Genomic DNA, 144179 nt, shown 5'->3' on the forward strand with positions numbered 1-144179 from the left:
TTTTTTATTATAAAAATCTAGCTTTTTTTTTTTAAATAAAAAAATAACTGCACTAGGCAGTTTTTGGGGTCTAAAGCTGGTGGGAGTAGGCTGTTAGAAAAAAAAACAGCACTGAAAAGTGCCTTTACATTGTGGTCTATGGTAAGTGTGTGTTCTCAGTAAATATATATGTATATGACTATGTACATATATATTTATGTGTTAATATGTGTATATACAAATAATAACATAAATAAATATGTAAATAATCTCTGACCACATCAGAACGAGACTCCCATAGGAGCCTATGGCGCAATGCTTCCTAGCAATGCGAACGTGAGCTCGCTTGCGCTTTGCTCTTTACTTGTGATACCAGCGCACATTAGCATGCGCTGGCATTAGTCAGTGGAGCGTTAATATATTTAGAGCTCCACTTGTAATCTGGCCCTTAAAGTTTTAAAGGCGCATTACTGAATCATTGTTTTTTTATGTCATAGTTTTGTTTTGTTTGTGCAGAATATATTTTTACCTTTGTTTTTAACCTGAGATTTGGTTATCATAATTGACAGTGAAGAAACAAGGAAACACACAGCTTGCTAGATTATGATATATTTACTTTTTTATTTTTGTGCACGTCTGCTATAAACTGTTGACAAATGTGATGTTTCTGCAAGATTGTAGCTCCTAGGTATATTGCAATACACTAGAAAATGTGTGATTTTCTCTGAGTTTTGAAATGTGAGGCCTTCCTAATCTATTGGAAAAGAGGATTTCCAAATTGGCCTTCGCACTACATAAACTTCTTGAGAGAATTTAACAGCAGTGTGTAATTAATCAGAACACACTTTTCAATAATAATATTGCATGTGTTATTGTGTTAATTTAACAAACTTGACCTCATGAAACCAAATTGGGACCGTTTTTAAGGGGTATGAAACCCAAAATTTTTCTTTAATGATTCAGACAGAGCATGCAATTTTAAAACAACTTTCGAGTTTACTTCTATTATCATTTTTTTTCATTCTCTTGGTATATTTCGCCAAAAAAAGCTCAGTAGCGTGCACGTGCATTGTATGCTCTGTCCAAACCACATAAGAAAATTGCTGGATTTCACAAACAAACATTTTTGGGTTTCATATCCCTTTAAATAACAGCTTAGTTTTTATTTATGTTTCGCTAACCTATTAAAAAAATGATAGTTTTGTGGTTTAATAAAAATACAGCTCAAATTCCATTTTTAAACTATGAAAATTTTACACAACTAAAATATGACAATCAGAATGTGAATTTATGATTGGAATTAAGAATTTGGAGGATAAAAGCCATAATCAATATTTAGTTAAGTGGTAGCCATGTTTTACTACTGCATTGACCATGCATATTTTGCTTCTATGTAGCTGTGTGGAAACCCCCAAAAACCCTGCTAATGAACACAAAAAGACCTATAGTTTCTCACATTTACCCTATCAGAATAGAACAAAAAACAATATTTCTGTTATATTATTTTCATAATTCTGGCAGATTAGCTCATTTCAATGGAGCCAATTCTAATGGACTGGAATGCCAAAGAAAAAGAAGAGAACCAGCTAAGCTGAATATGGCAAACTCTAAGTTTTTGTCTGGCAAATGCTAATAGAATGGAATGGGGGGTCTGCATTTTTAATCTATGAATAGCAAGATCTCTCTGGAAAGATACTAGCATGATGCTACTCTGTCTGTACTCCAGTGACAGGACAACTTTAGCAGTCATGTAAAATAATATTAGCTTCACATTGGGCCCCTCAAAAAATACTAAATTTGGGAAATTTGCAAAGGAAAAGGGCAGTTGAACATGTTATGTAGGACCAACGAGGTATTATAAGCCATGTCTTCCTGCACCAGAATAAAATATGTGGCTACAAAAACCTCTGAAAGTCTATAAAGCAGGAGTTGCAAGTGGCCCTTTACTACTTTAATACTTGATTGAAGTGGCACTGAGAGGTTTTTCATCAAGTTTTCATTGCAAACACCAAGAGAAGAAGAGATATAAAACAACTGTTATATTATTGCAAAGGTCAAGAGGAGAAGAAAGAGGTAACAATTGCTACATTATTGCTAAGGTCAGGCCAAGTAGAGAGCTATAACATTACATTTGATCCCAATGGAAGTTTGCTGCATATAAATCCATATAAAATGTGTGTGTAATTAGTTACAGGTGCAAATGGAAGCTCTGTAGAAATTAGCATAAGTCAGTGCTACTATATTTTTGCAGTTATTATCAGTTGCTGTTTTTATTCAGTTAACAAAAACTATAAGCAATTATATTTATTTGGTTTACAGAAGTTGAACTTGAAAACAAACTGGAACAACTGGAAAAGGTAAGATATTATTATTTATATTTATAGCCAAGGTGCCATACATTTGTCAATACATACAGTATGTAATGAATATGTTGCCCATCTGATAAAAGTATTCTCAATTGTTTAATCATTTGACCAATAGAATATCCTTAACTCACACTGGCTGAGATATACCATTAAGCTTTAGTAATAAATTACATAATAATCAGATGATTGAAAGATATGTATTTAATTATACAACAGGCAGGCAATTAAAGTAACATAATCTATACTATAATCGCGTTTGTAACTCATCCGTCACCGTCGCCAGTTGCGCACGCATTCTCAAAGGAATGTTGGCTGCGCGAGGCAGCTAAAAGAATGTTGGCTGCATGCACAGCCAAAAGAATCCATCTGGATGCAGCTTACGCATCCGTCGCCAGTTGTGCACGCATCCTCAAAGGAATGTTGGCTGCGCGCACAGCCAAAAGAATCCACCTGGATGCAGCGTAAGCTGCATCCAGGTGGATTTCAAAAGAGGGTGGTGAAAGAATCCACCTTTGGTGGATTCTTTTACCACCCTGCCATTTTCAGAATTCCCTGGATGCAGCTTAGGCAAACCCGAAGCCTTAAAAAAACACACACTTGCACGAAATAACTAAAAAACACTTAACCGACCGCAAGAAATAAAAATAAAAACACGTAACCGCCCACACGAAGTTTAACAACAAAAAACTAACCTCACATCGTAAAATAATAAAGCAATTAACCCCTAATCAGCAAATAACATAATTAAAACATTAACCCCTTAACAGTCAACCACCCACATCGCAATAAACCTAATTTACCTATTAACCCCTAAACCGCAAACCCCCCACATTGCAATAAACCTATTTAACCTATTAACTCTTAAACCGCAAACCCCCACATTGCAATAAACCTAATTAACTTATTAACCCCTAAATCACCAAACACCCACATCGCAATAAACCTAATTAACCTATTAACCCCTTAAACCACCAAAACCCCATATCACAATAACCCTAACTAATATATTAACCCCTAAACCACCAAAAAAACATGACGCAAATAAATAATTTAATTACTAAGTCCCCTAACCTAACACCCCCTAAATTAACCCCAATTAATACTAAATTACAATTAAAATTTAAAAAAGTTACATTAAATTACAAAAAATAAAAAAGTCTAACATTACAGAAAAAAATAAACAAAATTATTAAAAATAAAAAAATTATACCTAATCCCTATGAAAATAAAAAAGCCCCCAAATAAAAACACCCCCTAATCTAAACTACCAATAGCGCTTAAAAAGGCCTTTTGTAGGGCATTGCCCTAAGTTAAACAGTTCTTTTACCTCTAAAAAATACTAAGTCCCACCCAAAAGTAAAACACCCCAACCCACCAAACCCCCCAAAATAAAAATAAAATAACCCAAAAAAACCCTAAACTACCCATTGCCCCTAAAGGGGCATTTGTAAGGGCATTCAGCTCTTTTACTGCCCTTAAAAGGGCAATCAGCTCTTTTTCAAGCCCAAAAAGCCCTAATCTAAAAAAACACCCAAAAATTAAAATAAAAAAGCCTAAACCTAAGCCCCAAATAGATACTCACTGTTCCTAAAGTGCAGCAGAAAAGGTCTTCTTCCAAGCGACTCCATCATCTTCTATCTTCTTCTGGAGTGAAGGCGGCGCGGAGGTGTGGAGCTGTCTTCCAGATACCTGGATCTTCAGCGGAGGAAAACAACGGTGACGGTCTTCTGAGTCGGTCCTCGGTGGCGGCGACTTTCCTCGGTGGAGTGGAGGCTTCTCTTCATGCTATCGTCAGCTACACACTGATTGAAAGCAAGGTACCCCATATTTATTCGGGTACTTTGCATTCCTATTTGCTGAAATTTTAAAATCAGCCAATAGGATGAGAGCTACTGAAATCTTATTGGCTATTCAAATCAGCCAATAAGAGTTCAGTAGCTCTCATCCTATTGGCTGATTTCAAAATTTCAGCCAATAGGAATGCAAGGTACGCCAATAAATATGGGGTACCTTGCCTTCAATCTTCAGTGTGCGGCTGATGATCGCATGATGAGGAGTGTCCACGCCGCTGAGGACAGCCGCCGCCGAGGACCACCTCCAAGGACCGTCGCCCTTGAGGACCGACGCTGAGGATCCAGGCATCGGGAACACAGCTCCGCACCTCCACTCCATGCCACCTTCGCTCCGGATGAAGATAAAAGATGATGGAGCCGACTGGAAGAAGACCGTCACCGCCGGACTTCAGGAATGGTGAGCATCTATTTGGGGCATTAGTCTTAGGATTTTTTTTTACTTTTAATTTTTTTTTAAGATTAGGGATTTAATGGGCTGTAAAAGAGCTGATTGCCCTTTTAAGGGCAGTAAAAGGGCTAAATGCCCTTTTAAGGGCAATGCCCATACAAATGCCTCTTTAGGGCCAATGGATAGTTTAGGCTTTTTTAGTGTTAGGTTTTTTTATTTTGGGGGGTGTGGTGGGTGTTTTTTTTTACTGTAACATAAAATGTGTGTGTGTGTGTATATGTATGTATGTATGTATGTATGTGTATATATATATATATATATATATATATATATATATATAATATGCCTATGAGTGATTAGAATATAAACAAGTAATATGAAGAAATAACTGTCAAGCTAAAATTGGCTATCTTATAACTTAATCAGGCTAAACACACATGGGCACAATTGGAGGCTGAGAGGCCAGAATGCCCATTATTTTATATGAATATGAATATATGAATTAAATTGCACACAAACCACTGAGAAAAAAAGTTACTTTTTGAATAGGGTAAAAAGTCTCCATTCTGGCTGCAATACCAAGGGCTGAAACAGAGGGAGCAGAATTAGGTACTGACATACTGCCATAGGTTTTTGTTTTTGTTTTAACCTGGAAACAATGTGCAGCATTAAAAGTACAAAACTAGCATTAAAACAAACTATAAATGTTCCCTGGAAAACGTTTTTCCTTATAAATAATGAAATGAGAATGAACTGGAGGACACATACCAATGGAGTTTACATACAATTAATGGTCCTATGCATATATAGGTAAACATGAAATCTAGAAATGAGACCACAATAGCATTGCCTCCTGGTGTGTGGTTTCTCCTTTGTTTTAGCAGTAGTCATAATAGGACAGACTCAGCGCAGCATTTTCAGATGCACAAGGGTGTGTGGTTTTGCATTTGTAGGTAGAGTAAATATACTTAGTGTAACAAGAAATCACTAGTGATGCACTCAACGAAACAGCACCCTTTAAACAGCTCTGTGCTTGTTGAGGGCCCAAAAACCGGAACTTCTCCTTAAAGGGACATGAAACCCACATTTTTTTCTTTAATGATTCAAATAGAGCATGTGCTTTTAAACAACTTTCCATTTCACTACTATTATCTAACTTGTTTTGTTCTCTTGTTATCATTTTTTTAAAAGGATATCTAAGTAGGCTGAGGAGCTTTAAAGGGACATAAAACCTATACAATATTTAGTTCATGAGTTAGATAGAGCATACACTTTAAAACAACATTCCAATTTACTTCTATTATCAAATGTTCTCCATTCTCATTGTTGAGAGAGCAGCAATGCCCTTCTGAGAGCTAGCTGAGCACATCTGGTAAGCCACTGACAAGAGGCATATATGTGCAGCCACAAGTCACAGCTACCTCCCAGTAGTGCATTGTAGTAGTCCATTACTGCTGTTGAGTCCACCTTATTTGTTTCTCATCAAAAGATAACAAGAGTACAAAACAAATAGGGCAATAGACGAACATTTTTGCATGGTCTGTCTGAATCATGAAAGAGACTTTATTAACATTTTACTCATCTTATCTGCTCTAGTCAATAACAAACCACTTTTAAAATTCAGTAACATTTTGCCTGTTGGAAAGCATACCTAGGTATGCTTAGGGGGCAGCAATGCACTACAGGGAGATGTTCAGCTAGCTCCCAGATTGCATTGCTGCTCTGGGGTTTATTTTAACTATGTATTTAACATCTGTTTAGGGGTTAAACACAATTAAAATGCAAGAAACAGTTAAATAATAAAATGATCCAACACATTAAGCATTTTTTGCACTTTTATATCCCTTTAATGTGAAATAATACTCATATGCTAAATCACTTGTAAAAACAAAATATCACCTGAGCATATCTATACGATATTTTACCTCAAAATTTCTCATCAGCTCACCAGAGTAAGTGTTGTGTAAACAGTTATAGTTCGGCTGCTGTTCAGCTGCAAGTTGGAAAAAAAAAATAGCAGTCAATCAGCATCAGTAGTGCTGAGGTAATGCTTTGCCTTTGCTGTGATCTCATGAAATTTCATAGAATTTACTTAAAGGGACAGTCTACACCTATAACAACCTTAGTCCATAGCTACAAACTCTGGCTGACCATTGTATTGAACCCCTGCATCCGTATTTTCAATTGTTCACTCACCCACATTTTCTTAAAAGAGGTTTATATTTTATTAATCAAATATGGCCGCCAAACTCCTCCCAATAGCTTCTCCTCCTACCTTATCGAGTGGTTCTCCTTCCTTAAAACACTTGTGCGCGAAGCACCGAGTGACGTAATAGGACTCTAATACGCATGCGAGATGAGATACAGCTCGAAACCGGAAGTCTGTCAGTGTTATCGAAGCAAACCCAAAAATGCTCCCTATGTTTGCGGTTCCGCAGTTGCAGCAATTCTGACACTCTGAATTTTCTTTTAGGTAATTCTCAACTGCTAATCTTACCACCTTTGTAGCGATTATCAAACACTCTTAATAAACAAACGCATAATAACGGGTACTTATGATATTTCAATGCGGCAGAAACATTGAGAGAAAGTTTGGTTCAGATAGTTGGTTCCTAGAGCCGTTGCGCATGTGCGAAGCACTAAAAGCGCAATACAGTATTTTAATAAGTGATCAATTTTTGATTGGACAGTGGAAAATAAGAGAGTTTGTGATGTATTGGGTAGGCGGAGAAGAGCGGCCATTTCAAACCGTCGGAATATAGCTTTTCATTGCGAATAACTCTGGATAGGTAGATGACTCGATATGGTTGCAGGGGTGAGTAATGAAAATCGGAAAAGAATCTAATGGATGGACTAAGGTTGTTATAAGTGTAGACTGTCCCTTTAAACTGAATAGAAAATTAACATGATTGTGCCTGCATATGACATATGCACACTCCCTTGCAAGTCCTGGGAAAAGCATCCTGACTGGCTGCTTAAAGTTTCTTTACAGTGGGGTGCAAACACTTAGGACATTTGAGCTAAATTATCTTTCTTTTTTACATAGAGATGTTCAGGTGAAAATTTTCTAGTCAGCTTTTTATAGCTATGCTGCATCAGTTTTAAATGTTTCAACATTTGAGTATCATGTCCCTTTACATATTAAACAGTAAATATTGTTCAAAATCTCTTTACAGTGAGATAAATGGAAGAGAACAGTAGGTGAAACAATAATTGTAGGCTATTCTAATTTAAGATGAGTGAACACATATATTGCACAATTTCATAATTGGATCCAAAATAAAAATAAAATAAAAAAAATGAAATAATGCTTATAAAAAAAAATCAGAAATAAAATTAGGTTGCATAACTAATATTAATATTCATTTAATTCAGTCTGACAACTAAAATAACATTTTCTTATATTTTTGATAGCTGGAAAAACTAAAGGAGCAGTTTTTGGAAGGGAAGTCTGCAGATGTATCCTATGCTGTGGACGGACTGTCATCCTCACATCCTAACAAACGAGGTGTGCATCAGATTCACAGACATATTTCATCTAACTCATGACTTTAACTGCCACAAAATGTTATATTCACTTCATCCTAAACTCTGCTTTATCCATTAATGGTTAAGGAGTCATAGCCAAACTAGTAATATGAAAACTATCATATCCTTCAAGGAAGTTTATATAAACAATATAAAATATTTTATAAATCTAATTAGTTCAATGTATTATTTGCACATCCAAAAAAAAAATCACAAGATATAATAATGACTACATTTTAAAAGAAAATGGAGAAGGATTGTATTATAAAAACCTTTGACTATATTAACAGATTAAATCATTTTTAGGATGAAAGTATTATTAAAAATAAATAGAACAAGGAATTCTTTAAGTTTGAGGGTAGCTGGTACACTAAAAATCTGCATAAATATTTATTTACAGAAAGGCTATTTGTTACATTGAAGAGCCTCTCAGCAGAAATAGTGGGGTCAGATACAGAAAAGGAATGTAAGACCTGTTCATAAGGCTGAGGATTAGTGGCATTAAAGTTTCTACAGTACAAAGGCACATCCTGCATGCTTGCCTTATACAGAAGTCCCCTGTTGCTCTTATGGCAAGCACCAAAGGCACCACTGCGTCTTGACTGATTACAATTCTGCCCACAACTAGCCATGGATGCAACCATAATACAATGTTTCCTGAACAGCAATGCAGGACTTTTATGCACACCAAATACGGATTTGTAATGCAAAAATCTAACAAACTTTATCAATATCAGGGCTTTTACATTGTTTTAAATTCATGTTTTAGAAAGAAAAAGGGTCAGACTAATTGGGCTATATCATATTTATCCTTTGTTTAAATATATTTATATATTTATTTTAATGATGACTTTTTGTCTTTCCACAGCTTGCTTTTGGAAATACTGTGTGTGAAAAGCATCAAGGAGATTCAGTCTATGAAATAATATTATTATTATTATAAAAAACAAGACAAACTATAGTTATTTTTTTAGCAATGTTTGTTATTAATTTGTGTATTGCTGATGTTCATTATAGTAGAAAAAGTAAATGGAGAAATTTGGCTATTAAACTTCTGGTTCAAGATCTGCAAAAAGTATTCTGGAGTGGAGCATCGCTTGTCCGTTTAATTGGAACAGATTTTATTTATTGATGTGCTAAAATTGAAATTGAAGTGTTTAAAACTCAGCTGCAATAACACGTGTATAGTTTTTTTTCTAGACTGTATATATTATGCTATGTATTATATTTATTTGTCAGAGAGAAGTAATGAATGATTATTTTTTTGCCTTAGTTGAATAAAATTTATATATAGCTATATGTATATAAATAAGCTGACACCATTTATTCTTTGTTCTGAGGTGTACTCAGTTGGAAGAAATCCTTCTCTGCAGTCACAAAGTATATTTGTTGTTGATTATAATAATGATTACAATTTAATAAATAATTCACACATTATTTAACATATGTACATCGTGTTAAAAAAAACCCAGACCAATAACATTGGTCATACAGCATAGTGGGTTCCCCATCACCTGTCCTATTTTGGCCTGCCTGTCCTCCTTTCACATGGACTATTTTGGAAAACAGCTGGGAGTAAGGTAGAAAAAAGCAGCACATCTTTTCATTTTTTTGGAAGTGCCAGCTCTGAATGAGGGAGAGGTGATAAGGAGAGTTAGTGACATGTCATGGTACAGTAAGCAAGAAGAAGAGAGAGGTCATAGTGGTACATGGTACAGTAAGCAAGAAGAAGAGAGAGGTCATAGTGGTACATGGTACAGTAAGCAAGAAGAAGAGAGAGGTCATAGTGGTACATGGTACAGTAAGCAAGAAGAAGAGAGAGGTTATAGTGGTACATGGTACAGTAAGCAAGAAGAAGAGAGAGGTCATAGTGGTACACGGTACAGTAAGCAAGAAGAAGAGAGAGGTCATAGTGGTACATGGTACAGTAAGCAAGAAGAAGAGAGAGGTCATAGTGGAAACAAGAGAGTGGGTAAGAGGAAAAAATATAGGGGCTTATAACAGAGGTGTTAAAGGGAAGGGTAAATCAGAAGGGAGAAGATAAGAGGGATAAAGAGGTCTGAGGGAGAAAGAATGCTCAAAGGGAAAGATACAGGGCTCAGTAGAAGATAAGTCAGAGGAAAGGAGGCAAGATCCAAAGGGAAGGAAAAAATGGAGAATTTAGAATGGTAGAAAGCTCAGAGAAAGTGAGAAACGGAGGGCAGAGTGGAGGACAGAAGTAAAGAAAAAGAAAGATGTATCAAAGAATAAATAGAGGTATTCACAAAACCACACTGTTAAAGAAACATTAAACCCCAAAATATTTCTTGATTCAGATAGAGAATACCATTTTAAATTACTTTCCAATTTAATTCTGCTATCTAATTAACTTCATTATCTTGGTATTCTTTGTTAAAGAAGCAGCAATGTACTACTGGGAGCTAGCTGAACACATCAGGTGAGCCAATAACATGAGGCATATATGTGCAGCCACCAATCAACAGCACCAGAGCATACCTAGGTATCCTTTAAAGCAAAGGATACCAAGAGAAGAAAACAAATTAGATAATAGAAGTAAATTGGAAAGTTGTTTAAAATCACATGCTCAATGAAAAAAAAATGGTTTCATATCCCTTTAAAAACACATATTATAATATAAGAGAGTTATGGAGTCAAAAGGAAAAGAGGCACGGGTTTGAGAGATCAAAAGAGAGAACGAGGCAAAAGCAATAGACAGAGATAAAGACGGAAATTTAAAAAAAGAGGAGCCAAACTGTGCCAAACTGGTAGAGAAGTCAGTGGAAAGAATCAGAGGGACAGAGAATGTGTTTAGAGTCAGAGAAGTCAGAGCTATAAAAATATGGATCAAATGAAGGATAAATTTGGGGCCAACAGGAAAGGGATGGTCAAGTGAGAGAATGGCCAGAGGGATAAAGGTAACAGTGATATCTAAGGGTGGAGACAAAATTTAGAGGAACAGAGGGTGTCACATGGTCAGAAGCAAGCGGGAGTGAAACACATCCAAGGGAGAATGAGAATGAGAGGGGGGGGGGGACAATAAAAGGGCTAGAGGGAGAGTTAAATGAGGAAGAGGGATAAAACAATGAGAAATATTCCCCATTTAGGGAAACATGGGGGAGTGAGAGTCTGGCCAGAGGAAATGAAAGGTAAGCCAAAGGGGAGCAGACAGAGGAAAACATTAAAAAAAAGAGACAGGCAAGGATCAGAGGTAAGAGTCAGAATGAGAAATGTAACAGGGAAAGGTGGCTTAAACAGATAGGTGTCAAAGGGAGAGGGGGCAGGGTAGAGGGGCTGAAAGGTCAAATGTAGAGAGGACATAGGACCGAAAGGTTAAGAGAGGGTTAATAGGGGAAGAGATTTGGTTCAGAGAGAGAAACGTGTAGGCTAAAACAGGCATAAGATGAAAGGGTGAGTGGAAAGGTACAGAGGTATAAAATGATAAGCAAAGGGAGAGATGCAGGATAAAAGTCAAAGGAAAGGAGGCAATATAGGGAAACACAGAGGTCAGAGGGATGGAAAGTTCAGAGAAATTGAAAACTAAGAGATAAAAAAAGACACTGGGCTAAGATTGGTTGAGAGAAGTTAGAGGAACAAATTCAGGGGTTGGTTTGTCGGATAGAGGTGATGATAAAGAAATACTAAGAAAAATCTACCTATACAAACAACATATTTAGGGGGGTAGTTATCAAGCCGTCAACCTCAAATACGCTGGAATGCCACAGCCTATTTGTGGCGAGGCTGATTCGCCTTAGTTATCAAAGGCTAGAGACCGGCAAAAGTAGAATTTAGTGACGTAAGCTTCGATCCGCCGGACTCAGTCTGACACAGATCGATTCTTACGTCACTCCAGATGTTCCGCACACAAGTTCGGCACAATCTGACTACTTTTGCTAGTTATCAAAAAACTAGCAGGTACGCTCGGCACTTTTCCGGCCCAGCGTACCTGGTTTTCAATCCTGGAGGCGGCGGATCCCATAGGAATCAATGGGAGTCTGACCATAGCGAAAGTACAAGTTCGCTGCTGCCCGACATCCCATTGATTTCTATGGGAGCTGTCTACACCTAACACCCTAACATGTACCGCGAGTCTAAACACCCCTAATCTGTCCCCCCTACACCACCGCAACAAAATAAAGATATTACCTCCTAAACCGCCGCTCCCAGAGCCCACCGCAAGCTACTCTATACATATTAACCCCTAAACCGCAGCTCCCTGACCCCGCCACAACTATAATAAATGTATTAACCCCTAAACCGCCGCTCCTGGACACCGCCGCAACCTACATGATACCTATTAACCCCTATCCTGCCCCCCCTATACCGCCGCCCTCTATAATAAAGTTATTAACCCCTATCCTGCTGATCCCGCACCTCGCTGCAACTAAATAAATAGCTTAACCCCTAAACCGCTGCTCCCGGACCCCGCCGCAACCTATATTAAACTTATTAACCCCTAATCTGCCCCCCTACACCGTCGCCACCTATAATACATTTATTAACCCCTATCCTGCCCCCCACTACACCGCCGCCACTGTAATAAATTTATTAACCCCTAAACCTAAGTATAACACTAACCCTAACACCCCCCCTAACATAAATATTAAATAAATAAATCTAAATAATATTTCTATTATTAACTAAATTAATCCTATTTAAAACTAAATACTTACCTGTAAAATAAACCCTAAGATAGCTACAATGTAATTAATAATTACATTGTAGCTATTTTAGGATTTATATTTATTTTACAGGTAACTTTGTATTTATTTTAGCTAGTTAGAATAGTTATTAAATAGTTATTAACTATTTAATAACTACCTAGCTAAAAGAAATACAAAATTACCTGTAAAATAAAATCCTAAGATAGCTACAATGTAATTAATAATTACATTGTAGCTATTTTAGGATTTATATTTATTTTACAGGTAACTTTGTATTTATTTTTGCTAATTAGAATAGTTATTAAATAGTTATTAACTATTTAATAACTACCTAGCTAAAAGAAATACAAAATTACCTGTAAAATAAATCCTAACCTAAGTTACAATTAAACCTAACACTACACTATCATTACATTAATTAATTAAATTAACTACAAATAACTACAATTAAATACAATTACATAAACTAACTAAAGTACAAAAAATAAAAAAAGCTGTTACAAAAAAAAAAGTTACAAACATTTTAAAAAAAATTACAACAATTTTAAGCTAATTACACCTAATCTAAGCCCCCTAATAAAATAACAAAGCCCCCAAAATAAAAAAAATTCCCTACCCTATTCTACATTAAAAAAGTTCAAAGCTCTTTTACCTTACCAGCCCTTAAAATGGCCTTTTGTGGGGCATGCCCCAAAGAAAACTGCTCTTTTGCCTGTAAAAGAAAAATACAACCCCCCCAACATTAAAATCCACCACCCACATACCCCTAATCTAACCCAAACCCCCCTTAAAATAACCTAACACTAATCCCCTGAAGATCATCCTACCTTGAGTCGTCTACACTCAGCCGAGCCACCGATGGAACTGAAGAGGAGATCCGTAGCGGCAGAAGTGATCCTCCAAGGGGCGCTGAAGAAGTCTTCCATTCGATGAAGTGATCCTCCAGGCGGCGCTGAAGAAGTCTTCCATCCGGGCGATGTCATCTTCCAAGCGGCTCTGAAGAAGTCTTCTATCCGGGCGATGTCATCTTCCAAGCGGGGTCTTCAATCTTCTTTCTTCAGGATCCATCTTCATTCCGCCAACGCGGAACATCCTTCTTTCCCGATGGACTACCAACGAATGAAGGCTCCTTTAAGGGACGTCATCCAAGATGGCGTCCCTTCAATTCCGATTGGCTGATAGGATTCTATCAGCCAATTGGAATTAAGGTAGGAAAAATCTGATTGGCTGATTGAATCAGCCAATCAGATTGAAGTTCAATCCGATTGGCTGATCCAATCAGCCAATCAGATTGAGCTCGCATTCTATTGGCTGTTCCGATCAGGTGGGTGGTGGGTTTTAATGTTGGGGGGGTTGTATTTTTCTTTTACAGGCAAAAGAGCAGTTTTCTTTGGGGCATGCCCCACAAAAGGCCCTTTTAAGGGCTGGTAAGGTAAAAGAGCTTTGAACTTTTTTAATGTAGAATAGGGTAGGGAATTTTTTTATTTTGGGGCAACCTATATTCAATTTATTAACCCCTAATCTGCCCCCCCTACACCCCCCTACAAGCTACTCTATACATATTAACCCCTAAACCGCAGCTCCCTGACCCCGCCGCAACTATAATAAATGTATTAACCCATAAACCGCCGCTCCTGGACACCACCGCAACCTACATTATACCTAGTAACCCCTATCCTGCCCCCCCTATACCGCCGCCCTCTATAATAAAGTTATTAACCCCTATCCTGCTGATCACGCACCTCGCCGCAACTAAATAAATAGTTTAACCCCTAAACCGCCGCTCCCGGACCCCGCCGCAACCTATATTAAACTTATTAACCCCAAATCTGCCCCCTTACACCGTCGCCACCTATAATACATTTATTAACCCCTATCCTGCCCCCCACTACACCGCCGCCACTGTAATAAATTTATTAACCCCTAAACCTAAGTATAACACTAACCCTAACACTCCCCCTAACTTAAATATTAATTAAATAAATCTAAATAATATTTCTATTATTAACTAAATTAATCCTATTTAAAACTAAATACTTACCTGTAAAATAAACCCTAAGATAGCTACAATGTAATTAATAATTACATTGTAGCTATTTTTGGATTTATATTTATTTTACAGGTAACTTTGCATTTATTTTAGCTAGTTAGAATAGTTATTAAATAGTTATTAACTATTTAATAACTACCTAGCTAAAAGAAATACCTGTAAAATAAATATAAATCCTAAAATAGCTACAATGTAATTATTATTCATTTTACAGGTAACTTTGTATTTATTTTAGCTAGTTAGAATAGTTATTAAATAGTTATTAACTATTTAATAACTACCTAGCTAAAAGAAATACAAAATTACCTGTAAAATAAACCCTAACCTAAGTTACAATTAAACCTAACACTACACTATCATTACATTGATTAATTAAATTAACTACAAATAACTACAATTAAATACAATTACATAAACTAACTAAAGTACAAAAAATAAAAAAAGTTACAAACATTTTAAAAATATTACAACAATTTTAAGATAATTACACCTAATCTAAGCCCCCTAATAAAATAACAAAGCCCCCCAAAATAAAAAAATTCCCTACCGTATTCTACATTAAAAAAGTTCAAAGCTCTTGTACCTTACCAGCCCTTAAAAGGGCCTTTTGTGGGGCATGCCCCAAAGAAAACTGCTCTTTTGCCTGTAAAAGAAAAATACAACCCCCCAACATTAAAATCCACCACCCACATACCCCTAATCTAACCCAAACCCCCCTTAAAATAACCTAACACTAATCCCCTGAAGATCATCCTACCTTAAGTCGTCTTCACTCAGCCGAGCCACCGATGGAACTGAAGAGGAGATCCGGAGCTGCAGAAGTGATCCTCCAAGGGGTGCTGAAGAAGTCTTTCATCCGATGAAGTGATCCTCCAGGCGGCGCTGAAGAAGTCTTCCATCCGGGCGATGTCATCTTCCAAGCGGCGCTGAAGAAGTCTTCTATCCGGGCGATGTCATCTTCCAAGCTGGGTCTTCAATCTTCTTTCTTCAGGATACATCTTCATTCCGCCGATGCGGAACATCCTTCTTTCCCGACGGACTACCGACGAATGAAGGCTTCTTTAAGGGACGTCATCCAAGATGGCGTCCCTTCAATTCCGATTGGCTGATAGGATTCTATCAGCCAATCGGAATTAAGGTAGGAAAAATCTGATCCAATCAGCCAATCAGATTGAGCTCGCATTCTATTGGCTGTTCCGATCAGGTGGGTGGTGGGTTTTAATGTTGGAGGGGGGTTGTATTTTTCTTTTACAGGCAAAAGAGCAGTTTTCTTTGGGGCATGCCCCACAAAAGGCCCTTTTAAGGGCTGGTAAGGTAAAAGAGCTTTGAACTTTTTTAATGTAGAATAGGGTAGGGAATTTTTTTTATTTTGGGGGGCTTTGTTATTTTATTAGGGGGCTTAGATTAGGTGTAATTATGTTAAAATTGTTGTAATATTTTTAAAATGTTTGTAACTTTTTTTATTTTTTGTGCTTTAGTCAGTTTATGTAATTGTATTTAATTGTAGTTATTTGTAGTTAATTTAATTAATTAATGTAATGATAGTGTAGTGTTAGGTTTAATTGTAACTTAGGTTAGGATTTATTTTACAGGTAATTTTGTATTTCTTTTAGCTAGGTAGTTATTAAATAGTTAATAACTATTTAATAACTATTCTAACTAGCTAAAATAAATACAAAGTTACCTGTAAAATAAATATAAATCCTAAAATAGCTACAATGTAATTATTAATTACATTGTAGCTATCTTAGGGTTTATTTTACAGGTAAGTATTTAGTTTTAAATAGGAATAATTTATTTAATGATAGTGTAGTGTTAGGTGTAATTGTAACTTAGGTTCGTTTTTATTTTACAGATACATTTCTCTTTATTTTAGCTAGGTAGCTATTAAATAGTTAATAACTATTTAATAGCTATTGTACTTAGTTAAAATAAATTGAAAGTTACCTATAAAATAAAAATAAATCCTAAGATAGCTACAATATAATTATTATTTATATTGTAGCTATATTAGGGTTTATTTTAAAGGTAAGTATTTAGTTTTAAATAGGATAATTTAGTTAATAATAGAAATATTATTTAGATCTATTTAATTAATATTTAAGTTAGGGGGGGTGTTAGGGTTAGTGTTAGACTTAGGTTTAGGGGTTAATAAATTTATTACAGTGGCGGCGGTGTAGTGGGGGGCAGGATAGGGGTTAATAAATGTATTATAGGTGGCGACGATGTAGGGGGGGCAGATTAGGGGTTAATAAATTTAATATAGGTTGCGGCGGGGTCCGGGAGCGGCGGTTTAGGGGTTAAACTATTTATTTAGTTGCGGCGAGGTGCGTGATCAGCAGGATAGGGGTTAATAACTTTATTATAGAGGGCGGCGGTATAGGGGGGGCAGGATAGGGGTTACTAGGTATAATGTAGGTTGCGGCGGTGTCCGGGAGCGGCGGTTTAGGGGTTAATACATTTATAAGAGTTGCTGCGGGGTCTAGGAGCGGCGGTTTAGGGGTTAGTAACTTTATTTAGTTGAAGGGGGGCTCCGGGGGCGCCGGCATAGGGGGTAGAACAGTGTAGTTTAGTGTGGGTGCTTAGTGACAGGCTAGCAATAAAGCTGTCAAAAAGCCGAAGAGCAGCGAGATCGGATGAGTGATAACTATCACAGTCCGCTGCTCATCGCCCCGTACTTGGTGCGCGGCTTTTTGACCGATTTATTGATAACTTAGGCAAATTTTTTCAGGTCCGCGGCGGCGATGGTAGGCGAGCTTAGGTGGGCGTATTGGGCCGGCAAAAGCAGGAAAGTTGACACGTTGATAACTACCCCCCTTATACTTTATAAGTGTACATTATATAAATATGATTTGTGGGACACTCACCTAATTTTCTCCTTAGTATAAACTGTAACAAGCGATATTTTAGTTGGAGTTTAATTCATCAGTTGTAATAAAGATACACTACAACTTACTCTTTAAAGTAGCACTGAAATTCAAATACCCAGTGCTCCAGGCGTCCACTTTAAAAGTGATTTATTTTTTGTGAGCTAAGGGTTGGAATAATTGTTCTACAATCGGAGTTCTAGCCATACGGCACTCAAACAATTCAATTGAAGAACAGTTTAAACTGTTAGTTCACAAAAAATATTGCTTTCGAAGTGGGCAGCCAGAGCACAGGGTATTTGAATTTCAGTGCTACATTAAAAAGTAAGTTTAAGAGTATCTTCATTACAACTGATGAGTTAAACTCCATCTAAAATATAGCAAACATTACAGATCTGTTTTTACAAAAGGGAAAGTTTGCCATCACTTTTAGATAAAAAAAAAAAAAAATTGGTCATAGAGAGAGACAATGATCAAGGGCTGGAGAGAAAAACGTTCATGCGAGGAATGGTAGAGGAAAAAAGACAGATGTCAGAGTGAGGGAGGCAAAGTCATAAAGGAAGAAATCATAGGTAGGTAGACAGAAAACACAAGGATGGAAAGTGAGGGAGGGAGCCTAAGGATCAAAGGGAGGCAAGAATCAGAGAGAGGTTAGTAAGAGGAAGGCAGGGATCAGTGGGAGGCTAGTGGGAGGAAAGCAGGAGTAAGAGGGGATTGATTGGAGAGAAGCAGGAGTCAGAGTGGGTTAGTTGGAGTGAGGGCGTGGTCAGAGTGAGGTTATTAGGAGAGAAGCAATGATCAGATGAAGTAGGAGTCAGAGGGGATTGATTGAAAGGGAGCAGGAGACAGAGGGGATGAGTTTAATGAGAACAGAAGTAAGAGTTTAGTGAGAGAGAACACTGTAGGAGGGAGTAAGAGGGAGAGAGATCAGAGAAAGGAAATCTGAATCAGAATCATGCAGAACAAATACATTTAAAAATGGGGGGGGGGAAATACCTCCAGATATAAAGCATTCCACCCTAACTTATGCACATAAAAAGTTGAAAACATTGAAAGAGAAATAAAAAAGAATAATAATAAAAAAAAATTAATAAAGACAAACTTGTCAGCTTTGACCTAGCAAGATAGGACCTCAAGATAAGATACTCAGGGGCAATAGAATTTTATGAATTCCCCATACTGGGCAAAAAAGTACTGAATGCCCACAGCCAGCCTCTGGAGCTACATTTCATTCTATCCATTGAGGCCACTTCATTATAATAAATTGGACATGTGAATATTTTACATTTACATACATATTTTTTTCCATGTTGCTAGTGGAAATATTATGTATTGGGCACCTTGGCTCACACAACTAGAATGTTAAAGGCAGGAATTTCAACTAGCAAAAAACTCGAGAAGATAGGTGAAGCGGTGCTCAATTTTCCAACTTGATCATAGGAAAGACGAAGTCAGAAGGGGTGAGATGACAAACAAATGAAGGGGTCAGAGGAGAAAGAGCTCATACAGAAAGGAAAGAGCTGGAGACATAAACAAGAGTTAAAAGGGAAGAAAAAACATGGGAAGCTAAAATCAGAAGGAGAGAGTGGGCAAATAAACATGGGGCTTGGAGAGAGAGAGAGAGGTGGGGTTATAGGCAGGATTAGAGATAGAGAGTCCAGGAGCTGTAGGTTAGAATGAAAGGCAGGGGTCAAACAAAGGGATATTGAAACAAGTCAAAATTAGACCCAAAGGTGACTCAAATTAATGGCCTAGATTAATAAAAGTGTTTCTTACACAAATATATGGCTGGAAAACACTTGAAAATAAAAATGGTGAGATTCAATGAGATTTGTACCAGCCTTTCATTAGAATGGCCAGTTGTGAGATCATCTCTACTGCAAAGAATTGAGCTCACTGCTGTTAAGTTTTCCCTGCACTGAATGCTTTACTGTGCAAGATACCAATATTACAAAAATATATCAAAAGCATCTTGAAACAAACAAATTAAGATATTTTTCTGCATTTGTCTCTGTACTCACTTTCTGTGCAAGATATCATAGCAGGAACACCCACTGGCAAAGAGATAGGTGAAGTGAACATAAATGAATTGTGAACATGAGTGAGACTCCCTGGCAGCATAAGGAGCTTTCATGAATCTAGTCCCTAGGGAACTGCATTATTCAGACTTGCTGCCCCATAGTGCCTCCTTAAACACACATCTTGCTGAAAGAACCCATGGATCTCATTCATTGTGCTTACAGTAATTTGGTAGAAAGTTTTAAAGTGCACACTATCAGAAAACAGCCTACATAAAACCTGTACTAATTCATTACATTATTGTCTGCCTAATGCTGTAAGTGTGCATCCAAAAATAATCACTTAACTGCAAAAGATCTGCATACAGAATAACTGTTTTGAAAGCATTTAAAACTGTCCTACTGTTAGCAAATTGTATGCTTTTTTGCAGCCCAGGGACGCACCCCTTGAGAATTCTCCTTAGTGCTGTATTCTTGTGACCTTTACTGTGGCCAACTAGGAACAGATATAAATGAGCTCCTGTGATATACTAGCTATCCATCATAGATGACATTGCACTTTGCATTTTTGTATCTATAGTGGGCAAGGCCATTAGCTATCCCATGATCCAAGTACCCCAGGCTGAGAAACTAGGCCCTTACCTATATCTAAGTCACTTACTCTAAGAAAACAAAAATGTGTTGTTAATAAAAGAACATGGTATCAGAGGTTTAACTAGAACTCACCGGTCCCTAGGGTAAAGTCTGAGGCAGGGCCCCCCTTATTGGAAAAGCACCCCTTCAAAAGCATAGCTAATGAGCAATATATATATACATACACACACAAACACGTGCACATACACATATATAAACAAACACACGCATATACACAAACACATACACACGCACACACGTATACACACAAACACAAAGACTTGCACATACTCAAACACATGCACACACACAAGGTAGTTGATACACAGCCTAGAAAACACCCCTAACAAACACTACAACACTAATACAAACACTCACCACAGCAAATTGCCTGCTTTCTGCTCAGAGCTTTCTTTCTTTTTCCTGGTTGTTTTTCAATCACTACAAGGTTAGCAGCCACTAATGGTGATTAGAAAAACTGCAGCCTGTTAAACAAGCTGTTCTGAAAACTAATTCTGCTTGAGCAGCAGTGGACAGACCCCCTAAAAGGATGGGCCCAGTGGCAGTGGAGACCCTGAGACCCCTATAGTTACGCCCCTGCATGATATGGTGTTAACAGCCTAGATCAGGTTTAAATTTGTTAGTATGTGATACTTAAAAAAGGACATACAACAATTTTCTATAACACATTTTATTTTAACAGATAATTCAGATGCAAAATATACATTTTTTTCAAGCCCACTGCTTTAAATACTAAATATTGAAGATTATTCATATTTTTGGTAATTAAAATACTTAAACATACAGTAATCATAGTTTCTTTAGGATTTACAAAATACAACTAGGCAAACACAAGGATTCATACATGTGTCTTCTTATAGGAAACATGATAGATACATAACTAATACTAATTTCTATCTCCTAAGCGAATGGTTTATCATAATAAACATAGCAAGGTCATTTGCAAACAGGTATCGTTTTATCTTAGCTTTGCATATTATTTAAATTTCTTTAGACAAAGGATTCTCAATCTTTCAAATATAATGAAATACATCAACATTAATACACTCGGGACCATATGCAATAAAGCTCATTTGACAAATGAACTACTACTGTGAGGTCCCATGAGAAATTCATAAAAAAAAGTCCCAATGAAAAAAAACCTGATTAATTGGGTGCAACCATTGTTTTTCAGAAGTAGAAAGTGAGAACAATTACATTAAATTTATTGAAATATGTATGTGATTTCTTTAAATCTCATATTTTACATTTTTTGCATTTAATTGTGCCAAGGCTAAGTGTGTAATATTGTGACTATTTAAATGTATTTTTCTTCCTTATGTATTTACAAATAAAATAGGAATCCAAAATCTTGCGAGGTAGACTCAAATAAATTTTTTATTAAAATTTTATGTAATTTTTTTTTATTAATTTGATGACTATTTTAAATTTTAGGCAATGTCATTGTCTTTTAAAAAATATATTTTGTCTTGGTGCCCTTAAAGATTGCAGAATATTTGGATAATTTGTTTCTATGGGACTATGTTCATATTTCACAGCTACTCTGAGGTTACAAGTTTTATTTTTAAGAAAATCAGATTTCCCTGGGAAGTGAGGTATGTTGGATGTAATCTTACCAGAGCTAAGGCTTTTAGTGCATCTAGCCCATAGATTCTTTTTTTTATACAAATATTTAGGAAATAATGTTGAATTTACCATTTGGCCAAAACCACAGTTCTTGACAATGTGGTAGATTATATTCCAGTTGAAAATTCTACCATATAAATTATTTACAAAACTCATTTTAATGGTGACTTTTGGAGGCAAAACATTTTAAGAATGGTATTGTTTACCTTACAAATTTAAACCTGCAGTTGATTTCCTTTTTATGTAACAAAGTATAGGAGAAGGCACATTTTCATTTCAGATTTCACCATCAGTGTAATTGGCAAGCTGCCAAAACAATTTTTTTTTCTGTTGGTGTATTTTTTTTAAAACAAATCTTTTGGTGACATCACAATTACATGTATAAGGCAAGTGGGTTGTAGGTTGTAATTCACTGAAAACTTACATTGCATTGCAATGTAACTGCTAATTTAAAAGGAGCCAACAGAAAATTTGATTAACTATAAAAAAAGTATCTTTCTAAACTAAAATATGGATTTTCTTGTACTGTATTTTAGTAGTGGTTAAGACTAACAAGATATCTACAATCTGACATTCTGAAAGAACGGGTGTCAAAAAATATTGGTAACTGATAAAAATAAATGGTTTCATTCCTGAAGGGGAACAAGTATTTAAATATCATTGAAAAGTAAAAATAATACAAGAATACCAAAGATAAAACATCAGCGTGCAGAAAAGCCATAGCAGATCAGTAATTCATCTAGGAACTATGGGGTCCACTCCCATCTGTTAAATATATATATATATATATATATATATATATATATATATATATATAAAGTAAGTAGTGTTGATGTTGAAGGGCACTCACAGGACTTGTTGTAAAGCCAATGAATATACAACTTTATTTCCAAATTAGTTTCACATTAATAAAATGTTGACGTTTCGACCCATCTGTGGGTCTTCTTCAAGACAATTATCATTTTTTTTTAGTGCAAACAGAACTCCATGCAACAGCGTTCAATGCCGGACTCCCAGTGAAGATCTCCAATATCTTCACTGGGAGTCCGGCATTGAACGCCGTTGCATGGAGTGCTGTTTGCACTAAACAAAATGATAATTGTCTTGAAGAAGGCCCACAGATGGGTCGAAAACGTCAACATTTTATTAATATGAAACTAATTTGGAAATAAAGTTGTATATTCATTAGCTTTACAACAAGTCCTGTGAGTGCCCTCCAACATCAACACTACTTTACATATTAATTTGAGGATAGCACCCAGGAAGTAGCTACACCTGTGTGGATGGAGTGCTGGGCTACCGGCTATATATTTTATATATATATATATATATATATATATATATATATATATATATATATATAACACCATTAAACCCTGGATTTATACCACAAGAAAAAAAAAATCACATTTCAAGGAAACCAAACACCTCTTTTCCCCTTAAACACTACAATAAAGTTTGTGGTATAAATCCAGAGAGTGGCAGTTTTTTGAGTTTTGCGTTGCTTTTTTTTTTATTGTGTACCCTGGTTTTTATAATGAAGGATATGTGAATAATCTTCTAACTTTATAATGTGGACTAGACATAACAGTCAAATTACTTCTCAGAATATTTTTTTCATTTAAAAACTTCTAAATAGGGCATGTGTGCTAAGAAGAAAATACACACTACACATTACAGTAAAGTTTCCTTAGATTAAAGTGACCTTTGTTGTGATTATATGGGTCATGTTTTTCAGCATTTTTGAAACATAAAAACCTCTAGTAAATACAGTTTTAAGGAATGTAACACAGTAAATTGACTGCATATCCATGCTAAGAAACACACTATTATAAGTCCTGCTTCAGTATTTCTTAATCCACAGTATGACATGCAGCCTTATGTATTGTGTAAAACTTTGTAAACTAGTGACCTGTTGTTCGCAAACTAATAACATTGTGCTAATGTAAAATTTTTATTAGTACCTGTATGATTTTCTCTAAAAGAGAGATACTGTGTTGTATATCCCTGATATACAGTGTATTATGAACCTGGTACCTTATAAACAATTCTATCTTAGAGATGTGATAGATTTTTTTGTTTTGCTGTGCCAAAGCAAGCACAAAAGCACAACATTTATAACATTGTGGTCCAGCCACACCATATCAACATGGCACATGCATATCCATTTCTTTTGGTTTAGAGTAAAATAAAAATAATATATATATATATATATATATATATATATATATATATATATATATATATATATATATATAATGTATGTTTCTATATTAGTACTTGCATGAGAGTACCACAGATCATGATCATATCATTTTGGCTCACTAGAATGGTTCCTAAAAAAACTTCCACATTATCAAGTTACTCGAATGAAGTTTAAATTGACTAAAGTCTACCTTTTTAGAGAGATAAGGTGGAATAATATTTTGTATACGGTTTACTTATGCTCCAAATTAAATTGATTTGCATTCTGTTTTAAGACATTGTTCCTAGAGATTAAGCGACACTGTTTATTACTCTGGGGATATTCAGGGTTAGTTATTACTTTATTTTTGCACTGTGTTTAGCCCAATTTGGAAAAAAAAATCAATATTTATTTATTTGTCTTCCCCTGTGGTTTAATAAGAACACACCCTGACCTAAAAGATAACTAAACTAAAAAGAGACATCGCTGCTATTGCAATGCTATTTAAAGGGTAATGATACCCAAATGTTGAAACACTTCAAAGTGATGCAGCATAGCTGTAAAAAGCTGATTATCTCTATGTAAAAAAGGAAGATATTTTACTTTAAAATGCCCTAAGTATTCCCACCCCATTGTGAAGGACTTTAAGCAACAAATCAGTATACCTGTCCCGGGACAGACAAGGGAGCGTGCTTCATGCACACTCATCTTATTTCCCTATTCAGTTTAAGGAAGTTTACTATGAAATCTCATGAGATCATAGTAAAAGAGTTCATGACCACAGCACTGCTGATGCATAATGGCTGCTGTTCATTTCTTCCTTCCTTTTTTTTTTTACCCGCAGATGGGCAGTAGCTGAAAGATAACTTTTTACAGAACACTTACTCTGGTGAGCTGAGAAAATTGTGAGGTAAAATATCTTTCTTTTTTACAAAGAGATTCTCAGGTGATACTTTCCTGTCAGCTTTTTACAGTTATGCTGCATCACTTTCAAGTGATTTAGCATATGAGTATTATGTTCCTTTAATGGAACATATTTGTTAATACAGCGCAGAAAACTCTAAATAGAGATTCAAAGGAGCTGTCTCAATAGATAGTTATCTAAATATTTAATGAATTAATGCCAATGCTCTGTTTTGTTTCTATCCTGCAAAGGGGTTACAAACATAGTTAAAGTTAGCTCTGAAGCAGCAAAGCACTACTGGGACCTAGCAAAACACATCTGGTGACTGGCAGCAAGTATACATACAGTATGTGTATTGTTAGTGTATCACTAGTCTGGAGATGGCATTGGTTATGTATTTAACCCTTTTTAAACACATGGATACAAGCAAACAATATTGCTCTAAGAAAATGCTCTAAGGTAATAGAACATTTTCTTATTGCTATATTAATAACCATTTAATAGTGTATAAACAGAACACAAGGTTGTATTATACTGATAAATCTACAGTGTCACTCAACATTTTTCAGTAAATCCATCAAATTCATGACAATAATAAATATTTTAGGAACATTTTAAACAGGTCAAATACAATTTTCACTGTTAGTGTTCACATATACCCCAGATCAAATGGCTCTCAGTAGAATTAATTTTAACGGATGGAACTCATGTATACCCAGGTCAATTGGCTCTCAGTAGAATTCATATTAACGGATGAAACTCAAGTATTCCAAAGTCAATTTGCTCTCAGTAAAATTCATATTAACGGATAAAGCTCATGTATATACCAGGTTTAATGACTCTCAGTAAAATTCATATTAACTGATGGAACTCGTGTATATCCCAGGTTTAATGACTCTCTGTAGAATTCATATTAACTGATGGAGCTAATATATGCCCCATCTCAAATGACTCTCAGTAGAATTTATATTAACTGATAAAGCTAATATATACCCCACATCTAATGAGTCTCGGTAGAATTCATATTAACTGATGGAACTCATGTATATCCCAAGTCTAATCACTTTCGTCAGAATTCCTATTAACTGACAAAGCTAATATATACCCTAGGTCTAATGACTTTCTTTGAAATTCATATTAAATGATGAATCTAATATACTGTATACCCCATGTCTAATAAATCTTGGTAAAATTCATATTAACTGTTGGAGCTCATGTATATCCAAAGTCTAATGGTTATCTGTATAATTCATATTAACTGATGGAGTTCATGTATATAACAGGTCTAATTGCTCTTCATAGAATTCATATTAACTGATGGATGAACCCCAGTTCTAATGACTCTTAGAAGAATTCATATTAACTAATGGAGCTCATGTATACCCCTGGTCTAATGACATTTAGTAGAATTCATATTAACTAATGGAGCTCATGTATACCCCTGGTCTAATGACTTTTAGTAGAATTCATATTAACTGATGAAGCTCATGTATACCCCTGGTCTAATGACTTTTAGTAGAATTCATATTAACTGATGAAGCTCATGTATACCTATTTTTGTGTTTTATAATATTTTTACCTTGAATTTTTGTGTTGAAATTGTTATGGGACAGAATAAGAGGACAAAAAAAGTCCACAAAGATTTGTCTTTGTGGTGGGTATATTAAACTAATATAATAGATATCACTAGTGAGAATTTTTATTGAGAGCAACATTTGCTTTCTAGCAGCCATGTTAATTTCAGCTCATAATACAATGTCATTATTTAAAGTCATAATTGAACTAATTGCTCAATAATATAGGTCTTAAATACATTTTACAAACCCAGCATAGATGAGCCAGGTAGTTTGGTGTGGTGCCTGGAGGTATATTAAAAATACCCAATTATACTAAATTATCAGTGAGTTAATTATCAGTGTGAAATTCCTGCATTAACTCCTAATAAAGTAATGATAGCAAAGCATGTTTGCGTAGTTTCTCATCTAAAAAGTATGATTTTATGCAGTGCAGTATACACACTTTTACCCTGTGATCTGACCAGATACACCCTGGCTGTAAAAGTTGTGATCTGATGGATTGAATCTCTTATTGTTTCGGCAGGGAAAGTGAAATAGATTTATAGATGGACAATTCATTAAACATTGAAACATAAATCAACAGCAGAAGGTCTCTGAAGCATCAGAAGTGTTTTGGTCGCAACTGAGATGTATCATATATCATCCAGGGTGTACATACCTGTAAAAGAAAAAACAGCCAAGGTTAAAATACTCAGTAAAAATGTTAAAATATTTTTGCTGCCTTCTTACTGGTGATAAAAAAGCAAGGTTGTCTTCAGTTACTGGCCAATTTTATAAATATACACATATATATACACACAAACACATATATACTGTATATATACAGTATATATATATATGCAGTTTATATATATACTGTATCCATTGTATATATATACAGTGGATATAAAAAGTCTACACACCCCTGTTACAATGTCAGGTTTCTGTGATGTAAAAAAAATGAGACAAAGATAAATAATTTCAGAACTTTTTCCACCTTTAATGTGACCTATAAACTGTACAACTTGATTGAAAAACAAACTGAAACTTCTAGGTGGAGGGAAGTTAAAATAAAAAACTAAAATAATATGGTTGCATAAGTGTGCACACCCTAAACTAATACTTATAACTGGGGATGTGGCTGTGTTTAGAATTGAGCAATCACATTCAAAATCATGTTAAATAGGAGTCAGTACTCACCTGCCATCATTTAAAATGAATCTGATTTACCCCAAATAAAGTTCAGCTGTTCTAGTAGGTCTTTCCTGACATTTTCTTAGTCACAACCTACAGCAAAAGTCATGGTTCACAGAGAGCTTCCAAAGCATCAGAGGGATCTCATTGTTAAAAGGTATCAGTCAGGAGAACGGTACAAAAGAATTTCCAAGGCATTAGATATACCATGGAACACAGTGAAGACAGTCATCATCAAGTGGAGAAAATATGGTGCAACAGTGACATTACCAAGAACTGGACGTCCCTCCAAAATTGATGAAAAGATGAGACGAAAACTGGTCTGGAAAGCTACAAAGAGGCCTACAGCACCATTAAAGGAGCTGCAGGAATATCTGGCAAGCACTGGCTGTGTGGTGCATCTGACAACAATCGCCCGTATTCTTCATATGTCTGGGCTATGGGGTAGAGTGGTAAGATGGAAGTCTTCTCTTACAAAAAAAAAAACATCCAAGCCCAGCTACATTTTGCAAAAACACATCTGAAATCTCCCAAAAGCATTTTGCAAAAGGTGTTCTGGTTTGATGAAACCAAGATTAAACTTTTTGGCCATAATTCCAAAAGATATGTTCGGCAAACAAAACAACACTGCATATAACCAAAAGAACACCATACCCACAGTGAAGCATTTTGGTGGCAGCATCATGCTTTGAGTCTGTTTTTCTTCAGCTGGAACTGGGGCCTTAGTCAAGGTAGAGGGAATTATGAACAGTTCCAAATACCAGACAATATTGGCACAAAACCTTCAGGCTTCTGCTAGAAAGCTGAACATGAAGAGGAACTTCATCTTTATGCATGACAACGCCCCAAAGCATACATCCAAATCAACAAAGGAATGGCTTCACCAGAAGAAGATTAAAGTTTTGGAATGGCCCGGTCAGTGCCCAGACCTGAATCCAATCGAAAATCTGTGGGGTGATCTTAAGCGGGCTGAGCACAAGAGATGCCCTCACAATCTGACAGATTTGGAGTGTTTTGCAAAGAAGAGTGGGCAAATCTTGCCAAGTCAAGATGTGCCATGCTGAAAATCTCATACCCAAAAAGACTGAGTGCTGTAATAAAATCAAAGGGTGCTTCAACAAAGTATTAGTTTAAGGGTGTGCACACTTATGCAACCATATTATTTTAGTTTTTTATTTCTACTTCCCTCCACCTAAAAGATTTTAGTTTGTTTTGCAATTGAGTTGTACAGTTTATAGGTCACATTAAAGGTGGAAAAATTTCTGAAATGATTTATCTTTGTCTCATTTTTTTACATCACAGAAACATGACATTTTAACAGGGGTGTGTAGACTTTTTATATCATATATATATATATATATATATATATATATATATATATATATATAGAGAGAGAGAGAGAGAGAGAGAGAGAAGCACACTCCAGTGGAATTTTTCAAATATCACTTTACTGTGAACGTTTTCAGACCAATAGGTCCATCCTCAGGCATACAAGTGTTAAAAGCAACTTACTCTCCACCATACTTGTAAAGTGCACCAAGGCGCCGGGCTCCACGCTCTCCCGGGTAGACACGCCCATCCTCTGATGTCATCATCCCGGGCAACGTGAATCCGGACTTCTGTTAACAAAACAGAAATTTTTCAAAACATAAAAATCTATTGTACAAACATGAATACAGGGTACAATCTAGTATCGACAAGCAGAAAGGAGCCTCAACTTAAAGCCATAGTATTAATACTTCCTCTGCCCTCAATACGATATACCACGTCCAAGCGTGCGTTACCATAACAACTGACATAAACAAAAACAGTGGCAGGGGAAGTAGAAATAAACGTTGCAAAGTACAAATACAAGTAGAACAGTTAACTCATAAGATTACCTATAGTACAAGCTAGTATACTACACCACCGCTGGCCAAATAAACTGGAAAATGCATAATTTATAATTTATAATTGATAAGAAAGATGATGTCATCTCATCTCACTATGGCATACTAAGTCAGGGGTGATATGGTAGAGGACCACGCAAAATGTGAGACTATAATAAAAAGTGACACAAATATAGGGCTAAGATACATAGAACTCTAGCAGAGGCATATAGGAAATCTGACTGGCTATATCCAGCAGACCTGGCTGAATTAGAGTCAATGAAGAGACTTAAAAAAAAAACAGATAAAACAAAAGTTGTGAAAGCAAAACAAAACACAATATCACTGCCCTAAAAAAGGGGAAAGAAAAAGAATAGAAAAAAAATGAGAAAAACAAGGAAAAACAAAGAGAAAGAAAAAAAAGAAAAAAGGATGAAAGATAGAGAGTCTAGGCAGGTCCAAATATATAATGACTCTCATTTTACAAAAATGGTTCTCATTTAACAAAGAAGCATGCCAGTCCAGATGTTTATTTAATCCTTTAGGGATTACTTTCTCAAAATTATAAATCCATCAGGCTTCTTTTTGTAATAATATCTTATTGCGATCACCCCCTTTATTCAGGGGGGGAGACGTGATCAATAATCGTGTACTTCAGGTCAGTAACGCTATGTTGAAGTTGTTGGAAGTGACATGCCACTGGTTGTTCCCGAGAAGCTTTTGTTGATAGCTGTCCGTATAGCTGATTGATGATTATACGCGAAGCAGACAAGGGCGGCGCGGTAGTACTAATGAATTATAAGGACTACAAGGCACAAATTCTATCACAGCTATCGGATCAGACCACCTACAAGAAATTGCATTGTTATCCCACTTCTGGGTTTAAGAAGAAGATATCAGTATCTTTTTGGCAACATTTAAACAAAGCTTTATGGATAAAGATACCCTTGCCTACTTGACTGTCACATATCCCAGGACACCAGTGTTTTATTCACTGCCTAAGATACATAAACAGCTAGACCTATCGTTTCTGCTATTGGGTCCATCCAACATTCCATAGCAACTTTTGTGGACTTCTATCTGCAACCCATGGTTATGAACATGCCCTCTTATCTTAGGGATTCTTCCATGCTTTTAAACTCCTTAAGAATACTTGATGGGATAAGTGATGATGACATATTAATCACTCTTGATGTAACAAGTTTATATACAGTCATTCCCCACGCTGAGGGTCTTCATGCTATTGCAATACAACTTGCAAGATATCCCTATGTGGGGCCACCTCCCGAAATCCTTCTATACCTTCTTGAATTTTGCTTGAGAACTAATTATTTTTGTTTCGAAAACCAATTCTACCTACAACTAACTGGTACAGCGATGAGGTCCAATCTGGCCCCATTCTATGCAAATTTATTTATGTCCATCTTTGAAGAATTTGGTACTGATCTATTCAAAACGCAGGTGATTAGTTTGTTCAGAAGGTATATAGATTACTTGTTTATCAGCTGCACAGGGACTAAACAGGATCTAGAGAGATGGTTTACAGAACTGAACTCCACTAATGAAGCATTAAAATTTAAAATGCAATATGATCAATCACAAATTGACTTCTTGGATGTACGATTATACAAAAGAGATACAATAGTGTTAATTGGAAAGATACAATCAACACTATATAGAAAAGACAATGACCGCAATGCCTTGCTACACTTCACTAGTTGTCATCCTCCGGCACTCAAAAAGGCATTACCTAAGTCCCAGTTGCAGTGAGTTCTTAGAAATAATACAGAGAAGAACAACAGAGATACCCAACTGGCTGAGATGAAATGCCGCTTTAAACAGAGAAATTATCCAACAAAGCTTTTAAAAGAACAACAGGAAACACTCTTGGAGTCCCAAGACACTGGAAATAAAAAGGATGTATTAAACAGAATGACCTTTGTGACTACTTACACTGGTGACAAGAGGGGGATAAACTCATCACTAAGCAAGCATTGGGATATCATCAGCTCAGATCCATCACTACCCCTGGTGAACATGCCACCACCACGTATAGGCTACAAGAGAGTGAGGTCCTTACGGGACATTCTGATTCAAACAGATCCTCAACATTGCTACACGAGATCGTCCTGGCTAGATACTAAGAAAACAGGAGTCTACCGCTGTTTGGGTTGAACCACTTGTGGGGGCCTTATTACTGGATCCTCCTTTTCTCATCCATATAGAAGGAAAAGTTATAAACATAAATTCCAGCTAACATGTACAATAACACACATTGTGTATTTATTACACTGCACTTGTGGCCTTTTTTACGTGGGCAAGACCTGCGACGACCTCTGGACTTGCATGGCCAATCATCGACAGCGGACAGCGATCAACAGAAGCTCCTCAGAACAACCAGTGGCATGTCACTTCCAACAACTTCAACATAGCGTGACTGACCTAATGTACACGATTATTGATCATGTCCCCCCCCCTGAATAGAGGGGGTAATCGCAATAAGATATTATTAAAAAAAGAAGCCTTATAGACTTATAATTTGGAAACACTAATCCCTAAAGGATTAAACACTCATCTGGACTGGCATGCTTTTTTGTAAAATGAGAGCCATTTTTGTAAAATGAAAGCCATTGTCTATTTGGACTCTCTATCTTTCATCCTTTTTTCTTAAGCTTTGTTTTTCCTTGTTTTTCTCTGTTTTTTTCTATTCTTTTTCATTCCCCTTTTTTAGGGCAGTGATATTATGTTTTGTTTTAAATCTATTCATTGACTCTAATATGGCCAGATCTGCTGGATATAGCCAGTCAGATTTCCTATATGCCTCCACTAGAGTTCTATGTACCTTAGCCCTATATTTGTGTCACTATTTGTTATAGTCTCACTTTTTATTATAGTCTCCTTTTTTGCGTGTCCCCTACCATATCCCCCCTGACTTAGTATGCCATATGTGAGATGAGATGACATCATCTTTCTTATCAACTATAAATGATAAATTATGCGTTTTCCAGTTTATATGGCCAGTGGTGGTGTAGTATACTAGATTGTACTATAGGTACTCTTATGAGGTAACTATTCTACTTGTACTGTACTTTGCCATATTTATTTCTACATCCCCTGCCACTTTTAAGTTTTATCGAGATTTTCTCGGTCCTATCAGCTGTTTTTGTTTTTTTCAGTTGTTATGGTAACGCACGTTTGGACGTGGTATATCGTAGTGGGGGCAGAGGAAGTATTAATACTATGGCTTTAAGTTGAGGCTCCTTTCTGCTTGTCGATACTAGATTGTACCCTGTATTCATGTTTGTACAATAGATTTTTATGTTTTGAAAAATTTCTGTTTTGTTAACAGACGTCTGGATTCATGTTGCCCAGGATGATGATGTCAGAGGATGGGCGTGTCTACCCAGGAGAGCGTGGAGCACGACGCCTTGGTGCACTTTACAAGTAAGGTGGAGGGTAAGCTGCTTTGTAACACTTGTATGTCTGAGGACGGACCTATTGGTCCAAAAACTTTCACAGTAAAGTGATATTTGAAAAATTCCATTGGAGTACGCTTGTCTTATTTTCTGGACTCACCTTTTGCTGCACCCTGGTTCAATGTTGAAAGAAAGTCAGGAGTGTGGTCTGTACCATATTATATATATATACACTAGTCCTAAAGCCTGTGTACACGGGCCATTTTTTGCAGTACAGCAGTCCAACCCCTTGCTCTCTCCCCCCTTTCTATTTTGCTCTCTCTCTTCCCCCTCTGTTTTGCTCTCTCTCTCCCTTCTGTTTTGCTCTCTCTCTCCCCCCTCTTGCGCTCTCTCCCTTTCTCTTTTCATCTCTCTCTCACCCCCTCTTTTGCTCTCTCTCCCCTCTCTTTTGCTCTCTCTTCCCCCTCTATTTTACACTCTCTCCCCCTCTCTTTTGCACTCTCTCCCCCCTCTCTTTTGCACCCTCTCTCTCACCTCACTTTTGCTCTCTCCCACCTCTCTTTTGCTCTCTCTCTCCAACCTCTCTTTTGCTCTCTCTCCCACCTCTCTTTAGCTCTCTCTCTTCCCCCCTTCTCTTTTGCTCTCTCTCCCTCTCTTTTGCTCTCTCTCTCTCATTTTTTTGCTCTTTCCCCCCTCTCTTTTGCGCTCTCTCCCCCTCTTTTGCACTCTCTTTCCTTCTCTTTTGCTCTCTCTCATCCCTCTATTTTGCTCTCTCACCCCTCTATTTTGCACTCTCTCACCCCTCTCTTTTGCTCTCTCTCACCCCTCTCTTTTGCTCTCTCTCACCCCTCTCTTTTGCTCTATATCTCCCCTCTTGTGCTGCTCTCTCTCATGCAGACACTCAGACAGCAACAGCAGCTCCCACCCGGACCCGCCCCATCACGCTCAGACTCCGCCCCTTCACGTCTAGCTCGGCCCCCTTCATGACACAGCTCTGCCCCTTCACAGCTGGTCAGCTCCACCCCTTCACGGATTAGGTGTTTTATCTGATTTGCCAACTTAGAGTTTTAAACTATGAAATAAAGGAGATGTTTTATACTTTTTGTCTAATCCTGTGAGTGCTGTGCTTTCTTCCTGGTTTAGATTATATATATATATATATATATATATATATATATATATATATATATATATATACGAAGAGAGAAGCGCTCTACCAGGAACGAACAACAGCTCATCAGCTAGTTCTATGGCAATTTACCACCCGGAAGCAGCCTCTTTTAGACCACTGATATACTTCAGGAAAGTTTTCCTCTGTGAAAAGCACACTGGTCTAAAAGAGGCTGCTTCCGGGTGGTAAATCACCATAGAACTAGCTGATGAGCTGTTGTTCATTCCTGGTAGAGCGCTTCTCTCTTCGTATGCAAATTAATATGACCCTGGGGAAGTCTCCCTATGGGTGATGGGTAGGGTGACCATATTGCCGCTTTAAGAAGGAACACATATGAAAAATGCATATGTCAGGGTTCTTAAGCAAAACATATATTTAAACAGCCCTGAAAACAGCCCTGACATATGTATTTTTCATATGAGTCCCTTTTTAAAGCGGCAATATGGTCACCCTACCCATGTCAGGGCTGTTTTCAGGGCTGTTTAAATATATGTTTTGCTTAAGAACCCTGACATATGCATTTTTCATATGTGTTCCTTCTTAAAGCGGCAATATGGTCAGCCTAGTGATGGGGGAAACCAGACGTGTGCCCAGTGTGCCTAGAGGAATGTGGCTGCACCTCACTGACAAGGGCCATAGGAGGCCGAAACGATCGTCTGGGATTGTCATGTTCCTTGTTCAGAGGAGAATTGCCTGGTATTTCGGGTCTGGACTGACCTTACTTGGCGGCATCAGACTGATATACTTCAGGAAAGTTTTCCTCTGTGAAAAGCACACTGGTCTAAAAGAGGCTGCTTCCGGGTGGTAAATCGCCATAGAACTAGCTAATGAGCTGTTGTTCATTCCTGGTAGAGCGCTTCTCTCTTTGTATGCAAATTAATATGACCCAGGGGAAGTCTCCCTATGGGTGATGGGGGAAACTAGACATGGACTTCTTGCCCAGTGTGCTTAGAGGAATGTGGCTGCACCTCACTGACGAGGGCCATAGGAGGCCGAAACGATCGTCTGGGATTGTCATGTTCCTTGTTCAGTGGAGAATTGCCGGTATTTCGGGTCTGGACTGACCTTACTTGGCGGGATCAGACTGATATACTTCAAGAAAGTTTTCCTCTGTGAAAAGCACACTGGTCTAAAAGAGGCTGCTTCCAGGTGGTAAATCGCCATAGAACTAGCTGATGAGCTGTTGTTCGTTCCTGGTAAGAGCACTTCTCTCTTCGTAGGCAAATATATATATGAGTAAGAAATTAAGATATGTATTTCTATAGCTGTAATAAAATTTGTGATATTTAAAGAAACAATAGAAGTATAGAAATTTGGCAAAAAATTGAAACAGTTTTAAGGCCATATTTTCAATTCCAGACAACTTTAATGCTAACACTGATCATTATCTACTGACTTGCAAGTCTCTGATGTAAAAATGGTTAAAATATACAGTTGTCAGTCAATATCAAAGCAGTATGGACAGGGAGAGCCAATTAAAGGACCACTAAACACAGAAGAATAGCATAATCAACAAATGCATAATAAACAGACAATGCAAAAGCACTTAGTTTACATTTCACATGAGTACCTGATGTTTTCCTGACAAATTTCAGTTGGTTTTATTTTCCTTCCCACTGCATCATGTGACAAGCATCAGCTAATCACAAAATGCATATACGTATATGCTGTGAATCTTGCACATGCTCAGTAGGAGCTGGTGTCTCAGAAAGTGTGCATATAAAAAGATGGTGCATATTTAGATCAAGGATGTGAACTGGAAAGTTGTTTAAAATTGTGTGCAAGAAAATAAAAATGTTTCTGCACACAAAGGGTTAAACTTTAATTTATACTTTTGTTTACCCCCAAAAAAGTCAGCATGTCTACCTATCAGTCACAGGAGATTCCCCCACAGCAATTAATAATCTAAATTTGCAGTTTAAAACTAAATGTTTGTGCACATAAAGGGCTGAATAAAAGTCAGCAGTCCTACCTATCAGTCATAGGCTCCACAGCAATATCATTATTAATAATCTAAACATGCAGTTAACTTCAAGGAAATAGAAATGTTTCTGCACACAAATGATTAAACAAATTGAAAAAAAAATACCCCCCTAAAAAAGCCAGTTTGTGTAGTTTCAAACTATCTTCAGGAAAATAGATTGTTTCTGCACACAAAGGTTTAAACTTAATCCCCCCCAAATAAAGACAGCAGGCCTGAATAACTATCAGTCACAGCAATACCCCAACTGCAATATTAATATTAAGCTACAAATCTAACACTAAAATTAAGAAAAAATATTATTCCCAGCTCCACAGAATAATACAAATATGCAGTTTGTGTTCAGTTTACACTGCACAAACAAACAACTATTCTGCACAATTTTACATCACAAAAAAACAGCACTGCAAGCTGACACAGGCACACACTACTGCACTGCTCAGAAGCTGAAGTAAAATGATTTCACTAAGACTAACAACTCGCTATGCTAGGTTAACAGTGGATTGGAGAAGTTTGTTTGATATTTAAAGGGACAGTCAAGTAAAAAAATATAGATAATCCCGTTATTACCCATTTCCCAGTTTTGCACAGAAAACATGGTTATATTAATACACTTTTTATCTATGTGATTACCTTGTATCTAAGCATCTTCTGACAGCCCCCTGATCACATGACTTTTTATTTATTATCTATTAACTTGCATTTAAGCCAATTAGTGCTGTGTTGTGCACAACCCAAGGGCGTGAGAACAATGTTATCTTTATGGCTCACATGAACTAGCACTCCCCTGTTGTGAAAAGCAAATACAAAAGCATTTGATAAGAGGCTGTCCTTAGTGGCTTAGAAACAGGCAGAAATTTAGAGGTTTAAAGGTTATAAAGTATATTAATATAGCAATGCTGGTTGTGCAAAGCTGGGGAATGGGTAGTAAAGGCGTTATCTACTTTTGTGTTGACTCTCCCTTTAATGCCTGACTTGCTGACCTTCACATCAATCATTTAGTGGTGCTCTGTCAGGATTTTGGACAGGAGACGTTGTACAAATGAATGCTCAGACCCGTGTACATAAGTGCAAATGAAGTAGCTAATTTTTCAAACAATCTCAGATCCTTCCTCTCCTGTGTTTTCTGCCCCTTTTTTATGGGCCGAATGTTCTAAACAGTAACAAATGTCACTATGTGCCGAATGTTCTAAACAGTAACAAATGTCACTATGTGCCGAATGTTCTAAACAAAAACAAATGTCACTATGTGCCGAATGTTCTAAACAAAAACAAATGTCACTATGTGCCGAATGTTCTAAACAATAACAAATGTCACTATGTTCCGAATGTTCTAAACAATAACAAATGTCACTATGTGCCGAATGTTCTAAACAATAACAAATGTCACTATGTTCCGAATGTTCTAAACAATAACAAATGTCACTATGTGCCGAATGTTCTAAACAAAAACAAATGTCACTATGTGCCGAATGTTCTAAACAAAAACAAATGTCCCTATGTGCCGAATGTTCTAAACAAAAACAAATGTCACTATGTGCCGAATGTTCTAAACAATAAGAAATGTCACTATGTGCCGAATGTTCTAAACAGTAACAAATGTCACTATGTGCCGAATGTTCTAAACAATAACAAATGTCACTATGTGCCGAATGTTCTAAACAAAAACAAATGTCACTATGTGCCGAATGTTCTAAACAATAACAAATGTCACTATGTGCCGAATGTTCTAAACAATAACAAATGTCACTATGTGCCGAATGTTCTAAACAATAACAAATGTCACTATGTGCCGAATGTTCTAAACAAAAATGAATGTCACTATGTGCCGAATGTTCTAAACAATAACAAATGTCACTATGTGCCGAATGTTCTAAACAATAACAAATGTCACTATGTGCCGAATGTTCTAAACAATAACAAATGTCACTATGTGCCGAATGTTCTAAACAGTAACAAATGTCACTATGTGCCGAATGTTCTAAACAAAAATGAATGTCACTATGTGCCGAATGTTCTAAACAATAACAAATGTCACTATGTGCCGAATGTTCTAAACAATAACAAATGTCACTATGTGCCGAATGTTCTAAACAGTAACAAATGTCACTATGTGCCGAATGTTCTAAACAATAACAAATGTCACTATGTGCCGAATGTTCTAAACAAAAATGAATGTCACTATGTGCCGAATGTTCTAAACAAAAACGAATGTCACTATGTGCCGAATGTTCTAAACAATAACAAATGTCACTATGTGCCGAATGTTCTAAACAATAACAAATGTCACTATGTGCCGAATGTTCTAAATAGTAACAAATGTCACTATGTGCCGAATGTTCTAAACAATAACAAATGTCACTATGTGCCGAATATTCTAAACAATAACAAATGTCACTATGTGCCGAATGTTCTAAACAATAACAAATGTCACTATGTGCCGAATGTTCTAAACAAAAATGAATGTCACTATGTGCCGAATGTTCTAAACAATAACAAATGTCACTATGTGCCGAATGTTCTAAACAATAACAAATGTCACTATGTGCCGAATGTTCTAAACAAAAATGAATGTCACTATGTGCCGAATGTTCTAAACAATAACAAATGTCACTATGTGCCGAATGTTCTAAACAATAACAAATGTCACTATGTGCCGAATGTTCTAAACAATAACAAATGTCACTATGTGCCGAATGTTCTAAACAAAAATGAATGTCACTATGTGCCGAATGTTCTAAACAAAAACGAATGTCACTATGTGCCGAATGTTCTAAACAATAACAAATGTCACTATGTGCCGAATGTTCTAAACAATAACAAATGTCACTATGTGCCGAATGTTCTAAATAGTAACAAATGTCACTATGTGCCGAATGTTCTAAACAATAACAAATGTCACTATGTGCCGAATATTCTAAACAATAACAAATGTCACTATGTGCCGAATGTTCTAAACAATAACAAATGTCACTATGTGCCGAATGTTCTAAACAAAAATGAATGTCACTATGTGCCGAATGTTCTAAACAATAACAAATGTCACTATGTGCCGAATGTTCTAAACAATAACAAATGTCACTATGTGCCGAATGTTCTAAACAAAAATGAATGTCACTATGTGCCGAATGTTCTAAACAATAACAAATGTCACTATGTGCCGAATGTTCTAAACAATAACAAATGTCACTATGTGCCGAATGTTCTAAACAATAACAAATGTCACTATGTGCCGAATGTTCTAAACAATAACAAATGTCACTATGTGCCGAATGTTCTAAACAATAACAAATGTCACTATGTGCCAAATGTTTTAAACAATAACAAATGTCACTATGTGCCGAATGTTCTAAACAAAAACAAATGTCACTATGTGCCGAATGTTCTAAACAGTAACAAATGTCACTATGTGCCGAATGTTCTAAACAATAACAAATGTCACTATGTTCCGAATGTTCTAAACAAAAATGAATGTCACTATGTGCCGAATGTTCTAAACAAAAATGAATGTCACTATGTGCCGAATGTTCTAAACAATAACAAATGTCACTATGTTCCGAATGTTCTAAACAATAACAAATGTCACTATGTGCCGAATGTTCTAAACAATAACAAATGTCACTATGTGCCGAATGTTCTAAACAATAACAAATGTCACTATGTGCCGAATGTTCTAAACAATAACAAATGTCACTATGTGCCGAATGTTCTAAACAATAACAAATGTCACTATGTGCCGAATGTTCTAAACAATAACAAATGTCACTATGTGCCGAATGTTCTAAACAAAAATGAATGTCACTATGTGCCGAATGTTCTAAACAATAACAAATGTCACTATGTGCCGAATGTTCTAAACAATAACAAATGTCACTATGTGCCGAATGTTCTAAACAAAAACAAATGTCACTATGTGCCGAATGTTCTAAACAATAACAAATGTCACTATGTGCCGAATGTTCTAAACAATAACAAATGTCACTATGTGCCGAATGTTCTAAACAATAACAAATGTCACTATGTGCCGAATGTTCTAAACAAAAATGAATGTCACTATGTGACGAATGTTCTAAACAATAACAAATGTCCCTATGTGCCGAATGTTCTAAACAATAACAAATGTCACTATGTGCCGAATGTTCTAAACAATAACAAATGTCACTATGTGCCGAATGTTCTAAACAGTAACAAATGTCACTATGTGCCGAATGTTCTAAACAGTAACAAATGTCACTATGTGCCGAATGTTCTAAACAATAACAAATGTCACTATGTGCCGAATGTTCTAAACAATAACAAATGTCACTATGTGCCGAATGTTCTAAACAGTAACAAATGTCACTATGTGCCGAATGTTCTAAACAATAACAAATGTCACTATGTGCCGAATGTTCTAAACAAAAATGAATGTCACTATGTGCCGAATGTTCTAAACAAAAACGAATGTCACTATGTGCCGAATGTTCTAAACAATAACAAATGTCACTATGTGCCGAATGTTCTAAACAATAACAAATGTCACTATGTGCCGAATGTTCTAAACAGTAACAAATGTCACTATGTGCCGAATGTTTTAAACAATAACAAATGTCACTATGTGCCGAATGTTCTAAACAAAAATGAATGTCACTATGTGCCGAATGTTCTAAACAATAACAAATGTCACTATGTGCCGAATGTTCTAAACAATAACAAATGTCACTATGTGCCGAATGTTCTAAACAATAACAAATGTCACTATGTGCCGAATGTTCTAAACAATAACAAATGTCACTATGTGCCGAATGTTCTAAACAATAACAAATGTCACTATGTGCCGAATGTTCTAAACAATAACAAATGTCACTATGTGCTGAATGTTCTAAATAGTAACAAATGTCACTATGTGCCGAATGTTCTAAACAATAACAAATGTCACTATGTGCCGAATGTTCTAAACAATAACAAATGTCACTATGTGCCGAATGTTCTAAACAATAACAAATGTCACTATGTGCCGAATGTTCTAAACAATAACAAATGTCACTATGTGCCGAATGTTCTAAATAGTAACAAATGTCACTATGTGCCGAATGTTCTAAACAATAACAAATGTCACTATGTGCCGAATGTTCTAAACAATAACAAATGTCACTATGTGCCGAATGTTCTAAACAATAACAAATGTCACTATGTGCCGAATGTTCTAAACAAAAATGAATGTCACTATGTGCCGAATGTTCTAAACAATAACAAATGTCACTATGTGCCGAATGTTCTAAACAATAACAAATGTCACTATGTGCCGAATGTTCTAAACAAAAATGAATGTCACTATGTGCTGAATGTTCTAAACAATAACAAATGTCACTATGTGCCGAATGTTCTAAACAATAACAAATGTCACTATGTGCCGAATGTTCTAAACAATAACAAATGTCACTATGTGCCGAATGTTCTAAACAATAACAAATGTCACTATGTGCCGAATGTTCTAAACAATAACAAATGTCACTATGTGCCAAATGTTTTAAACAATAACAAATGTCACTATGTGCCGAATGTTCTAAACAAAAACAAATGTCACTATGTGCCGAATGTTCTAAACAGTAACAAATGTCACTATGTGCCGAATGTTCTAAACAATAACAAATGTCACTATGTGCCAAATGTTTTAAACAATAACAAATGTCACTATGTGCCGAATGTTCTAAACAATAACAAATGTCACTATGTGCCGAATGTTCTAAACAAAAATGAATGTCACTATGTGCCGAATGTTCTAAACAATAACAAATGTCACTATGTGCCGAATGTTCTAAACAATAACAAATGTCACTATGTGCCGAATGTTCTAAACAAAAATGAATGTCACTATGTGCCGAATGTTCTAAACAATAACAAATGTCACTATGTGCCGAATGTTCTAAACAATAACAAATGTCACTATGTGCCGAATGTTCTAAACAATAACAAATGTCACTATGTGCCGAATGTTCTAAACAAAAATGAATGTCACTATGTGCCGAATGTTCTAAACAAAAACGAATGTCACTATGTGCCGAATGTTCTAAACAATAACAAATGTCACTATGTGCCGAATGTTCTAAACAATAACAAATGTCACTATGTGCCGAATGTTCTAAACAATAACAAATGTCACTATGTGCCGAATGTTCTAAACAATAACAAATGTCACTATGTGCCGAATATTCTAAACAATAACAAATGTCACTATGTGCCGAATGTTCTAAACAATAACAAATGTCACTATGTGCCGAATGTTCTAAACAAAAATGAATGTCACTATGTGCCGAATGTTCTAAACAATAACAAATGTCACTATGTGCCGAATGTTCTAAACAATAACAAATGTCACTATGTGCCGAATGTTCTAAACAAAAATGAATGTCACTATGTGCCGAATGTTCTAAACAATAACAAATGTCACTATGTGCCGAATGTTCTAAACAATAACAAATGTCACTATGTGCCGAATGTTCTAAACAATAACAAATGTCACTATGTGCCGAATGTTCTAAACAATAACAAATGTCACTATGTGCCGAATGTTCTAAACAATAACAAATGTCACTATGTGCCAAATGTTTTAAACAATAACAAATGTCACTATGTGCCGAATGTTCTAAACAAAAACAAATGTCACTATGTGCCGAATGTTCTAAACAGTAACAAATGTCACTATGTGCCGAATGTTCTAAACAATAACAAATGTCACTATGTTCCGAATGTTCTAAACAAAAATGAATGTCACTATGTGCCGAATGTTCTAAACAAAAATGAATGTCACTATGTGCCGAATGTTCTAAACAATAACAAATGTCACTATGTTCCGAATGTTCTAAACAATAACAAATGTCACTATGTGCCGAATGTTCTAAACAATAACAAATGTCACTATGTGCCGAATGTTCTAAACAATAACAAATGTCACTATGTGCCGAATGTTCTAAACAATAACAAATGTCACTATGTGCCGAATGTTCTAAACAATAACAAATGTCACTATGTGCCGAATGTTCTAAACAATAACAAATGTCACTATGTGCCGAATGTTCTAAACAAAAATGAATGTCACTATGTGCCGAATGTTCTAAACAATAACAAATGTCACTATGTGCCGAATGTTCTAAACAATAACAAATGTCACTATGTGCCGAATGTTCTAAACAAAAACAAATGTCACTATGTGCCGAATGTTCTAAACAATAACAAATGTCACTATGTGCCGAATGTTCTAAACAATAACAAATGTCACTATGTGCCGAATGTTCTAAACAATAACAAATGTCACTATGTGCCGAATGTTCTAAACAAAAATGAATGTCACTATGTGACGAATGTTCTAAACAATAACAAATGTCCCTATGTGCCGAATGTTCTAAACAATAACAAATGTCACTATGTGCCGAATGTTCTAAACAATAACAAATGTCACTATGTGCCGAATGTTCTAAACAGTAACAAATGTCACTATGTGCCGAATGTTCTAAACAGTAACAAATGTCACTATGTGCCGAATGTTCTAAACAATAACAAATGTCACTATGTGCCGAATGTTCTAAACAATAACAAATGTCACTATGTGCCGAATGTTCTAAACAGTAACAAATGTCACTATGTGCCGAATGTTCTAAACAATAACAAATGTCACTATGGGCCGAATGTTCTAAACAAAAATGAATGTCACTATGTGCCGAATGTTCTAAACAAAAACGAATGTCACTATGTGCCGAATGTTCTAAACAATAACAAATGTCACTATGTGCCGAATGTTCTAAACAGTAACAAATGTCACTATGTGCCGAATGTTTTAAACAATAACAAATGTCACTATGTGCCGAATGTTCTAAACAAAAATGAATGTCACTATGTGCCGAATGTTCTAAACAATAACAAATGTCACTATGTGCCGAATGTTCTAAACAATAACAAATGTCACTATGTGCCGAATGTTCTAAACAATAACAAATGTCACTATGTGCCGAATGTTCTAAACAATAACAAATGTCACTATGTGCCGAATGTTCTAAACAATAACAAATGTCACTATGTGCCGAATGTTCTAAACAATAACAAATGTCACTATGTGCTGAATGTTCTAAATAGTAACAAATGTCACTATGTGCCGAATGTTCTAAACAATAACAAATGTCACTATGTGCCGAATGTTCTAAACAATAACAAATGTCACTATGTGCCGAATGTTCTAAACAATAACAAATGTCACTATGTGCCGAATGTTCTAAACAATAACAAATGTCACTATGTGCCGAATGTTCTAAATAGTAACAAATGTCACTATGTGCCGAATGTTCTAAACAATAACAAATGTCACTATGTGCCGAATGTTCTAAACAATAACAAATGTCACTATGTGCCGAATGTTCTAAACAATAACAAATGTCACTATGTGCCGAATGTTCTAAACAAAAATGAATGTCACTATGTGCCGAATGTTCTAAACAATAACAAATGTCACTATGTGCCGAATGTTCTAAACAATAACAAATGTCACTATGTGCCGAATGTTCTAAACAAAAATGAATGTCACTATGTGCTGAATGTTCTAAACAATAACAAATGTCACTATGTGCCGAATGTTCTAAACAATAACAAATGTCACTATGTGCCGAATGTTCTAAACAATAACAAATGTCACTATGTGCCGAATGTTCTAAACAATAACAAATGTCACTATGTGCCGAATGTTCTAAACAATAACAAATGTCACTATGTGCCAAATGTTTTAAACAATAACAAATGTCACTATGTGCCGAATGTTCTAAACAAAAACAAATGTCACTATGTGCCGAATGTTCTAAACAGTAACAAATGTCACTATGTGCCGAATGTTCTAAACAATAACAAATGTCACTATGTGCCAAATGTTTTAAACAATAACAAATGTCACTATGTGCCGAATGTTCTAAACAATAACAAATGTCACTATGTGCCGAATGTTCTAAACAAAAATGAATGTCACTATGTGCCGAATGTTCTAAACAATAACAAATGTCACTATGTGCCAAATGTTTTAAACAATAACAAATGTCACTATGTGCCGAATGTTCTAAACAATAACAAATGTCACTATGTGCCGAATGTTCTAAACAAAAATGAATGTCACTATGTGCCGAATGTTCTAAACAATAACAAATGTCACTATGTGCCGAATGTTCTAAACAATAACAAATGTCACTATGTGCCGAATGTTCTAAACAATAACAAATGTCACTATGTGCCGAATGTTCTAAACAAAAACAAATGTCACTATGTGCCGAATGTTCTAAACAGTAACAAATGTCACTATGTGCCGAATGTTCTAAACAATAACAAATGTCACTATGTGCCGAATGTTCTAAACAAAAACGAATGTCACTATGTGCCGAATGTTCTAAACAAAAATGAATGTCACTATGTGCCGAATGTTCTAAACAAAAACGAATGTCACTATGTGCTGAATGTTCTAAACAAAAACAAATGTCACTATGTGCCGAATGTTCTAAACAAAAATGAATGTCACTATGTGCCGAATGTTCTAAACAAAAATGAATGTCACTATGTGCCGAATGTTCTAAACAAAAACGAATGTCACTATGTGCCGAATGTTCTAAACAAAAATGAATGTCACTATGTGCCGAATGTTCTAAACAAAAATGAATGTCACTATGTGCCGAATGTTCTAAACAAAAACGAATGTCACTATGTGCCGAATGTTCTAAACAAAAATGAATGTCACTATGTACCGAATGTTCTAAACAAAAACGAATGTCACTATGTGCCGAATGTTCTAAACAAAAATGAATGTCACTATGTGCCGAATGTTCCAAACAAAAACGAATGTCACTATGTGCCGAATGTTCTAAACAAAAACAAATGTCACTATGTGCCGAATGTTCTAAACAAAAATGAATGTCACTATGTGCCGAATGTTCTAAACAAAAACGAATGTCACTATGTGCCGAATGTTCTAAACAAAAATGAATGTCACTATGTGCCGAATGTTCTAAACAAAAACGAATGTCACTATGTGCCGAATGTTCTAAACAAAAACGAATGTCACTATGTGCCGAATGTTCTAAACAAAAACGAATGTCACTATGTGCCGAATGTTCTAAACAAAAACGAATGTCACTAATAAACATGGAAAATGTTGTTACGCTCCTCATTCGGTCACATTTTCATTTAGTGTGCATCGAATGGACCAATATTTGGACAAAAACGTATTTGTTCAAAAACTAATGCACATGTCTACTGTTCACTGCTTAATAGGAAAAACTCCCACAGAAAAGTAGGTTTATTCAGAACAGGAACATCACTTTTAAAAAAAAAAAGAATTGTAATAGATTTTGAAATAACTTCTTTTAGACAAACCTCCAGAGATAATTTGTGAGTAAGTTGTCCATTTAATATAAACATGATTGTTTGCACCCAGACCTCTGCATGAGTTTAAATATTTGTTCTATATGCATAAACTAATTAATAAAACCTGAATAAAATGAAAGCCAACATCTTATTTCAGTAATTTTCTTAATCTAGAAAAAGCAGGTAAGCCCTGCCGCAGAATATCAAGATACAAATAAAAATGTGTAAATTGGCAAACTGACTCAGGGTAAAGTATACACTGTAAACTTTAAAAGGATTTTAAACAGTCTTTTTCATTGTTGGAATAAAAAAAAAAGCACTAAGCTATGTTTTATACTTAATAGAAATAATTGTAATATGTATTATTCATCTATTATATGGATTTCACCTTTTATTTATTTTTTCCCTACATTTGTGCAGTGTCCTTTACTTCCTGTCACAGCCTTACAAGGAAGAGGGACCCTCTGCAGGAAGTTTTATCTTAGCCTGATGTCATAAAACTTCTAGGCTGGTTACTATTAAAGGGATACTAAGGGTGAGATTACATATACGGCGCAGGCTTCAGCGTAACTACTGAAACCCGCGTCACCCGTAATTTCACCTTGCACATCGGGGAATCCAATAAACCCGCCGACAGTTCATAAACTGACGTAAATTGGATAAACTTGCAATGTCCAAAATGTGCCAGTGATTTATGGCATTTTAGAAACTGCCGGCTCCTAAGACAATTAAAGAAAATGTCAAATCTCCCTTAAAAGTCTAACCCACCTCCCAAAAACGAATCTGACATGTAAAACTCCTATATCGCCATCACCCCCATATCAGAACTAATAATAAATGTATTAACCCCTAATCCGCCAACCCCCACATCGTAATATAACTAATTAAACTGCTAATCCCTAATCCGCCACCCCCCCACATCGCAATCTAACTAATAAATGTATTAACGCCTAATCCGCAAACCCCCACATCGCAATCTAACTAATTAAACTATTAAACCCTAATCCGCCATCCCCCCACATCGCAATCAACTAATAAATGTATTAACGCCTAATCCGCCAAACCCCCACATCGCAATCTAACTAATTAAACTATTAAACCTTAATCCAGCATCCACCCCCATCGCAATCTAACTAATAAATGTATTAACCCCTAATCCCCCCATCCTCCCACACATCGCAATCTAATAAATGTATTAACCCCTAATCTGCCATTCACCCACAACACCAACTACCTAATTACACTATTAACCCCTAATAAGCCAACCCCACATTGCAAACTGCCTAATAAAACTATTGACCCCTAATCTACCATTCACCCACTTCGCAATCTACTTAATAAAATTATTAACCCCTAATCCGCCAACCCCCCAGAACGCAAAGTACCTATCAACACTATTAACCTCTAAACCGCCAACCCCCCACAACGCATTAAACCTAATTTACCTATTAACCCCTAAACCACCAACCCCCCACAACACAAATAACTAATTCAATTACTAAGACCCCTAACCTAACACCCCATAAATTAACCCCAATTACCTAAAATTAAAAAATACTAAATTACAATTAAAATTAAAAAACATAACATCACTTTAAAAATAAAAAAGCTAAGTTTAAATTAATTTAAAATAAAAAATTCTAACATTACAGAAAAAAATAAACTAAATTAGCAAAAATAAAAAAATTAAACCTAATACCTATGAAAAGAAAGAAGCCCTTACAAAATAAAAACAACCCCAATCTAATCTAAACTACCAATAGCCCTTAAAAGGGCCTTTTGTATGGCATTGCCCTAAGTTATACAGTTTTTTTACCTTTAATTTAAAATACTAAGTAGCCCCCTAATAGTAACCGCCCCCCCACAAAACCCCCAAAAATAAAAAAAAACTATTAATAATTTGATTCAGGTTAGGGTGCATACAGAAGCTGTACATTTTTACAGTGGCTGCATTGCTCTATAAAATTGTTAAGTGCTTTTTTTAAAGGGACAGTCTACTCTAGAATTTGTATTGTTTAAAAAAAGATAGATAATCCCTGTATTACCCATTTTCCCAGTTTTGCATAACCAACATGGTTATATTAATATACTTTTTACCTCTGATTACCTTGTATCTAACACTGCCTCCTTATTTCAATGGGATTTAGCACAATGTTATCTATATGGCACAGAAGAACTGTAAAAATTCACTGAGATAAGAGGCAGTCTTCAAGGGCTTAGAAATAAGTATATGAGCCTACCTAATTTTAGCTTTCAACAAAGTATACCAGGAGAACAAAGCATATCTGATGATAAAAGTAAACTGTTCAACTATTAAACTGTTTAAAAATTGGAAAAATGGAAAGCCCCCAATGATATATCATGCACGCTAAACAAAGGATACAGCTGTCAAAAAGAGGGTAATATTATTGATCTGTGAGTGTGCATTGCATCTTTAAAGTGATATGAAGCACAATTTTTTATTTCATGATATATATAGAGCATGCAATTTTTAAACAACTTTCGAATTTACTCTTATTAGCAATTTTCCTTCATTCTCTTAGTATCTTTATTTGAAAAGCAGGAATGTAAACTTAGGTTTGGTTAAGCACCTGGGTAGCACTTGCTTGGTGGCTAAATGTAGAAAAATTGATAATAGGAGTAAATTAGAAAGTTGCTTAACCCCTTAGTAACCACAGCACTTTTCAATATTCTGACCGTTTGGGAAGAGGGCTATTTTTACATTTCTGCTGTGTTTGTGTTTAGCTGTAATTTTCCTCTTACTCATTTACTGTACCCACACATTATATACCATTTTTCTCGCCATTAAATGGACTTTAAATGATAAAATATGATGAAAAAATTTAAAAAACACACTTTTTCTAACTTTGACCCCCAACATCTGTTACACATCTACAACCACCAAAAAAACAACCATGCTAAATAGTTTCTAAATTTTGTCCTGAGTTTAGAAATACCCAATGTTTACATGTTCTTTGCTTTTTTTGCAAGTTATAGGGCAATAAATACAAATAGCACTTTGCTTTTCCAGACCACTTTTTTTTTTTCAAAATGAGCAATAGTTACATTGGAACACTGATATCTGCCAGGAATCCCTTAAAATGTATATATTGTATGTATATAGTATTGATCTAGGTCCATTTTGGTATTTTTCATACCACCATTTCACCGCCAAATGTAATCAAATAAAAAAAAGCGTTCCCTTCTTCACAAACTTTAGATTTCTCACTGAAATTATTTACAAACAGTTTGTGCAATTATGACACACATGGTTGTAAATACTTCTCTGGGATCCCCTATCCCCTTTGTTCAGAAATATCAGACATATATGGCTTTGGCGTTGCTTTTTGGTAATTAGAAGGCCACTAAATGATGCTGCGCACCACACGTGTATTATGCCCAGCAGTGAAGGGGTTAATTAGGGAGCTTGTAGGGTTAATTTTAGCTTTAGCGTAGTGTAGTAGACAACCCAAAGTATTGATCACCGCCAAATGCGGCCAAATGCGATCAAATAAAAATAATTGTTCACTTTCATAAACTTTAGGTTTCACACTTAAATTATTTACACAGCTTGTGCAATTATGGCACAAATGGTTGTAAATGATTCTCTGGGATCCCCTTTATTCAGAAATAGCAGACATATATGGCTTTGGCATTGCTTTTTGGTAATTAGAAGGCCGCGAAATGCCGCTGCGCACCACACTTGTATTATGCCCAGCAGTGAAGGGGTTAATTAGGTAGCTTGTAGGGAGCTTGTACAGTTAATTTTAGCTTTAGTGTAGAGATCAGCATCCCACCTGACACATCCCACCCCCTGATCCCTCCCAAACAGCTCTCTTCCCTCCCTCACCCCACAATTGTCCCCTCCATCTTAAGTACTGGCAGTACTAAAATTAAAGGCTATTTTTTAAAAATATATATATATATTCTGCTGTGTAGGATCCCCCCTTAGCCCCCAACCTCCCTGATCCCCCCCAAACAGCTCTCTAACCCTCCCCCCTCTACCTTATTGTCTGCCATCTTGGGTACTGGCAGCTGTCTGCCGTACCCAGTTTGCCATACAATTTGGTATTTTTTGTTTTATCTTTAAATATAAAAGCATTTTTTTCTGTAGTGTAGCCCCCCTCAATAACCTACCCCCCACCCCCTTCCAGATCCCTTAGATGCAATTTCCCCCCTCCCCTCCCTTCTCCCTCCTTTGCTTAACACTTAGTCTCATAGTGTAGCATTCCCACCCATTCCCGAGCGCCCCCGCCCCGTGCCCGCTCCCAGTGCTCCCGCACAGGATCCCGCCTCCCTCTGACGAACATCCACCATCGATGGCTGCCCACCCGCCTACCTGCAATGGCTCACACCCACCAACGATCTGCACCATCGATGGCTGATGCAGAGAGGGCCACAGAGTGTCTCTCTCTAAATCGGATGCCTAAAAAATGTTTTTACAGGATGCCTCAACATTGAGGCATCACTGCAATAACATGAAAGTGGCAGGAAGCGATCAGGATCGCTTCCACCGCTTGAAACCCTTGACCACGTACAGGGTACGTCCTTGGTCATTAACGACCATTTTTTTGTAGGACGTACCCTGTACATCGTCAGTCGTTAAGGGGTTAAAATTGCATACTCTATCTGAAACATGAAAGAAAAAAATGTGGGTTTTATATCCCTTTAAGCTAGTAAAGCAAGATAAATTATTTGTAAATAGCTTCAGGAACAGGAGGAAATGGTAACTAGTTACTATTCTTTTGTAGTTGTGCTCAGCATTTTAATGTCCCATTAAAGGAACTTATGTACCGTAACTTAATGATGTGGAACAGACTGAAAAAGCAGAAAAAGAAATATCACAAACTAAGTGCAATGATTTGGGAAGAAAAATAGAGTTGGATAATGGAAGGGATCATTAGAAGTGAGTTGTATTAAAGGGACAAGAAACCGCAATTTTTTTCTTCACGATACAATTTTAAACAACTTTCCAATTTATTTCTACTATCACATTTGCTTCATTCTCTTGTTATCTTTTGCTGAAGGAGCAGCATTACACTACTGGCAGCAAGCTGAAAACATCTAGTTAGCCAATCACAAGAAACAAATGTATAAAGGCACAATTCAGCAGTTAGATCCCACTAGTGTAGGATATGTGTGTATTCTTTTTCAACAAGGGATACCAAGAGAATGAATCACATTTGAAAACAGAAGTTCATTTAAAAGTGGCTTAAAATGAAATGCTCTTATCTGAATCATGCAGGTTTACTTGTAACTTTCCTACCCCATTAATTCATCCATCATGACAATTGGCAAGAGTGAAATAATTAATAAAAAATATGAAAACTGCAGGTGATCTGTAAAATAAATTTTGTACAATCAACATTTAAGAGGGTCAGTATCTATAAAAGAATTAGAGTATGTTAATTTAACGTTAAACATATTTGTTAAAAATTCTGTTGTGAATTGTTCTCTTGTGTTTCAATAGAATAACATTTTAGCAGTCTAAAAGTTTTAAAACAAAATTGAACTATTGTTTGCTGCAAGTGTTTTTCAATAGTCAAATCTAACCCCCCATTTGCCTCATTTGGGGCAGCCAATCAGGGCTTTAGTCTGTAGACAACAAGGTTAGCAATGGTCATAATGTTAGTATAAAATTCACTGTTTTCCAATTTTTATCAGTATAAGGGACAGTCTAATCAAAATAAAACAGTCATGATTCAGATAGGGCATGCAATTTTAATCAACTTGCCAATTTACTTTTATCATCAAATTTCCTTTGTTCTTTTGGCATTCTGTAAAAAATTCAGCATTTTGTAAAAGCTTAAATCTAGGTAGGCTCATATGCCAATTTCTAAGCCTTTGAATGCTGTCTCTTTTCTCAGTGCATTTTGACAGTTTTTCTCAGCTAGATAACACTAGTTCATGTGTGCCATATAGATGGCATTGTGTTCACCCCAGTGGAGTCAGCACTGATTGTCTAAAATTGAAGTCTGTCAAAACAACTGACATAAACAGAAAGTCTCCAGAGGCTTAGATACAAGGTAATCACAGAGATAAAAAGTATAATATAATGAGTTGGTTATGCAAAGGCTGTCCCTTTAAAGGCAATTTTTACTTTCAAAACTCCTTCCCATATCTCATTTATATAATTTAAAAACGAAGTATACTTACAAGTTACAACTCTTAGCCTCTGGTATTAGTCATGCGATTCATGCCAATCCGGTCAAGGGGAATACCAAATCTTCTTTTAGGAAGGTTGACAACTTTCCTGTAGCAAACAGCCAAAAACATATAGTGCTTTTAAATGTGCAATGTAAAAATAACCTAACTTTTTGCTATATCTTGAAAAGGCCAAGTTGTTTCTTTTGCAAAAAAAGAATAAAATTAAATGCCCATGTTCAAATCCATAGACACATATCTCTAGGGTATTGGCACACAAGAGGTTAATTGCACGTTACATTTTGGCATCACTTCACACTATTAAAAGGGATCAATCTTTCAACCTGAGATGTCATCACTAAAGCATAAAAAGTCCCCATTTGTTTTTTGTCTTTAATCCTGCATATTGGTGTTTTGGATTGCCAATATGGAGATTAATAACAAGCATAACATTTATGTGCTGTTTTTAGAAGTTAAACATTTCAGATTTTAGGGATATTAATGGCAGAAGCATTTTAGGATTTTGATCACTGGAAAAACACACTGATTATATGAGATGAAATTCAAAAATTCGTATCTACTGGAAACAAGAACAAGATTGTGATTAAAACCTTTCGGCTAGATTACGAGTTGTGCGTTAGGGTTAAAAAGCAGCGTTGAGAGGTCCTCACTTTTTTGGACAGACTCTGAAATACCGCAAATCCACTTACGTCAATTGCGTATCCTATATTTTCAATGGGACTTGCATAACGCCGGTATTACGAGTCTGACCAAAAGTGAGCGGTACAGCCTCTCCTGTCAAGACTGATACAGCATTTTAAAGTCAGTAGTTAAGAGTTTTACACTACAACGCCATAGCATAAAACTCTTAACTAAAGTGCTAAAAAGTACACTAACACCCATAAACTACCTATTAACCCCTAAACCGAGGCCCCCCCCCACATCGCACACACTAAAATAAATATCTGCCGAACTGGTCATCTCCGCCACTATAATAAATATATTAACCCAAACTGCCGTACTCCCGCATCTCAAACACTAGTTAAATATTATTAACCCCTAATCTGCTGGCCTTAACATCGCCGCCACCTGCCTACATTAATTAACCCCTAATCTGCCGACCCCAACGTCGCTGCCACTATATTAAATGTATTAACCCCTAAATCTAAGTCTAACCCTAACCCCCTAACTTAAATATAATTGAAATAAATCTAAATAAAATTACTATAATTAGCTAAATTATTCCTATTTAAAACTAAATACTTACCGATAAAATAAACCCTAAGCTAGCTACAATATAACTAATAGTTACATTGTAGCTAGCTTAGGGTTTATTTTTATTTTACAGGCAACTTTGTATTTATTTTAACTAGGTACAATAGTTACTAAATAGTTATTAACTATTTAATAACTACCTAGTTAAAATAAAGACAAATTTACCTGTAAAATAAAATCTAAACTAAGTTACAATTACACCTAACACTACACTATAATTAAAATAATTCCATAAACTAAATTACAGAAAATAATAAAATAATTACAAGATTTTTAAACTAATTACACCTACTCTAATCCCCCTAACAAAATAAAAAAGCCCCCCAAAATAAAAAAAAGCCCTACCCTACACTAAATTACAAATAGCCCTTAAAAGAGCTGATTAATTTGGGGCAATGCCCCGCAAAAGGCCCTTTTAAGGGCTATTTGTAATTTAGTATAGGGTAGGGCTTTTTTATTTTGTTAGGGGGATTAGAGTAGGTGTAATTAGTTTAAAAATCTTGTAATTATTTTATTATTTTCTGTAATTTAGTGTTTGTTTTTTTGTACTGATAATTTTATTTAATTGTAATTAATTGTATTTAGTTTAGGTAATTTATTTAATTATAGTGTAGTGTTAGCTGTAATTGTAACTTAGGTTAGGTTTTATTTTACAGGTATATTTGTCTTTATTTTAACTAGGAAGTTATTAAATAGTTAATAACTATTTAATAACTATTGTACCTAGTTAAAATAAATACAAAGTTCCCTGTAAAATAAAAATAAACTCTAAGATAGCTACAATGTAACTATTAGTTATATTGTAGCTATCTTAGTGTTTATTTTATAGGTAAGTATTTAGTTTTAAATAGGAATAATTTAGTGAATTGTATTAATTTTATTTAGATTTATTTAAATTATATTTAAGTTAGGGGGGTTAGGGTTAGACTTAGATTTAGGGGTTAATAACTTTATTATAGTGGTGGCGACGTTGGGGATGGCAGATAAGGGGTTAATAAGTGTAAGATTAAGGGTGTTTAGACTCGGGGTTCATGTTAGGGTGTTAGGTGTAGACATAAAAAGTATTTCCCCATAGGAATCAATGGGGCTGCGTTAGAAGCTGAACGCTGCTATTTTGCAGGGTTTTTTTCAGCCGGCTCTCCCCCATTGATTCCTATGGGGAAATCGTGCACAAGCACATTTTAGCAGCTCACCGCTACCGTAAGCAGCGCTGGTATTGAGGTGAGATGTGGAGCTAAATTTTGCTCTTCGCTCCCTTTTTTGCGGTTAACGCCGGGTTTCTAAAAACCCGTAATACCAACGCTGCAAGTGAGCGGTGAGCATAAACTACTCGTTAGCACCGCACCCCTGTTAACGCAAAACTCGTAATCTAGGTGTTTGTTTCTTACAAACCTTGTCATATTAAATTCACAATTGAATTCTCATAAAATATGCACTCTTATTTATTGTTTATACATTTAATTGTATATAATTTAAATACGAAGTTGTAATTTTCACTTCCCCAAGAGAGGCTGGTATGCTTTAAGAACCCTGACATCTTCTACATGCCACTACATGCCACACAGCTGTTTGACAATCTCATTTATATCCATCCCTAATTGACCACAGCAAAGGGGATTAGATAAACAAATAAAAATAAGGGTTTTAAATACTTTTAAAACATTTAGGTCCAGCTTACAAGTGCAGCGGTATTTAGCACTAATAGCACTGAAAGTAAACTTGTAACGCGCTTGGGATAGCTCATGTATTACTAGTTGAAAGTAAAAAGTTAGCATGCAAACGAAACCCGTACCGTGCTAACTTCTCCCCATAGACTTCAATAAAGAGTGCAACCCAACACCGTGTTCAACCTACAGTGCTAACCCGAAGTGAGCATTAAATATATTACTTTCCTATGTTCTTCACATAGGATAAAATGTTATTTTTATCCTATAGCTATACCTATATCTATATGAATATATACAGGTATAGATATACAGATACATATAGAAATACAAACAACATTTTCCCCTATGTGAATGTACATTGGAATGTAAAATATTTACAGTACATACACAGTAAAACACATGATTAAATATTAAATATAATTCAAAACTTTTTTTTTCATATGTCCAGGTATTTAATTGGAAAGGGCTCAAAAATGTATATATATATATATATATATATATATATATATATATATATATATGTCTGTGTGTGTGTGTGTATATAAACACATGTGTATATATGTGTACATGTATACATTTATACACACACACGTATACATATATATTTTATGTATCTCCATACTACTCACCGTTCCTGAAGTCCGGCGGAGAATTTCTTCTTCCAGATGGCTCCGTCATCTTCTATCTTCATCCTGTGCGGAGTGGTCTTCCCCGATGCACAGAGCTGGAGCGACGGTCCTTAACTGCGGTTCTCAGCGGCGATCCTTAGTGACAGCGATTATTGGCGGCGTGGAGGCTCCTCTTCATTCAATGTCCATTGCACACTTAAAATTGAATGCAAGGTACCGCATTCAATTTTGGGTACCTTGCATTCCTATTGGCTGAAATTTTGAAATCTGCCAATAGGATTAGAGCTACTGAAATCCTATTGGCTGTTCAAATCAGCCAATAAGATTTCAGTAGCTCTCATCATATTGGCTGATTTAAAAATTTAGTAATGCAAGGTACCCCAATAAATGTGGGGTACCTTTCATTCAATCTTCAGTGTGCGACGGACGATCGCATGAAGAGGAGCATCCATGCTGCTGAGGACCGCCGCCGCAGAAGACTGTCGATGAGGACCGCCGCTGAGGATCCGTGCATCAGGGAAGCCAGCTCCACAGCTCCGCTCTGTGCTGCCTTCGCTCTGGTTCAAGATGGAAGATGATGTAGCCGCCTGGAAGAAGACCTTCTCCGCCGGACATCAGGAACGGTGAGTACCTATTTGGGGTTTAGTTTTAGGATTTAAAAAAAAAAAAAAAAATTATTTTAAGATTAGGGATTTAATGGGCTGCAAAAGAGCCGATTGGCCTTTTAAGGGCAGTAAAAGAGCTAAATGCCCCTTTAAGGGCAATGCCCATACAAATGCCCAATTAGGGGCAATGGGAAGTTTAGTTTTTTTTAGTGTTAGTTTTTTTTAATTTTGCGGGGGTTTGGTGGGTGGGAGGTTTTTACTGTTAGGGGGGACTTAGTATTTTTAAATGTAAAAGAGCTTTTAACTTAGGGCAATGCCCAGCAAAAGGCCTTTTTAATGGCTATTGGTAGTTTAGATTAGGGGGTGTTTTTATTTTGGGGGTAATAATTATTTTATTTTTGATCATTTTGTTTATTTTTTCTGTAATTTTAGAGTTTATTTTTTGTATGTTAGATTATTATTTTTTGCAATTTAATGTTAGGTTTTATTTAAGTGTAAGTTAGTATTGGGGTTAATTTAGGGTGTGTTAGGTTATGGGGCTTAGTAATTAAATTAGTTATTTGCGTTATGGGGGGTTTGGTGATTTAGGTGTTAATAGGTTAATTAGTTTTTGCAATGTGGGGGTTTGTCGGTTTAGAGGTTAATAGGTTAATTAGGTTTATTGCCATGTTGGGGTTTGGCGGCTCAGGGGTTATAGGTTAATTAGGTTTATTGCAATGTGGGGGGTTGGTGGTTTAGGGGTTAATATTTTTATTATGTTATTTGCGGATTAGGGGTTAATTACTTTATTATTTTGTGATGTGGGGGTTTGCAGTTTAGGTGTTTGTTAATACTTCGTGCAGGAGGTTATTTTTTTTGTTATACTCCGTGCGGGTGGTTACGTGTGATTTTTTTATTTATTTCTTGAGGGCGGTCGCGTGTTTTTTCGTTATTTCATGCGGGTGGTTGTATATTTTTTTTTTAAGGCTTCGGATTTGCCTACGCTGCATCCCGATGGATTCTGTTGGCTGCGCGTGCAACATTCCTTTGAGGATGCATGCGCAACTGGCGACGGCCGCTTTACAAACACGATTATAGTATAGATTATATTATAGATAATAACTAGATAGCTAGATGTTAGATAGATAGAAGTGTAATGGGAATTTGCACTAACCCATATATCAAATTAAATTGTGAAAAATGAATGTAATATATTCTGTACATATTTATACATATGCATATTTATAAACAATACCTTTACATATACATTGTTGGTTCTTAATTTTTAACTGTAACTGAGGGGTGATTTATTTACAGTTTTGTTCATTCACCATGGTTATATGTGGGAAAAACTACACAGATTCTAAAAGATAGGATTGGTGCAGAAAGGAATGACATTGCAATAAGTCCCACTACTCTAATAACCCCTAAACCTCCACAACTCCCACTGCAATAAACTCCCTACACATGTAACCCTAAACCGCCACATAGCCCACTGCTATAAACTCCCTATACTAGTAACCCCAAAACCACCAATACCCCTATAGCAAGCTACCCCTTAACCTATTTACCCCCTACCGCTGAAACCCCCATTGCATAATGCTCCCAGCCCTAACCTATTAAACCCCGAACCACCACAACCCGCATCGCAAAATACCCCCAACTTCCTAACAGCTAACCCCTCAAGATCAATAACCTAAGTTAAAAAAGTTAAAAAACACTACCATTAACAAAAATAAGAAACCATAGCATTATAAACATTTTTTTTTTAAAAAACACAACAAGACTAAGACCTATTCTAAAACTAAAGTCCCCTTAAAAAAAGCCCATCCCTAAAAACCCCCTAAGCTAACACTAAAACCTACTCTAAAAATTGCCCTAAAAAGGGCATTTGTCAGGCAGTGCACTAGTTGAAGCTATTAGTTGTAAAACCAAAGTAAACCTCTTTAAAAAAAAACTATTCTAAAAAAAGATGCCTTGGAAAGGGAATGAGAGATTATGCTCTTTTGCAAAACAATTAGGAACCCTATCCTAAATAAAGATGCCCTGAAAAGGGCATCAGTGATTATGCTTTTTTGCAAACCCTAAAATAACTCCCCACCCAAAAATCTGTAACATTGAACTACAAAGGTTAAGACTCACCATCTTGAATCCGGCTCCTTAGGTGGGCAGCTCTCCTCTTCTGTATTCTTCCATGGTGGCGCTCTTCTGGGGGTGTCCTTTTCTTCTATCTCATATCCGTCTTCTTCCGATTTTCCATCCGACGTCCTCTTCATGCTGTCACCTCAGCACACTGAAGCTTGAATGCGAGGTTCCCCCATTATACAAGGGTGCTTTTGCATTTCTATTGGCTGATTTTTTTCATTCTTAGTCCTTGAATTATTTTTTGCAAAAGTGCGTAATCACTGATGCTCTTTTAAAAAAAAAAAAATCTTTTTTTAGGATAGTTTTTTTTAAAGATAGGTTTTTTTTTGGGGGGGGGTATTACTTTGGTGTTAGTATAGGATTTTTGTTTTATGCAAAATAGCTAATCACTTCAACTAGGGTACTGTTTAACAAATTGTAGAGTAGCTTTTAGTGTTAGTTTATATTTTTTTAGGGGCAGGCTTTTTTTTAAGGGGACTTTAGTTTTAGGATAGGTCTTACTGCGTGTGGATTTTTATTTTTGGCAAAAAATTTTTTTGCAATGCTAGTGATTTTTATTTTTGTATGTGTAGCTTTTTTTGTAACTTAGGGGGTCTCAGGTTAGGGATTTTGGGGGGATAGCTGTTAGGAGGTTAGGGAGGTTTCAGGGTTAATAGTGTAGCATTGTAATTTGTGGTGGGCAATGTGGGGGTTTAGGGTTTAATAGTGTAGCAGGGTAATTTACGGTGGGCTATGTGGCCTTTTAGGGGTTAATAGTATAGTGGCGCAATTTGGTGTGGGCTATGTGGCAGTTTAGGGGTTAATAGTGTAAGGGGTGGTTGGGATCTTGTTGCATTAGTTCGGCTAAGGGTTCAATAGCAAAGACAAATAGGAGGGGGGACAGTGGACATCCCTGTCTTGTACCATTAGAGAGGGAGAAGAGGGGTGAACAGAAGCCCAATCCTCTGACTCTTCCAGTAGGGGCAGAGTACAAAGCCTTATTCCAGTTTGGATCTCTTTTGGAAACTTAAAGACCTCTAGGACTTCCCATAGATAGTCCCATCGGATCTGATCAAAAGCCTTCTTGGCATCGAGTGAGATGACCGAGAAGGCCTTGTTTAGTCAAGTGGCCTCCATAACAATATTGAGGAGACGCCTGGTATTATCAGGGCCCTCCCTATTGGGAATAAAGCCTACCTGATTTTCATTTATTAGAAAAGGGAGTAGATGTGAGATATGGTTGGCTAAAAGTTTGTAATATATCTTTATATCAGTATTAATTAAGGATATGGGTCTGTAGCTAGGGCATAGGGAGAGATCTCTGTCCCATTTGGGGATAGTAATGATGCAAGCCACAAGAAATTCCTTAAAAAAGGAGCCTTGTGTGCCGGCCATGTAATAGACCCTTTGGAGGATCGGAGAAGGTTCAGATATATAGATTTTGTAAAAAAAGTGATGGGTAGCCATCAGGGCCTGGTGCCTTTAACGGCTTTAGGTTTTTAATAATGCGCTTAATCTCAGTAAGGGATATAAGATCACTCAGAGCTTCCTGCTGGTCAGCTGAAAGAGTCGGTATCTTAAGCCTTTGCAGGAGTTGCTGAATGGCTGTTTTAGAAGTGCGGTCAGGGTTTTCCAAGGCACTAATGTTATACAGTGAGTCGTAATATGAGGCAAAAAAAGATGCAATTTGGCTTGGTAGGGAAGAGGACTGACCTTTATATTTCAGAAGTTGGATACGTGAAAGCCTAGTTTTATTTCTAATTTTATTGGCTAATAGCATTTCCACCTTATTACTTTTATAGTAAAATAGTTGTTTAACTTTGAGTAAATGCTGTTGGAATGCGTCTAAGTTCTAATTGACATATATGAGCTTTCAAATCATTAATTTTAGAAGTTAAATCTGCAGAAGGGGATGTTCTATTTTGGATCTCCAATTTTTTTAGTTCACATAAGGCTTGGGACAAGAGAAGGCCTATAGCTTTCCGTATCATAGCTTGTTTTTTATTATAAGACTGTGAATAGAGACTTTCAGAGCTCCCCAAAATGTGTCATCAGGTACAGAGTTATTGTCATTGAGGTTTATTAATTCTCTTATGTCTGTGCGTAGTTCTTCGCGGAATAGGGTGTCAGAGAGTATGTTATGTGGCATGTTCCATGCTGGGGAGTGTTGTTTATAGCGATTATCACATAGTGTTAGGGATACCTGGTCATGGTCCAACCAAGGGCAGACATGTATTTCCACCAATTTGGTGTAGTCTAGCATATGGGCCCGAGTAAATATGTAGTCCAGTCTCGAGTACACAGGGTAGAAGTGTGAGAAGTGCATGTAATCTCTGTCTAAAGTATGGAAGGTCCTCCAAGCGTTGTAGAACCCAAATTTGAGCATTAAAGGGCCATAATACGCAAATGTTTAAACACTTGAAAGTGATGCAGCATAGCTGTAAAAAGCTGACTAGAAAATATCATATGAACATCTCTATGTAAAAAAAAAAAGATATTTTACCTCAAAAGTTCATCAGTAGCCACATACCATTGTAAAGGATTTCTAAGCAGCATATTAGTATGTCTGTCCCGGGACAGCTGAAGGGATGAGCCTCGTGCACTCTCATGTTATGTCCCTATTCAGTTTAGGGAAGTTTACAATGAAATCTCATGAGAGTTAAATGAAATCTCATGAGATCACAGTAAAAGAGTTCATGACCTCAGCACTGCTGATTGGCTGCTGTTCATTTCTTCATTTCTTTTTCTTCTTATCTGCAGCTGGGAGCAGCTTAGTATCACTTTTTACACAGAACTTACTCTGCTGAGCTGAGGAGATTGTGAGGTAAAATATCTTCCTTTTTTACATAGAGATGCTCAAGTGATATTTTCCTGTCAGCTTTTTACAGTTATACTGCATCAGTTTCAAGTGATTTAGCATATGAGTATTATGTCCCTTTAAGCTTCTAAATTTTGATGAGGAATTATCTTGTCTGTTAGTTCTAGGGTTGGGTCTGTTCGATTTCCTGTCTTTGTGAGGATCCCAGATCATATTAAAGTCCCTGCATAGTATCACTTTGCCCTGTTTGTTTTTGTCTACCAATTCTAGTATTTTGTGGAGGCATTTGTTCTGTCCTGTATTTGGAAGGTATATTGAGACTAGGGTATACATTTTTTGGTTAAGTTTACATATCACTAACAAATATCTAGCTTGAGGGTCTTTTTCTATGTGCAGAATTTCACAGGGGAGTCTTTTATGTATAAGAATAGCTACACCTCTAGCTTTAGTAGTAAATGGGGCATAAATGACATTAGTGTATGACTTAGATATGAGTCTAGGGGTTTCGTTAATTTTCCAATAAGTTTCCTGTATAAAAGTTACATCCGGTTTAAGGTGAGCTAAGGATCGAAGGAATATACTTCTCTTGCCCGGGGAGTTCAGGCCTCTATCATCATGCATCAAGAATCTAATCTTTGGTTGGTCAGGCATTTAGCTTAGTTAAGAGAGATAAGGGTATTCAGAGCTTAGAGGAGGGGGGAGCAAGGAAGTGGGAGGAAAGAGAAAGAGCAAAACAGACAAATGCATTGTTGAAACTTTTTTTTTTAAAGAAAGATGTGGTGGAAGTAGTACACCAAACAGGGGCCTTATAAAGGGCTATAAGGGGGGTCTAGCTTATCTACTTAGCTAGAGTGGTATGCACCACCAGGGCATAGAAAAAGAATAATAAACATCAACTTATAAGTTAACAGTAAACATAAGTGATATATAACCATAACAACTTTCCAGCATCAAAGTGCATAGTTTAGATGCAGAAATCAAAAGCGTCCAAATCTGTATAGGTTTAAAGTCCCAAGGAGCCTTAAAGCAGTTGCCAAGGAAAGTCAACCCAAAGGGAGACTCAAGGGTTAGTGTCCTGTTGGAGTCCTTAATGCTTTTGGCGCTTAGGTCTCTGGTCCTTTACCTGCCACTCCAAAGCAGATGCCCTCAATTTTTAATGAGGAGGCTGCTGAGGGTAATCTTCCTTTGGGCATAGGCCCCAAGATTCCAAAAGAGTGAGGCCTTGGTTAAGAGTATTGATGTTATGTGTTTGGTTATCCTTTGTGATTGTGATTCCAGTGGGGAATCCCCATCTGTATTTAATGTCATTACGTCTTAGGACCTCAGTAACTGGGGAGAGCAGTCGCCTCTGTTATAGAGTATATGGAGATAAATCTTGTAGGAGTTGTATACTGCTGTACTTCTCAGAAAGGGTTGGTTTGCGAAAAGCCACCTGCATAATCCGGTCTTTGAGACTATAACTGTGGAAACATATGATAACGTCTCTGGGTAACTCTGAGGCAATCGATCTAGGCCGTAGAGCACGATGGCATAGTTCCAAGGTGTTGGAAGTGCATTCAAAGGACCCCAGGAGCTTCCCAAAGAGATCCATCAAGAAGTCCTGCAGGTCTGGGGTAGCCACAGATTCAGGAATTCCTCTGAATCTGATATTGCTTCTTCTTGATCTGTCCTCCTGGTCTGCCAGTTTGAGTTGTGTAACTTGCTCAGAAACGGATTTAGAGTACGCCAATAGGTTGGTATGGTCGACCACCAAATCATCTTGTTTACGTTCTAAGGCGTCCACACTCTCTCACCCACCTCTGAAATATCTTTTCACAACTCAGCCGAGCTGCGTTGGATTTCCTGAATGATGGATAACGTTTGAGTGCAAGCATCTTTTGCATAGTAGATTTTGTGAGGTAATGCACAGAGGCATTGCAAGAGTGGGAGCTGGATTGGGAATCTTCATCCTGAGAGTCTTGATCTGTAAGATGACATGTAGAGAGAAGTGGCCTAAGACCGTTTTTTTGGTCTTGAGAGGAGTTTTAGATTGTTGTCGTGATGAATGCGGCATTTTCTGGAGATGGTTGTAATTTATACTAAGCACAGTAAAGTCTCAGAGAGTGGTCTCAGGAGGGCAGGTATGTAAGTATAGTCAATAAAGTAAGGACATTAGTTAGACATTAAATGGTTGCATAAAAATATTCAGACATTGTTATGGTGGGGCACCCACTCCAGACAGAGCACCTCACCGCTCACTGCATCAGAGGGTGAAATCACCTTGTATACAGTATGGGGACACACACGATGTTAGATCCTCACAGATTACTAGGACCCAAGGTACTCCTCTCCTGGCAATGGGTACTACACTCCAATCGGAAGGGAGAAATGGAGAGGGGAGATGGCCCACCTGGATGAGCCTGTCAGGGGACAGAGGGGAGGAATACCCCAGGGTACCTGGAGCAGGAGCAGGGGGGTGTGGTGTACAGGTTTTTATAGACTACTGTCTAGTACTAAGTAAAACAGCATAGAGGAGGGTGAACCGCAGTATTTCAGAGTCAAAACAGAGTTATCCTAGAAACTTGACCCCCACTTTGGGGATAGAGGGATACGACCCGAAGGAAGGGGATGGGGATGTTACCAACCCAGACAAGCGGGGCAGGAGCAGGGCGGGAGACAAGTTGTACAGCGAATATATAGACTAAAGGCAATCTAATATACAAACAACAACAGTACACCTAAACACAATTTACTAGCAGACAAAAGTAAATGCTGTTTAACAATGATGTAATACAGTTTACACGTAAGTGTTCTCTAAGATTCAGCAGTAAATGACTTCTGGGATGTTATTTGGAGTCCAGATCTGTAGTAGTTTCAGACTCACAAAGGTAGTTTAAGCTCTACAGTTAAACTGGATATAGTCCTTGCTGTCTTCACTATCCTTGAACGTTAGGATGTGCAAAGGGAGTGTAGCAGCTGAACACTGGTTAGAATCATCATATTTAAGGTGGTAATTTGCCCAGATCAATTATATTAAGGTAACAGGGCTAGCTTGAGTAGGGTGCATGTCCACCAAAGGATTACAGGGCTATAGCACAAAGGGGAGAAAGGTTGAATTGAGGGACTCCTATCTCCCCGTGTACCCGCAGTTTGCGATAGATCTCACCCAATTTGCAGCTTCCCAGTGGTGGTCCCGGGTATTTGCTTTTAATCTGCAGACAAGTTATGGGAGGTGATAAAGCTGTCGGGCCAAATTTGTGACTTGCAGTCACACAGGGAGGAAAAGGATCTCAGCAGACGTTTGCAGTAGAAGGCCAGATTTTCTGTGACCAGAGGCACTAAGGTGCTGTCTATTTCATGGCTCCGGCACCAGGCTGGTCTATGATGCAGGGAGTAGAGATGCTTAAGAGCTCCTTGAACAGCATGCGGGTCTCTAGGCCTCTTCCCTCAGGAATACAAAGAGCAGGCTCAGGTCCGCTGCAACCATCAACTGAGGCCTGTCAGGTATATTTAGTTCTCTGCTCGGTTGCGGTCATGTGGGGGATACGCCGACTTGAGTTTTGTGTCCTCAGTCACTGCACTTGCCTCCTTCTCTGCAGAACTTGTTCCGGAGCGGGGCCCTGACCCTCCGGCCCTTCTGGTACAGTTGAACTTTGTAGTGAGGCATCAGGTAGAGGATAGGCCTCAGTTTAAGTCGGTGTAGGTGGACTCAAGTTTGTTGGACAGGATCTGATGTAAAGAATGGCCAAAGTGTCAGAATCTGCTCCCAAAAGAAATTTATTTTTGTGTGTGTTAAGCACATAGGTAAAGTACCCAGACTATATAATATCTATGAACTAGGATACCAGGGATAGTGAATGGGCTAGTCACCTTGACTGCAGAGCATCTCTCCTGATCTTACCAGCTTGCTGAGGCCTTTCTCCCTCACAGAAACGCTGTTCCAGTAGAGAGCCCATCCAGTGCAAGTATAAATACTGCAGACAATATGATAAGATATGCCTGTAACCACTTTGGTGGAGGCTGAGGGATGGGGCCAAAGGGCAGATTTACCCATGAGGGTACTGACTTTGCCATAAAAGAGTTAATCCTCAACCTCTGTTTCAGAAACTACTTCTAATCTTCTAGTGAAAACTTAAAGAGGGGGATAGGGTCTCACGTCAGGTCTGAGCTCCCAATTTATTATAAAAAAAATCTTAATAGAGCACTTCACTCAACCTCTCACCTCAGAGGCAAAGAACAAACTGTAGAGTTGCAAGGGATTGAAAGCTCTTGTGAGGATTCTTGACCTCCACCTGCTGGCAGGAATTATATCCCACATGCTATGGACACCCATGAACTCTACTCATTATACGAAAGAAATGGGCCCATCATACATAAACCTCCTTTGTGGGATGCTCAGCTTCTAGTTGCATTATTACAGTGATAATCCAAGGCCTCACTGTAGCCTTTGGAGCTGATTTTTTATTCTCTGAATTGACAAATTGATGCATTTACACTTTAATAAATTCCCCATTGACTTTATGATTATTCAATATTCTCACACTTAAAACGACTGTTATAATTTTACCAAATCCATGTAAAGAGTAGAAGAATTAGAAAACTGAAAATAATGTATTGTCTAAAAAATGAATTTATAAAATATATAGGGCTAGATTACAAGTGAGGCTCAAACGGTTTTGCGCTAGTGCAATCATGTTTTTCTAAGCCATTTTGATTGCACTGATATTACAAGTGGATCCTTACTGCGATCTCAGAGCTTTGGTTAACTATTTTCCCGAAACAAAAAAAGTTGCACAAAACACTTCAAAAAGACACTACAAAGTACACTTGCACTCATATTAACATATTTATTAAAAATATTGCACAAAAAAGTTATAACAGCTCAAAGATTGGAGATCTCAGGTGTTAGAAAAAAACATTTAACATTGAGAAAGATACATGCAGTATACCTGTACATTGCTAAATATGTATTTGTATGTGTATAGATAAGTGTATATATGTGTACATTTATATATTAATGTATTTATATGTGTATATATGTATTTAAAGTCATAAATACACATACAAAAGCATTAATATATATATGTACACATATCTACACATAAAAACATTAATATATAAATATACACATATATACACTTATCTATACACATATATAATCACATGTATCAATGCATTAGAGCCCTTTGCCATTAAGCAGATAAAACCATGAAAACATATATATGCAATATTGATATTTGATAAAGATTTTAACTATGTATTTACTGTAAATATTTCACATTTGCTAATGTGAATATGCTATGTTGTTTGCGTGATAGGTGTTTTTTTAAAAAAAAAAAAATCTCTCTCCATTGACTTCTATGGGGAATGGGAAAATGGGATGGAATTTGCACGATTTTGGTGTTAGGTTTTTTTCTCTCCCTTGATTTCTATGGGGGAAAAGATGCACGCGCACGTTTATTTTTTATCGCGCTATTCAGGTTAACGCTAGCGCAAAATACGTTTTTTTGGAACCTGTAATACGAATGCAACCCGACAAGCGCAAAAATGTAAATCCTAGCAGAGTTTTCGCAATTGCGAAAAAATAAAATACCACGCCACTTGTAATCAAGCCCATATTGTATTATCTTTTTTGCCAATGTGACAGGTAAATATTAAAGATAAATAAATAATGTATTACAGTTTGCTGATTGTGAGCTCCCTCTTGTGGCTCCCTCTCATTATTGTAGATTTTGAAAACCACATAATAGTAAAGTTTATTGGAGAACCGGCATCAATGGCGCCAGAAATATATTGACATTGGAACAATACACTTTCATAAGTTCAAGAGGGTATAAGGAAATCCACCCGCACACAATGTGCCAAGTCCATAAACAGTGTTCAACTATTTCATATCATTATTATTTTTCACACTTACGGGGCCAGTTAAATTGTAGACTTGTTATTACAAAAAATATATATATTTATATACATACTTAAGCAATTCCATATATCATTTTTTATTTAAAGTGTATTTATTATGTTTGCAAAAATGAGAAAAAATGTATTCACAGAGATCTTAAAAGGGACATTAAACCCCTTGAGACTGTAATATAGCATTTTAAATATACATAATAAACCAATTTTGCAATATACTTTCATTCAGGGGTAGATCTACCATTGGTCCAGAGGCACCAGGGCCCAAATGCTAGGGGGTCCATAGCAGCCAGTCTATACATAGCTGTTTGCAGAATCTGTATATACTCAAAATCATCATGTATACTATTACTTTTGCTTAGTGCTGAGTTACCTTTGGGGGTGGGGTAACAGCTGACCTCCGCAAAAATACTGGACAATCTGTCAGTGACTCAATACAATGGTAAGTAAGATCACACAACCCCCCCTCCCCCTAAAAAATGTTTTACTTTAGCCCTTGATCCCTCCATGTATATTTTCCCAACAGAACAGTCATTTTATGCCTTAGAGGCCAGTAAATAAAAAACAGTAACACACATAAACAGAAGTAATTAGACCCCCTAAACTGCCCCTTCATATTTTTGTTTTCCATATTTGTAATGCATTGAGATATAGGACCTTTTATATTTAGCTACCACTCAGGGACATTTAGGTGTCCAGAATATTTGTACAGATTATACTTGACAGTCTACTAAAATATTGGACTGTGCAGTTGAATACTGGATAACCCTATTTGAGAGACCCCCGAGAAAAGCATTTGCACCAGGGCCCTCTGTTGAGTAGGTGTCCTCTACAGCTTTCATTATTTATTTTGTCCCCTTTTCCTGTAATTTAATTTAAAAAATTGTGGACTTTCCAATTCCTGTTAAAAGTGGAAATGTAGACTCCAGGTATAACACTGCTATACCCCATACAGTCATTCGCTGCACACTCTAGTGATCCGCTTATAACTGTCCCTAATTGGCCTCAGTAGGGAAGAAAACCTGGGCTAGAACATAGCAGTGCATTTTGCCTTATGGACACTAAACTTTACACTTGTTTTTTTTCCAATATTTAAAAAAGACTTAAGACCGCTGCTCCATAACTGGTCTGCCAGCTCTGAGGCTGCGGGCATCAATCCACCCGATCCTATAGGCTGATTGAACTGCTTGTGCAATGATAAATCCTGACAGCATATGCTATCGACATTCATCAATATCTGTTGGACATGATCCGCTGAGTGGATCATGTTGGACAGACCAATGATAAATCGGCCCCATGGTGTAGAACCATCGGTGGTTCATCAGCAAGATTTGGGATGCTAACAAAAGTAACCAAAAAGGTGCTGTGTTGAGCTGACTCTTAAATAACTCCACAGGTGTGAGCCCAATGCTATCTATATGGCCCACATGAACTAGCAGTCTCCTGTTGTGAAAAACAAGTAAAAAAACATGTGATAAGAGGCTGTATCTAGTGGCTTACAAACAGGCAGAACTTTAGAAGTTTAAATGTTATAAAGTTTATTAATATAACAATGTTGGTTGTGCACAGCTGGGAAATGGGTAGTTAAGGCGTTATCTTTTTAAACAATAACAATTTTGATGTTGACTGTCCATTTAAAGGACCACTAAACACACAGTAGAATAGCATAATCAATAAATGCATAATAGACTATGCAAAACCACTTAGTTTGAATTTCCCATAAGTAGTGGATTTTTTTCTGACAAATTTTAAAGTTAGTTTTATTTTCCTTCCCACTGCAACACGTGACAGCCATCAGCCAATCACAAAATGCAAATACATATATTCTGGAAATCTTACACATGCTCTGTAGGTTCATGATTCATTTAGGGCAGGGTTCTTTAAACCACTGATTGGGAACCCATTACTTTGTTGCAACACCATGTTTAATGGGTTACGATTTGTGTGTGTTGTAGGAGAGTGTATGTGTGGGGTGTATGTTGTATGAGGATGTGTTGTGTGTTGTATGAGAGTGTGTGTGGCGTGCATTATATGAGTGTGTGTGGCGTGCATTATATGAGTGTGTGTGGTGTGATTTGTATGAGAGTGTGGTGTATGTGTTGTATGAGAGAGTGGTGTGTGTGTGTGTGTTGTATGAGAGTGTGTGTTGTATGAGAGTGTGGTATGTGTGTGTGTATTGTATGAGAATGGGGTGTGTGTGCTCTATGAGAGTGTAGTATGGTGTGTGTGTGTTGTATGAGAGTGGTGTGTGTGTGTGCTGTATGAGAGTGTGGTATGTGTGTGTGTATTGTATGAGAGTGGGGTGTGTGTGTGCTGTATGAGAGTGTAGTATGGTGTGTGTGTTGTATGAGAGTGGGGTGTGTGTGTGCTGTATGAGAGTGTAGTATGGTGTGTGTGTGTTGTATGAGAGTGGGGTGTGTGTGCTGTATGAGAGTGTGTGTGTTGTATAAAAGTGTGGTATGTGTGTTTGTGTTGTATGAGAGTGTGGTGTGTGTGCGTTGTATGAGAGTGTGGTATGCGTGTGCATTATTACCTTAAAGAGTGCTTTCAAGTTTGACTTCTGCCAGGAATAAAGCATACACACACTTTAGTTGCTTTGCTAAAAATTGCAGCTATCTTGTTGTATGTTACTTCAGAAATATTCAGCTAAAGCATAAAAACTGGATCACAAAGGTATGTGGCTCTTGTGAAAATTTGAAGAACTCAGATTTAGGGGGATTGAACACCAGATAGAGAGCTATAGAACAATGCATTGTTTGGCACATCTATGGCTTATGCTTTACTTTTAATAGTTTCATTTACTTTTTCATATATATCAGATTTTCTTTTCTTTGACTCATGATTTGCAGATAACTTTTATCCTTATTTTTATAAGGCATTTTAAGAATTGCCCTATTTGGGTGATACTTTATTAAGAAGTTTATATTTTTATAATATGAAAAATAAGCAGGTTTAAATTAAAAAACAATCAAAAGTAAAAGCAAATAAAAGAGGAGGTGACTGTATTTTCTTTCTGAAATATATATATAAATATATATATATATATATATATATATATATATATATATATATATATACACATACATACACACACACACACACACATATACCCCATGGCTACCAGTAACATAAATCTATAATTCTGCCTCATTGACTGCCAGTAACACACACACAGCAGTAATTTGACCCTATCTTAATTGCCTGTAGCACATGTAGGAATCTCTTCCTCACATACAGAACCATGGATAGCGAAATAAAGATCATTCAAGCTAGGGACCATGCAATACTGGTGAGACTTTTTAGATCATGTAGAGAACTTTAGATCATCAAGCTCTTTGAGTATAATTGATAGCAGCATCATAAAAATAATACTCACCTCTGTTTAGCCTTTAATTCTGTGGAACCTACTGAAATCCTGTCAAGAGGAGTACCAAAACCTGGAAAGCTCCTTTTTTTCTTGGGCTCAATCACATCATTTTCCAAAGAGACCAACTCATCCAGAAGTAAAAGCTTCGCTGCCAAATCTGTCGCTGACTTCTCTTCGCTGGATACTGAACGTGAACTTGCGTCCAAAACAATGGTGGAGTCAAATGACTGCTAAATGAAATATAAAGCTTAAAGTAAAAACAGGGTTTCAACAATAATGCTATTTGTGGCTTTGCTGTTAAAATAATTGTATTATAGAGATCCAAAAAGGAGGTTTGTTTTGTGATTACATGTAAAATATAGTTGTATTAAAGAAAACCATGTCAGCATTTCATTTTCAGCAAATATATTTATAATTCTCTTTGCTAACTCTTTGTAAATAATATATGCTGTAAAGGCAGGAATACAAGCTATTTGGGGGAAATTGCATTGCTTTTAAATACCTATCGACTGTAAAAAAAGTATAGGTATCTCAAATGAAATGTAATACAGGACATACATAGCTGGTTGGTTAATTAATCAAAGCAATTAAATCTTTAATTCATTAAAGGGAAGAAATAAAAGCTATAAAAGACATCATATAAAATCATATAAAATATGTAGGATTGTAAGACAAAATACATATCCTTTATGTATTTAAATATGTGATATTTTATTTGTAAATGAACTAAGGCTTTCACGATGTTCAAAGCATGTTAATACATTTATAACTTTTAAAATGTTAATATATATATATATATATATATATATATATATATACTGTATATATATATATATATATATATACACACACACACAATCATACATAAGTATTTTCCTTTGTTCTTTTGGGAGTCTTTATTAAAGAGTAATCCTAGGTGAGCTCAGGAGCGTGCACATGTCCTTAGCCATTAGGCAGCAGAGTTTGCAACGTTTATAGCAATATTATACACAATTGCAAACTTTGCTGTTATATTGGGGCCCATTTATCAAAGGTCTTTCAGACCTGATCCGACAGTGCCGATCAGGTCCGCAAGACCTTGCTGAATGCTCACAAGAGCTGCTGGTGCAACGCCGCCCCCTGCAGACTCGCAGCCAATGGGCCGCCAGCAGGGGGTGTCAATCAACCCGATCGTACTCGATCGGGTTGATTTCCGGCGATTTGTGTCCGCCTCATCAGAGCAGGCAGACAGGGTTATGGAGCACCGGTCTTTAGACCGCTGCTTCATAACTGGTGTTTCTGGCGAGCCTGAAGACTCGCCAGAAACACGGGCCCACAAGCTCCGTTCGGAGCTTGATAAATGGGCCCCATAGTGTCTGTAGAATTCTGTGGCAGCAGTGTAAATATAACTGTAAGTATAACGTTGCTGCAAACACTGCTGTCAGATGATTAGAGGCATGTGTATGCTCCTGAGCTTACCTAGGATTACTTTTTAACAAAGGATGCAAAAGAACTAAGCAAAATTGATAATAGAAGTAAATTGGAAAGTTGTGTTTTTTACAGTCAATTTAAATTTAATTTTGACTTTACTGTCTCATTAACTATCCTGATTATAGAAGTAAATTGGAAAGTTGTGTAAAATGTCATGTTCTACACAAATAATCTAGGTTTAATTTGACTTTACTGCCCCTTTAACTATCCTGAAAACCAAAACAGAAAGCCAGGGAAGGTGATATGCAATAAAATTAGTAAGTAAATCATATGGAGAGCATAGGGAACAGAGTGCACATGAATTTTAATTGTGTGCACAGCCCAGGCATGTACTTTTTTTTTTTTATTTTTTTTTATTTATCTTGGCAGTCAGGGGAGAGAGTGCAGTAGGTGTAAATAGCAGATGCTAGGGGAGAGAGTGTGAACTAGTTATTACTGTTATCAAAGACGGCCACAGACAGAATTATTGCCAATGCACATGCACACAATAACAGCGCATCCACAATGACATCTAACAATAACAATTCAAACATGGTCGTTGTCAGACAGAAACAGAAACTTGCATTCTTTTGGCTGTATTTATATTGTCGGAGGTAAATCTGAATTTTTTATATTGTCGGAGGTAAATCTGAATTTTGCAGACACAACTCCCAATGCTAGTAAACCATGCTATTTATAACTGTCCCTAATTGGCCACAGCAGAGAAGGTAACCTAAGTTACAACATGGCAGCTCCCATTGTTTTATAGACACTAAAACTTTACACTTATTTTGTCAATATTTAAACAACTTATGAAACTTTGAGATTAACATGTAGATGTATTTTTAAACTAATGTTTTCTTTGAATGCTTCATTCTATATAGCATTTATTGTGTGTTTATTAAGTGTTTAATGTGCTTTTGTGGATGCCAGTGCCATAAAAACGCCTTCAAACAAATGCAAACAAAAAAGGAAATGTTATCTATAAAACAGTCCATGCAAAAAAGAAAACTTGAAAACAGTAAGTAAAAAATTAGAGAACTTTTCCAGTTTAAAAATCGCATGAAATAAGGTAATTCACAAGACCATTAGAGTCTTTAGAAATCCTCCTTGCTAGACCTAAGTGTAGGTAAAAAGTCTAAAACATCCAGAATGAAAGAGAATGTCCCCAGCAAGTCCCTTATTTGTGAGATCACAAGACACCTTTTTTATTGGCCGCAGGAAGTGGCATACAAGTATTTTAGGCGCTGAATTTATTTATCTGAAAGTGCAATACACAAAGGTCTGGACTTGCACAGATCTTTGTGGGTTGCACTTGCACACAAATATATTAGGCATTGAAAATACCCGAAAGCCACTACCCCCAGCCATATTTGGCATTTTTTTATATAATGAATCTCCAAAAGCGCATGTCTTATATATACTTATTGCTTTTCAGCGTTGCTAGAGCATCAGTGAATTTTGAACATGATCTTATCTGTACATTGTGACCAGTCTGTGACCTTTGCTTTAATTGCTGATACAATACAAGCCACTGCTAACTATCTGAGCATGTATACTGACAACATTTTTCTTTTAAATGCATCCATATGATATGCATGCTTAAGTCATCTATAATTGGAAGTAAAATCATTCCATTTCAAATTGTTAAAAATAAATACATGCTTAAAACCTTTACAATTTTTTTATTTCACTGCTATATGCTTTTGTACTCCAATTGCATGTGGTTATTTTAATTATGTGTATGCATCTTTATCATTATATTATTTTTAAAGAGAAATAACACCTAAAAAGTATCTTTCATAAATCTGTCACATCATTTTAAACAACATACTAATTTAATTATATTATCTATTTTGCTTATTATCTGTGTACCCTTTATTGAAAAGCATACCTAGGATCAGGAGCAGCAGTGCACTACTGGGAGCTAGCTGCTGGATGGTGGCTGCACATACATGCCTCTTGTCATTGGCTCACTAGATATGTTTAGCTATCTCCCAGTAGTGCTTTGCTACTCCTTCAACAAAGGGTTCTATGAGAGTGAAGACAAATTGATAACATAAGTAACATAAGTAAATTAGAAAGTTGTTTAAGATTGTATGCTATTTCTGAATCATAAAAGAAAAAATGTGGGTTTCATGTCCCTTTAAATTTATTGTAATTATTTCTAAGTAAAAGGCTACCACATTGTGGGCTAGATTACAAGTGGTGTGCTAACATTAGCATGCATGCGATATAAGAATATCACAAGTGTATTAATTTGTGCACGTATTAAAAGTTGAAAGTAAATCTGTTTACTTGAGCACAATCAAATTTAACATGCATTGGATTAGCACGACTAAAGACCTCCTGTAAAGGATTAGGAATAAAAAATAAATAAAAGTTGCAGCCAACACAACATAAATACATTAAAATATGCAGGTATATATATATATATATATATATATGTCTAAATAATAATTATTTAAAAATGTGTTTCATTGCGTATTTACTATAAATATTTAACATTTCAATGTTCACATAAAGGAAGTTATTTTTATTGTAAATACATATTTTATATATATGTATATACCTATAGATTTATGTTTTACATTAACATTATCACACACACACACATACAGTATATATTTAATAATAAAGATAAAAAAAACATTTTATGTGAAGCACATAGAGATTTAAAATATGTGTAACGGGCTTTAGGTTTTGCAATGTAGGTTTAACGCAGTGTCAGGTTAGCACACATGAAATTTACTTTTATAAAATTTGCTTTGTACTCTTGGTATTCTTTGTTGAAAGCTAAATCTAAGTAGGATCATATCATATGCTAATTTTTAAGACCTTGAAGGTTGCCTCTTATCTGCATTTAAACAGTTTTTTACAGCTAGACAGCAGTGGCGTCACTAGGGTTGGTGTCACCCGGTGCGGTAAGTTATGGTGTCACCCCCCCCCCCAGAAAGCAGACACACACAAAAACACAGGCACACACACATACAAAAACTCAGACACACTTAAAAACATACTCAGATGCACACACAAACACTCGGAAACACACTCAGACACACACACAAAAACACTGAGACACACACACACAAAAACTCAGACACACACATACAAAATATGTAAACTGCACTGCATTAATTATAAAGCGCATGCCTAGAGCTGCTCCCTGGCTCAGCAGAGCATCAAATGAAAGATAAACAGAGCACTCTAAAAATAAATCACTAAAGCAAAGGTTTAGGCGCAAACTATGAAAATTCTGCTCTCTGACTCTGTTCCAAGCCTGTCAGTGCACAGCCCCGGGCCGCGTGCCTACCGCTTCTTATGGCCAATCACCTCTGCACTCTGCCCACCCCCAGACTTGTGCCCGCCCGCCTTCCTACCTGTTCAGTGTGCACTTAGTGTACCGTAACCGTAATGGTCTGGTGGGCATCATACGTGGCTCCTTCACTTTAGAGACAGTGTCAAACAGTCATGCGGTCAGGTGCCAGGCATCCCCTCATAATTTGCCAGTTCCCGTTTAGAGAGACAGCACAGCAGTGAGTGACTCCACTGCTCCACATGTCACTGAGCAGTGAGCACAGATAGGCAGGCAGGTTTAGGCTAGCAGCGCAACTTTGCAAGCCCCACGGCACGCCCACAACATTCATAGAGAAATTGGGCAGGGGAGAAGCAAAGTACAAACAAGCAAAAGCAGCCGGGAAAACTATTTGTTGAAATTGCAGCACTGGCTCAAGGGGCAAAAAAATTGTGTGTCTACAACTTCCCCAGTCCCACCAATGTTCACAAATGCCAGCCCCTCTAATAAAAAAATCTATGCATCTCAACATTGTATTTCTTTGAATTTCAATAAAATTAAAAAAAAAAAAAAAAACATTTTTTTTTTTGGTGTCACCCTCTGGAGGGTGTCACCCGGGTGTGGCCCCCCCCCGCCACTCCCTAGTGACACCACTGCTAGACAGCACTAAAATGTTACTCTGCCAAAAAACTGAAATAAGGGGGCAGTCTGCCGCTGCTTAGATACAAGGTAATCAAAGAGATAAAAAGTATATTAATATAACCGTGTTGGTTATGCAAAACTGGGGAATGGGTAATAAAGGGATTATCTATCTTTTTAAACAATAACAATTCCTTTTATTTTATAAATTAGGCGCATTATTGAAATATTAAATATAATTTATTTTAAAATAATCATTAAAAATTATTATAGATACTGTAATAAATTCTAATTAGTCCATAGAATATATATATATATATATATATATATATATATATATATATTCTTTATAGTATCAATAATACTTTTTTATAATAAATAATTATTAATATTTTTTAATATTTCAATAATGTGCCTTAAGATAATTAATTCTGCATGTGGGCTAACCCAACACTGTGTTGGACCTACATTGCGAAACCTGAAGAGCGTTACGCAGATTTTACATTCCTATGTTCTTCACATAGAATTTTTTATTTATTTATTATTATTATTTTATTTATAGAGAAATATATATTTACAATAAAAATAGCATTTTCCTGTAACATAGAAACATAGAATTTGATAGTAGATAAGAACCAAAAAAGGCCCATCAAGTCTATTTTATTTTTACCCATATTGCATGTTACTTTTTTTCTTAGGATAGTCTTATGCGTGCCCCAGGTTTTTTTTTATTCTTTTACAGTCTTGGCATTTGCCACCTCTATTGGAAGTTTATTACATGAATCCACCACCCTTTCTGTAAAAAAAATATTCCTCATATTTAAAAAACAATCTTACTTTCCAGTTATGGAAAGCAAATAAGATACTACTGCCTCCAGCATTTCCCACTGCCATCCTAAATAGCTTTCCTTTGCATTACTTAAATATAGAATCTGTAATGACAATAGCTGGGCGCTCAACCAATTGAATACTGAGCTAATGCACAGGAGCATAATGCACTCAGTGTAAATGCAGTGTAGGCAGTGTAGGCAGTGTAAATGCAGGAGACAAATTTGACTTTTGATACTTTCCAGAAAAGGAGCACAAGGTGACCTTGAAAGATTTATAATTTAAAACCCTGTTGCTTTCCCATTTTGCCTTGTTATGTTGGAACCTGTGTTCCGTGAACATATCTTAGACAAAGCAGTTTGTGTTCCTTAATAATATATGACCCTGTTTTGCCTATTGACTAGCTGTGGTATGTTTTGCTGTTACAAAATTTGAATTTTTCTGTATATTCTGTGTAAAAAAAAGTGTAATTGTAGCTTGTATAAAGTTATTGCAGCAGGTAATGTTCCAAATTATGAAGTGGTAATGGCACATATCGTATATAGGCATCCATTACCTTGCTTTCCGATAGCTAATATTCACTATACTATTTTATACAGCATAGTATTGTTTAGTATATTACTTACTCCTACCCCTGTCGAAGCCTCTGAAAGAATAGCCTTTGTAGAAGTCCACTGTAGCAGAGAAACAGCAAGGAAAATACAGGCACTCAAATTGGTCCACTCCAGCATCTGAAAAACACAACACTCAGATTATAGATTTTAGTACACAGAGTGCATATACAGAACTCCATACTTTATTAGACTTCAGTACTGAAATATATGAAATTCGCCAATTTATTGGTTTGTAGATAATTAACTGTGTTTGAAATATTTAGTTATTTAATGAAAAAAAGAAAAACTAAATTTGTTAGTAATTAACTCTCAAGATGAATAATGTTTTTTTGCTATTATAGAGATTTACAACCTGGGTGTGCAACCTATTAAAAATTGAAAAGAATATACATACTTCTATATAGACACTTATTAAAGGTGTAATTCTGCCGGATAGATGCCACAAACCAACATATACAAACAAAGAAGAAACAAGAAATATAAACATTGGACCCACACAGAGACAGCAGCAGTAGACACGTTGTAGATATGAGGAGCACATTGTACGTTGATAGGGAGAGATGGAGAAGGAGTATGTAATGGGTAAGTGCAACCACAATTTAAAAAAAAAGAAAAAAAATGTTTATTAGTATAACAATGATCAGCATTATCCAGTGTGGAGAAGCAAATATTTTCATTTTTAATCTTATTTTATTATATTATTAACATAGAATATAGATCCCAACTTACATACTATTAAAAAAAATACAATTTAAGAAGTGGTAAATTATATGAAAATATTGAAAGATATTTCTATGCAGAGATGCAAGTGTAACTTATGTTTCCTATATAAAGATTTCATTCTAAACCTATTTTTTCTGTAGAGATTTAAATGTATGGTGTTGAAAGAGGTCTCATATTAAACAAGATATTTACATCCTACGTTAACCTCTGAATTTTGCACAAAATAATACTTTGTTTATTTTTGCACTCCAGAAAATCAAGGCCACTACTTAAAGCTACTTTCTACAATAGAGTACCCATGAAAAAAAGAGTTATATTATGCTTGTGGAAGTATAAAGAGGCCCTATCACCCATCCGATAACCACATCCTGATTATTTGGATGTGAGAACGTAAAAATAAACGTCCAGCCTAAATACACACATTTAATATGGCTTAATGTGCTTGCTTGGGTTTATTCATCCAAAAGACCAAATTTCTAAAAATAGGATATGGTATACTAACAAAAATAAACCTTAACACCTGCCTTACAAAAGACACTTGATTAAGCGGTTGAAACAAGACGCGTGCAGAAATTTGTAGGTGTATCTTTTGCTGTCTCTGACTTCCTCATCTTGGCGCCCAAAACAAAATGTTGAGGTTAAAGGCAATTTAGAAAAGAAAAAAAAAATTATATTTAGCTCCCTTTGCTATTTTTGGAACTTTTGGGGGAAATCCTTATTTGCTGTGACCTCTTTTGACTTCTCTTTTACACTGTAAAAAAAGAATATATACCATCTTCCATGCAACTCCCACACCAATGAGCATTAATATTACAGTACATTTTTTAGATATACATTTCACACCCCTTTTATCTGTAAATTCAAATCAAGGAAAACACATTAGACGTGTTAAAATATGCTCTCAAACCCATCAACATTTACAGTAGGCTGTATAACCTATAACTGGCCATTTGGTATTAGTCATGTTTCAGACCTGTGTAGTTAAATGAAAACACATATTGGACAACAGATCAAAAGCAAACTTAAGTATTAAAAATAATTAGCAAGAGAATTTCAACACTGGTAAAGCAATTTAGCTATAAATTGCCTTCTGATAATCTCACTAGGATAACATAATACTTTGAATGATTTCACTGTCTGCTATTCTTTCTGGTTTAAACTTTTTTGTGACCTGAACTAGGCAAAATTAGTTTAAATGTTCAGCTCAGAGAAAAATGTCTTATTTGGCTATTCTCTAAATGCAAGTCCATTACAAGAAACTATCCACTTGCAACCAACTTGAGGTTAAATTCAGTCAAATTTATAAATAAGGTTGGGGATTTCAAGTTGTGTACTCTTCATCTGCCAACTTGCTATAGTTAAAACATAATAATATAACAAGAAGCCTCAAGTATAAACTTTAACAAATTCATATCCTTTTTTACTGACTGTAGTTTTACAGATAAATATACTATTCTGATATTATTTTTTGTTCAATTGTTTTAAAAAAAAAAAGTGAAACGGTTTAAAGCAGTTTTATACAAACTTTATACTGTTTGTCATTTTTTGCTGACATTGCTCATTTTAAAGTAAAAGTGTAAAGTCAGTTAAAAGATGAAAAAAGGCAAATCACATTTCAGTTTAGTCAAACTGAATTACAAGTTAGTCATACTCTGCTGACAATCAAAGTCAGTAAAACAAGTTGGCTCTCTTAAAGGGACAATCTAGACCGAATACATCATTTTTATTACCTATTGTTGCATAACAGGGACGCATCCTGTAACTGGTCCCACATCTATAAGCTTGTAAGGAGCAAAAAACATCTGTTAAGCTCTGCCCACCTATTGCGTGTATATTTTAGTATAAGTTTCTCTAACCACGATCGACTCTTAAATATGTTTTCCTGGGGGGCGGAGTCTACTCTCAAAGCGGCAAGATGTGTCTCAATGAAGCTCTCTGAGTTTAAGCTATTATTTTGCAGTTTGTTCATACCAAAACCTACAAAATCTTGTCTTAATTTATCAGACTGCATTTCTATATGTTTGGAGTCTAGATTTACCTCAAGAGTGGATTCTCTGACTATATTATTGCCTATGCTCTTTGGGATCAGCTGCGTGACAGACATTCTCACAGGCCTGGAAGCCATATTGTAAGCAGCTGCATGTTACGAACATTAAGCGCTGTGGGAACCACGGAACGCAGGCCTGGGACTGCCGCATTATTACCCCCCCCATTACCGGGGTTACGGGATCCTATAAAAGGATATTGAAAGCTGTTCTTTTCCCTCTCTATCTAACAGCACATAGACTCTAGGGGATATACTCTCATATCTTCTATTACCCGCCTAGACAACAGCACTATGACACCTAAGTGGCAGCACCTTGAGAACTCAGTGGCGGATCTACTAGACAAGCATTTTCGGAACTTGTCGGATCTCATTGCAGACAGCTTTGGGACACTTTCACAGATATGCATAGCCATCAGAGAGAATCGGATGCATACAACAACTCCATTGGAGCGAAAACCCACTGTGCGGCCTACAAATCACTTTACTCTAACATCCAGGCAGGATGATACTTCTCCCGCAGACCCAATGGGTGGAGATTACTTGATATCCCTGGTGCCGTGCTCCATAGCGGCAGATGACAACGGAACTGTCGCAGAGACCGACCGGAGTGATGCCTCTGGGGACTGGCGACAACCTTTGGCAGAGCGTCCCACATTGGAAGAAGCATACAGACCTGTAGTCTGCTCGGGGTCTCCTGAGTGGACATGCAGTGTTCTGGGGTTGAAACAGAGGGGCCTGGGAATCCCTGGAAGTGCCGTGAGTAGACAAGAAAAAAAAACGCTGCACTGTTCTGCCCCACCTTGCGACTCACCGGACCGACGGCATCCCACTGTTCAGCTACACAAGCTACTCACACTAGATAAGGCAGGGAGCTTGGAAAGTTGCGCTCCTCAAAGGCGATGGCCCTGTCGTTGGTTGAACCAAGACCGTCCAGATAGCCGAATACCGGTAACAGGGGTAGGGTAGAGCCTTTTCTTACCGGACTGATTTTCTAGCCTGGGACACTACTCTGTTTGCCGACAGAATTACTAAATACTTAGTACTGCCCTGCTGGTTGATCATACTAGAGACACAACCTTCTAAAGCATATAGACCTGGACTTTATTGATACGATCTGTAATTCAGGACACTTGGGAGGTATGGAGGCAACTTTACTGCTCCGGTTGTAATTGTTAAGAGTTTACTATATGGCTGTCTCCCCATGCTGGGAGACTGCTTACTGAGAAGCCTTTATTGATGACTTGTGCTAAATGTTGGGACATATAAGTGTTTCTGTTCAGTTTCACATAGGGAAGATAGATATATGAGAACATTTGGGTGTGAAATTAATTTTTATGTCTCACAGCGGCCTCATGAAACACTGTCTTGTGGCTTACGACTCCATGGACTCTCTATAGCAGCCAGCTCTATGAGACGCATGGCTGAACGGAGTGCTAGTGTGTTGTTTGTTCCTTAATGTGGAGTAACTTTTCGCTACCAACATAAATACTGTTTATAGTTCAAGGGCTCATAGCCTATCCTAACAAATGTTTTCCACTACAACCCCTTTACAGACTAGTATTATCTAGCATGAGAGGCCCTGCAGGGATGCAACACACGTAATTTATCAGCAGACATATTTATTTTGATATGCCCAAAAGGTCTTTGGCCTGTTGAACTACATTCCTCCTAGCAACGCCAACTATTATATATATGTACATAACTAGACTGGATTGGTGTGCATTCCATTTCTCTCTATCACTTATTCGTGCCCTACAATAATATTTTCCTATGAGTACCTGTTACTTAGGCTATATAGACATATAGGGACTGGTACGACTGGCGACTCACAACCTTACTTGATTGGGCGTACCACTGCCAATATTAATTATTCTGCTCACAAAGTTGACAACTACCATATAGGCAAACAGTATTAGACAGGATATCTACATATCCTCTTTGTAATTACTACTCACAAGTGCGCCACATTTATATTTATATATCTCTACGTGTAAATTTCACTCAGGTTATATAGTCCTTTAAGGTCAGTGTGTGTGTCTCTCGCAAGCTTCATGCGAATTTGTTCCCATATCTGTTTACTTATTAACTAACAGTTACTCCCTTATTTCATATAATGACATCCTTAGAGTCTAAAGAATGTGCTATTTTGCTTACTGCTACTATGGTTATATTTGACTATGCTTATGTTATAATATAGATAAAACATGAGGTTGTTCAGTGGAGATCCAAAAGTGGTCTCCTTAGTTGGTGCATACCCCCAATAACATTGTCACATAAACTGGAGGTCCAAAAGTGACTTCATTTATCATTGTGGAGGTATATAGCATATTTGGTATACTACAGTATGTACATATTAAGTCCTTTTCTTCTTTACCTTTTTATGTAATGCATAACACCAATTTACAATGCTCTGCTCAATATTGTTTACATTACGATATGCTTACTATGTTACTCTATTATATATTCTATGTATACCTTCTCTTGAACCTCAAATAAAAATTTACATAAAAAAAAAAAAAAAGCAGCCTATCACATGTAAGTTATGATGGAAAAAAAAAAAAAAAAAAAAAAAAAAATATGTTTTCCTACTTGCAAACTCTGATTTGTTCATGTGCAATTTGAAATTGCTTACTGAAAAATAATACGAGCTAGATTACAAGAGGGGCGCGTGCTAAATAACCAGCTATTTCAAGTGGTGCTCTAGTTAATTTTCTAAAAGTGCCCCAAATGCATTATATTTTTTTATTTAAAAAAATAAATAAAAAAAAATACCTTTTTATTTTAAATAACAAAGAACTACGCTAGACAGTTTTATGGCTTTAAAGCTGGTGGGAGTGGGGTGTTAGAAAAAAACGGCACTAAAAAGTGCCTTTACATTGCGGTCTATGGGAAGTGTATGTTCCCAGTAAATATATATCTATATGCTTTTATACATGCAGTATATTTATATGTTACTATGTGTATATATATATATATATATATATATATATATATATATATATACATAAATATATATGTATATAAGAATATACACATAGATTTACAAATTGTTGCCATTGCTGCACTACTTACCCCCTTTGCTGCACTAGTTCTAATGGGTCACGGCATGAGAATGAGGCCCCCATTTGAGCATATGGAAGCGTGGTCTTGTGAGCGCAATGCTTTTCAGCAATGTGAACACAAGCTTGCGTTTGCATTGCTGTGAATTTGTAATACCAGCGCACATTAGCGTGCACTGGTATTACTACGTGGAGTGCTAATATCGCATTCAAGAGAGCGATATTTAGCGTTCCACTTGCTAAACTGTTATAAAAGAAAATAGCTAAGTGAATAAGAAGAAAGCTGTGGGCTGCAAACAAATGATGATTATTCATTAATTCATGTACTTCTTACAAGCTAATAGATGTGGAACCCGTTGCAAGATGCTTGTCTGGTATGTAACAATAAGTAATAAAGAACAAGTATTGGGTCTAGACTGCCCCTTTAAGTTGACTTTTAACAGACTGAAAGCAACACAAAAGTATTTTTTTTCTTTGCTACAACTAAAAGAGTAAAATAGGGTATTTCAATATGTATTACATTTTTATATATTTTACTGTATATTATAAGTTAGCTTGCCAATATCTTCTTCCTTACAAGCTCTAATAATACCAGTCTTGTTTTTGAACAACTCATATTTATTTCAATATTAACTATTGAAAGATAGATTTTTACGGCAGATAAGAGCTATAAGCCTAGCTAGTCTGCTCGATATTTCCTAAGAGTATAAACTTAACTAGTTTGTAGGATAGCCTGATGCTTATTCCAGGAATTCTTCAAGTGATGGTTATCTCTCCCCTTTATAAAAACCAATCGGGAATGTTAGTGTTATTTAGATTATAGAAAAAAATATTACATTTGAAGTGCAGAGTATTTGAATTTCATATCTATATTAAAAAGTAAGTTATAGTGCAACTTTTTTACAACTGAATAATTAAACTCTGTCTAAAATATCACTAACATTTTGTTTTTATAAATGGAAGAGATTACCATCACTTTAAAGTCCCCCACAGTGTTTGTCATTACCACCTCTTGTGGAAGTTTATTCCATTAATTAATCACCCTGGGCTATAAAGCTCCAAATATTATTTCATAGAACAGAGTCTGTTTTTCATCTGTACAAAATTTTTGTTTAAATCCAAAAATGCTAAACCTAGAATTGCACAACAATAATATATAGATACCTTTTAATAATATTCATCATTGCATTGTGACCTTTTCCCAAATACTCATATAAAAATGTTGTCTTCAGTCTTTTGTCTTTAAAATTCCCAATTTGTAATTTACTGTAAAGGCTTGACTCAGAGTGAGGTGAGTAGACCACAAGTACTCTGTTCTCTATGCTTGGAATTTATCATAGTCTGAGGAATAAAATAAATGCATTTTAATGATTTAATTTACCATTTGAAGTCACCATTTTAACTGAAAATGAGACTTGGCAAGAAAAAGCAACATAAAGCAGTTCATTACCTAGGCTCACGAAAGGTTACATGGTACTAATATAAGATATAAGTACAAGCATACTTAAACTATTTGCTAAAGCATTCTGTACAAGTAAATGCTCTATTTATGCTGGACATTATCTACTTTTCTCAGTTAGGTGAGACAAATATAGTACTCAAATTGTATTCAGTTAAGACTGCATTTTGTACTGTTCTTATAGCAATAGTTAAAAAAATAAATGAGAAAATGAAATGGTATTTTGTATTCCAGCATTGATTGGGGAGACTTTGCTTATACTTGGGTTAAGCCTTTTGGAAGTTCTATTTCTAAATTAATTGGCTAAGAAGATACTGTGGGGCCGATTTACTAATTGTCAGACAGACATGATCTGCTGTAGCGGATCATGACCGCCCGACATTGCTGAATGCCGACAGAAAACACTGTCGGCATTTATTATTGCACATGCAGTTCTGGTGAACTGCTTGTGCAATGCCACCCCCTGCAGATTCGTGGTCAATCGGCCGCTAGCAGGGGGTGCCAATCAACCCAATTGTATGTGATCGAGTGGATTGATGTCCACCGCCTCAAAGGAGGCGTACGAGTTAAGGAGTAGCGGTCTTAAGACCACTGCTTCTTAACTCCTGTTTCCGGCGAGCCTGAAGGTTCACGCGGAAACAAGGGTATACGGCCCCATTCGGGCCGTGACAAATCAGCCCTGTGGGTTTACAATAGCTGATCTTGAAAAAAAAGTTACTCCGGCCTTGGCAGATTTCATAATAGACCTATATTGTACCATGGTCCACACAAAAGCAACAACGTTTAAGACCTGTGCTAGGTCCTTAGTCATGTCTGCAAGTGTATATACAGAGGCTACCTTTATACCTGTACACAGGTGTAGGTCAACACCCATTAATTAAGTAACAGCGCCACCTATTGGGTATTATTCATATTTCTTTACAAAAAGATGTTTCTTCTCTTAAAGTGACAGTGCTAAATGGGTTATACAGACAATTCTTGATACACATCAATAAAAATACATATGGCCACAATAAATACAATTAAAAAATTTAAAGTTGCATATCTGATCATATATCAACAAATATATACAAAATATTGAATACAGAAGATCAGCAACAACAATTATGGTAAGATAAGTAAACTGTGTGATGCATTACAAGATATTCTCTTAGTTGAACTATGTATGGAATCTGGACGTCTATATTTAAGGGTGCTATCCACATATACACTATGCAGCTTCCCATTTTTTAATTGTATACATTGTGGCTATATGTATTTTTATTGATGTGTTTCAACAATTGTCTGTATCATCCATTTAGGACTGTCACTTTAAGATAAGAAACATCTTTTTGTAAAGAAATATGAATAATACCCAATAGGTGGCGCTGTTACTTAGGGCTCTATTTATCATTCCAATTCTCCTATATTTTCTCCTAAAAGTTCTCATGAGAAATAATTCTCCTATTTATTATTCAATAATACTCCTAAAATTGGGCAAGTTCGACTGTAAAATTCTCCTACTCTGTTCTAACTCTCCTTGGAGAACATGTTCTCCAAAAAAGGGTTAAATTAGATCTTTTTAGTCGTATTTCATATAGTTCTCCTAATAATTCTCCTACTTACAAATTTATCATTTATATTCTCCTGTGGAGGACTGAAAGTTCTCCTGCAAGTTCCTACCTTAAAGTTCTCCATAGCTACAGTGGAGAACAGCATTAGAAATCTATTCTATACCAGTTGTAGAAGCAGTTACACACACAAAAAGGGCTCTACAAGGTTCAAAAATTATCTATAACAAAGCACAATAATAATGGTTATTGGAGCGCAATAATAATTTATGATGGAGTAAAAAAAAAATATATAATGGAGCACCAAAATAATATATAACAGAGCACAAAAATGATATCTATTGGGGCATAAAAATAAGATATAAAAAAGCGCTAAAATTGAAGCACAAAAACAATGAAAATGTAGATCTATTTTCTTATACGAAAGTTTGCTGAAGAGGGGCGTTAACAAAGCTACTAGGAAGGCTGTATAAAGATTTCTATTGGTTTATATATGATTGACATGGAGAATAGTTGCTTATTTTTAGTGATAAATAAGGAGAAGATACTAATCCGACTGGAGAAATTTATCATTAGTTCTCCCCAGCTCTCCTCAGCTCTCCCATGGAGAAAAAACTACTTTTTTATGATAAATATGGGCGCACATGTACTCCTCTCCTAAGGAGAGCTGTGGAGAACTGATAGGAGAACAGAAAGGAGAATTCCCCAAATGATTGATAAATAGAGCCCTTAATGTGTGTTGACCTATACCTGTGTACAGGTATAAAGGTAGCCTTTGTATATACACTTGCAGACATGAATAAGGACCTAGCACAGGTCTGAAACGTTGTTGCTTTTGTGTGGAGCATGGTACAATAAAGGTCTTTCTTTTATGAAATCTGCCAAGGCTGGAGTAACTTTTCTTTCAAGATTTGCTGATACAGAGGGGTGGCTTACTCCTGTGCCTGATTGTTTTGGCTGCTGTTCCCCAGCTTTTGGGTTTACAATAGTTTATAATAGAAGAGGTAGAGGACTCCTTCCTTTAAACAAATGTTGCTTTATAAGTACATTTCACAATGCAGGAACTTCCAATTGCAACACAGGATTGGCAGCTGTCCTTATTGCCTTTAAAGGAATATAAATTGCAACATTTTTCTTTCATGATTCAGATAGAGCATACAATTTTAAAAACTTTTCAATTTACTTCTATTATCATATGTTCTTAGTTTTCTTGTTATCCTTTGTTGATAGCAGGAAGGTAAGCTCAGGAGTGTGCCCAAAAGAATGTTATACATTAGCAAGAGCTGTCATGTAATGCTTCAGACATGTGCACACTTTCTATCTAGATATATCTTCAATAAATAATAATAGAAGAACAAAACAAATAATAATAGAAGTAATTTGGAAACTTTTTAAAGGGACATTCCAGCCAAAATTGGAATCCACATGGATGCATTTCAGTTTTGAATAGAAACATTTTTGTAATAGACATGTATTAGCAAAAATGCTTCTAATAAAAGCTGTAACTGTTTCAAATATGTATTTATGTATGCTCCGTGTACCAGCATATTAAACACAGCATCTCTTCACATAGCCTAAGTTGCTTGTACATCTGGTAATGACTCAATTTGTTAATTGCTGACATCATACATGCCCCCACTGGTAGCCTGCAACTGCAGTATTTACAATCCTGGTGCACTGAGAATATCTAACTTTACTTCACATGCACGTGCAGAGAAAATGTTAGCACTAAAACAGGGATAACTTTTACTAGAAGCATGTTTGCTAATACATGAATATTGCAAATATATTTGTATGGAAATATGTATTTCATCTATGTGCATTTACATTTTGACCGGAATGTCCCTTTAATATAGTATTCTATCTAAATCATGAATTAAAAAGTTTGGTTTCAGGTCCCTTTTAACAATGTGTTTAACTCCTTTACAGACATTAACACACATGTATAGGCAAACAATAGTTTTAGCAAATGTTCAAGAGCATTAGAGAATTTTCTTTTTGCAGCGTTATTCACCTTAAAGTACATACCTGGCACACTTTCTATGGTCTCTAAGTCTGACCTTGGAGATCTTTCTCAACAATTGATTGTGAGGTTGTCTCAAACAGGAGATACAATTCATACTTTGTTATAAAAATAATAAACCCAAAACGAGTGTGATAAACAGTAAACCCCATTAACAGCTTTTTTTCTTTATATGCATTTGTTTCAGGGTCAGTTAAAAAATGGTTTTCTTAGTGACCCTGTGAGAGTCTTGGCTTCTGGGATTTGTATAAATTCCTATCTTGTAAACCCTGTGAGCTTTAGTGAATCTGAAAGCTGTCAATATCCAACAGTGACACAGAAAAACATATAACATCCAAACCATATATATGGCTGTTATAGCAGCCAGAAGAAATTTAAATTTAGCTATTGGCTCTCACACTACAGCTACAGTCGTTATTTTCTTTAAACGATTTCATGCTTCTGCATCCTGCAACATAAACAGGAATTATATTATTGTAGTAACAATGGTTTGAAATTGCTGATGTGAAAGGATCATCTTAAAGGGACATTAGACTGCTGGACACAACTACAAGAGAGTAGATACGACTCACTATGCTATTGTTTTCCATAATGTGTCTTCAAAGCTGTTCTCCTATAGTAACACCCTAAAGTTGCCTAATAGTGACCTAATTGTGCCAGATGCTGGGCACCACAGTCTTGGAGTTTAGGTATTCAAACAACCCTGTGACAGAAGCAATGCACATTTTTTTAGACTTTTTAAACCTGCATCATATGCCTCAGGCTTGTGTGCACAATACAGAGCAGGGTGTTACATTTTTTGCAGCTGCTGCATTGCTCTGTATTATTCCGGAGTCATTTTTGTAACTTTAAAACTTTGTTAAATAGATAAAACTAGTCCTAAAGCCTGTGTACACGGGCCAATTTTTTAGGTACCGCGGTTCCAACCCTTGCTCCCTCTGTCTCTCCCCCCTCTCTTTTGCGCTCCCTCTCTCTCCCCCCCTCTCTTTTGAGTTCTCTCTCTACCCCTTATTTTGCACTCTCCCCCTCTTTTGCTCTCTCTCTCTCCCCTTTTTTTGCTCTCTCTCCCCTCTTGTTCTCTCTCTCCCCCCTCTTTTGCTCTCTCTCTCCCACATCTTTTGCTCTCTCTCCCCTCTTTTGCTCGCTCTCTCTCTTCCCCCCTCATCTGCTCTCTCCCCCCTCTTGCTCTCTCTCGCCCTCTTTTGCTCTCTCTCCCCCCTATTTTGCTCTCTCCCCCCTCTTTTGCTCTCTCTCTCCCCCCTCTTTTGCTCTCTCTCCCCCTCTTTTTCGCTCTCTCTTCTCTCCCCCTCTCTTTTGCTCTCTCTTCCCCTCTTTTGCACTCTCTCTTCCCCTCTTTTGCGCTTTCTCCCCCTTCTCTTTTGCGCTCTCTCCCCCTCTCTTTTGCACTCTCTCTCCCCCTCTTTTGTGCACCCTCTCTCTCCCCTCTCTTTTAAACTCTCTCTCCCCCACCCTCTCTTTTGAGCTCTCTCTCCCCCCTCTCTTTTGAGCTCTCTCTCCCCCCTCTCTTTTGAGCTCTCTCTCTCCCCCCACTCTTTTGTGCTCTCTCCCCCCTCTTTTTTGCGCTCTCTTCCCCTCTTTTTTGCGCTCTCTCCCCCTCTCTTTTGTGCTGTCTCCCCCTTGCGCTCTCTCCCCCTCTTTTTTGCGCTCTCTCCCCCTCTCTTTTGCGCTCTCTCTCTCCCTCTTTTACACTCTGTCTCCCTCTTCTCTTTTGCGCTCTCTCCCCCCTCTTTTGCACTCTCTTTTAAACTCTCCCCCCTCTCTTTTGCGCGCTCTCTCCCACCTCTCTTTTGAGCTCTCTCTCTCCCCCTCTTTTGAGCTCTCTCACTCCCCCTCTCTTGCGCTCTCTCCCCCTCTCTTGCGCTCTCTCCCCCTCTCTCTCCCTCTTTTGCGCTCTCTCTCTCTCCCTCTTTTGTGCTCTCTCTCTCCCTCTTTTGCGCTCTCTCTCCCACCTCTCTTTTAAGCTCTCTCTCCCCCCCTCTCCCCCCCTTTTGTACGCTCTCTCCCCCTCTCTTGCGCTCTCTCCCCCTCTCTCCCTCTTTTGCGCTCTCTCTCTCTCCCTCTTTTGCGCTCTCTCTCTCCCTCTTTTGCGCTCTCTCTTCCCCCTCTCTCTCCCCCCCTCTCTCTCCCCCCTCTCTCTCTCCCCCCTCTCTCTCCCCCCCTCTCCCCCCCCCCTCTTTCTCTACCCCCCACTTTCTCTACCCCCCTCTTTCTCTCCCACTCTCTTGCGCTCTCTCTCCCTCTTTTGCTCTTCCCCCCTCTTCTGCTCGCTTTCTTGGGTCTCTCCCGCCAGCCACGCCCCTCCCGCGCGCTCCCGCGAGGCCACACCCCCTTGCCACGCCAGCCGGCCACGCCCCCTTGTACGAGAATGGGGGAGTGGGGCGTGAGGGCGCTAGTGAAAGCTTAAGAAATCTGTGAGGTGTTTGGAATCACTGTTTCCAGCGCTCTACTTACTCCACTCACACCTAGGTCCTGGGAGTACTTCTACTGTGTGTTTAACCATAGAGTTGCAGAATCGCTACTCTTAAAATGACATGCTCTAACAAATTAGAGCATGTAATTTTTCGACTATAATGACCCTTTAATTCTGGGACAAGGTACTCATAAGCAAAGATACTTGACAGTTAGTATTTGGTCAAATAATGTAAGGTTAAAATAAAAGCCAAAACATTTAGATAATGTGTCTGTAACTTGTAGTTATCTCCAGTTTTACTTAACATTCTTTTGATATAAAATATTAGTTAAATAGTTGTTTGTGGGAGAACTCATAATATATAATAACTGAAATATACAAACAGATTTTGACAGAAGAGAACCAGGCAAACTCATCTAATCTGTCCAATGTTTTAATTAAATATTTGCAAATTGTAGGTATAATTCATTCTTAAACCTTATGCATAAACCAGACAATTTTAAATAAATCTTATAAAAGATAATGTCATTTATGAATTGTCAAATTGCTTTACCAGAATTTAGATAAACTACATATATTACTTATTCCTGAAACCATTAATAAATTCAGATAAGACTAAATTCTCTAAAAACAAAAAAGGGAAAAGAAATACAAATCACAGGTATCATATGACTCGTGAGAGAAAACATTAGTAACAAATACTTAAATACATCTTTATTTAAAGGACCATTATAGGGAGAAAAAATGACATGCTCACATTTGTTACAGTGTGTCGTTTTCTCAGTATCAACCCTGCAAATCTATGCATGTAACATGCACAAAGATTTTAAATACATATATAAAGGAGCCACAGAAAAGTGTTGGCCCAAGCTGAAATTGCTTTTGAGCCAATCAGCAGTGCTAATCGTAGGACTAATCGTGATGACTCCGGAGCAGCAGTTCTCTCTCAGTAGGTATGACTTTAGGGTTGAACATAGATTTGCAGGGCTGATAGTGGATACAATGTTATGCCCTTTGATTCATTTTTCCACGTTCCATCAATTAAAAAGGGATTTTTTTAAATTGTACTACAGTATTTTATAATGAAAAACAGATAAACCATTGCTGACTAAATCAACTTCTTGTCAAGTTTGTGGAGTTACCCCTAACGTTCAGTAAACATTCTGCAGTATTAGTAACATGCATTTAATAATCTTTTACTTATCATATTCTCATATAAGATACCTATAATATGTTTTGTTTTTTCATTTCCATGCGCATGTTAGAAATTTTGTAAGGCAATTTTTCATTGTAAGTCACACAAATACTTAAAGGGACACTGAACCCAAATTTTTTTTTCATGATTCAGATAGAGCATGACATTTTAAGCAACTTTCTAATTTACTCCTATTATCAAATTTTTCATTCTCTTGGTATCTTTATTTGAAATGCAAGAATGTAAGTTTCTATGACGGCCCATTTGTGATGAACAACCTGGGTTGTTCTTGCTGATTTGTGGATAAATTCATCCACCAATAAAAAAGTGCGGTCTAGAGTCCTAAACCAAAAAAAAAGCGTAGATGCCTTCTTTTTCAAATAAAGATAGCAAGAGAGCAAAGAAAAATTGATTATAGGAGTAAATTATAAAGTTGCTGAAAATTGCATGCTCTATCTGAATCACGAAAGAAAAAATTTGGGTTCAGTGTCCCTTTAAAGGAACAGTCAAGTCAAAATTAAACACATGATTCAGATAGGGCATGCAATTTTAAACAACTTTCCAATTTACTTTTATAATCAATTTGCTTTGTTCTTTTGATATTCTTGTGTTGAAAGCTAAACCTAGGTCAGCTCATATGCTAACTTCTAAGCTGTCAAGAAAACTGAAATAAGGGTGCAGTCTGCAGAGGCTTAAATGCAAGTTAATCACAGAGGTAGCAAGTATATTAATATAACCATGTTGGCTGTGCAAAACTGGGGAATGGGTAATAAAGGGATTATCTATCTTTAAAAAAAAAAAAAATTCAAGTAGACCATTCCTTTAACATTCTGTTTAATTTATTATTATAATAATTATTAATATTAATTTTGATTACTAATGTTTCTGACCAAAATGAAAACAAATCCCCAAAATAATTTAAAAGGACATAAAGTACAAAAAGAAAATGTTATAGCATTTTACTATTGCTTGGATATTTTAAGTGTTTAACCCCTGCAAATGTGACTGAGCAGAGGAGAGGCTTACAGGCATTGGAAACAACAACAAGAACCCCCCCCCAAAAAAAAAAAAAACCAACAACACACTTTAGCGCTTGTCAGCAAGTGGACTATTGTAAGTAATCCTTACATGGGGGTCAAGTAAGCATATGGATGGACACAGGAGTGGCTGCAAAGGCAAAAATAGAATAATTTACATGTGCTTAACAGACTAAGATACATAAATGTAGAGGTTAGTGTCTCTTTATATATATTTATACATGTAAATTATCCTAATTAATGTCCACCAGATGTACCTGATACATTTTGGAAGCTAAGACTTTCTATAATTAGGTTCATAATCAAGTGGGCAGATACAGTATATGTGACTTTAAATAACTGCATTAAAGTTAGCTGGATGAGACATATTGGTATATCGGTTGCAGGTTGGTTAATTATAAATAAGAATGTTGCTTTACTCCTAAATGTAAGAGGGCTATTAAGAAAAACTCCTTAATGACTGTGCAATAAGAATGTGTTGGGTGACTACATTTACAGAATAGTTGACTTAATTATTCTACTTGATTTTTACTGAAGGGACACTGCTGAAAAAAAATAAGCTGCATTTTTTCATTAGAGAATTTTATTTTTAAGTCATATTACTCATTTTTACTATGTGTTTAATCCCTGCAAATGTGTAATTAAATTGTCAAAGTTGTGCACCTGTGATTTCCCAATAAGGATATAGGTGGTGAGCAAATAACAAGTAGGTATACACATTTCCGTACTACATAATATTTTATTCCATTCATGTATATGTACATTTTATTTTATAAATCAAAGCCTGTAAAATCCTTAGTTTATAATTATTTGTACTGAATCTCAATATGTGTTGCTCCCTTGTATCACGTTTGTCTTTAGTGTCTTGCAACAGAATTAATATTGTTATACTGAATAGATTTTTTATTTGTATGGTCTATATTTTATTAAATGTAGCAAACATATCAATAAATTAAAGAGGAAATATTTTCAAAAACAAAACGATTTATGTTTCTTTTAAAATAAAACAGTATTAGTTTCTTTATTACAGTTTTCCTGTTATAGCTGCCCATCTACAGAAATATTTCACAATCAATACAAAAAGGCACAGGGAATATATAGTATTATAAAATATAATATTTCTCCTCATTACAAAGCACATCCTGACTATCTCATGCCTAAACTACAGCACTTTTTGTTAGGTATAACATATGCCCTTAACCTTCAAACATTTAGAGAGGTGTTTTAACCCTCATATGTCATTGCAACCTCCTTACTATTACCTCCATACTATTAACTTCTAAAAATATCAAGTATATCCAATAAGATGTTACATTGTTAAAACATATTTTTTAATAGTTTGTACACTATTATAAAAGGGAAAATATGGTGCTAAATGTGGTCTTTTGGGAAGTTTATTAGTAAAAATGGCTTATAAGGAGAAAGAATTTTGCAGAACATAAAACAAATTATAAACTGCAATTTGCAGACATTTGCTTAAGTAATTAAAATTGACTGTTATAATTGATTTCATGGCCTTTATAAATTTAACCTTAAATGCAGCTACCATTTAACATCCAATTACTTAGAGTACAAAAAGTAATTTGGGAATGTAATTTGAAGGGATTTGTTGAGCAAAATATACATGTCTTAAAGGGACAGTCTAGTCAAAATTAAACTCTCATGAATGCAATTTTAAACAACTTTCCAATTTACTTTTATCATCAAATTTGCTTTGTTCTCTAGGTATTCTTTGTTGAAAGCTTAACCTAGGTAGGATTAGAAACTGATTTCTAAGCTGTTGAAAACCGACTATTATTTCAGTGCATTTTGACAGTTTTTCACAGTTAGACACTGCTATTTCATGTGTGTCATATAGATAACATTGTGCTCACTCCTGTGGAGTGATTTATGAGTCAGCACTAGTTGGCTAAAATGCAAGTCTGTCAAAAGAACTGAGATAAGGGGGCAGTCTGCACAGTCTTAGGTACAAGGTAACCACAGAGTAAAAAGTATATTAATATAACCGTGTTGGTTATGCAAAATTGGGTAATGAAGAGATTATCCATCTTTTTTTAAACAATAAACATTTTCAAGTAGACTGTCCCTTTAATTTGTTAGAGCATATAATTTTAGCACAACTAACCCTGCAAGTCTATGTCGTTGTGTGACTGCAACTGCTGATTGGCTCAATGGCTGTGCCTGCTTGTGACCAGCAGTGCTCTTCAGCTAGCAAGCAGTACATTAACCTTCTCTAAAGGAGTTCAAAACATAGACTTGCAGCTTTGCTAGTGCTAAAATTACATGTCCAAATGTATTAGATCATGCAATTGTAGTATTAGCAACTATGCCCTACAATGTCCCTTTATTTTTATATTTTTGTTTCTGTTAGAAGCAATTCTGTTTTTATACTGCATTGAAACAGTGACAGGTTAAATGAACACATTTGTCTTTGTTTAAAAACAACATTGTAGTCAATGGTTTCTTGTTTAATCTAAAACTCATGTTCCTCTCCTCAATAAACCAAAATTATCTTGCAATTCTTTCAGAGGAGTGTCCCTCTCCACCAGAAAAAAAAAAGTTGTCTTTATCAGCCAGTAAGGGTTAATAGGAAGTACAAATCCAATACTGCAGCGTTACAGATTTTACTTATTTTTTCAGGCAAAAAATATTTTCAACATGTGTAGATGATGCTCTGATGCATTTTTGAGTACATCTTCCCTATAACAATGATATTTTGTAATGAAATGGAGTAATTACAAGTATACATAAAAATAGCAAAATATTATGTATTAGGTTACATAATTATATTAGGTTATAAGGCTAGAGTACTTCACATTACTTTGAGATTTATTTGCAAAAGAGAATAGGAGAAATGGGAAAACAGGAAATCCACTAAAATATCACAAAATTAAAAACAACGAAAGACAAAATAAACAACAATTTTTGTAACATTTCATTATACCTGTCCTATCCTTTTGTTTATCAATGGATCACATGATCTTGTTTTAATTTCTTTTTTATACAATACAAAAATGTCATACTATTAGTTTGATATGTATTGCTGCCCAGAGAGTAAAGTTTTAAAAATATCAATCCACATGTATCTGATGAGTTACCAGAGTAAAAATCCCCTGTAACTAGTTTATAAACCACATTACGTCCATCCTTACAATGTTGTTGTTTTTTTGGAGAATCATAAAAACATTTTAGATGTTACATATTATATAATACAATTGCTGTACACTAGTAATAATCATCATTATTAAAAATAAATAATAATAATAATAATAATTATATATATATATATATATATATATATATATATATATATATATATATACTGTTGCAACCAAATAGGGATACATTCACTAGGCAATCACTGTGCAGAATACAACTCGGTTAGACTTCTGAAGTCTGGAGTATGTATCTCGACCTTTTGTAAGTACTGGAAAAACACAAACATAAATAGTAAAAGTACACTGCTCTCAAGCAGTTTATTGAGAAATCAATTTGAGTTTTTTGTGTGCCTTTAATCTAAATCAGGTCACTGATAACGTAAAGGGACATGGAACTCAACATTTTTCTTTCATAATTCAGAAAGAGCATGTGATTTTAAACAACTTTCCAATTTACTGCTATTGTCAAATTTGCTTCAATCTTTTGGTATCCTTTGTTGAAGAAGCAGCAATGCATTCCTAAGAGCTAGCTGAAAACATTGGGTGAGCCAATGACAAGAAGCATTTATATGCAGTCACCAATCAGCAGTTGCTCCCAGTAATGCGTTGCTGCACCTGAGCGTACATGGCAATGCTTCTAAACAAAGGAGACCAAGAGAAGAAAGCAAATTAAATAGAATTGGAAAGCTGTTTAAAATTACATGCTCTTTCTGAATCTTCATACTAACTATATAGGGGCCTATCTATCAAGCTCTGAATGGAGCTTGATGGCCCGTGTTTCTGGCGAGTCTTCAGACTCGCCAGAAACAGCAGTTATGAAGCAGCAGTTTAAAAACCGCTGCTCCATAACTTTGTCCGCCTGCTCTGAGCAGGCAGACAGGAATCGCCGCAATTCAACCCGATCGAATACAGTCCTGTTGATTGACACCTCCCTGTTGGCGGCCGCGAGTCAGCAGGGGGTGGCGTTGCACCAGCAGTTCTTGTGAGCTGCTGGTGCAATGCTGAATACGGAGAGCGTATTGCTCTTCACATTCAGCAAGGTCTTGCGGACCTGATCCGCACTGTCGGATCAGGTCCGCAAGACCTTTCATAAATAGAGGCCATTGTGTTTCATAAAGTATAAAAATAAATAAACAAGAAGGCTTTAATTGTACTCATTTAATACATAAACAGTAGCATAGTCCTTAAAACTGACTCACAACTCCCAGTTTCCAAAATTATTTACTTTGTCCCTGCATTAAGTGGTGTCCTTAAAACCACCATTTCCCCCCAAATAACCAATAGAATTCAGCTTAATGAAGTAAACCTAAGGAGGAAGTAGTGGCCTCCTGATCATAGAGCCCCCAGTTATCCAGGATAACAAAAGCTTTGCATGCTCAGCCAGTGTTGTGAGTTCTTTTGGAACTCACTTCATATGATATCACTCTTATCTTATGTGTTTCTGTATCATCTGTATGCTGATACACTGAAATCTACTGCTCTTGACCAGACATATTACATTCCTTGCTCACTCCTGTCAACAAAACCTGTCTTATGCTGGATGCCATTACTTAAAGATCAGCATCTCTAACACTGATATGTTTTTTCTCCCTTTTTTCACTTTCCCTACTCCTCAAATCTCAGTTTATGTGAATAACCCTTCACCACATCATGCCCACTCATGCCTTGGGACCAAATTGGATTTAAAACTTTTTTTTTTTGAGGTAACATTTAGCCTTTGGATAATTCCTGTTATTTCCACCTTTAAAATATCTTGAACATTTGTCACTTCCTCATACAAGGCTCAGCTATCTCCACTCATTTGTCAATTTCTACCTAATCTACACCAGTTCTGTCCTCCCTGGTCTCCCAAGCTATAATCGTGGGAGCCCCTATCAGGCTAATTCTCCTTGTGTGTTGTCTCTCCTGTACCTCTCTGCCAGTCCCCATTGGCTTCTCTTAAAGGGACTCTGAACCCAAATGTTTTCTTTCTTGATTCAGATAGAGCATGCAATTTTAAGCAACTTTCTAATTTACTCCTATTATCAATTTTTCTTCATTCACTTGCTATCTTTATTTGAAAAAGAAGGCACCTAAGCTTCTTTTTTGATTCAGACCTCTGGGCAGCACTTTTTTATTGGTGGTTTAATTTATCCACCAATCAGCAAGAACAATCCAGGTTGTTCACCTAAAATGGGCCGGCATCTAAACTTACATTCTTGCATTTCAAATAAAGATACCAAGACAATAAAGAAAATTTGATAATAGGAGTAAATTAAAAAGTTGCTTAAAATGTCATGCTCTATTTGAATCACGAAAGAAAAAAATTGGGTTCAGTGTCTCTTTAAGCTCAAAGTACAATTACAAATCTTGACCCTAACACTTCATCCTATCTGTGTTCTTGTCTACCAATATGCTCCCAGTACGCTTTACAGTCTGATTATTACCTGTGTATTTCCTTCTCTATCATTATTTTCTCACATTCCCATCTAAAAACTTTTCTAGAGCTTAGTCTTTTCTGTGGAATTCCTTGCCTTGACCTGAGAAACTTGCCTCTTTACATTTTAAAGTTTTAAGCATTCCATATAAACCCATCTGTTCAGGTAAGTATACAAATTACAGTAAAATGTTTTTCATTTTTTTTTAACTTGCCTCTCATCCCTCACTGTTCCCCTCAACTCTCCCCATGTCCATCATTTGGCATGTAAACTAATGAGCCCATTGTCCAGAAGATCATTTCATGTAAAGCTGGCTTACAGAAAGAGACTAAGTCATAACTCTCTATAGTTCAGTATCTGCCTTTGACTAATCAGCTTTGCAGTTATGAATCTTTTTTATAAAATACATTATAAATAAATCAATAATATATGATAAAAGTAATATTTTGTATTATTCAGCTATAAGAACCACTTCCAAGTTTCCTACAAAGTCAAAAGAAGGTAATGTTGTATACAATTATGGTATTTCATATCAGAAATGAAGACAGCTTGTAAAATAATCTAATTTATATAATGGTGGCTGACCAGCCGTGTTAGGGCTTGTCGGATGTCAATACTTCTTTACATTTTCCTAAAAAACATGTAATTGTTTGTCATTTTTGTCAAGTGCACCTATACATCAAGGTTTGTGTTTTACATCAAATTAGCCTACATGTGCAATACATATATTAGTCATTGCTTGATTAAAGTTATATTTTATAATGCATTTTTTTATAAGTAATGTACCTATGTTTGCATTTACAAGTTGCTAAATATACAAATATATACAAAAGGTTTGTCATACCCTATCTTAGGGAAAATGTAAAGACCTGATACTGCTCTAGATGTGTACAACAATGTGCAGACTAAAAACGTCTCAAAGTGAATTCATTTTACTTTCTGTTTCACTCCTACTACAAAGTTAAAAAAAAATTGAGACAGGACAGAAATATATGATATATGTTACATATATAATACTTATATTATTACTATATTATTACATATGTAACATATAATAATATTAAAAAAAAATTGATTATTTTGTATTAAAACAATAATTAAAATTACAGAAAGTAAAAATTACAAATAGGTGATGCAAGCAAGCTATAATAAACAAACAACATATTCTATAAATGATTGGATTTAGTTTTTCATCATTTCCACCTAAACTTCCATATTTTTGGTTACAGAACATTTAAACATGTGTTCTATATTTATTGACTGATTTGTTTATTAATTGATTAATTTACTAAATTATAAAAAATCGCATCAAAATAAGATATCTAATGCAAAATGTTAAGATGTATATTCCTATAGTAATGCAAAAATAGATTATTTTAATTTCAGTCTAAGACCAAATTCTACAATCTAGCAAAATGCTTTTTTCAGAAATATTGCACTATGCAAGGATTTATTATTCATATGAATGTATGGAAATACTAAACCAATATAAGAAATTGTTATTATATAACAGAATCTACTGCACAAAGAGTTTCATGCAAGTTAAAAGAAACCCACACATTTATTACAAAAAAATTGCAAACAAAAAGATCACATGGTTGGGCAAAGATGCACAGATATTACCAAAACAAAGTGAACAATGACAAATTCACTTATTATTTTAACATTGAGAATTTAATTATGATAATGAGTAAATAGTGCAAGAAACATAATTTAATATCTACATATACAGACGAAGTGGTTTACTTTTATGTAATTTATGCTAAATTTAACTTTTTCTGCATCAGTGTCTTTAAATTATGGCACCCCAATTCATGGCCAATGTTTTCCTATCTTATGACATAATATATTAAACAAAATTTTTGCAAAAATAAGAAAATATCTCTGTTTGCAAAAGTTTACAATCCAAGTAAAGTTTTACTGGTTACATGTTCTGTAATTGATTGTCAGAACTAAACCCCAGCAGGTGTTATATCTAAATGGAATTACTTGACAATAGTTTATAAGTAAATCATGTAAGTCACAATATCTTAAAAAAAATTGCACCTATTAAACAATTCTAACTAATGAATTCAATACTTATTTCTGTACATAAATATTTAACATATTTCTTCCACATAAATATAAATCTACAAAAAAAAAAAGCAAAATTCTACACAATCTCTAAATGCGAATTAACTAAATTTTATATAGTGAAAGAATATATTTTAAAATATATATGCTTATCGGTTACCCATTTTAAACCAATTTTTATAAATAAAATAACCCATTAAAATTATTATAATTTAATCTGTACTCAATGTGTGTATAATATAAAATCTGATGGTATTTTAACAGTATTCAAATATTATAAATATATTGAAATAACAATATGAATTATAAAGAATACTTGCAGCTAAAATATAGTGTGCACTGTCTTTACCACAGTGTTATTGTAGATAACAAATTCCCAGAAATACAGATTAACATACATATTATTGAGAAAATGCTATTTCCCCCATCCTTACCTTGAGATTCAACTATCTTTCACTTTAGCTGTTTCTGATCTGTTTCTTCCTCCTCCAACCTAATCCCTGTTATTGAGCTTGTCCTGTGAGATTTTATAGAGGCTGCTCCAACAACCCTTCACCAATCCCTGACTTTGCTTACTGTTACATCATTTTCAGAGATTTTCCACTGATCTTTATTTTAATCTTTCCACTTTCTGTTTTCTCTCTCTTTATTATTTTTTTTTACACCTCTTTATTGTATATGGGATTCCTCAGCATGGACATGACAAATATAATTGTATTACTGAATATTTATTATATTTTTAGTGTCTGTCTTACTAAAATATTGAAGGAATATATGGATTAATTTGAGATGTATCTGACCTATGAGTAAATTTATGCTGTATTTATAAAAAAACAAAAATATCACTGCCCATGATTGTAAATAATCTGTAATTACAATCTTCATTTCATTTTACCTCTGTTTTTCAATTTAGCAGTTCCAAACCTCAGGAAATATGTCAGTTTTTGGAACTAGAATACACATAATAAACGTATAAATCATTTAATTGACTTGTGGTTTTAAGTCTTGACTAGGCAAATTACTGTATTTCCTTTTACCTTCCCAGGAAATGCATGCCAGTGAGATATATATCTCACTGTACCATTCCCTCTGAAATAACTGAGCAATAAGCTAAACTGTACAAAATGTTAAGTGTGGTGTCCACATGCTTTAACAACAATACAAATAACTATATAACTGATTCTGTATTAACATTTTATTGCTTTGTATATGATAACGATTTGTATCTTTATTTTTGCTGAAGAGTGCATCTCAACTGCACACATTAAAGTAAGCACAGAAAGGTATATAAACATAGTAATCATTTTGCCATGAAACAAAATCTGAAGACTTGTTTCGTGAGTTGGAATAATGAATCATTTGTTCTAAAACACCTGCTAATCTAAATTGTATCTGAGATAGTCAGTTGTGGAGAAATAAAAATTCCTCCTGAATATAAGTTCTACATTTAAAAAAAATTACAGCAATTTACCCCTTCGCTACTGGGAATTTCAGAGAAAAACTTGCGCAAAATACCAGAGAATTTTTGCCATCACTCCATTTAAACAGAAATAGATTATTTACCTATCAAAACTATATATATATATATATATATATATATATATATATATATATATATATATATATATATATATATATATATCATTTAAAGAGATAGAGTTCTATATTATTATATGAGAACCAAAGAAGGACAAGGCTGCACTGGATATCACTTAAACCAAGCCTTTACAAATTAATTAATGTTGTGTACCAGTTAAAAAGTGAACCAGATGATTGCACTTCACAATACAAATAGATACAAACTACCCCCCTACATGCTAGCATGTTACTAAGCCGGCCAACTAACAGTCTGTGACATATTCTGGGCACATAGTGTAAAAACACCCTCGGGTAGTATATATAGACAAATACCGTTCCTTAACTCTCCTAGAATCCGGGCACTGAAGTGTGAACACACGCTCCGGTAACAGGGTAAAAGTCCGGTCTCTCCTATGTGTCAAACAGAATTGTTGAGAAACTTCCAGCAGGGCAACAATTCACAACCCAGCAATGAGGGATTTCTACCGGTTGCAAGACTTTGCACCGCACGGCTTACCTTCACTTGGCAAATACATGGGGCATGTGCCATACGGCTACAGATTACCTCCGTGATTCTGTGATGCTGCGATGCAGATGCTGGTGCGGGACTTCACTTGCTAACCTCAGTAGCCATGACCTTTGTGAACAGGTACAAACAGAGCTGCTCCACCATGATGGCGTTCTCCGTGCTGTAAAGTTACAATCCACTCATTACACGTTTTGCCCCTCCCCTTTCTGGGTTGAACTTGAGGCTTCGTCAGATGTATGATGTTACCACTCTCCGTGGTGTTTAAGTACTGATTCTGTTACAATGTTAACCATCCCTTGTTACTATGTTTCAAAGGGACATTGCGCCATTTAGTATACTTTATCTGGTACTTCATGCTAAATATGCGTACATACAATATTAAAGCACAGTGGAGATGACACCAATCGTGGACTAATTATTAGTGTATAGTAGCATAATAATGTTTTAAATATCTAAAATAAATACACTTATGAGGTCTGTACAAACATAACGCAGCATATAACGTATTCCATAATAATACTTTACATTGTTGTTCATATTACACTTAAGATTCACAATAAGCAGGCATATTCAATTTTTTCATTAAGGCCAAAAGGGGACAATGTGTTAAGTCTATACATCCAACGTGACTCGTGCTGGAGTAATATTTGATCAATATTGCCTCCCCTCCTTCTAGGCCTGACATGTTCAATTCCTAGCACTTTCAGTTGTGTAAAGTCAGAGTTATGGAGCATTTGGAAATGTCTAGCCACCGGACTGTCCTGATCATTATCCTTAATGCTATCCCTGTGCTCCCTGACTCTGTCTTTCAATTCACGTGTCGTTTTTCCAATATAATATTTAGGACATGAGCAATGTAACATATAAATCACAATCTTAGTATTACATGCAATGCTTTCATTAATATAGTAGATTTTGTCTGCAGATTCTGTGCAAAAATTAGATGATTTTTCAATAAATTTGCAATATACACAATGACCACAAGGTTGACAGCCTTTTACAACCTGTGATTTAGTTAACCAGTTTTTGGGAATCTCTTTTTGAAATTCACTGTGCACTAATCTGTCTTTGACACTTGATGCCCTTTTAACAGTCATTAGTGGATAATCCGATATGTACTTAACTCCAGAGCTATCGCTGGACAGAACATGCCAGTGTTTATCGAGTATACCACAAAGTTTATTCCAGTGGGAATTGTATCTTGTGATGAATCGAATTTGGTTCTCAGGAAACTGTGAGTCACTTTTTTTATACAACAGCTGACTTCTCGGTGTGTGTCTGGCTCTAATCCAGCCTTTACTTATCTGTCTTCTTCAATAACCCCTTTGTAAAAATCTTTCAGCCATTTCAGCCGCCTGTTCCTTAAAATCATTCTCAGTAGAACAACACCTTTTTAGTCTTAAAAATTGTCCTACTGGTATCCCATTTTTAATGGCTTCTGTGTGATGACTAGATGTGTGCAGCAAGCTATTAGTTGCTGTCTCTTTAGTCTGTAACATGCCATTACTTATGGTTAACTTCAAATCATGGAAGGTGGCCTCCTTATCACTGATCTGATAAGTCAAGTATAGATTCCTATTGTTGCTATTGATCTTATCTACGAATATACCCGCAGACTCAGCATCACTTTTCCACTGTACCAGATTATCATCCACAAATTACAGCCATAGGGCGACATGCGCCTCCACCAATTGGTGAATTGTTGCCCTGCTGGAAGTTTCTCAACAGTTCTGTTTGACACATAGGAGAGACCGGACTTATACCCTGTTACCGGAGCGTGTGTTCACACTTCAGTGCCCGGATTCTAGGAGAGATAAGGAACGGTATTTGTCTATATATACTACCGGAGCGTGTTTTAACACTATGTGCCCGGAATATCTCACAGACTGTTAGTTGGCCGGCTTAGTAACATGCTAGCATGTAGGGGGGTAGTTTGTATCTATTTTTATTGTGGAGTACAATTATTATTATTATTATTATTATTATCGGCTATTTGTCGAGCGCCAACAGATTCGGCAGCACTAATCATCTGGTTCACTTTTTATCTGGTACACAACATTAATTAATTTGTAAAGGCAGACCCAGTGTCTTTACCACTTCTTAAATGAACGCTTGGTTTAAGTGATATCCAGTGCAGCCTTGTCCTTCTTTGGTTCTCATATAATAATATAAAACTCTATCTCTTTAAATGGTATATAACTATTTGGGACTGTTAGCACAAATGAATCACATTCATAGAATTTAAATCTGAGTGCCCCCCTGTTCTTGTAGTTGTTTTTGTGTATGTGTGTGTGTATATGTATGTATATATATATATATATATATATATATATATAGAAAGAAGTATAAGCATAAAGACAGGACCTGGTGATAATCCCTGTAGTCCCACGCCAATAAAGCCAGCACTCGAGATTTAAGCAACACACCTTCCTTTAATATCAACAAAGCATAACGTTTCAGCTCCCACTGGAGCCTTGATCACATGCAGTAGTTCATAGAAATAAATCAGGCATGAACTACTGCATGTGATCAAGGCTCCAGTGGGAGCTGAAACGTTATGCTTTGTTGATATTAAAGTAAGGTGTGTTGCTTAAATCTCGAGTGCTGGCTTTATTGGCGTGGGACTACAGGGATCATCACCAGGTCCTGTCTTTATGCTTATACTTCTTTTTACATTTATCTTCTGGCCGTGCACTTGAGTGGTTACTACATTGGTGAGTGCTGATCTTTTCTGTATATATATATATATATATATATATATATATATATATATATATATATATATATATATATATATATGTAATTTAGTAGACAACCCAGCAGGGTGTTGATCTAGACCCATTTTGCCATTTTGCTATATTTCATGCCACCATTTTACGGCCAAATGCAATCATATTACATTTTTAATTTTTTTTAACTTTTTCACAAACTTTTGGGCTCTCTGAAATTATTTACACACAACTACTGCCTTCATAAAAAAAATGTTGTAAAAGGTTCTCTGGGGTCCCTTTTGTTCAGAAATAGCATGGCTTTGCAATTAGTTTTTGGCAATTAGAAAACAACTAATTGCAACTGCGCACTACACTTCTGAAATTCCTGGCAGTGAAGTAGTTAATTACTTAGCGGGTAAGGCCAACTGACATTTTCCACTTCCCTGATCCCTCCCAAACATCCCCCACACCAAAACTTCTGACCACCATTTTAGGTACTGGCAGACAGTCTGCCATAAATAAGTTTTACTATAAAAAAAATATTTATGTATTTATTTTCTGCAGTGTAGGATCCCCTTTCCTTGTTTAGTTAAAGAGGAGGGACCAGCAACTCCATAGTTCAAATGTACAATCATGGGGGGGAAACAAACCATGCCCCAAGCTATGAAATGCATGTGGTTTCTTCAGGCCTTCACTAATTTTACCTTGGAACCGTTAACTTCCTGTGGCATACAACCACTTTTACTGCTAAGGATACCGCCATAATAAAAATATCTTAAAAACTTTACTAAACAGACAAATAACAAATTACAGTCTCTATAAAACAATCCCCTCTAACATGTCCAAAAGAACACTTAAAAAGTAAATAAAAAGAGATGACCTTCTCAGTGTTGATATACTGAGACACAACCACAAGATAAGATACTTTAATAGGGTAATTGCTTCATGATTCAGATAGAGCATGCAATTTTAAGCAACTTTTTAATTTACTCCTATTATAAAAAAAAAAAAAAAAAATCACCACCTGGGTAACGATTGCTGATTGGTGTCTAAATGTAGCCACCAATCAGCAAGCGGTACCCAGGTACTGAACCAAAAATGGTCTGGCTCCTTAGCTTACCTTACCAATAGAACATAGAAAAATTGATAATAGGAGTAAATTAGAATGTTGCTTAAAATTGCATGCTCTATCTGACTCATGAAAGTTTAATTTTGACTAGACTATCCCTTTAAATAACACATGCAGAGTTGCTCTTTAGATGAAAAATCTCAAATATGCCCCCAAATGCCCATGCTCAACCACTTTATTATTTACGTTTACAAGATAGAAACACCATTCTATCCAGCGAGACTCCTTTAAAGAGACAGTAAAGTCAAAACAACTTTCCAATTTACTTATCATCTAATTTGCTTTGTCCTCCTGATATTCTTTGTTGAAAAGCATACATAGCCAAGCTCAAGAGCAGCAATGCACTACTGTAAGCTAGCTGCTGATTGGTGGTTGCACATATAAGCCTCTTGTCACCAAACCAGACTCACACCTTCAATGAAGGATAACAAAAGAACAAAGCACATTTAATATATAAGTAATTTGAAAATTTGTTTAAAATTGCATGCGCTTATCTTATTAATTAAAGAAAAAATGTGGGTTTCACAAACCTCAATATAATAAAGTAAACATGCAAATATTTAGTGATTACACACATTAAATCTACCATGTTTTTCCAAAGTGTTGTGGTTGTATTTATTGTTTTTGTTTATTTTTTGTGTTTCAGGTTTAATGTGGTCCATTTAACACAATTATATATTTAATGGCAGGTACGTCCACTTGTGATTGGCTGTAAAAGAGACATGAAATGAGCCTCAACTAATTCCGAAAATGATCTTGCCTAAACAAGTAAACTCAGCAGCATTATGAATCTAGCTCAAGGTCACTAGTTTATGGTAAAGAAATATGACTAATGCAAGAGAAGGATGCCCCTTGTCTGAAGAGCTTATAATCTACAGGTTCTAAATTTTCTGTTGTTATTGCAGTCGTTGTGCATCCAATTTAATATTGGTTTACATAAAAAGGTTAGGATTTTGGTGACCTGATTTATTTCAGTCTGTTAATGGAGATATTTGGTGCTTTACATTCCCGTCTTATAATAGGTTTGCCGAGTTAATTTGCAAAATCAAGCATGACACAAGGTCTACAGATGTTTTGCATTGAGCATTACACACTAGTGCTAGTGAATCTACATAATTAAATTGAACAGGAGTTTATAACTTATGGAAACTCTATCTACAGTTTCTCACACGGTATTTATTGTAATATGATGTTATCTTCCTTATATCGTTGAATCCTAATCAAAAACAGTTTGGGAAGATCGCAATATCTATTTAAAGAAAGAAGGAAAATAACAAAATGTTTAAACAATATGTTTAGCTGCAATATGTTTAATAATGGCTAAATATTGTCATTTATGATATGACACAGAGTAAACTTTAGATACAGATAGGAGTCTTCATCCAAATATCTTATGATGGTATAAATAGCACATAAACAACAAATTATGACTGCACAGCTGCATTTAATGACCCTTAAAATTAAAGGGATAAAATATGTTATTCTATAGCAACACAACAGAAAAATCTTATCAGCCAAGTAAAAATGTTTTTTTTAAAAACAAATTGATATCCTATTTTACTACAATTAATTTTCAAATGCCACCATTTGCCTTATATGGAGGAGCCAATCTGGTCTTTAGTACACAAACAGCAAAGACAGACCTCTGTCATAAAGTTAGCAGAAAGTGCAATGTTTTGCTGTTGTTAATGGAAAAATCCCTGAGAAGAAAGCAGGGTGCATTTCAAGTTCTGAGAATTAGAAATGTCTCAATTTTAAGAGCCAAATTACATGAAAGCTGGCAAAATAAATAATTAAAATATATTACAGAGTTGTTTAATCAAACATAACTAAACTATTTATATTAAAATCTCAAGGTCCTTAATGTCTCTTTAAATATATTTTGTGATACTCATCGATGGAAATTTGAATTTAGATTCACATGTTTTCCATGTTTAAAACCACCAGTTAACCCCATTTCATACTAAAACTTCCATACAAAAAACAGAACATTTTTGCCATCACTTCATTTAAACAGACATAAAGTCTTCTAAAAAAATTAGCTCATTGAAACATTTTTTACCACTCTTTCAGAAAGGTGGTGGATCCACCGAAACGGCTTTTTTCTGCTTTTATAGAACTTTTTATCCAAGCAATTTTATTAATGTGGAGCATTACTGATGTAAGATAAGATAACATTCTGGTTGTTTTTAATAAAGCAAAACTTTATCAAGATGGTTGAAGGCTATTTTCAGTATCCTTATAAACAATCACCTATAAGACATATGTTTATAAGGATACTGAAAATAGCCTTCAACCATCTTGATAAAGCCGTGTAAAATGGTGAAACGCGTTGATGATCCGATTAATGATTGCTGACATTCAAGTTGTTTAATCGACTCAAAGGATTGAGACGGATTAAAGAAGGGACTTCTGTTTCCTTGAAAACGAATCAACAAACTCTGCGCAGAGTTATCATCATCAAACTACTTCTTGTATTAGCCCGTTACAGTGTGACACTTTGTTGGAATATCTATCCAAGACCAGTCTGTAAGAAAAACACTAAGGGACTTGGGACTTGGATATTTATTTGAAAAATTCCATATTAACAACCCAGTAAGAAGTCAGGAAAGACTGTATACTGAATTGGATATTTATTTGAAAAATTCCATATTAACAACCCAGTAAGAAGTCAGGAAAAACTGTATAGTATACCCTTGGAAGATATTTCCACTATATATATATATAAACAGACCAGATATCTTCAGCGATGCTCACGGGCCGCTGAACGGCAGTGGAGGAAATCACACACCTTTGCTGATTTCCAACATTATAAATTCACCCTTAAGTCCTACAACTCTGCGCTCAGCCTGGCAAAACAAGTCTATTTCTCCTCCCTCGTGTTATCTCACACATCCAACCCCAGAAAACTGTTCTCAACCTTTAACTCCCTTCTACGTCCGCCTGCCCCCCCGCCCACTACCAACCTCACTGCTCAAATTATTGCTGATCACTTCAAAAATAAAATTGACTCCATTAGAAAAGAGATCTGCACCTCGCACCCCGCAAACCCAGCGATCCTACCCACCCCTTCCATTAACAAAAATCTATGCTATCTCCCTCCTGTAACAGAGGAAGAAGTCTCTGCACTCCTATCCTCGGCTCATCTCACAACCTGCCCACTTGACCCTATTCCTTCATGACTTATTCCCCCTCTCTCTGCTTCACTAACCCCTACCCTAACTCATCTCTTTAACCAATCCCTCACTGCTGGCACATTTCTTGACACATTCAAGCATGCATCAATCATACCAATCCTAAAAAAGCTCTAGCTTGACCCCTCCACGCCTTCTAACTATCGACCGGTCTCCTTACTTCCCTTTGCTTCAAAATTATTGTAACGACTAGTCTATAATCGTCTAACTCAATTTCTCACAACTAACTCCTTACTTGATCCACTACAATCTGGTTTCCACCCTAAACATGCAACAGAAACCCCTCTTGCTAAAGTAACAAATGACCTGTTATCAGCCAAAGCAAAAGGCCATTACTCATTATTAATTCTTCTTGACCTGTCCGCAGCTTTTGACACAGTTGACCATCCTCTCCTCCTAAAAATACTACATTCATTTGGCATCTGAGACACAGCCCTCTCCTGGTTTGCATCATATCTTTCAAACCGCTTGTTTTCAGTTTCCTTTAACAACATATCTTGTGATCCTATGCCTCTCTCAGTTGGAGTACTGCAAGGCTCTGTCTTGGGTCCCTTGCTTTTCTCTCTTTATACATCCTGCCTTGGAAAACTTATAGCCTCCTTTGGATTCCAGTACCACCTATATGCTGATGATACCCAAATCTATCTTTGCTCTCCTGATTTCTCTCCCTCTTTACTCAACCAGATTTCTGACTGCCTCTCTGCAATTTTCTCTTGGATGTCTTCACACTACCTCCAACTCAATCTGTCCAAAACTGAGCTGCTTCTTATTCCCCCCTCTTCGAGACATCCAAAACCTGACATTTCTCTGATGGTTGGAGACTCTATTCTCAACACCTCACCCCAGGTCCGCTGCCTTGGGGTCACACTAGACTCAGAACTCACATTCAACCCACATATACAAATGCTTACCAAATCCTGCGGTTCACACCTATGCAACATTTCCAGAATTCGTCCCTTCCTTACTCAAAAGACTACAAAAATACTTATTTATTCCCTCATCCTGTCACGCATTGATAATTGCAATCTACTCTTAAATGGCGTTCCAAAACACCGGTTCTCCTCCCTCCAATCTATTATGAATGCTTCTGCTAGACTCATCCACCTAAGTCGACGATCTACATCAGCTGCTCCGCTATGCCAGTCTCTACCCTGGCTCCCCATACACTCCAGAATACAATTTAAAGTATTAGCTCTAACCTACAAAGCACTCAACAGTCTAACTCCCAACTATATTTCTTCTTTTATCGTGAAATACTCCCCATCCCGTCCTCTTTCATCAACCTCTGACCTACGTCTCTACACTCCTGTTATCTCTACATCCCACTCCTGCCTCCAAGACTTCGCACGTGCTGCTCCTGTCCTCTGGAACTCTCTACCCCGCTCCATCAGACTGTATCCAACCTTGTATAGCTTCAGAAGATCCTTGAAAATCCACCTATTCAGAGAGGCTTACCATCTCTCCTCCATCCCGCATCCGAACCAAGCTAATACATGTACATGAACTGCCTGACTCACTGCTGCAAATACAACTGCTGTAACAAGCTACCCCAACCTTATGTCTCTGCACCCTAAACCTATAGACTGTGAGCTTTCCGGAGCAGGGCCCTCTTCCTCCTGTGCTAGATTTGTTTAGTCTTGTTATGTTTTGTATTGTATCACAAATCTTTGTCATTGTATACCCCTATCATTGTACCCAGCGCTACGGAATTTGGCGGCTCTATACAAATAAATGCTAATAATAATAATAATAATAATATATATATATATATATATATATATATCAACAAAGGTTCACGTAGTAAACAACAAACAAACCTTTCAACAAAAAATACATTATTTTAAAGTGTTTAATAATAGCAACAAGGATGCGCAATTTGTGAAACATAAGGTGGTAACTCTTACAAATTCATATTAACTCCCACACTGTGGGTACTGATATATTCACAACATTAGGGTGGATACCTTTTTAACAGAAGTGTTTTAAATAGTATTGTTTAATTATATGTTGGGAGCCAATGTGTGTATGAAATTATTTGTGCAAGTGTGTATATCACACTATTGAATTGTATGTATTATACTATTTTTCAGAATTGTGTATATCACATTATTTTAAGTGTAGAAGTGTACTTTTTAGTAAAAAAAGATCTTTTAGAAATAAGTGCATAGCAACTTTGTATAGCAATAAATATCCACCATTTATAAAATTCTGTGCATCAATATAATTTAAATTAGGGATTTACTAGACTAAAAATAACAACCCCTTAGCTTCTGTAGCACACATATACACTTCCCTTTAAGTGACGTCATCCAAGATGGCGTCCCTTAAATTCCTATTGGCTGAAATATTTTTATCAGCCAATAGGAATTAAAGGGGAAAAAATCCTATTGGCTGTTGCAATTAGCCAATAGGATTGAGCTTTCATCCTATTGGCTGATCCAAGCAAATAGGAATGTAAGGGATGATATCTTGGATGATGTCACTTAAAGGTGTGTGTGTGTATATGTATGTATGTGTGTGTGTGTGTGTGTGTGTGTATGTATATATATATATATATATATATATATATACAGTGTGTGTGTGTATGTATATGTATGTATGTATGTGTGTGTGTGTGTATGTGTGTGTGTGTATATATATATATATATATAAATATAAAATGTCAGGTTTCTGTGATGTAAAAAATGAGACAAAGATAAATCATTTCAGAACTTTTTCCACCTTTAATGTGACCTATAAACTGTACAACTCAAATGAAAAACAAACTGAAATCTTTTAGGTAAAGGGAAATAAAAATAAAAAACTAAAATAATATGGTTGCATAAGTGTGAACACCCTTAAACTAATACTTTATTGAAGCACCTTTTGATTTTATTACAGCACTCAGTCTTTTTGGGTATGAGTTTTTCAGCATGGCACATCTTGACTTGGCAACATTTGCCCACTCTTCTTTGCAAAAACACTCTAATACGGGCGATTGTTGTCACATGTACCACACAACCAGTACTTGCCAGATATTCCTGCAGCTCCTTTAATGTTGCTGTAGGCCTCTTGACAGCCTCCCAGACCAGTTTTCTTCTCGTCTTTTCATCAATTTTGGAGGGACATCCAGTTCTTGGTAATGTCACTGTTGCACCATATTTTCTCCACTTGATGATGACTGTCTTCAGTGTGTTCCATGGTATATCTAATGCCTTGGAAATTCTTTTGTACCCTTCTCCTGACTGATACCTTTTAACAATGAGATCCCTCTGATGCTTTAGACGCTTTCTGCGGACCATGGCTTTTGCTGTAGGATGCGACTAACAAAATGTCAGGAAAGACCTACTAGAACAGCTGAACTTTATTTGGGGTTAATCAGAGGCACTTTAAATGATGACCGGTGTGTACTGACTCCTATTTAACATGATTTTGAATGTGATTGCTTTATTCTGAACACAGCTACATCCCCAGTTATAAAAGGGTGTTCACACTTATGCAACCATATTATTTTATTTTTTTATTTTTATTTCCCTTTACCTAAAAGATTTCAGTTTGTTTTTCAATTGAGTTGTACAGTTTATAGGTCACATTAAAAGGTGGAAAAAGTTCTGAAATGATTTATCTTTGTCTCATTTTTTTACATCACAGAAACCTTACATTTTAACAGGGGTGTGTAGACTTTTTATATCCACTGTATATATATATATATATATATATGATGTAAGAGAAAAACAAACATTCAGTGAAGTGTGTGATACTCTCACATTAGAACACTTACTGAGAGAGAGTAGCTCTGATACCAAAACTAACAAAATCAATTCCTGCAGTAAATTTAAGAATCCATCAGATTTTTATCCTATACACACCAGAGGCCAAGTTTTAGAGACCTTTTTTAAAAGGGTTGAATGTGATCTAACTGCTCTGAAAACATCAGGAAGCAAGATCACATCTAATTTAACTAACCAACAAAAATTGGCCTTGGAGGATCTTAGAAGCAGGGAGGACATTGTTGTGCGCTCAGCAGACAAGGGTGGTTCAATAGTGGTTCTTAATAGAACAGATTATGTTCAAGAAGCACTACGCCAACTACAGAATCCTGAGCATTATACCCTTCTGTCTGGTGATCCTACTATTATGTACAAACCTGAACTTTTGGCAATCTTGGACGATGGTTTGGAGGATGGGCACTTTGACACAGATACCTTTGAGTTCTTGTGTGTTGACCATCCTATAGTGCCCATCTTCCACCATCTTCCAAAGATACATAAATCTTTCACTAATGTGAAGGGACGCCCCATTGTCAGTGGGATTGGTTCTTTGACAGAGCATGTATCCCAATGGATGGATAGCATCCTTCAACCTTTTGTACTATCCCTATGCAGTTATCTCAGTCATACGAAGCATGCGATCAAACTATTGGAACCGATGGATTGGAATTTTGGCTTATATCAATGGGCAACCATTGATGTAGTTGCACTTTATTCCTCAATCCCTCACCAGAAAGGTTTAGAAGCTGTGGCATTTTTTCTTAATAATTATTCAGATTTTAGTGAAAACTTCCAAGAGTACATTCTGAGGGTGCTGGGTTTCCTGCTCACCCACAATTATTTCAAATTTGAGGGGGAGTTCTATCTCCAGAGATGTGGGACAGCTATGGGGGCCAAGTTTGCCCCCTCCTATGCCAACCTTTTTATGGGTTGGTGGGAGCTGTCCCACATCTATGGAGATAGTAACTCCCATAGGCATATGATCCATTTTTATGGACGTTATATTGACGATCTCCTTCTCATTTGTTGACTCTCTGAATAATAACACCGTTGGTATTAAATTTACCTTTGAGTTAAGTAAGAATACCATTAATTTCCTGGATATTTCATTGGAAGGTACTGAACAAGGTAGAATCATCAGTAGTATTTATCGTAAGCCCACAGCTGGCAATGCATTGTTACATGCTCACAGCTGTCACCCCCGGCATGTTCCTTTTGCTGTTGCAAAGGGACAATTTGTAAGGGTTAAACGCAATTGCACTTTAGATCATACTTATCAGGAACAATCGTTTGAACTCAGCAATCGATTAAAGAAAAGAGGGTATTCTAACCATGTTGTTCACAGAGCCTAACAAGAAGTTCAGAAACTTAACAGGAACAGTTTAGTTCAGGAACATTCAAAAACATTGCCCAGCGCAGATACACATTTCCAAGGTGTAACCTTTGTCACCGATTACAGTTCACAATATACTGAAATATGTAAGATCATTAAGAAACACTTTGGGTTTCTTTCTGCGGATGACAAATTGGAGACATGTGTTAGGGCTGGTGTACGATGCTCTTATAGAAGGGCTAAGACTTTAGCCAATGCATTGTCACCTTCATCTTTGCCTGAATTGAACAGACCCACGAGTGCTTGGTTAGTTCACAAGGGTTTGTTTAAATGTCGGGTATGTGAGAACATTCTGGCATCAAACATTTTTAAATCTGAAGTTACTGGTGAAACTTTTCCTATCACCAGCTGCCTGAAATGTACTTCAACCTATGTTGTATATGTACTCACCTGCATTTCTTGTCACCTACAGTATGTAGGTTTAACAACAAATGAAGTAAAGGTTCGTATTCGCAACCATTTGTCCACCATTCAAGCAGGAGAAGCCAGTACACCTTTGGTTAGACACTTCTCACGATGCCATAATAAGGACATTAAAAGTCTTAGATGGCAGGCTATTGAAAGAGTATGTTGCCCACCTAGAGGGGGTGATCGCGATCGGCTACTGCAAAAGAGGGAGATGTATTGGATCTTTAAACTTCAGACTCGAGTACCGTCGGGTCTGAATTCCGAATATGAGTTAATCAATTTCTGGAAATAATTATATGGTCGTTCATCTCCCTCTCTTGCAGTGGCTTGATTAAAGAAGGATTGGATGTTTATCCTCCCATCCCTTCTTTTCCTCCCCTTCCCCCTCCCCCCTTTCTCCCCCTCCCCCCCCCCCCCTTTTTTCCTTCTCCCTATTCCATATTTCCATCCGTGCATTGGAGATTTTCATTTTCTTATTTTTTTTTATTTTTTTTTTGTTTAAATGATTTTTATTGAAAATTGGTACATTGAAAATGAACAAGATATATAGTTTCAGTTACATCACAATAGTCTCATAGCTGTTCACGGTGAAGACAGTCATCATTAATGATTAATCCAATTTCCATAAGGATTTTTGGGATTTTTTGAAGGAAAAAGTGAGTCATAACATATCATTGGAAGATATAAAAGAATATAGAGGGTGCTAGTAAGCGGGGGTAGGGAGATAGGGGTTAAGAGGTGGAATGGAAGGGGAGAAGATGGTGTCCCGCCTGGCCTACCCTCCTTAAAGTCATGGGGGGGAAAGTAGTTGTAACTTATAAAAGTTTTGGGTATAGAATGTCGGGGGGACTGTTTAAGTGTGGTCAACATAAGACCCTTGATCCCATATAAATTGGATATTGCAGATTGTGTCTTGTTTACCTAGATAACAGTAATGCATCCTTTCTAGCGTGAGGACATGATCTACTTCAGATTTCCATTGGGCAATAGACGGTATCTCACATGTCTTCCATTTCCTAGGGATTAAGCGTTTAGCACAAGAGAGCATTAAGAGAAGCAGCTTTCTGCGGTAAACGCAAGCGATTTTAGGGATTAGATTAAGAATTATAATTGATGGGGAAAGTGTGATTGGTACCCCCAGAGTATAGGCTATGTGTCTTTCTACTTGGTTCCAGAAGGTATGTAGGAGGGGGCACGACCACCATATGTGGGTGAGGGTACCTTCCTCACTGCATCATCTCCAACAGCTGGAGGAGGCGGTAGGGTATATGATCCTCAGGCGCTGAGGGGTTAAATACCATCAAGCTAATATTTTGTAGTTTAATTCAGATATGGTCAAGGATAGGGAGGCAGAATGTGTATGTCGAAAGCATTGTCTCCAGGTCTCAGTGTCAAGGTCATCTTGGAGTTCAACTGCCCACTTAGTGAGATATGTAGGTCTTTTTTCAGGGAAAGAGCCCCTGAGTATTTTGTACGCTAGAGAGATGTGTGCTCTATTTATATTCGGGTTGGTGCATAACCGTTCAAAAGTGGTCAAGGGTCTAAGTATCATTTCTTTGTGCGGGCAGTGGATGATCGCGTGCCTAATCTGTAGGTAGGAGTACCAACGGTGGAAGGGTGGGCCTAGTTCTTCATTAAGGGTAAGTCTGTCTTTGACTCCCGAGGTGTCGGTCACTAAATAAACTGGTAGGGACCCATGAGGTCTATTAGTTGAGTTGTGAGAGTGTAGGTCGTGCTTGAGAAAGAGGTGATATCGAAGGAGGGGGGTCAGGGGGGAAAGTACAGTAGAGATTCCCTTTGTGTGAGTGAGTACATCATCCCACACTTCTAAGGAAGCTTTAATATAGTCATTGTCTTGTATAGTGCGAGGTCTGGATTCTTTAGGAATCCAGGGGAGGTCTCTTATGGGGTTAGCCTGAGCTAGGTGGCCCTCCATCTGTATCCAGAGCTTCGAGGGGTTGGCATGATTCCAAGCTATAACCCTGGCTAAATGTGCGGCTTTATAGTAATTAGAAAGATTAGGGACGCCAAGGCCTCCATCTTCTTTACTCAAATACATGGTGTGCTGAGCTATCCTTGGACGCTTATATGACCATATAAAGGAGTTAATCATTTTTTGTTGTGCTGAGAGAAAGGGTTTTGGTAAGGTCAGAGGGAGGGCCTGAAACAGATATAAGTATCTGGGGACTATCATCATCTTCACCGTGTTGATGCGCCCTAGCCATGATAAATGTCCCTGTTTATGCCAGTTTTCCAATGAGGATTTAACGCTCGTTTGGAGATTGATAAAGTTATCTGGAAAGAGTGTGTGTGGATCTTTGGAGATCGTCAGACCTAGATATTTAAGTTTATCTGGTAGTGTGAACTTTGTTTGTCGCGTAATGTACAGCATTTCTTGAGGGGTTAGATTTATTGGCAATAGACCCGACTTCTCCATGTTAATAGAGAAGTTGGAAACCTGTTTGTATGTGTCTAGGATTTGTATGAGAGCGGGGAGGGAGGTAGTTGGGGATTGTAAGGTGAATATCACGTCATCCGCGAACAGGAGGCATTTTTGAGTAGTGTCTCCGAATTTTAGGCCTTGTATATGATGACAGTGTCTAATTTGTAGTGCCAGTATTTCGACTGTAATAGCGAATAGTAGGGGTGAGAGCGGGCACCCTTGACGTGTGCCATTGGAAATGGGAAAAGGTTGGGAAATATTATTGTTGACTTTAATTTTTGCGCTCGGGTTGTGATAAAGGGCCTTTATTCTGGAAATGAAGAGCTCGGAAAAGCCGAACTTTGACAGGGTGGACCACATAAATTGCCAGTCCACCCTGTCAAATGCTTTCTCAGCATCCGTTGAAAGCACGGTTAGGGGTGTGCGGGTAAGGTGGGCTTGTTGGAGTGAGTGAAGTAATCTAGTAGTGTTATCTTTCGTCTCTCTCCCCTTAATGAAGCCCACCTGATCGGGGTGGACTATGTTGGGCAATATTTCATTCATGCGATTGGCTAAAATTTTGGCATATATTTTCATATCAATATTTATAAGGGAAATTGGCCTATAGTTACTGACTACATCATTGGGTTTGCCCGGTTTAGGAATCACCGTGATTACTGCTTCTAGAAGGGAGCTGGGCAAAACAGCGCCCTGATCTATATCGTTAAAAAGTGACAGGAGTTGGGGGTTTATGTGTTCTTGTAAGAGCTGGTAAAATTTAGATGTGAGGCCGTCTGGGCCTGGGGATTTGCCATTTGGTAAGGACTTAATAACTAAATTGATGTCTCTCAGGGTGATGGGAGAGTCTAAGAGTTGTTTATCGACATCTGTGATAGAGGTTGAAGGGACAGTGTTCAAGTATGTTTCTATTTTCTCTTTCCTGTCTTGTGATGCGGAATCTGCTAGATTATATAGTTGCTTATAGTAAGAAGCAAATGAGTTGACAATTTCTTCATTTTTGTGGGTTGTCTCACCAGATGGGTGATGGATTGTCTTAATGAAATTGGAGAGCCTTTGTTTTTTAAGGGACCTGGCCAGTAGGCGACCTGATTTATTACTTTCTATGAAAAACTTAGATTTAGTAGTTAACACTCTCATATGGGCTTTTTGAATGAGAAATTTATTTAGGGCTTCTCTAGCGTCATTTAATTTGGAGAGTTTGGTTGCGGAGGATGGATCCGCTCTAAGAGTGGTTTCACAGGTAGTTAGTTCGTCAGATAATGAGGTGAACTGGGCATTGTGAATCTTGCGTTGTGTGGCGGTGTGTTTTATTATTACCCCCCTGATGTAACATTTATATGCCTCCCAATTGTTCGCGGGTGTCGTGTCCTCGGGTTTGTTTAGGGCGAAGAATTCGGCCGAGAGTTTTTTAATGTCATCAACTGTTGCTTGGTTAGTCAGTAAATGGTCATTGAGTCTCCAGTTGAATGTAGTATGTGGTTTGCTAGCCCATTTGAATTCTGTATGTACCATACTGTGATCAGACCAAGAAGTGTGCGTGATTTTAGAATGTACAAGGGCAGAAAGCAGAGCCTGATCACATAGTATGTAATCCAACCTGGAGTACGTGTGTTGTGGATGTGAGAAAAAAGTGTAATCTTTTCTGTTGGTATGTACTACTCGCCAGGTGTCAAATAGGTTAATAGATCGTATGGCTGCACAATTAGAGTTGAGAGTATTATTACGCAGATAGGATTTTCCACTAGAGGTGTCTAGTATTGGGTTCATGGGGAAATTAAAATCTCCACCCGCAATGATGGGTCCTTTAGCTCGGTCTAGTATTTTGTTAACCAGGGTTTTGAAGAAGTTGGGGGTGGGTCTGTTTGGTGCATAAGTGTTTACCAATGTGACCGGGGAGCCGTAACATAAACCGACAAGGATTAGGATCCTACCCTCAGTGTCTGTATGTTTCTGTAGTAGTTCGAATGGGAAGCCTCGTCTGAATGAAATGCTGACCCCATTTTTCCTATTTGTACCGGAGCTATAGTAGTGTTGGTCAAAATATCTTTTGGATAAAGTGGGTTCGTTACTTTTCTTAAAGTGTGTTTCTTGGACCATAATAACGTCAATTTTCCGTTTATAAAAGTCATGGAACGCTATAGAGCGTTTTTAGGCTGAAAGAAAGCCCTTAACATTCTGGGTGGCTATGTGTAATGTTTCTTCTTTATGGTGTGCTGTATGAGACATCGTAATGTCGGGTATCTAGCACCTACCTACTCTTCGGTATGAAGGGACCAGATGGGACACCAAGTGGGAGAGGAAAAGGGTATCTACTGTTAGTGTTGTAGAAGAGGAGTTTCCAAAGAAAGGTTAGTTAGTGGGAGTCAGAGGAAATGGGAGAGAAGGAAAGAGAGGTTATGACTTTTTTTAAAAAAAAACAATATTAGAGTAAATAACAATATTTATAACAATAGTAATTCAATCAACATTAATGTAAAATGCAAAATACAAGTATTGCGCTGAGAAGAGAGGGAAGAAAATTATGCAATAGAGTCTCAGCTCAAAACCTGTAACTTTGATCTTTGAACTTTGATCTTTGGTCTCGGGGGTCTTTATTACAGGCCGGGTATCTGGGTAGAGTAAGGTAGTGTGGTGGTCGACTGATTCTAAGTGGCATTGTTCTATTATGTAGGGGCTCATAACTTCTCTACAATGCCTTAATTCAGCTAAGCCCGGTTGATTTTATTATATCCTGTCTGGAAGAGTGTGGGGATTAGTAGGAAGTGTCATATGGGGACCTTATTCTATTAGTTGAAGTGTAGTTGATGTTCAATGAGGTTGGAGTGTATGCGTGCTGTCCATGCCACTAGAGTTAGGTCAGGCGATGTTAAGTCGCGGACATTTAAATAGTTAGTGTGTCGTGGTGTCGTTATAACTCAGTAAAAGTCTCAGGATATGTACAGGAGGTTTAATAGATTCTAAGAGGGAATTCCTCTAAGAGGAACTGAGGTATATGTTCAGTTTCGGGGTCTTAGGTAGGAGGATGGGTGGGTCTGTTAGTGAGGTTAAATACGTAGTTGGGGTGAGTTAATGTCGTATGACACGTCAAGAGTTTAGAAGCAATGTGGGAACATTTACAGGGAAATGTAAAATATCAGTGCAGGTAAAACATATCGAACTCAATAAATTCCATAACATAATACAGTAAATTTTGCCTTAACAGAAGGCATAATGTAATACAAACAAAGCTCAGTATCCCTGGGTCCATGGTGTCTCTTTGATTCAGAAGGTCTGTTCAGTGTCACCGTATTCTGCCTGGTAGGTTGTGGGGGTTGGCTAAGGGGATTATGTGGAGGTCTTGTACTGTTGAGGTGTGTTCATTTTTTCAGGGTAATTGAGAAGTATACATGCTGTCTGAGTTATTGTAGCCGAGTCTAAAGTCTGGAAGTCACGGTCATTTAAGTAGTCGAAGTATTGTGTCATCCCTTAATCTCGGTAGGGGCTCTGACTGTGTGATGAGGTGTGCATAAATTTGTTATGGCACCTCTCTATGAGAGTCATATGCATATGAACCCCGATAGGGGCCCTGGTTGTATAATGAGGTGTGGATAAATTTGTAACGACGCCTCTTTATGAGAGTCACCTGTCCATGGTCTGCGCTGAGGGCCTAGGAAGAGGGAGTGGTTGGGCCTATAAGTACGGTCAGGTGTGTAGTGGAGGAGAGATAATGTCTAGTGGCCTGTTTAAAGTTTAGTAGCGGTATGTCAACATTTGTAGGGAAATAATAAACAACAGAACATTTATAACATATTAAACTTTGTGGATATCATAACATAGCAGAATGGAACTTATCTTCATTTTGAACATAATTCTAAACCAGCAGATCATATTGCTCATAAGAGGTTGAGATGCTACAGTCTATATGTGTTGGGCATCTCATGCCTGGGAATCAAGGCCTAATAAAGGAGGAAGAGGAGAAAAAAAAGGGAGGCATATACAGATAGACAGTACATTGCATTGCATTTACTCATCTGATGGAGTCTGAGTCCGAGGTGCCTGAGTTGTTGGAAAATATTTGTCTTCTTTTGGTTTGGTTATAGTCAGTGTCTGGATCAGGTCTCCGCTGGGATTTAAAGCCTGTTGAACCATCTTGGGGTCTTTGAGATGATTGATGGTTTGTTGTGTCAGGCGCTGAAATTTTTAAAATGTTGCAGAATCTGTGAATGTCAGAGGGAGCAGGGCACTCCGTCTTCTTCCCGTTTTTCACCACTATTACTGAGGTAGGAAATCCCCATCTGTATGGAATGTGAAGTGAACGGAGGTGTGCTGTTAGGGGTTGAAAGTCCCGTCGTTTCTGCAATGTTCTGAGTGAGAGGTCTTGGTAGATTTGAATTCGATGACCTTGGAAGTGTATGTTTTGTTTTTTCCTGGCGGTGTTATATATTTCTTCTTTTTGACAGTAATTTTGGAAATGTACCACAATGTCTCTTGGAGGGGAGTCATCTGGGGGCTTCGGACGTAGTGCTCTGTGAGCTCTGTCTAGTGGAATGTCTAGGTTTTCAGGGGAGTTTTCTCTAAGAATGTCTGCAAAGAGAGCCTGTAGAAAGTCTCGGATATCATTGTTCAATACAGACTCTGGTATCCCCCTGAAGCGAAGGTTACCCCTTCTGGTGCGATTTTCCAAATCGTCAATTTTATCTTCGAGTTCTGAAATATGACGGTCTTGTTGGGTTTGACTCGTGGAGAGATGTGCAAGTTTTTGTGCTACCACAAACTCATGTTCTTCTAGGTTGTCAACCCTATGGCTCAGGTCACTGATCTCTTTTTTCAAATCAGCGCATTCCTCTTTGATGCATGTCTTAACCTGCTCAATTAGAGTTACAATAGCTTTATATGTTATTGGTGTGTCCTCCTCTAGGGTCATAGTTGAGGGTGCCACTTCAATGTTTGTAGGCGGACTATTGACTTGCTCTTCTTCTATAGCGTCCAAAATGGACTCTGTTGTTTTAGTCAAAGGCGGTTGGTCTGTCTGCTTAAAGAAAGCATGAACTGCAGGCTGGGTTGATTGTTGCAGCTTTTGGGGTTTATCTTGACGAGTGTTCTTTCTTTGCGACATAGTGTCTGGAGGTGGTGTTATGGCACCGGAGTTAACTGAAAGTGTTGTCGCACACTGTACCCCCTAGGGGTTTTGCCCTCACAGGGCGATCACGGTGAAGGGTAGATGGGGTATGACCCGTCACACCGTGGTGTGGCTGGAAAGGGAGCGGGGGTACGTGCGTGTAGTGCCCAATAATCAGGGACCCAGAGTCAAGGGTATATGTGCTTAGATAATTTGCCTGCAGCCAAGAGATTCATACAGTCTATGTATATCGTTAGTACTGAGGAAAGGGTGGCAACCTTCAATGGTCAGAGGTTCTAATGTTTAATATCCAAAGAGTTAGGTTAGGCCCCAATTATATTCTTGAAAAGATTGTCCATTTATTGAGGAAAATATTGAAACTTTCATTAGGCTATGACCATGCGTGTCAGTAAAGCAGCGTCTGTGGTATTATGGCAGCATGCAGGGTAACCTTCTCCCATCTGTTGCACCAAGAGCTGCGCACGTGGCGTTAAACACAGCGTTACTAGTTATTCTGATGTGTCCCCTAATTTGGGGTATTTCCACGTGGCTTTAAGGTTGGAGAGGGAGCCTTCTGGAAGAGATTGTAAGTGTGTCCCCCCTGTGATGTTTTGCGGATAGGGCAAAATATGGCGTGCAGGCCTTACCGGGTGTTGTAGAGCGAAGTCCGGTCTGAGGGAGATGTCATGAGCTGCAGCATTAGAGGTGCATATTAGTATGAGCTGCGAAGGTTTGTGATGCAAGCATCAAGTGTTGATCTCGGTCCTGGGTGTTGATCCTGGATGTTCCGGTCCGTGTACTGTTAGGTCCGTGGTCTAATATTGTCGCTTGTTGTGGTGAAGGCCGAAAGCCTAAGGAGTCGCTACGGCAGCGTACACGTAGAGGAGCAGGACCATCGAGTCTCCGATCAAGTTTTCAGGTGTTAGGAATATCTTGTAGTTGTTGTGGGCTTTTTATTTGAGCGTTAAGTCGTGATTAAAAGCATTTATACCCGGCCCGCAGTCAGAGCCTCAGTGAAGTGCTGCTCGCTCCGCCCCCCTTTCATTTTCTTATTTTATATCTCATGCAGTAGCATTTGTGTATTTTCACACATGCTTTGTCTTTTTCTATAATATGATTAATAAGATTGATAACTACTGTATATCAAATATCAATATGCAATATTACTTGAAGTTTACTATTTGGAAAGTGTCAATATCTTTATCTAAACCATTGCAATTTCAGGATAAGTAACATCTAAGATAAATTAAGACAATACTTCCTCATTTGTCCCTTTAATTCAGATACCACACAATTTTAACTTTTTGTGTAAATTTGCACCAAGTTTGAATGATCTTAAGCCAACTTTTAGAGTTAATTTTGTGTGATATAATTCACCTACATTGTGTGGTCATGAACTGTTTTATTGCTCAATAACGGGCATCAGATATATACCTTATGTTAATTGTGAACATAGGGTTTAATACCCTTTCTTTAACTTAGCCTGATTATTGCACTAAACTATGTATTTTGGTGTATATTTATAATGTTCATATATCTTCAAATGGATTTTAAAAGTTAAATTAAATAATTTAACCATTTGATTTATGCTAATATGGAATTTTCCTGCACAACATTATACAGGGCTTCAGTATACTTTTGCAAAAAATATTTCCAGCTGCAAAATGTTCACAGTTCACATAGGGTTAAGTATTTATCTCAGCACTTCTTGCCAATTAACTTTTAACCAATTGGATCTCCCCAGCCACCTTAAACAGGTGAGCCGGGATTTTACCTGTTGCTATGATTACGCCGTGAGCGGCGAAACATGTCAGCAGCAGTTTTCCTACAAGTTTTGCTGGTGTTGTGAGACATGCCGTTTTGATTATGTATTCATGGATTGTTTTAAACTGAAATAAATCAAGTTTTGGATCTGCAAAAAGTCTTCTGCAATTCGTTTTCTTTATTGCTATATATATATATATATATATATATATATATATATATATATATATGCAAATGTTTAGGGACCCCTGACAATTTCCATGAATTTCATTTATAAATAATTGGGTATTTGGATCAGCAATTTAATTTTGATCTATCAAATAACTTAAGGACACTGGGATGTGCAGTCATAGGAGGCAGGTGAGGCACTGCCGCACCTGACATTTGGGGCATTTTTTATTTAAAAATCAATAAAAAAAACAACAACTTTCCCCCCCCCCATTTTTTTCCTTTTCTCTATATTGCGCAATAGAGAGAGGCTGCATAGGGGTCAGCTTTCTCTCTATATTGCACAATATTGTAGCATGCTTTGCTACCTGTAGACGATCAGCTACGCCATCCTTCGTTTTTTTTTTATTTGCTGCAGTGCGGTTAATATAGGACGCATCTCTAATGCGGCCTCTTAGTCAATGAGAGCCGGTCATGTATGTTCTCCTGGGGATTGACAGCACCAGTAGAACATGACCGGTGTTGTTTGACTCCCTGTGAAGTGCGCATGCGCAAACCAAAGATGTACAGAAAATACACAGGAAACAGCTTAGCACAAATTTAATATTTGTAGAACTACGTGAACATATGTTTTTGGATTTGTGGAAACTTGTGAAGCCTCTGAGCTGACGGTAATGTTCGTGCTTCTTCAGACTCCTCCTGAGATCAGTTCATAGCGTTTAAGGCATCTACTTATGTACTTAGTGCCCAGTTGAACCCTGACCAACTTTTTTCTATGTGTCAGCTCTTTAACTGCCACAAAGCTAAATAAGGAGTCCTAAAAAAAAATTCCACCTACAAGAACAGTTGGTTTCTTTACACTTAATAAGCAAACGCAAGCCAGGTTCTGAACCTTAAATGGGCTGGCTCCTAAGCTTTACCTTCCTGATTTGTAAATAAAGATAGCAACAGAACGAAGAAACAATTATAATAGGAATAAATTAGAAAGTTGCCTAAAATTGCATGCTCTATCTGAATCATTAAAGAAAAAAAAATGGGTTTAGTGTCCCTTTAACTGGCAGTTAGCAATTAGTAATTATTTTGCAAACCAGTCTTTTTTCAAAATCACCATATTATCTAGTGAACTGTATTTCAGCTATTTATGTAGATATCAGCTAATTTTACTTAAGGTGCTGCAGAGACCTAGATTATTTGTAAAACAAATAATAATAAGAAAAAAATCTGTGGGGCCTGCCTACTTGTTTGACAGTCTGTATTATATTTGGGGGTTAAAGATAAACTAACAACCCAATTAATATACTGTCATGGAATATTATAAAGTGCTGGGGGGTTCACATTAGAGAAGACCAACAAAATCAAAGTTTGTAGAAGTGTGTGTTTGCGTTTCTTGGGTGTATAATAGCCAGTGCCTCACCAGCCTCTGATCTCACCGCACATCACTACGTAATATTTCAGTAGTGAAATGAGGTTTATTGGATTATGAGAAAATGTGCAATATGCATCAAAATGCATAAATTTGGGCACCTCAACAGAAATATCTTATCAATATTTAGTCTTCTTTAGCAGAAATAACAGCCTCTAAATGTTTCCTATAGCCTGTAATGAGTGTCTAGATACTGGAATAAGGTATTTTTGGACCATTCATCCTTGCAAAACATCTCCAGTTCAGTTAGGTTTGATGGTTGCTGAGTATGGACAGCCCGTTTCAAATCAACCCACAGATTTTCAATGATATTCAATGGTTTGCATACCTCAAGTGACTCTGTTTGTGGCGTGTGTGCAGAAAAGGCTTCTTCTGCATCACTCTCCCATACGTTGAATTGTTGAATGATGCACAGTGACACCATTTGCAGCAAGATGATGTAGGTATTTGGAGGTGGTCTGTGGGCTGTTTTTTATCGTTCTCACCATCCTTTGCCTTTGCCTCTCCGATATTTTACTTCTGGCCTTAACAAGAACTGTGCCCATGGTCTTCCATTTCCTCACTATGTTCCTCACAGTGGACACTGACAGCTTAAATCTCTGCTATAGCTTTTTGTAGCCTTCCCCTAAACCATAATGTTGAATAATCTTTGTTTTCAGGTCATTTGAAAGTTGTTTTGAGGCCCCCATGTTGCCACTTTTCAGAGGAGAGTCAAAGAGAACAACAACTTGCAATTGGCCACCTTAAATGCCTTTTCTCATGATTGGATGCACCTGTCTTTGAAGTTCAAGGCTTAATGGGCTCACCAAACAAATTATTTGCTCCAATTAATCAGTGCTAGGTAGTTACAGGTATTCAAATCAACAAAATGACAAGGGTGTCCAAATTTATGCACCTGTCTAATTTCGTTTTGATGTTGCACATATTGCACATTTTCTGTTAATCCAATAAACCTCATTTCACTACTGAAATATTACTGTGTCCTTCAGTTATTTGATAGATCAAACATGGATTGCTGATCCAAACACCCAATTATTTATAAATGAAAATCATGGAAATTGTCAGGGGTGCCTAAACTTTTGCATACAAATATATATATATATATATATATATATATATATATATATATATATTAATATATATATATATATATATATATATATATATATATATATACACACACATGATTATATTTATATACGATTATATATAGTTATAGATATACAGACATATTTAGGAATATCTATTTATAAATACTTAGAACATATTCTGCTATATGCAGAACATTGTAATGTGAAATATTTACATGTTTTCCTCCATTTGACTTTAAAGGGCTCTAATGCACTTTAATATATGTGATATATGTGTATATAAATACATTTAGACACATATAAAAACATACATATAAACATACAGTGTGTGTATGTATGTATGTATGTATGTGTGTGTATATATATATATATATATATATTACATGCTAGTAGCTTTCACCCTAAACACCAGAAAAAGGGTGTTCTCACCTCCCAGCTCACCAGGGCACTGAGAAATAATAGCGAGACACCCTTACAGAGGATTCAAGTCCAGGAGATGGGCGAGAAATTGAAAAAGAGGGACTACCCTATGAAAGAGATTTGGGACATCCAAGAAAAACTATTGGGGCCAGATGCAAAAACAGACACCAAAATCCATAAAAAGGAGACATCGGAGCAACTAAACCTGATCACTACATTCACACCTGGATGTGAACGCATATCAAATGCTGTACGCCGCCACTTGCCTGTGGTTGGTATGACCCCACCTTACGATTTCAGAGTATGACAGCGCCAAGGTTGGTGTATCGGAGGTCTAGGAATTTGAGGGACATCCTCGTTAAATCTGACCCTGTGGACCACTATAAAACAGAGACTTGGCTGAAGTCATTGAAAAAGGGATGCTTCCCTTGTGGGAGCTGTACCACATGTAACAGCATGTGCAAGGGAGATTCTTTCCAGCATCCCCATAAAAATCAGCGGTATAAAATAAATCATCGCCTGAGTTGCACAAGTACACATGTGGTCTATATGCTCACCTGTCCGTGTGCCCTAGTGTACATTGGAAAGAAGATAACCTCCTTCCAAGACAGGATGGCAAACCATCGTTATGCCATCCGAGAGGCATTAAAAAAACGGAGAGTCGGACCAACCTGTGGCACGCCATTGTGCACAACTGAAACACTCTGTGTCCAGCATTAGATCTATGCTTATAGATCATATCCCCCCTAGTCCAAGGGGAGGGGATAGAGGAAAGAAGTTACTCCAACGTGAAAGCCGATGGATTTTTAAATTGGACACTCTGGCCCCGAAGGGACTTAACACTACTCTGGATTTTAGCCCTTTCTACTAAACATTTCTTCATCTCCCAGTAGATCGGGTAATTTAAGGGTGTCCTCTTGCTTTATATGTATGGATATTACATATATGTATTTGTTCTACTATACTCCATTTTGCCTGAAGTAAGTAGGGGATTTGTAGCTCTTCTCTAACATTGTATGGGTTTTCTATGTGTGGACCAAGGTGATATTGGAGCAGAATAGTTTTGAGTTATAGATCTAGCAACTCAGCTATGTGTGAATTTTTTGCTAAACAAAATCACATTAAGGATATGGTATATATCACGATCTGACTCTGATTGTGCTTTTTGGTCCACATATGGTTAACTCTGACTTTAATTGTTCCTGACGATTTGGGCAAATGCTAAATATTAGATGTTCATCATTAGCAGCCTTACGTAGGGAATACCCGGTGATTCTGCTGTTGCGCAAGATTGTTGTTTACTTGTTGCCATCAGCAACAGTGCTGTGAGTCATTGCGCTTACTATTTGACATGCGCACAGCAGCACCGGATATCCCCTACCATCTGGCCATTATGTCATTGGATGCCTTGACGTTGCTATGGCAACGCCGTGCCATGCGTCATCACGCTAGGCACGATCAGCGTGTCAGTGTGACGTCACCAGTGGACCTCCAGGATGGCAGTACGGAGGTTTGGCGGCAAAACATAGGGAGTTTGGTTAAGTATTTAACTATGTGTTTTTAACCATGTATAGATTGATTTTCTTTGGGTGTAGAGCTGCACTCTGTTTTGTGTGTTGTTTGTATTTTGACATTGATAAAGGCACAATGCAGTGCCGAAACGTTTGTCTATTTTAATCTGATGAAATAAATTTTTATACATTTTTGGTGCAATTTATTTTAAAATAATTTTGTTAGATTAAGTGTTATTATGAGTGTAGCTGTACGTTTCAATGTATATGATGTGTTTTGTGATACTCTTTTGTTTTGCAAAACAGTTAACCAGTGATCTGAGGATTTGCTATCCCAACATCGGTTAACTTTAATTGTGCTCAAGCTATTGTGTTTACTTTCAACTTGTAATACGAGTGTTACACCCAACATGTGCAAACAGCTGCGATAAACTTCTCTTTGCTTGCGCATAACTGTTTTCACGCCACTCGTAATTTGGCCCTAAAAGTTTAGTAAGGGAGGTTGAAGGATGGGTTCTCTACACCATGGAAAGGGGTGATGGAGGGGGTCCTCCGTACAATTTGTTGGGGGGATCACTACACTACAGAAACATTTTTTATATAAATAATAATAAAAACCCAAAAAACTAGAAAATGAGTACTGGCAGACAGCTGCCAGTACTTACAATGGCAGCACCTAGAGAGAGGGGAGTGGGTTAGAGAACTTTTTGGGGGAAACCATTGATCACTAAACTACAGAAATTAAAAAAATATATACATGTTAAAAAAAACAAAAAAACCTCTCCCTAAACTGCATTCTGTCTGCCATTACCTAGGGTGGTGGTGAGCAGTGAGGTGTGATGGAGGGAAGAGAGCTGTTTTGGAGGAATGAGGTTGGAATCAGGAGGTGTGAGGGTTCAGGTGTAATCTCTACACTGTAGCTAAAATTAACATTACAAGCTACCTCATTAACCTGTTCACTACCAATAATTTCAGAAAAGTGGTGCCCAGCTGAAATTAGTGGCCTTTTAATTGCCATAAACAATGGTAAAGCCATTCATGTCTGCTGTTTCTGAACAAAGGGGACCCCAGAGAAACATTTACAATCATTTGTCTTATGACTGCATTAGTTGTGTGTAAATAATTTCTGTAAGTAACGCAAAAATTTGGAAAAAGTTATTAATTGTTTTAATAGGATTTTTATTTTGCTGCAAAAAGATGGCATGAAATTTGCCAAAATGGGAGAAGATCAATACCTTGGGTTGTCTACTAAAAATATAAATGGAGTGATTGACAAATGCTAATAAATCTCTGGTACTTTGGGCAACATTTTTTCTCCAAAATTTCCGGTCCTTAAAGGGTTAAATACATTCTAGCAACTTCAGTTTTTTAGTTGTGTTGCAGAATTATTTATGGATATTTATGCTAATGAGCAATGCTTGTATTTTTTCCCAAGAAAGGTGGCAAACCTAAGCAAGGGGCGGGTACAAACCATGAGATATTAATTTCACAAACAGATTTTATTGAATCTAGTCTATTGGACATAGCCATGTTTAATATGGTGTATATATTTAAAAAAAAAAAAAAATCCCTTTTTGAATTAATGTCTGAATTTTAACATGTACAGTTGCTCTAAAGCCAAATAATTCAAATACACTAATCTATACTATAATCGCGTTTGTAATGCATCCGTCGCTGTCGGCAGTTGCGCACACATTCAAAAAGGAATGTTGGCTGCGCGCACAGCCAAAAAAATGTTGGCTTGGCGCGCAGCTAAAAGAATCATCCTGGATGCAGCATAGCCAAACGAAGCATCAAGAAAAAAACACCTAAGCACTTGCACGACATATTAACAAAAAAACACACAACCGCCCCCACGAAATAACAAAAAAACACATAACCGGTTGAACGAAATAACAAAAAAACCTTACCGCCCACACAAAATAGTAAAACCTAACCGCCAGCACGAATTATTAACAAAAAAAACCCCTAACCTCCCATACAAAGTATTAACAAAAATGTACCTAAGCGCCCGCAAGAAATATTAAAGCACCTAAACCGACAACCTCCACTTCGCAAAATAATAAAGTAATTAACTCCTAATCTGCAAATTAAACAACGCAAATAACATAACTAAAATATTAACCCTTAAACCGCCAACCCCCACATTGCAATAAACCTAATTAACCTATTAAACCCTAAACCGCAAACCCCCCACATCGCAATAAACCTAATTAACCTATTAACTCCTAAGCCATTAACCCCCAGAATGTAAATAACTAATTTAATTACTAAGCCCCCTAACCTAACACCCCCTAAATTAACCCCAATTACATTAAATAAAAAATACTGTTATAAAAAAAAACTAAAATTAAAAAAATCTACAATTTACAAAAAATAAACAAAATTATCAAAAATAATCTAATACCCCTATGAAAATAAAAAAGCCCGCCCAAAATAAACACAATCCCTAATCTAAACTAATCTACCAAAAGCCCTTAAAAGGGCCTTTTGTAGGGCATTGCCCTAAGTTAAACAGCTCTTTTACCTAACAAAATTACCAATTACCCCCTAACAGTAGAACCACCCCACCCAACCAACCCCCCCAAAATAAAAAAAAACCTAAGTTTAAAAAAAACCAAAGCTACCCATTGTCCCTAAAGGGGCATTTGGGGTAGGGCTAAAGTTTAAGGATATGGTTAGAGTTTAGGGATACTGTAAATGTAAAAGCTTAGGGCTAGATTTAGAGTTTAGTGATAGGGTTACAATGAAACTGAACCATTAGAGTTAGAGCTTATCTTTAACACTAGGTTAAGGGTCAGAGTTGAGGTGAGAGTTTAGGGCTGGAGTTGAAGGCTAGGGTAAAGGTTAAAGTTTAGGGCTAAGATTGCAGTAGAGTTAGGGCTTGCATGAGAGTTTAGGGCAGAATTACAATTAAAGTGTACATGCTCAGTTTGAGCTAGGCTATAGCACCAGGTTTAGAGTTTAGGGATGGGATTATGACTAAAGTTTAAGGCTGGAGTTTTTGCTATATTTAGAGATAGGGTTTTATCCCTTAAAATCCTCTTTCCATTCCACATAATATTTTCACTTTTATGACTGATATGCCTATTTCAGGGCAAAGTGCTCTTTTAGACAGAGAGATGTAGTTCAAATGACTAGAATAACAAGCTTTAATATGTATCATATACTCATTTGATTAAGAGAGAATTAACAGATACTTCACTTTTGGTGATGAACCAGCAGGTTACACAACAGTAGAGTGGTTCGATAAACTAACCATGGCGGATTCTAATTGTCTCTTGATATCTGACTCTGTATGTGTAATATAGGGCTTAGTACCCAGTGAAAGTCTCTGTGCAGGTTTAAATGTCTCCTTGGGCTTTGATCATAATTAGGTATAAGCAAAAGTGTCATGCCAAGAAGAATTACCAGCCAGCATGTACGAGTAATGTGAAAAAAATGAACTTTGCCTTCAAGTGTGTTTTTATTCAACAGTGTTGTATGTAAGATAGTAAATGTGAAACGTTATCTTATTTTAACGAATATGTGCTTTCAGTATTCCCAATATTTATTTTTTTACACTGTCTCATCTCTCCCAAATTGCTTTAATGGATGTGACAACAGTAAACCAACTGTTTAATGCCTTGACACTGCAAAGATTACACTAAAATTAAACTATTAATATACATAAACTTGAATATGAGCTACATTCCACTGAATGTTCCATTAGTTGTATCCATTGTATTAAGAATACAAAATATTCAGTTCAGTGAAACACACAGCACTGTAACAATTTGTGAAGGATGTTAACATAAATTTGACATAGGATATGTGTACAGTTTAGCAGCTATATGATATAATTTAACTCTAAATACAAAATCCTTCCCTTGAGCAAAAGTCCTGAGACAGAGAAGTCTACAGTGAAAACTAATTTTCTACAGCTGTGACAAGTTAGCTGGCCGGCTCCAACATATTGGTTAACAATCATGCCTCACAAGTACCTGCAACCTACTCAAAAAATGACTGCTACTCATTTTAAAAGCACATTATTATAGACTGTTATCTGCTATGCTCCTTAAGTAAACTATGCTGAAGATAATCTCAACAAAGCAAAATAAATAGGTACAAATGACCCTTTAACAAAATACAACATATTATGAAGCATAACAAGAAGCAAATTTCATTATCATAGTGAAGAACAATTTAAAACTACAGTCTATACTATAATTGCGTTTGTAATGTCTGTCGCCGTCGGCAGTTGCGCACACATCCTCAATTGAATGTTGGCAGCGCGAGGACAAAATAATTCACCTGGATGCAGCAAAGCTGCATCTGGGTGAATTCCAAAAATGGCAGGGTGGTGAAAGAATCCACCAAAGGTGGATTCTTTCACCACCCTGCCTTTTTTAGAATCCACCGGGATGCAGCGTAAGTTACAGAAAATAAAAAATCAAATTACCAAATTTAACAAAATTAAACCTAATCCCTATGAAAATAAAAAAGAACCCCAAAAATAAAAACACCCCCTACTCTAAGAATAAACTTATTTGACTAGCCATTAAAATTTCACTTGCTCTCATCTTATTGACTAATTTAAACAGCCAATAGGAGTTGAGTAGCTTTCATCCAATTGGCTGATTTGAATTGGAAGAATCAAATCAGCCATTAGGAATTCAAGGGATGCCATCTTTAATCCCGTACCTTAAATTCACTATTCAGTGTACGGCGGAGATCATGTAAAGAGGATCCTCCACACTCCATGGCTCTGCGGTCACCGGTCTTCAGTTCCAGAGTCGCCGGTCTTCAGCTCTGCGGTCTTCAGCTCTGCTCCGCGCAGGATGTTCCTGGAAGAAGAGGTTGCGCTTGGAAGAAGACTTCACCGCCTGGAACAGGACCTTCTCCGCCGGACTTTAGGAACCGTGAGTACCAACCTGGGGGTTAGACTTAGGTTTTTTAAGGTTTTTTGGGGGTATTTGTTTTATTTAGATTATGGATGGGCAGAAAAAATCTTAATGCCCTTTTAAGGGCAATTCCCAAACAAATGCCTTTTCAGGGCAACGGGTAGTTTAGGTTTTTTAGTGTTAGGTTCTTTTATGGGGGGGGGGTTGGTGGGTATGGGGGTTTACTGTTAGGTGGGGCTTTGTGTTAGGTGCTGATTATCTTAGGTCGATGCCCTGCAAAAAGGCCTTTTAAGGGCTACTGGTAGTTTATTCTTAGAGTAGGGGGTGTTTTTATTTTGGGGGGGTCTTTTTTATTTTCATAAGGATTAGGTTTAATTTTGTTAAATTTGGTAATTTTATTTCTCTATTTTCTGTAATGTTAGCCTTTTTTTATTTTTTGTAACTTTAGAATATATTAGTTTAGGTAATTTGGGTTTATTTAATGGGGTGTTAGGTTAGGGGGGTATTAGGTTAGGGGTTGTTAGGTTAGGGGGTGTTAGGTTAGTGTACTGTACTTAGTTATTTAAATCGTTATTTGCATTGTGGGTTTTGGCGGTTTAAAGGGTTAATAAGTTAAATAGGTTTATTGCGATGTAGGGGTTTAGGGGTTAATAGGGTAAATAGTTTTATTGCGATGTAGGGGTTTTGCGGTTTAGGTGTTAATAGGGTAAATAAGTTTATCGCGATGTAGGGGTTTTGTGGTTTAGGGGTTAATAGGGTAAATAGGTTTATTGCGATGTAGGGGTTTTGCGGTTTAAGGGTTAATAGGGTAAATAGGTTTGTTGTGATGTAGGGGTTTTGCAGTTTAGGGGTTAATAGGGTAAATAGGTTTATTGCGATGTGGGGGTTTTGTGGTTTAGGGGTTAATAGGGTAAATAGGTTTATTGCGATGCAGTCATTTTGCGGTTTAGGGGATTAATAGGGTAAATAGGTTTATTGCGATGTGGGGGTTTTGCGGTTTAGGGGTTAATAGGGTAAATAGGTTTATTGCGATGTGGGGGTTTCGCAGTTTATGGGTTAATAGGGTAATTAGGTTTATTGCGATGTGGGGGTTTTGCGGTTTAGGGGTTAATAGGGTAATTAGGTGTATTGCAATGTGGGTGGTTGACGGTTAAGGGGTTATTCATTTTAGTTTTACTTGCGATTTTTTGGGGTTGGCGGAAATATAGGTAAAGAAATGTTAGGTTTATTATTGGGAGACGGCTCAGTCTACACATTATTTATACAGTCACAATGCATAGTGACTGTATAAATAATGTAGACACTGACGGCTAGATTTAGAGTTTTGTCGGTAACGACCCGCGTAGCTAACGCTGGCTTTTTTCTGGCCGCACCTTTAAAATAAATCTGGTATTGAGAGTCCACAGAATGGCTGCGTTAGGCTCCAAAAAAGGAGCGTAGAGCATATTTAACGCAACTTCAACTCTTGATACCAGAGTTGCTTACGGACGCGGCCAGCTTAAAAAACGTGCTCGTGCACGATTCCCCCATAGGAAACAATGGGGCTGTTTGAGCTGAAAAAAAACCTAACACCTGCAAAAAAGCCGCGTTCAGCTCCTAACGCAGCCCCATTGTTTGCTATGGGGAAACACTTCCTACGTCTGCACCTAACACTCTAACATGTACCCCGAGTCTAAACACCCCTAACCTTACACTTATTAACCCCTATTCTGCCGCCCCCGCTATCGCTGACCCCTGCATATTATTATTAACCCCTAATCTGCCGTTCCGTAAACCGCCGCTACTTACATTATCCCTATGTACCCCTAATCTGCTGTCCCTAACACTGCCGACCCCTATATTATATTTATTAACCCCTAATCTGCCGCCCACAACGTCGCCTCCACCTGCCTACCCTTATTAACCCCTAATCTGCCGACCGGACCGCACCGCTATTATAATAAAGTTATTAACCCCTAATCCACCTCACTAACCCTATAATAAATAGTATTAACCCCTAATCTGCCCTCCCTAACATCGCCGACACCTAACTTCAAACATTAACCCCTAATCTGCCGACTGGAGCTCACCGCTATTCTAATAAATGTATTAACCCCTAAAGCTAAGTCTAACCCTAACACTAACACCCCCTTAACTTAAATATAATTTAAATCTAACGAAATTAATTAACTCTTATTAAATAAATTATTCCTATTTAAAGCTAAATACTTACCTGTAAAATAAATCCTAATATAGCTACAATATAAATTATAATTATATTATAGCTATTTTAGGATTAATATTTATTTTACAGGTAACTTTGTATTTATTTTAACCAGGTACAATAGCTATTAAATAGTTAAGAACTATTTAATAGCTAAAATAGTTAAAATAATTACAAAATTACCTGTAAAATAAATCCTAACCTAAGTTACAATTAAACCTAACACTACACTATCAATAAATAAATTAAATAAAATACCTACAATTAAACCTAACACTACACTATCAATAAATTAATTAAATACAATACCTACAAATAACTACAATGAAATAAACTAACTAAAGTACAAAAAATAAAAAAGAACTAAGTTACAAAAAATAAACAATTTTAAACTAATTACACCTACTCTAAGCCCCCTAATAAAATAACAAAGCCCCCCAAAATAAAAAATGCCCTACCCTATTCTAAATTACAAAAGTTCAAAGCTCTTTTACCTTACCAGCCCTGAACAGGGCCCTTTGCGGGGCATGCCCCAAGAAATTCAGCTCTTTTTCCTGTAAAAAAACACATACAATACCCCCCCCAACATTACAACCCACCACCCACATACCCCTAATCTAACCCAAACCCCCCTTAAATAAACCTAACACTAAGCCCCTGAAGATCTTCCTACCTTGTCTTCACCTCACCGGGTATCACACCGATCCGTCCTGGCTCCGATATCTTCATCCAACCCAAGCGGGGGCTAGACATCCATCATCCGACGGCTGAAGAAGTCCAGAAGAGGCTCCAAAGTCTTCATCCTATCCGGGAAGAAGAGTAGATCCGGACCGGCAACCATCTTCTTCCAAGCGGCATCTTCTATCTTCATCCGATGAGGACCGGCTCCATCTTGAAGACCTCCACCGCGGACCCATCTTCTTCCGACAACGACTTCCCGACGAATGGCGGTTCCTTTAAGGGATGTCATCCAAGATGGCGTCCCTCCAATTCCGATTGGCTGATAGGATTCTATCAGCCAATCAGAATCAAGTTCAATCCGATTGGCTGATTCAATCAGCCAATCAGATTGAGCTCGCATTCTATTGGCTGTTCCGATCAGCCAATAGAATGCAAGCTCAATCTGATTGGCTGATTGGATCAGCCAATCGGATTGAACTTGATTCTGATTGGCTGATTCCATCAGCCAATCAGAATTTTCCTACCTTAATTCCGATTGGCTGATAGAATCCTATCAGCCAATCGGAATTCGAGGGACGCCATCTTGGATGACGTCCCTTAAAGGAACCGTCATTCGTCGGGAAGTCGTCGTCGGAAGAAGATGGGTCCGCGGTGGAGGTCTTCAAGATGGAGCCGGTCCTCATCGGATGAAGATAGAAGATGCCGCTTGGAAGAAGATGGTTGCCGGTCCGGATCTACTCTTCTTCCCGGATAGGATAAAGACTTTGGAGCCTCTTGTGGACTTCTTCAGCCGTCGGATGATGGATGTCTAGCCCCGGCTTGGGCTTAGATGAAGATTTCAGAGCCTGGAACGATCGGTGATACCTGGCATGGTGAAGACAAGGTAGGAAGATCTTCAGGGGCTTAGTGTTAGGTTTATTTAAGGGGGGTTTGGGTTAGATTAGGGGTATGTGGGTGGTGGGTTGTAATGTTGGGGGGGGGTATTGTATGTTTTTTTTTACAGGCAAAAGAGCTGAATTCTTTGGGGCATGCCCCGCAAAGGGCCCTGTTAAGGGCTGGTAAGGTAAAAGAGCTTTGAACTTTTGTAATTTAGAATAGGGTAGGGCATTTTTTTATTTTGGGGGTCTTTGTTATTTTATTAGGGGGCTTAGAGTAGGTGTAATTAGTTTAAAATTGTTGTAATATTTTTCTGATGTTTGTAAATATTTTTTTATTTTTTGTAACTTAGTTCTTTTTTATTTTTTGTACTTTAGTTAGTTTATTTCATTGTATTTATTTGTAGATATTGTATTTAATTAATTTATTGATAGTGTAGTGTTAGGTTTAATTGTAGGTATTTTATTTAATTAATTTATTGATAGTGTAGTGTTAGGTTTAATTGTAACTTAGGTTAGGATTTATTTTACAGGTAATTTTGTAATTATTTTAACTAGGTAGCTATTAAATAGTTCTTAACTATTTAATAGCTATTGTACCTGGTTAAAATAAATACAAAGTTACCTGTAAAGTAAATATAAATCCTAAAATAGCTATAATATAATTATAATTTATATTGTAGCTATATTAGGGTTTATTTTACAGGTAAGTATTTAGTTTTAAATAGGAATAATTTATTTAATAAGAGTTAATTTATTTCGTTAGATTTAAATTATATTTAATTTAGGGGGGTGTTAGTGTTAGGGTTAGACTTAGCTTCAGGGGTTAATACATTTATTAGAATAGCGGCGAGATTTGGTCGGCAGATTAGGGGTTAATAATTGAAGTTAGGTGTCGGCGATGTTAGGGAGGGCAGATTAGGGGTTAATACTATTTATTATAGGGTTATTGAGGCGGGAGTGAGGCGGATTAGGGGTTAATAACTTTATTATAGTAGCGGTGAGATCCGCTCGGCAGATTAGGGGTTAATAAGTGTAGGCAGGTGGAGGCGACGTTGAGGGAGGCAGATTAGGGGTTAATAAATATAATATAGGGGTCGGCGGTGTTAGGGGCAGCAGATTAGGGGTACATAGCTATAATGTAGGTGGCGGCTCTTTGCGGTCGGCAGATTAGGGGTTAATTATTGTAGGTAGGTGGCGGCGACATTGTGGGGGGCAGGTTAGGGGTTAATAAATATAATATAGGGGTCGGGGGTGTTAGGGGCAGCAGATTAGGGGTACATAAGTATAACGTAGGTGGCGGTCGGCAGATTAGGGGTTAAAAAAATTGAATCGAGTGGCGGCGATGTGGGGGGACCTCGGTTTAGGGGTACATAGGTAGTTTATGGGTGTTAGTGTACTTTAGAGCACAGTAGTTAAGAGCTTTATAAACCGGCGTTAGCCCAGAAAGCTCTTAACTACTGACTTTTTTCTGCAGCTGGAGTTTTGTCGTTAGAATTCTAACGCTCACTTCAGACACGACTCTAAATACCGGAGTTAGAAAGTTCCCATTGAAAAGATAGGATACGCAATTGACGTAAGGGGATCTGCGGTATGGAAAAGTCGCGGCTGAAAAGTGAGCGTTAGACCCTTTCCTGACTGACTCCAAATACCGGCGGTAGCCTAAAACCAGCGTTAGGAGCCTCTAACGCTGGTTTTCACGGCTACCGCCAAACTCTAAATCTAGGCCTGAAATTTTTATTAATGCCTATTTTTTCTGTGTCAGAGTCTACATTATTGATACAGTAACTATGCATTGATACAGTATAAATTATGTGTGGGCGGAGTTACGGAAATTGCTGATTGCAACTTCCGAATATATTTTACGGGGATAGGAATTAACATATACGTCAGTGTCAATCAAACACTGCATGTGTTGTTTCTACATCTGTAGTTTAAAAAATAATTATACTGCCCTCTGGGCAGGCTTATTGACTAGTATAGAATAAAAGAGAATTGTTGGGGGTATAGTGTGGTGTGGCATCAACTTAAACAATTGTGTATAAATTGTACTATTTAATGTATTAATCCGTTCACTTATTTAACTCTACATATCATAGACTTATGTGTAATAGGGCACCCATACTGCTGCTCAAAGCAAATTTCTCCATGATGTTTATGAATGTTTTGAGTCTATGGGGCCGATTTATCAAGGTGTCAATCTCAAAGCATTTGTGATGGGCTATATGCTCGCCATACATATCTACATTCAACGGCCTTATTTATCAACATGTCTGTCAAAAACACGTGCGGCAAGTCTGACACGAATAGCATCGAACCATTGATAAATCTGAACTATCAATGTCGCAGAGATCCTTATGTTCATCTGATGAATCGTATTTTCTGAAATTTTTTCTTCTATTTGCTTTTCCTGTACATGAATAACATTTCTCTAAATCTTTATTTTAATTTTTTCTTTGTTTATGTTTTTTAAATAGCTCTGTTTATACATGAACAAACAATAAATCTCATAGAAATGTATCTGTGGATATAAATTTTTTTGCAAAAAGCTTCTATCTTACTTTTTATACTCAATTTTATATGATTCTTTAATGCTCGAATATGTACGTACATATCTCTTTGCACATACTTGTGTGTATATGTTTTATTTCTGAAATGTTTTGCAAACATATTTACATGTCTTATTTATCTTTTAATTCAAAAATAATGCAAGTACAAGTGCTGGACCCAGTTTTTGTGCTACACCTGTGTATTGTTTCCTGACTGGAGTCTCTATTTCAAGACCAATACTACACAGGTGTTAAAATCATGGGCTGGCCTTTTAGATTAAACTTTTACATTCTGAAATAGTTCAAGAGAAGGAATCAAACAATGATAATAGGAAAACATTATAGAGGTGATTATAATTGCTGCGTTATCTGAATCATGACAGTTTAATTTTATGTAGACTATCCCTTTCTGCGTAAGATTATATTGACTCAAACATAATTTCTAGATTTTATTTGATTATAATACTCTTACAAATGTTGACTAATGAATGTTATAATCCCTTTTTTTGTCATCTCTAACACTAACTACTACTGCGACACCAATTCCACCAGTATTGACCAATTTGATCAGTTATTGAGAGTATAAAACGTATGTCAACTTTTGATTTGCTTATTTACATGATTATGCATTTCCCAATAAAACATGGTTGATAATTGACTTAGTTGGAGTATTGCGTGGAAGAAGGAACAGAAATGCTGTGAGAGTTCTTTCAACTATGGAGTAGTTGTTCCATGCGTTAAACATGACGCAAAAAAATGTATTAACAAATGAAGTAATACTCTTTGGTAATCTAAATATATTATGTAATATCTTTTTTGTTCTCTTTTATCCCTATATGTTTGACAGTGTCTACTGGTGAAAGGAGTTCATCCCTTTCACTCAAAGATATAGACCAATTCTTGGGAGAAATACTCTTGGCACTCTTATGCGTATTTGTGGACGCACATCTACGTGTGCAGCATGTTGCTGGTTTATTAATCTCCTCCTTCTGTGTTGAAAACATCAGGGACTGTGTTCCTTCCTTTCATTCCTGTATAAATAGTAACTTGTCCCCTTGCTTTGTAATGAACTCTATGACAGAGAGAGACAAAGATTTAACATAACCCATAAGTAGGGTAACATCTCCCTACTTGATTTTATTTAGTAATAAGGGCAGATCTTAATATATATATTTTTTTTTTCACAAAAGGTTAAAGGGACATGAAACATTTTTATTATACTTCATGATTCAGGTGGTTTATTAATATCCTCCTTCCGCATCATAAAAGTATTGCAAATTTAAACATTTTCTGCATGATTATTGTTAACTGTCTACGATGACAAACAGCATAAAACAAAACCTTTTCAAACTCCTATTGATTTCTATGGCATTCGCAGCCTCAGAGGTGGAGGATTGAACTATAGATATGCTGTGTCGGAACAGATGCAAGTGTACCTGTTGAATGTTTGATAAATTGGTAAGAGGTTCGAATAGAGTAAAATATGAAGGCGGATGATCAGTATTACGCTTGAATAATGCAAGCATCAATTTGCATTGGATTTATCTCGCCGGAGCATATATTATGTCGAACATTTCAACATTGACGCTGTGTTATATATGGTGGATCATCTTGGGGTCTAATTTGATGTGGAATTCCAGCGCATTCACAGTTGAAGCTTTGATAAATTGGCCCCTATATAGTATAACAGAAAGGGGCACTATCTGTTAGGAAGTAATTCCCACTGGAACTGTGTCAGGGTTTTTTCCCTGTTTTGTTTGCCATGTGCTTCTGGCAGCCATTTTACTCACCTCTCTTGCTGACTCTGGTGCATACTGTGTGATGCTGCTCATTTCCTGCACTTCCTTTTATGGCCTGACTGGTATACATCATCCGTGTGAGACAGGATGCAGTCTCAGAATTGTGTTGTCATCACTTATTATTTAAAGGACCTCTGTTCAGTATGCTTTGCTCTTGCATTGTCTCAGACCTGTTTGTGAGTGCTCCTGTGTATTACCTGGCTGTCTGACGTCCCTCCTGGTTCCTGATCCCTGGCTTGTTCCTGACTCTGCTGTTCTCCTTGTTCCTGATTCCGGCTTGTCTGACTACCAGCTCTGGTTTTGATTCTTGGCTTGTTATTTGACTCGTGGATTTTTTATTATTTTTTGCTATTAATAAAGGTGTGATTATTTTTGCACTTCTCGTCTCAGTCTGATTCCTGGCACCCTGACATTACGCAAGGGCCATGAATCCCGATGGTGCTAATAATCCACCTTTACCTGCCATAATTTCCAGGATGGATGAACAGGATCACCGCTTGGATCAATTTGCACTAGCCCTGCAAACCCTGCTGACTCGCACTGTCCATTTGGACCAATGTGTCCCGCAAGTTATGGCTGCTCCTGTTTTCGCTGCTGCACCTAGTCCTACCAGGAGCATGTCTGGTTCTGCACCTCTACCTCAGCGATATGGAGGTGATCCTAATCAGTGCAGAGGGTTTTTGAACCAGGTGGGCATTTACTTTGAGATGTTACCTCAGGCGTTTCTCTCTGACAGAGCTAAGGTGGGATTTCTCATCTCGTTGCTCTCTGACACAGCTCTTGCCTGGGCTAATCCCTTGTGGGAGACTAATAAACCTGTGATTTAAAATTACCCTGAATTTGTGGCCTCCTTTCGAAGGGTATTTGATGTTTCGGCTCGCTCCTCCTCTGCTGATAAACGACTCATGACCATTCAGCAAGGTACAAGATCTGTTGCTCAGTATGCCATTGAGTTCCGTACGCTTGCCGCAGAGAACAATTTGGAACAATGAAGCCTTTGTTGCCGCCTTCTTTCATGGGCTTTCTGATGCGATTAAAGACAAAGTTGCTGCCAGAGATTTACCAGAAGATCTCGAGGCATTGATGTCTTTTTTGATCCTAATTGACATCAGACTAAGCGAGAGGCCCCTTTTTCAAGAAGCACTATTCCGTTGTCTCCTACGTGTTCGTTCCCACCCATGCCTCCGTCTCCTCCCATGCCTCCTGGTCCCGAGTCACCAGGTACTGCTGAGCCAATGCAGTTGGGATTCACGTGTCTCTCTGCAGAGGAGAGGGCCTTTAGGAGGAGGGAGGGGCTCTGCCTCTATTGTGGGTTACAGGGCCACCTTTTGAAGTCTTGTCTTACACGGCTGGGAAACACTCACACCTAAGGTCCTGTCGGGGGCAGACCTTGGGTGGTTTATCCCCATCCCCGGAACCGCTAAAGGAGAAACCTTTGGTCACGGTT

At 36.8% G+C, this 144179-nt stretch overlaps 2 protein-coding genes across 4 annotated transcripts in view; one reads left to right on the plus strand and one right to left on the minus strand.

The window, feature by feature from the left end:
• The window catches only part of UTS2B (urotensin 2B), a 340141-nt gene extending 330715 nt beyond the window's left edge, over nt 1-9426 (plus strand). For both annotated transcript variants that reach the window (XM_053710235.1, XM_053710236.1), the window contains 3 exons: nt 2299-2336; nt 8001-8094; nt 8983-9426. In XM_053710235.1, the coding sequence (XP_053566210.1) occupies nt 2299-2336; nt 8001-8094; nt 8983-9008 (158 nt within the window). In that variant the 3' untranslated portion in view covers nt 9009-9426. The remainder of the gene's footprint in view (nt 1-2298; nt 2337-8000; nt 8095-8982) is intronic.
• A 14830-nt stretch (nt 9427-24256) lies between these two features.
• Nucleotides 24257-101624, minus strand: OSTN (osteocrin). Of its 2 annotated transcripts, none has more exons than XM_053709045.1 (5): nt 101568-101624; nt 77980-78078; nt 71146-71366; nt 52790-52886; nt 24257-27314 (listed from the first exon to the last, which is right to left on the minus strand). In XM_053709045.1, exons 2-4 carry the CDS (start codon nt 78076-78078, stop codon nt 52802-52804), a joined length of 405 nt encoding a protein of 134 aa, XP_053565020.1. In that variant the 5' UTR covers nt 101568-101624; the 3' UTR covers nt 24257-27314; nt 52790-52801. The 2 variants fall into 2 exon arrangements, with proteins under 2 accessions (XP_053565020.1, XP_053565019.1); XM_053709044.1 differs by having other exon boundaries at nt 77974-78078.
• Between the last annotated feature and the right edge of the window lie 42555 nt (nt 101625-144179).

Source organism: Bombina bombina, chromosome 4, assembly GCF_027579735.1.
Source record: "Bombina bombina isolate aBomBom1 chromosome 4, aBomBom1.pri, whole genome shotgun sequence".
Classification (NCBI taxonomy): Eukaryota; Metazoa; Chordata; class Amphibia; order Anura; family Bombinatoridae; genus Bombina; species Bombina bombina.

Bases quoted from the DNA above. Each gene is read 5' to 3' on its own strand.
- OSTN (XM_053709044.1), bottom strand. From the start codon at position 78,078: ATGCTGGAGTGGACCAATTTGAGTGCCTGTATTTTCCTTGCTGTTTCT. The intron at 71,367-77,973 runs GTAAGTAATATA...TATTTCATTTAG, and splicing joins AGGCTTCGACAGGGGTAGGA to CAGTCATTTGACTCCACCAT. The intron at 52,887-71,145 runs GTGAGTATTATT...TGTTTGCTACAG, and splicing joins GAATTAAAGGCTAAACAGAG to GAAAGTTGTCAACCTTCCTA.